Genomic DNA, 144,179 nt, shown 5'->3' on the forward strand with positions numbered 1-144,179 from the left:
ACACGTTTACTAACCGTTTACATTTTTGCAGACTACATTAGTCCTGCACAGCTGGCTGCCAGCTTCTTGGATCACAAATTCACCTCATTTGCATGGTTTTCACCTGCAAATGGGGTAATTTTCATACAGGAGCTGTGTCCGTGCAGGAATAGTACAGGAGCGCTCGTGCACGTCCCGGGAGCTTGTTCCTGGATCTCTCAGCGACCATATTGCCTCAGGCAGCTCCTGGACTATTCCTGCATGCTGTGCAGAGCTTACTGAATCCTGGGGCTTGTCTTTACTAAGCTTCTATGCATATGTTTACAGTTAGTAAATTAATGTTACTAGATAAAGAGAGCATTTGTGGTTAACTCCATAAGTTATAATATAATTTTAGTTGGGAGGTATAAGAGGAGACAATGAAAAGAGTACATTATGTGGAAACAAGTCAGTATAACACAATATTTTAGAAAGGAAGATAAAAGAAATTAGAATGGTGAGATATATGAAGGAATAGCATAACAAATAATGGATGCTTGATATGGAATATATCCTTGGTATGATGGAAGGAGTAAAATTAAGTAGAGTATACAGAGAAGAAGAGAATGGTTTACGTGTTCATATGTAAATAAAGATTTCTTTTGTGGAGACCGTCAAGAAAGAAATGGGCGGTGACATGTCTAATGAAATATAAAACTTATGAAGTAAGATAGTCACATGCATTTAATATGGAACAAAGCATGTATCACTTTTTGTTTGTAAAAGGATAAAGAAGTTTTGAGAGAAAAGTAAAGATGTATGCTACAAGAGTGAGAAAAAGACAGGAATATGATTATAAACCATCATTATGAAGGTGTTAGCAAGGAAGATCTGAGGATTTTGAATATGAGTATCTTTGCATGTATTTTGCATTTTTGAAAGACTAGGTTCTGCAGAGTAGCTGTACAACAAAAAGGGGTATTGAGAAATATAAAATATATGTGATTCTGGTTGTTGATTAAGGGACTGAGAGGGTGAGAGACAAATGTTTGTGTTGTCTTCATAAAAGATGTGCTTTATTTGGACAAGGGTGTAAATATGTACAAACGTAAATATGAACATTTTGTAAATATATGTGCATGTTGTATGTATTGAGTTGATACGTGCAATGGAGTCTTTTACATCAACCTGTACTATCGCAAACCTGGGTAGGTAGGTCCTCAGTTTAACATCTCATCTAACGGATGACACACTCAGGAGTGGAGCACCCCCCCAGAAGATGACTGTACTGCCTATTGAGCCACTAGCAATGGCCACTTCCACGTCTCTATGCTTGGGAGTGTCAGTGTCTTTAAAGTCAGCTGCTGTCCCAGGCTGTTGTACCTCTTAAGGCATATGCCCATGTCACTGCAGGAGGTTAGAAGTTCTGCAACATGGTTGGTAATGCCAGAGCTTTACACTAACAACTTTTTTCAATAGTCCTGATAGAAGTAGTTTTTGGAGCAGGTTGGAGGTGCATACTCGAAAGAATGCATCACACCTCAGCCTCCACAAGTTGCTCTGAGAATATATATTATAGTTTACATGAATAAGGCTTCCCGATTAAAGGGACAGAAACCCCCCTCCAGCTGGGCAGAGAAAAAGAAAATCCTCTTTAGTAGACATTACTCAGTTATTTAATGGCAGGAATATTCTTAGGAAGATGTCAATACTGAGGTTATGCAGGGCATGCAACATGCCTTATGCAATATGCTAATAGCAATAGGTCCTGCAGCATGCTGATCTGGTGGATAAGCATGGTGAGAGCTTGCTGAAGATACCTATATTATGTCAGGTGGATTGTTATGCTATGGAATGTTATACAACTTTTATATCTAGAAGATTTTAAAAGTTTTTGTAGTATTTGTATTATGTGTTAGAACACATTTATTGTTATTAAGAAGATGGAAGAGTATGACTTTATTTGAGGAATTAATTTTAGGTACTGTTTAAGTCAAAAGTCCGGAAATTGACATGTGACTAATTTTTAGTTTAAATACTATGATGTTATGTGTTTTATTTATTCTGAAGAAGTGAGGTGATGTTGCTGACGAATGTGCTCAATAAACGGTTTGGATTTTAGTTTGGCGTGGACTGTTTGTCTACTGGTCCTACTATTATTTCCATGGATTGTATCCAATTATGTGATACTGGAACTGATTTATTCAGTCTGATTCTGTATGAGCTGCTATAGTTGGTAATAGCTCGAAAACATGACAGCTAACTAAAGGCATAGAACTGTGAATTAACATACTGATTCTGCAAGAATAGTCAAGTTAGTGACAGGAGAGAGGCCTGGAACAAAGCATGGGATAGGATTAGATGACAGTTGAGGAAGGGCAGTTCAAGGCCTTTGAGGACTATTTCTTAGGCAGCTACTCAATAGCTATGACTTCAATGGGCAAGTAAGTAGGTGGAAAGCCAAGAAATGTATCAGCTCTTAATGACTAGCAAGGGTTTAGCTCAGGTGTTATTAAGGCCATGTCTGAAGAAGATAAGTGAACAGTTAGAAGCAAAACATTAACAGAATGAAAGGAAACAACTTGTTCTTTGCAGTCAGATAATAACGAAGTACAAAAGGAAAAGTACAGTTTTGTACCTACCATAAATGTAGATGTCCGATAGACATGCAACTGCAGTCATAACATATGGGTTGTCCTGCATCAGGCAGCCCTCGGTCGGCCGGATTCCAAAGTCTGGGTCCCAGAGCGGCTGGAGTACATAAGCATCAGCCGACGCCATTTTCTTCAGTGTTTCTTGCCCCAGATGCCAGGTGCCCTCCATGGAAGGCTGTAATCAAATTTGGAAGACAAAAACAGGATTCCAGACAAATAAATGAGCAATAAAACAAATACACCATAACAGATATCCCCAGCTAAGAGAAACAGGGATAGGAGTGGACCCTAGGCATAGAGGGGTATGGAGGGAGGGAAAATCCGACTGCAGTTGCATGTCTATCGGGCATCTACATTTATGGTAGGTACAAAACTGTACTATGTCCTTCAAGAATGCAACTGCAGTCATAACATATGGGTAGAATACCATAGCTTAGCTGGGGAGGAGGAATGCTCTAGGAAAAGATGGTGTGGCAATCAAACCCTGCAGGACTGTCGAAGCAAAGCCTGCTCTGGATCTGGAGTATAGGGGGAGATTGTAGTGTTTGGAGAATGTATGCACGGAGCTCCATGTAGCAGCTTCTAGAATGTCCTTAGTAGGCACCCCTCTTAAGAATGCTGTAGAGGTGGCTGTAGCTCTGGTGGAATGTGGTCTGACATTGGCTGGAACAGTCTTTCCATGAAAGGAATAACAGAATCTGATGCAATGTCCAATCCATTTTGAAATAGTCTGTTTTGAAATTGCTTTTCCTTGGACTGCAGGGGCGTAAGCTACAAAAGTTGTTCAGACTTCCTACTGGCCTTGGTTCTGTCCAGCTAGTATCGAAGTTAACTATGAATGTCCAAGGTATGTAACAGTCTTTCCTTATTCTCAGGATTGGGGAAGAAAGCAGGCAGATGAATAGCTTGATTTAAAGAAACCCTAGATACCACCTTTGGCATAAAAGTAGGGTTGGTCCTTAATGAAACCCTGTCTCTGTGAAAAATTATGAACGGTGGTATTGCCATTAGGGCCTGTAGTTCCGAAACCCTTCTTGCTGAGGTAATTGCCAACAGGAAAGCTGTCTTCCATGAGAGAAATTGCAAGTCAACTGAAGCTGATGGCTCAAATGGAGGTAGAGTCAGTTTTTCTAGGACAAAATTGAGGTCCCAGGCTGGCACTGGGGCCTTTCTTGGTGGCTTAATGTTCTTGATTCCCCTGAGGAATTGCCTTAGCAAAGGGTGTGAAAAGACAGGAGGATCAGTGTTATATCTAGCTGAAATAGCTGATGCATGTATCTTTATGGAAGAATATGAGAGGCCGTTCTTTAGCATATCTGCCAAATATTCCAAGATGAGTGGGATGTTCAACAATGATACATCATGACCCTTGCTGGTATTCCAATTGCTGAATCTCTTCCATTTTGCTAAGTAAACCTTTCTGGTGGAAGGTCTTCGAGCCTCAGTTAGTATCCGCTGAACTTCCTTGGAGAGAGATAGGCTGAGGTTATTTATGGGATCTCCAAGGCTGTTAGCTGCAGTGTCTGAAGGTTTGGATGCACTGTTTTGAAATTGTGTTGAGTCAAAAGTAGAGGCCATTGGGGAAGGGCCCACCTCCTGGTGTGACATATGCTCCGTAGTAGTGGGTAACAGTGTTATCTTGGCCAGTCTGGAGCTGTTATGATTCCCTTGGGTCTCTCTGCTTTGATCTTTAGTAATACTGAGGTCATCAGTGGCAGAGGTGGGAATGCATAGATTGTTAGGAAGTTCCAGTTGAATGAGAGAGCATCTATCTTCCAAGCTTTTGGATGGTATGTCCTTGTGCAGACTTTTTGTAGATGATGGATGAGGTGAGAGGCAAATAGGTCTACTTCTGGCATGCCCCATGTTGAAGTGAGTTGTGTGAAGATCTTCGGATGTAACCTCCACTCATGTGGATCTGTGAAATTCCTGCTTAGGCTGTCCGCCAAGACATTGTCTTTGCCTGGAACAAACTGGGATTGTAACTGGATGTTTAGGCTCAGTGATTTTTCCCAAAGATGCATTGTCAGTCTGCAAAGGGGGTAAGAGTGGGTGCCCCCTTGCTTGTTTATATACCACATCACAGTGGTGTTGTCTGTCCGTATCAGTAAATGGCCTTGCTGAAGTTGGTGTTGAAAGGCCTCGATGGCATGCATTACTGCCAGCATTTCCTTTTGGTTTATATGCAGATGTTTTCCTTTGGAGACCATTGTCCTTGTATACACCTGCCTTCCATGTGTGCCCCCCATCCAAGGTCTGAGGCGTCTGTGGTCATGGTCTGTGTTATCTGTGGTTTTTTGAATGACATACCTGTGTTTGCCTGGCTCACCGAGGCCCACCATAGGAATTCCTTTTGTAGGCATGGAATGAGCATTATGGTTGTCTCCAAGTTGTTGCTGTGCTGAGACCAAATGCTTTTTAGGTACCATTGAAGCTTTCTCATGTGTAGTCTTGCTAATGGAACCAGGAGAATGCAGGATGCCATGTAACCCAGGGCCTGTAGGAATCTCCTTGCAGTCATCTGGGTGAGTTTTGCTAAACCTTTGAAGTAATGAGTTAACTTCTCTTGCTTGTCTTCTGTCAGGTAAGCCATTTGAGAGGCTGTGTCTAATTTGGCTCCTAAGAAGATTTTTTGCTGGGATGGCTGCAGTCTTGACTTTTGGAAGTTGACTGTGTATCCCAGAACTTGAAGTAATCGTATGACATAGTTCAAGTTTTTTGTCAACATCAATTTGTCGTCCGCTTGTATGAGGCAGTCGTCCAGGTATGGGTAAATTTGTATCCCCTGGAGCCTGCAGTGAGCAATTACTGAAGCCAGGCATTTTGTGAATACTCTGGGCGCAGTAGATAAGCCAAATGGCAATGCTGAGAATTGATAATGCTCTGGCCCTGCAGGAAATCTGAGGTATCTTCTGCAGCTGTGTCTGATAGGGACATGCAGGTATGCCTCCTTGAGGTCCAGAGTAATCAGCCAAGACCCCTTGCCCAGCATGGGAAGGAGTTGCTGTAGAGTCAGCATTTTGAACTTTGGTACTATGAGAAAGGTGTTTAATGCGGACAAATCCAGTATTGGTCTCCATTGAGATTCTTTTCTTGGAACAAGGAACAGTCTTGAGTAGAACCCCTGGCCTTGTTCTTGTTGTGGAACTCTTTCTATTGCTTTCATCCGAGTCAGCAGAGAGATTTGCTTGATAGCCTCTGCCCTCTGGTTTTGTGGTAGGTTTGGCATGCCTTGTTTTCTTGGCAAGGTATGAAAATGGAACCTGTAGCCTCGGTCTATAATGTCCAAACTCCATTTGTCCTTTGTCAGTCTGTGCCAATTTTCTGCAAACAGAGATAATTTCCCACCCAAGGGAGCTTCTATTTGTTCCCTGGTAGGTGGTAGTAGAGGAAAGTCATTGAGATTGTGGCTGTGGGGCAGGTGAAACCCGCTTCTTTGGTTTCCTGGCTGCCATTGTCGTCCCCTGTAAGGACCTCTGTATTGGCCTCTACCTCGGCCACGTCTGTTTTTACCCCTTTGAAACTTTTCTGGATTAGGAAAGGACCAGTTTTTTGAAGGCCAATTCCTACTGAATCTGGGGGGTTGAACCTGGAGGAAATCTTTCACCGTCTGAACTGATTTTGCTTTTTCCTCGATGGTATTTAACACATCCTTAGCATTAGCACCAAAAAGCTTGTTCTTTTCCAAAGGTGCATCCAGAAGTTTTGCCTTTACATGATCTGGTAGAGGTTGATCTTTTAACCATGCATGTCTACGAATGACTGCCCCTGTCATAGCTGCCCTACATGAAGCTTCCAGTGCATCATATCCACACTGTAGGAAGTGGTTGCTTACTTGCTGAGTATTATGTACAGCTTCTTGCAAAGCCTTCCTGTCTAAAGGATCAGGAGTGGCCAATGTTTTTTGTAAATCTTCTAACAGGAAATCCTGATATTGTAACATATGAAAAAGGCAATTCAAAGCTCTCATAGATAAGGTAGTGGATGTGTAAACCTTTTTGCCCCATCTCTCTAATGACCTAGCTTCCCTGTTGGAGGGCAATAGATTTTTAGAGGTGGAAGCTGAAACTCCTTTAGGCCCCTGTGAAATAGTTTCCAAATCAGCAGTATGGGCCCTGAATAAATGGGAATGTGTTTCTGGAACCCTGTAATACCTGTCTGGCTTGGCTGGAGCAGGAGGAAGAGAGTCAGGGGTAACACTAGAGTCAGAATATAAATCATCCAAACCATCAAGTACAGGAGGAATAGCTAAGGGCCTGTGCTGGGGCTTCTTAAAGAAAGTCCAAAGGCGTTTTCTGGAATCAGAATATTCCTGGCCTTGCCACTTGAAATGTTCCCTCATGGTATGCAGAACTTCCCCAAAAGAAATATCCTCAGAAGGGGAGGCCGAGGGGATGGAATCCTCTGCATCCGAGTCCTCATAGGTCTGGAAGAGCTCTTCCTGGCTATCAGAGTGGACAGAGCCCTCAGAATCTTCATCTGATGGGATAGGGTCAGAGGGTTCAACCCGGGGCCTTTTATCAGAAGGAGGCTGGGATCCTCTCAGGATGGGCCTGTGAACCTCTAATCATAGAAATTAAATCAGCAGCCATAGACATAATTTGTGTCTCTGGAGTAGGCTGAGGTAAGGTTTTAGTAGTAAGATGTTTTGTTTTGCTGGCTGCCTTAGCCCTAGTGTAGGCCTTAATAGACATGGCCATAGGAGGCCTGGCAGCTCCACGTGCAGGAGTGACCTTGTCTACAGCAATGGTCTTGGGCATTTCCTCGGTTTCGGTATCCGGAGGAAAATCAATAACTGGCGTCGGAGTGATATCCAGAATCGGAGTCGTCGGTAAAGCGGTGTCTTTGGTTTGGAGCAGTGGAGAGACCGTCTCAGAGGGAACCGGAGCACTTGCGCTAGGTTTTGGCATGGAGTCGGTGGTAGACACGGGCCAAGGATGTCGGTCCCGGTCTTTTCGTTTCTTGGGAGTTTGCGATGTCGGAAGATCCGACGGCATTATGTAAGCAAATATTTTGCCGAAAAAATCTTCAGCGAACTCCGCCCGGTGCCTGAGAGTGCGCTTGTTGAAGCGAGCATAGGCTACACAGGCCGAGACGTCGTGGTCTGGGCCAAGGCAAGGAAGACAGTAAGAGTGGAAATCCTTATGAGGTATTTGTTTACCACAAGAAAGACAATTGTTAACTTTTTCAGTAATTTCTGACATCGGCTGAGGCAAGAAAAGGTCCCCAATGGGGTACTTAGCTTTTTTGATGACTTCGGAATCGAAGAATACAGGAGCTGACCGACCGACACTTGCGAACTGCTTCTGCGGCACCGCGGCAAAAAAGACTGAAGAAAATGGCGTCGGCTGATGCTTATGTACTCCAGCCGCTCTGATGTCGGAGAGAAATGCAACATCAGCCGACGTCGGACCCAGACTTTGGAATCCGGCTGACAGAGGGCTGCCTGAGGCAGGACAACCCATATGTTATGACTGCAGTTGCATTCTTGAAGGACATCGGTAAGTGAGGTGAGATACTGCAGAGACCCTGGTTGAGGTGAAGTAAGGAATTCTGTTTATCTTTAAAATGTATGAGCTCAGTAGCAAAATTATCTGTGGTTGATGTATTTTAATTTTTTTGTTGAAACTATAAAATGGGCAATGTTCTTAGATCAGACTATCCAGTAATTATTGATCAATGCGTTTACAAGCCTAGGTTTTAGTGTAGGTTATGTTGTGTAAGTATTGCTATGATGCTAGGCCCATAGTAGTATATCATAGGAATGTCATGACCAGGACAGGAAGCAAGGTAGAACATGAAGTTGTAGAAGGTCCCTTAGGTTATGCTGGTACAAAGCAAAATCACATTTGTCAATGTGTGAGTTTCTCAGAGGACCAGATTCTAAAATACCTATTCTTAGTGAAGGTGAGATACTTTTGTGTAATGATATTTAGTAAATAAGTATTATACCAGAATAACTCACACAGAAGACAAGTCTTTTAGAATTACAGGGAAGAAGGAAAAGGTATTCTCTTCTCTAACCCATCTTGGTACTTTTATTAAGTTAGTTACCTGGGCAGGTCTGGCATGAAATCTTGGAAAAGGCACACAGTAACATGACTTGCTGTTTTCACTTCTGCAGGCAAGCATTATAGACTAAAAATGTGTAGGAAGGCTGCATTTTCTTTAGCATGGCAAGATGATCTGAAAAGGTAAGGTTATGCTAGGACAATCTGGGGAGCAGGGAGACTGAGAAGACAGCTATTTTGAAAAAAAAAATGAAGGGAAAGTAGATCAGAGCAGAATCAGGAAATGTAGTAGAGTGTTAGCTGCACAAACACCTTGTGAGTTTTTAGGATTTCCACGGATAAGTAGGGTGGCTTTGATCTGTGCACCATTTCCACTGTATATTACTTAACACATGCAGTGTTGGTCATGAGACAACAACTAGTGAGCGGTGAATACTCTCCAAGCTTTGCAACAAATTGTGTTGCTTCATTAACAGCAGGCTATATCAGCACAATTAGTAACAGCACTGCGCAGTCAAGGACAGACATGATGTATTTTGAGACTGCTAGCAGGTAAGTCACAGATGGTGAATACCCTGCAGCTGGGAAGTAATGAAGAACAGTACTGATGGGTTCTGTGAGTGTTCTGCTTATTATTGGGACTGATATGCTAAAAAACAAATTGATTTTGTGACAGTGTACTTTGAAATGCCTACCATAGAAATAAGTACATAGATAACAACACAAAATAATGTGTTTAATGGAAATGAATAACTAGCAATTCTTGAAGAAAGGGTTTTAAATGTTGCTAGCTATATTTTTATTTTGGGTAAACCTTTTTTTCATCAGATAGATAACAAACATGCAGTTCACTTGACCCTGCATATTATATGTGTACTGCCAAAAAAAAAACAACTTTGAAAATCTTAATGTTGATCTCTAAAAATGGTTGTTTGAATATTTTGAGCCATAACATACATGTATATTGATTCCTAGCTATATGAAATTTATGATATAGTTCCACTGTGTACAGTAGAGGATGTTTGCATTTGTCTCTGGTAAGCGTCTTCACATGGAAATTATATGTGTGTGTACACGTGTCTGTATATATGTGTGTGAATGTGCATAATTAAAGTAGTAGGTCAATGGAAATGAAGATAGCTTTAACTTAATGCTGCTTTTCTCTGTGGCTTGGAAATAAAAGATTCTAAAAATGAAAAGACTAAATGCTTTATAACCAAATTCCGTTTATAAAAAATACTTAGTTTAAAAGTCTAACTGCTTCTAAACTGAATCTTTTTCCTGTTCTTATACACTATGGCTGTATCTGTAGTTTATAATCCATTTAGTTTTGATTAGTTCTCCTTGAATGCCCGATGTTGTCATCATTGATTTGCAAGAGAGTATTTCAGAAACAAAACTAATGGTCTGTCTTCACTTAAGCTGGTACAAAATCTAATGTAATGTGGCATTATTCATAAAAGCTTTTTCTTTTCTAAAGTAAATTATTATTTTACATTAAAAATATATTTTATCTTCATATATATTTTTACAACAGTTCCAGATATGTTTAAAATCATCATAGTGAATAATTTCTGAGCCAAACAGATTTATATTATTCTGTCTGAAGTATTAATCTCATCTGCTGCAGATAAAATGAGGACATGCTTGAATATTTCACTTGCTCGGAAGACAGACAGCAAAATATAACCACGTAATTAAAATTAAACACTTTGTTTGAAAACCATATTCAATAGATTTATCAGATGAATTAATGAAAGTTCCCCAAAAAAATGTCATCACACTATATATAGGTTTTTTTAACAGTTTAGATTGAATCATCTTTCCCTTTCGAAAGGTGTGAGTGTTCACCAAAACTCTAATGTTTCAGTTTTCTTAAAGTAATAAGTGCAATTTCTTTCTACAAACATTGCATTTGTGTTGTAAACAATTGCCCATAGGCTGTAAAGTTTTCTAAAGGATATAAAGATGATGGTAAAATTTCCCATGTGAGTATCTAGAATAAAGAATTTTGTTGAACAGCATGAACATATTTTTTCTAACATACTGCTGCCATGTCTATTGTATTTTAAAATTTTTCACTTTCTTAATATTTCCTTCAGTTTTACATATGAAAGATGTCAATTTTTAACTGACCCCCCCAGTGGGTTTACATCAGCATTGTTTTATACTTCTTTTATACCTCCACATTCTAATATTCTAGTACTAGAATTTATGAATAAAAAATAAATGCAATGCAAGAAAATCAACACCTATCAGGATTTTGACTAAACAGTGAAAGACAGATGAGTACCATTGCTTTGAGGTATACTTGCTGACACACCCAAATAGTGTTTCCTTTCTAATCAGACTGAATGTGCATATTTAGTGTATTTACCACTATGAACTAGATCTTAGTTTTCTTAATTTACATTCATGCACAAAAATGCTCAAACCCAATCCAATCAAGAGATTCCAGTACTTGTCCAGTGTCCCCACTCTGGTTCTTATTTCTTCTGTACCTCACTGCCACCAGCTACATAATTTCAGCACTTCATGTTTCACATATTGGCCATTCTTGAAATATGCTAATATTGAGTTAGACTGTGATACTTCTAGAAATGCCATCTTCACAGATTGTTGCCAGTAGTTTCATTACATCAGATTTTGTTTTATACTCTTAAACAATTCAGTAATGAGCAAACCATACCTGTTATACTAAAACAGCACAGTATTTTACATAAGACTGAGCAAAAGGTATGGGTTAACAAATACACTGAAAATAAACACTCTTGTACAGGAAATTTTCAAATAAAACTTTGTTAAAAACAGATAATCAACTTCAGAAAAGTCTGTTAGTGATGTAGACCTACAGCTGTCACTTGTTATGTTAGAACTGATGTTGTCTAAGCTCTAACAAGCACTGTTATACAAAAATAGCTCTTTGTGACCTTGGGAACAGGATCCTGTTCTATGAATATAGAGGATGCAAATAATGTTCCATCCAGATTTTTCATCAGGTTTATAAACTGCTTCTGCTTCCATCCTGTCCAGTACAAATTCCACTAGAAATAAATAAAAAAGAAACTAAACCATGCCAGCTGGCTTTTGTTAAGATTTGACAATATGACTTTCAACCAATCTGCAGGGTGTCCTAGAACAGATTAGAATTAGTGCTACTCAGACAGACCCCTATGTCCAGGCTTTGTCTAACATTTGGTTTAGCTATATGGTACTCCCCTCCCTTACTTCTTGTCAGCATTTTATTCTTAATGTACAGTGATAAACCTTACGTCTCCAGTGTGTGTGTGTGTGTGTGTGTGTGTGTGTGTGTGTGTGTGTGTGTGTGTGTGTGTGTGTGTGTGTGTGCGCACATGCCTTTATTCATGTATGGCAATATTAAAATTATCTTTACACATGCCTTCACTGTGAAGCAGTTGCCCTTAACTTGTTTCTTGCACATACCTTCAAACCTCCTAACCTTGATGAATAGTAATATTCAGAGACAGCTGTGAGTATTTATTTATTGACATTTGTTAACCGGGTTAGTCCAACTGGGATTTTGTCCCATTTTCAGTGGAGACCCAAGGAGAAAAGCTCCAGATAGTACAATAAATCATTACAGTAGTAAACAAGCACAACACACAATAGAAATAAAACTAGCATTACAGTAGTAAACAATAGAAAACAAACACTAACAACAGTTAAATGACAGCATGTTCAGGAAAATACTATGTAACTGTACTAGTGAGGCAGAGTGCAGGGTGTGAGTAGGATCAACTGAGAGTGATTCCAATGTGGGGGAGTTGAGAACTATGTAGAGTCATAGCAGGGGCAGATTCTGGAATTGAGTAAATATGTCTTAAGTTTCTTTTTAAATAGTGGGGTGTGAGAGATTGAACGTATGTCAAGGGGAAGTTTGTTCCAGGTTTGGGCCACAGAGTGTTTGTAGAATAGCTTACCTACTGACTTATTTGGGTGGTAAATATCAAGCAATTGTTGATTAGAGGTGCGGAGGGGTCGAGATGGGGTGTAGACAGAAACAAGGAGAGCTATAGATGGACAGTAGGAGGGTTTAAAGAGCATAGAGTGCAGCATGTGAAATTGGTAGAGATGTAGTAGTTGTGGGAGTTCTAGCCATTGTAGAGACTTTAAAGCAATACAGTGGTGTGTGTTGTTTGGGGAGTTAGTGATGAATCTGGCTATTTTGTGGTAGGATTGTTGGAGCTTGTTCAGGGTAGTTTTCTGGATATTTGTGAGAACTGGAGTGGCATAGAGGAGAGAGGGGAGGAAAAGTGCTTGTCCTAGGGTGAGTCTAGCCTCAGAACTGAGATATTGTTTGTTCTAGTATAAGAGACCTAGTTTCTGATGTGTTTTCTATATGCATTGCTGTATGTGTTGATTGAATTTTAGTTCATCGTAGATGATGACCCCTGGGAGTTTGGTATAGGTGTCAGGTTGGATAGCTGTGTTATTACAAGACCTAATGACAAAGGAGGATTTATGATGAGTAAGAGAATGGGGCAGAAAGAGAAAGAGTTTGTTTTTGTGGGATTGAGGATCAGTAAGTTTTTTGAAAGCCATTGTTCAGTGGGAAGTAAAGCTTTTTGGGTTAGGGAGTGTAGGTCAGAGATGTTGTCAGCCGCAGAAATAATTGTGGAGTCGTCTACATATTTTATGAGAGAAGATTGATAGCACGAGGTGAAAAGATCATTGGTGAAGATGTTGAATAAGAGGGGACCCAAGATTGAACCTTGTGGAATACCAGTAGAGATAGGCAAGAAAGGAGAAGGGGAAGAGAGCCATTTGACTGATTGTTCACGTCCAGACAGATAGCTAGTGAACCAGTTTAGGGTGGAGGTGGATAGATGAAAGTTAGCAAGTTTAGATAGAAGTAATGGGTGAGACGCTGTATCAAAAGCTTTGGAGAAGTCAAGAAAGAGACAGGAAGTAAGTTTATTGTTGTCCAAAGATTCTGCAATGGTGTGAGTGAAGGAGAGTAGAGCAGTAGTTGTGCTGTGACAGGGGCGAAAGCCATGTTGGATATGGGTGAGTAAGTTGTGATTGAGAAGGTGATGGAGAAGTTGAGTGTGGATACATTTCTCTAGTATCTTAGATAGTGGGGACAGAATGGCAATAGGTCGATAGTTGGAAGGGTCAGTGGAGTTGCCTCCTTTATGGAGAGGGATAGTGTAGAAAGATTTCCAAAGGGTAGGAACAGTAGATTCTTGCATTGATCTATTTATTAATATTGTCACTGGGTAGGCAATAGAGTCAGCTGCGAGTCTGAGGAAGGTAGGAGGTAATTTGTCAGTAGAGGGAGAGCAGGGTTTGAGTTTGAGCAGTAGAGATTTAATGTAGAAAATGGGAACAGGCTTAAAGGAAAAAGAAGTAGTGTTGGGGGTGGGTATGGGGTCAGGTAAAGAGGAAGAGGTAGGTTGAGAGGGTAGGAGATTTTGGAGGGAGGAGATAAAATGGGAATTAAGTAGGGTAGCTGTTTCCTCAGGAGTTGTGTTTGGGTATGGTAGGGGTTAGAGGGACTAACTAGGTAAAGGATGCTGTTAAGTGTTGTCCAAAATTTCCAAGGATTTGAATTATATTTGTTCTGGCCTGAGCTATAGAATGACTTCTTGTGTATTATTGCCTGTTTTTTAGCAATATTGCATAGTTGTTTGTATTTGAGAAAAAGAGGTGTTTGTTTAGATTTGATCCAGGCTTTCCAGACACTGTCTCTTTGTTTCGTGATGGACTTAGTTTCCTTTGAAAGCCAGGGAGCATGATTGGATTTCACTCTAATCTTCCCGGAGGGAGCTAGGGAGGCCAGAGTATTCAGGAAAATGATGTTAAAAGTGTTAACAGAATCATTTAGAGGGAGTTGTCTAAGGATGGACCAGTCCATGTTTTGGAGAATAGAGTTAAATCGTGAAGAATTAAATGTAGATAGTTTTCTACAGTCTTTGAAAAGGTCGGGTTTAAGAGTATGGGAGTTGTATCTTAGGATGGAGGTAGGGAGATGGTCACTAAGGGAGTCTGATAAGGTTGTGGGCTGGTGGTAGTGATGGGGGGTGTTGGTAAGAATCCCGTCTATTATGGAGCTGGAGGTTGAGGTTTTGTGGAAGCGAGTGGGGGTAGAAATGAGTTGGTGGAAACCATGAAGTTGAATACTATGTAAGGGAGAGTTAGTAGAGAGTTTTGACCAGTCTATATTGACATTGCCAAGGATGAGTGTTTCATAAGGTATGTTGAGAGTGAACCAGGATAAGATGTTTTCCAGAATGGGTATATTGTTGCCAGGTGGAAGATAGATGGAAGATATAGCCAGTTTTTTGTGGGGATTCAGATGAATGTTTAGAATGAGAAGTTCAGCAGGGTGGAAGCTGGGAATAGGTGTGGGGTAAGGTGAAAGGTTAAGGCTGTTAGAGTAGAGGATGGCTACACCACCACCTTTCTTTGAAGGTCTGTCACAGTGGTACATGTTGTGGCCAGGAGGGAGTATTTCACTATTAGCGATATGTAGCTTGAGCCATGTTTCAGATAGGGATAGGATGTTAGGGGTTTTGTAAGCAATCCAAGAGTGTAGCTCAGTAGTTTTATTAGCTAGGCTTTGAATATTCAGTGAATAAAAGGTTAGGTGTTTACATGGAGGTGAGTTATGTTACAGAGGTTGTATGTTTGGTAAGTTATTGGAAGTGAATTGTGAGGAGGAGGTAGATAAGGTAGATGGGGAGATGGGGAGAGGTGAGGTGTAGTGGGGCCTGGATTGGGGTGGATGTCCCCGGAGGAGAGTAAGTCTTTAGTGAGAAGAGCAATTGATGTGAAAGGTTGATAGTATTTGGATAGTTTAGATTTAGTCTTATTAGATGGTTTGAGAACTTGTAATATGTGTCTTTTATATAGAGTTGAGGTAGAAGTGTTAAATAGGTTTGGAGAGATGGTAAAGGAAGAAGAAGTAGGAAAGCTGTAGAATGAGTGAGAAGTTGGAGAACAGATGAATGGATATGTGAGATGATAGTGATAGGAGGTAGAGCTAGAGAGTAGAGTGAGTAGTGTTGCAGATAATAGTAGATGCAGCATAATGAGTAGTTTGGATTGGGTGTGGAGAGAGGAAGTTAGGAAAGGATGTATAGTAGGGGAATATGCTATGCTTGATTGGAAGTTAAAGTGTGGGAGTGGTGATAAGCAGGAAGTGGATTTGTAGTGGATGGCTTGGCAGGGAGGGGAGGGATGGTTACGTATAAAGGAAACTGTACTGGGGTGGGTGGAAATGGGTGTAGGGTAAAGGAGCAAAATGAGCCCAAGCGTAGCGAGGGCAAACGGAGCGGGGCTGCACCGACAAGGAAGAACCCAGTGAAAACACAATCAGTGAAAGAGGAGAAAGGGAGAGAAAAGTGAGTGCAGGGTTCTATCTATAAGCAGAGTTAGTGGGCCTGAGATTAGGGTAGCAGGGGGTTAGAAGCAAAGCACAAGTATAGAAACTTAAGGAAGAGCAAGGTAGGGCAAGGAATAAGGAAGAGCTTAGGATCTCTTGCTGTGGTAGAGAGGAAACAATCAGATAAAAGGAAGAATGGGTATATGGAAAGAGTAGTTTGGATTGTGGGGTATGCTTAACAGTGGAAAGGAGTAGGGCTGAGTGGGGGGTAGGAAGACTGAGGGATAAGCAGGTTAGAGTAGGAGCATGGGGTAGTGGAGTGGGGGCGGTCAGCAGGTGAGCTACAGCCAACACAGGGGTAGCCCTGAGATTACAGGCAGCATATATATGGTTCCAGGTGAGCAGTACATACTTTGTTAAGTCCACTAAGAGAGGATGCAGTCCACAGATGTTTGGCAGGAGGTGGTATTCCAGAAAGTTGAGGCAGGAGTAGATTCAGGGAAGCACAGGTAGCATTAAATAACCTGAAAAACAAAATAAAAATACATAAGACAAGTGAGTTGCAAGGGGCTAAGGGAATAGAAGCTAGGAGAGTGGCTAAGTAACTAACTAATATGGGGGGACTACTGAAGTGAGTGTAAGGTAGGATAGGGTGAGATATGAGAGGGGGTGGGGAGCAGTGGTGTGGGATTAGTGTGGTGGGGGCACTGAGGACACAAAAGCAGTGGGACACTATTACAGTTACAGAACTTGTTTACACATTGCATGAGATGGCCCAAGTCAAATAAATCAGAATTCAATCACTTAAACAGCAGATATTGTGCCAATCTGTAACAGTTATACACTTAGGGTAACAGGTAATCAATCACTTAAACAGCAGATATTAAGCCTAGTAATGCACTAGAGATAGTCACTCACTTAAACAACACTTATAAAAAACAATTAAGGTAGCATACTTATATATTAAATATATGAGTGAGCATTTAGTTCAGTATGGGCAGGTAATGCATCAAACGTAGTATATATCTATGTTCAAGTTAAAGAAATGGTGGTTGCTAGACAATGGAAGGGAAGGACAAAGTCAGGGAAGCACCAGGAGAAAGAGACAGAGGTAGGCAGCCAGCGCGTGGAGAACAGATGAATGGATATGTGAGATGATAGTGATAGGAGGTACACAGGGAGTCCAATAACTCCTAAAAGAAAGCACACAAAAAGGGCTGATATAAAACAAATTAAAGGCCAAGTGACAAAACCTGACCCGAGATTCTAAATTCTACTTAAATTACCAATGGCGACATTGATTTAACTTTTAATGCAAGACAAATACCTGGAATTTAGCCAGCAGAGGATGTTAGTTTTATTTTACCCACAGATCTTACTGACTAAATTAATTAGCGACAATGGCCAACATTAGAAGCAGGGTAGTTACATGAAGTAGATGAGAATGGGCCTGCTAGTATATTCTAGTATACAAAAGAATAGAAATTCTACAAGGGTCAGTGAAGTGCAGGCAGCAGTTTTAACAGTCCCTGGGTTAGCGTATGTGTTGCATAGTTTGTAGTAGTTTAAATAGTTCATGATTGCCGTTCATGTTTCACAATTAAAAGTAGCAGTGTGAACACGCACAAAGGCTGACCAGTGGGAGCGGTAAAGAAAGTATAGGGAAAGTAGAGAGAAACAAGAAATAGGAGTCACTAGTCTATAGACTGAAGGATCAGTGTGGGAGAAGCATTAGTGGAAAGGGCAGGGAATAGCAGACCAGTGCGTGGTGAAAGACGTGCCAAAAGGCCCGTTATAAATCCCAAGTTGCGTCAATGATTTACTTGCATAACATTAGCAACTGCGATTTAGCATTTAATATAAGGCAGGCACAATAAGTTACAGCTAAAAAGACATTACAACATTGGATAGCACATTCAACTGACCGAATGCATTAGCAACAGCAGCCAATGCTCAGATACAGGGCAAGCACAGATGTAACACCCAATACAAGGCAGACACAACAAGATACAGCTTAAAAGGACATCATGTTATCCAACCAACTAACCGAAATCACATTTGCAACAGAGCCTAACGCCTAGATACTGGGCAGTCACGTATAATCATCTGGGAGAAAAGCCTGCTCAGTACATGCATGGAGTATGGATGCATTAGTCGGTGGAGGATAAGAAGATAGCACTTTTTTACAAATGCAAACATTAAATCAAATTTATAAACAACGCTATTTGCTAAATGGTTGAGCACACTAGATACAAGTATCCCTTTTTAGAGGCAGCCTCAGAGCAGAGTCAGGCTAACTGCCTCTCACACATGAGTAATATTGTTTGAGTGCTTTCCTCAGTCACATAGAAGGTAAATAGAAGCTGAAGGAATCTGTTTCTGAATTACACAAAGATTCTTATTAATAGTACATAGCCATAATCCTGCTCCAACTCCTGTATTTAATCCTTTCCACAAACTACCAGACAATTTATATACTTTATTCAGTTGTAGTAATATAAATAAATGGAACATGTAAAACAAATAAGCTCAATAAAGTCAAAATTCTATAAATTGCAAAACAGCAAGTTAAAAAGATAAAATTATAGGGCCCTTTTTAAGCATTAGAGGATGAGGACAGCTGCTGAGGACATAGATCCCCCCAAATGGTAATATCTTAATGGAAATGATGCTCCTCTTGATCTCTCACTGCCCCAGACTAGACCACAAACAAATCTAACATTTCCTGAATACAAATCTAACATTTCCTGAAGATAGGGAGACCCATGTTATAAGCCAACACTACACCACCAACTGAATGGGTGGGGTGGGAACTACAGCATCAGTCAATGAATATACCAGAAATCCAGTGTAATATTATGGACATAAGAATATGTTACTAGCCTGGCTGCAGAGTTAAGTGCCAGATGAATTTAAATAAGTTAACTTTTGTGTTTTACTTTAAACATTTCAGTCTTCAGCTTTGTACTGCAGGCTACCATTTACATATTCTGTCAGCCAAAAACATTCCATTTGTCTAGTGTTAGTACTTACTTTACCCAGGTCAGGGTTATGGGCAACCAAAGTCTAACTGGAGTCAGGCAACAAGCCATCCTAGGGGATACCAATACATCACATCACACACACACAACACAACACACTGCAAACTAAACACTACATAATACACAATGAACACAATTAATGGAAGTTAAGCAACATCAGTGTGCCTATCTCATGTCCTTCAGATGCGTATAGAAACTGCAGCACCTGGCAAAAAAATTATTCAGGTGTTGAAAGGACATACAAACTCTGTAAAAAAAAAAAAAAAAAAAAAGTTCCGTACAGGATTTCATCCACTAAAAAACAAATATTGGGAGACACCAGTGCTGGCTACTGCACTACTGCTCAAGCTTCCATTATCATCAATTATTGCTTGTTATCATAACTGTAGCACAGTTAAGTACGCTGCAATATTAAATATCATTAGCTTTAATTTCATTAAGTATTGTTCCTTTAACATCCAAAAAAACAAATGGCAGCTGACAGAAACGTCACAGCTCTCTTCACATTTCCTGTAAGTTCTCAGGGTGATATAGGTTACTTAGCCATTTGTTAGGAAGTTTTATGAGGTGATCCTTGCAGGCACTTTCTGTATATGAACTGAGCATAGACCCAAGTAGAACACAAATATTATGCAAGGTCTATTTAAACGCAGAGTAGCTATCAAGACACAGATGCACATGGATATAAGCCCTAGTAATAAAGAGTACAATGTGCAAATGTGCAAATGTGTAAATGCATCTTGTGCACTGCATTCAGCATGCCACTGGGGATGACCTTGATTCATATTTACTCAGTTGCATACACTTCTATTTCTATTTGTATGAGTAGCACAGAGGAACATCTATCATATCAATGTGTGCCTGGTACTCCTTTGCTTAGCATGGAATGAAGCGTAGTTTAGCCTGGCATCTCTACACAATGCAAAAGGAAGAAAGTTATGGTGAGCTCCACATAGGTACTTGGTAAGGCAGACTGCATCTTATCTAGCCACCTTACACTGCTGTATTGTGGTCTGCCATCAATGCATGGCTGTGAGTCATAAAGAAATCACAGTCATTAGGCATGACAATGACCAGTGGTCATTATTCTATTGTGGTAATGAGAGGATCTAATGCTATATGATCACCTATTGGCAGAAGATCACCAGCATCACTCCACTGGGTGGGACAGTGTTGTTTGAGGTAGCAGAATTCACTGCACTGTAGAAGTTTCACTTGTGGCTACAAATTTTCCTAACATGCAACAAAGACATTCTTTACATACATGCTCATAGGTACTTACTATGGAACTTCTTATATTTTGCATAAAAATATCCCAGAGATAGGTCAAGCAAGGATATTTTGGGACATTTACATGTTGCCTGTATCCATGAAGGACAAGAATGATAGACTGGGAGTGGATTTGTGGTTACCCATCCATTCTTCCAAGTTACATCTGAATCGAGTAAAACAGATATGTTGCTTTATGTGGCAATGAAGATGGTTCTATAGAAGTAGAACTCACTGTGATACATATTTGTCCCTTCAACATGTTCTATTTATGTTTTTATGTTGCAGAAAATAGTGAGATCCCTTGAGTGGGTAGTGCCACCAATAAGCTTGTGAACGTGTAGGAGCTCATTCAGTACAGGGTCTCTTGAAGGTCTACATGTGAGACAGAGGTCACTTCTCAGGAGTCTGTATGATAGCAAGAAATGGGTTAAAGCTTTGAAATGGTTTGAATATATTTTTTTAGGCTCTTGATTTTCTTATTGAGGAAGAATTGAGGTTGTTTCAGTTGCAAGTGTTTGGACAAATACCTACAGAAAGAGTCATACTACTCAGTGATCAGACTAATAAGTGCAGAGTACAGTGGAATGATTACTTCCCTGGACCCTCATACCACTTCTTTTGATATAGGCTGTTTGCTGAAAAAGAACTTACTGACAACTGTGGATACATCATGATCAAAGGACAGTTCATTGTGAACATACGTTTACAAATCTATGAAAAGGGGTAATTTTTCAGGGGCATGTTGTCAATCTGATAATTTTAAAGAGATTCATATTTTATGAAAAATACAATTCCACTTGGCATTTAGTTTGGATTTTGACACCAGCTTTTGTTTGGGCCAGGCTTTCTTGCAGAATCATGGGGTCTTCTGGGGAGTTTATGATGGCATCAAACTTGCAGTTATCCATGAACTTGGTCAACAACAAACTCTTAACATTAGCTCCGACCTCTGAGAAGGAAATGTTAAAGAGGACTAACCCAAGGACTAACCATGGGCTACTCAATGAGTGACAGATATTTTGGTAGAGGTTGAGCCACCCAACTTTATTTTCTGGGTTTCATTTTGAAGCCAGTTTGCTATTCAGTGAGTTACAAAGGGATTTACATTTAGCTTGGAGAGTTTAATTATTACAGCTGAGTGCAGGATGGTGTTAACACCTTTGCAAGTATTAGATATGCAGTGTGTACTAATTAGACCTCATCCATTACTACAGTAACTTTTTCAAAGAACCACAAAAGCCACAGTCAAGATGGAATACTGAAACCAATAACAAAATGTACTGACCACTCTCTCCACAGAAAATATCCTTATTTTTGAGTGCTTTCATTTGTAAGGTTGCAAGACTTCATCAGAATAAAAAACTTTACTGAAACCAGAGAAAATATCTTTAGTTTTGACTGCTATTTGTAAGGTTGCAATACTTCATCAGAATAAAAAACTTTACTGAAACCAGTTACTTAGTACTAATGGGGAACATGATGTCATAATCACATGATTAACAACAAATCCCACACTTTTAGAAGTGCAACAATGTGTGTAAACTGTTAAATGCAAAACATTCATAAGTACAAATGTTAAACACATATAGTAAAATATCATACTATAAACTTGTATAAAAATGCATATATATATAAAACTCTACCAAACCTATTACACATTGTTCCTACATGTCTTTAACACACTGATTATCAAACTAATTCATTAAGACCTGGAAGGCATAATCATTATGTATTAGTTTCTCTCAAAGTTCTTTGTTCAAAAGCAATTTCACTCCTAGGTCCTGGTACAACTTACTCTAAAATTGCAAATCTAGAATTTGAAGAATGCTTGCTGCTAGAAATATACATATACAAGGCATTGTCTACTTCACTTCTCCTAATATCTTGAAGATGTTCATAAATCCATTTATTGATGAGACATTCCATTTTACCATGAAGAAAAATGAGCTTTAATTAGAGAAGGTAATGTATATTACCCTGTTTGGGTCACAACTAAAGTGATCCCTAGCAAAAAGGATATATCTAAATGTGGGAAATGGACTACTGATCTACCATCAATGAAACTACAAAAATTACATCTCTCATATAAAAGTGTTTCTTTGAGATGATTAGATATCATAATAGCCTTGGATTCAAATATACCTTTCAAATTCCTAGTCCTTTTATAAGAAAATAATGGACATGTTTCTACCTTATCATCGATACCCTCTGTTACTTGAAACACCTTCCAATTTTTCTTAATCATTTTTTAATAGCTGCATCATCATGGCAAAGTCTTAACACCATTTTTTTTCCACTATACCTATGTGTGGATATGTTACCCTGAGTGCTCAAAGGGGGGTAATTAATCCCTCTCTTACTGGTGACTTCATCAATAATCTCATCCAACATCTTGTTTGGATAGCCCGTGTTGACAAACATATTGTGCTGTAAGCCAAACTCATTGGCAAAATAATTATCTTCTGTTATAACACAAAACTGGTCCTGAAAGATAATGGGGGAAATTCAATAAAGCCTATGCATTTTTTTCATGTAGGCATCATGTGATGATGCTTACATGGATGCAAACATATTAAGATTCAGTAAACACTGCTGAGCAGCATGCATGCATATGCAAACATGGAAAATTCCATGGCATGCAAATCGCCTCATAAGCAGGTGAACCTCATGCAAATGAGGCAGGTAGAGCAAACCAACAAACAGAAAGTCATCTCTTCAGACCCTATGTCAGTGTCCGACAGAAGTTTAGACAGACAAAAGGGGTGTAAAACTGCAGAAATGTGGACATCTCCTGAAAATGTAATACCACATACACATATGAGCAAAAATATTATTCTGTATGTCAGAATGATGAAGGGAGTAAGTTAAATTAATATTTTTTAATACTTTTGCCTTCTTTGTACAAACATGCTTAACAGAAAAATAAATAGGAAAGAAAAGAATTTTATACTATGTGAAAAAAATGTATTATAGAACCTTGTGTGGGGTCCCTACAATGGTGTATTGCTACTATTGCTAAGATCATAAGGCTATGAAGCGTGTAGTTTCCAGGCTGTCAGCACAAATATATATACAAATGAGGTGGAGTTACTGAATAGCAGAAAGGACTAATTGTGTCCGCATATCCCCTTCATGTAGGCTCTTAGACCATGTTGATGTTTACACAGGATGTAGCTGACATCAGTGGGGCTGTTCACTCACTTCTAGGCTCTTTTAAGCTTATGTGCACGTGTTTGCACAGTGTGCCGCCTGGCTGATCATGTTCTTAAAACTGGATGTATTCAGTTATTGATTCTGACCTTTGTATAAGCTATGCTGGGCAGCACAGGCTGTGCATGGTGTCACTCACTGAAATAGGGCCATTACATTATGTTAACTATAATGTAGGCAGGTGGAATGCTACATAGTTTGCCAATCACACATTCTGAACTTACAGCAGAGCTGTATAAAGTATGCATGCACCCTACATTCTGATTTTACCCCAATACTCTGGACCATTGGAGTACAGAATTGGGAATTTTAACTGAGATAATGCTAGGGGCTACTGCAGGTCTGCTATATATGTATGTGCTAAATGCTAAAGTCAATGTTACTGGTGCTGACAATAGGCCTTGTCAGAAAAGAAGAGTTTTCAGGCCTAGAGTAACCTTCCAGGAGCTACATAAGATGGAGATTGTAAAGTGCTACAGGGTGGACAGGGGCATACTACAAGAACTCACTGCAACCCTCAACTCAGAGCAAGAGCCAACAGAGAGGAACCCATCCCAGTGGAAACAAAGGTATGTGTAGCCCTTAGGATACTAACTACAGGTACTTTTCAAAGACCAAGTGGGGACATGATGGGGTCTCACAAGCATCTGCATCCGGAATACTCCATCAGTTCCTGGATGTCATGCTACCACATGCCAGTGAGCATATATCTTTCCTCCTCACCACTGAGGTGAAAGCCAGCAATATGCAACACGTCTACTGTGTATCACACTACCCTGAAGTACTGGGTGCCATAGATTGCACTCATGTACACATCAAGGCACCATCCTGTGAGGAGGGTAGAATCTATGTCAACTGCAAGGGGTACCACTTCATCAACTTCCAGGTCATATGCAATGCCCAGGGGATTATCCTGAAATCACAGTTCCAATGCCTAGATATATCTGGTGGATCCCTGATGTACTTTCCAGCCACATGTGCACATATGTTCACAGTATTTGCTATGCTACACAATCTGATCCTGTGGAAACAGCTGGAGCAGGAGTAGAAAAGGGATGGGATACACAGCACCCCACCAGTGCCTAGGTCACCACAGCCACAGGAGGACTCAGAGGAGGAACTCCCTGCTGATGTCCCTATAGGCAGATGTAGGCATGCTTAGCATGCCCTGGCTTTGCTAAGAGACAATGCATAGCACTTTCACTGACAACCTGGGGACCTAGAGACTGATACTTTACTCCTACTCACATGCATAGATTAAACATCATGCCAGGCAACCCACACAACCTCTACATATCCATGTATTGGCTGTGTACTGCTTGCATCAGACAGAGTCAGCCTTGAACTACAGTTCTGTCAACTGCTACATTCACAGGGTAAATCTCTAACTTACATAGTATTTTTAAGGATTATTATGATATGGTATTGTATATATGGATCTGCTACATTTATGTAGGTAAATATACTAGGTTATTTGGACAGGAGTAACATCCACATGAGACTACAGATACCCAGTCCACTATCATGTGTCCTTTAATATTTATTAGGTCTCATGCATGGAATATTCACTACATCAGTCAAGGGAGAGATGTTACCCTGTGAGGTTACAGGATATTTGGACTACTGTGTATCCCAGCAGAACATGCGGTGTTGTTCCCCAACCTCCGATACAGCAGTGTTACCATATAACTGCTATTACAATAACTCATCAGTCGTATATCAGCAGTCCAGGCAATCTCATACCAGTAACATAGAAATGGATAATACATTGTATGTTTCACTTAATGCAGGAATAACAACATACATACATATTTATGCTGCTGATTGTGTGATGAATGACTCCTCATTGTTTGGCAGGTTGTGTGGCTCAGTGGGCTAGAGAGGTTAGCAAGGGGGATAGTGTTAATGGTACTAATATGGAAGTATCCACATTCTTTGGATGTGAGGCATTATTATGCTATTTGTATTTATTTATTTTTTACAGAATGTCAGTCTGTGTGTGCTGTAACATTATTAACCTTTATCACATATTAATTACCTCAGACAGCTGAAGAATGCCGTGGACAATTTGAGTGGAGTGTAATACTGCAGAAACAGGGACTGATGTCATTGTTGTAACACACAACATTCTGGACTGGAGTAGAGGTAGCTGTGGACTGGAATCATTTTAGAAGTACTGACAATTGCACTGGGCACACTCATACACTTAGTTAAACAGAGCGCAATCCTGTTGCTCCTTGCTCAAATGACCGGTTATGTATAGATATGTCTATACATACATACATACATACATATATGTATACATATCTGTCACTATCTCTCTCTCCCATACGTAGTATATGTATCCCTGTGTAAATACAACTAGATATATATATATATATATATATATATATATATATATATATATATATATAAAACATACATCTCAGTCTCTCCCCATATACAGTATCTACATTATATATATATATATATATATATATATATATATATATATATATATATATATATATATATACACACATACGGCTAAATTTATATATACATCCCTGTTATATACATAAATGTGTTTGAATGTCTATATTGTCCTACATACCCTGATAATGATGAGTAAAGCTGTACTATGACACATCTATAACATTTCTCAAATGATCCAAAATAAGGGCTCAACAGTACATAATTCACTTACTTACAGACCCCTGTGCCTACTGGATGTCACCACACATACAGCAAAAGGTAAACAGGTGGTGTAATGTATAACAGTGTCTATGCACATATGGACAGGGCACATTGTTCTTGCCTACAAGCTTGCCCATCCAAATGCAAACATCTGCATATGGCCAAACTGGTAACTGTAGCCACATACCTAGAATAAATAATTATCTGACTGCTAGGCTACTGGATGCAGATAACAGTGCAAAGAAATATCACACTGTAGGCCACAGATGCTGTTCAACACAAGCCTAGTTTGTGTAATCTGCAAGTAGTTTGCCTGCAGTCATGTATAAAATAGACATCAGCTGTGGTGTGTGTGATAAGTACTGTGATGTATAATGTGTAAGACCTAGATAGGTAGGGGTTCTAATCTCACACCGGGCCACTTGGTGTGGGTGTGTCTATGTGTATCCCCCTGCAAAACAACTAGGAATTCTTCATTGGCTCAAACTGCAATGGTTCTGCAAATTTTTGGCTCTGTAAGCTGCTGCCGGCTTCCAAACTGCTCTCTTCTAAAAGGCCTACTGATGTCATCTACCTTAAGACTACCAACTGCCATTGTAAGATCAGATTTAAGCCATGGAAAGTGCGATAAGTACTGTGATCTATAGTGTGTAAGACTAGATTAGTAGGGGTTCTAATCTCACTCCAGGCCACTCTGTGTGTGTGTGTGTGTGTGTGTGTGTGTGTGTGTGTGTGTGTGTGTGTGTGTGTGTGTGTGTGTGTGTCTGTATAACATAAATATGATCACCTCAGTAACTTAGAAAGAGGGAGGGTTTTCCAGTATTCTGGTTGTAGCAGGTGATATGGGCCTCCAAATGCCTGACGACAACTAGGCCTGCTGATGTCATCAAGCATAAAATGTCATAAAGAGATAGTAATAGTAGATTTGAGGTGTAGCGTGTGTGTCATGTACTGTGATCTGTAGTGCGTACCATTAGAGAGGTAAAGGTTCTAATCTACATGCAGCCAAGAGATAGAGTGTGTGTGTGTGTGTGTGTGTGTGTGTGTGTGTGTGTGTGTGTGTGTGTGTGTGTGTGTGTGTGCTATACCATGTCCTGTAAACAGTAACTGGAAGGGGTTCTATCCTCAATGTAGCCAGGTTTGTGTGTGTGTGGCTGTTAGAGCATTTTACACCAGATTATGGAATCATAGGATCTTTGAACTTTAGTAGCACAATGACCCTACAGCCCTCACAATCCTAGCCAAGTTTATACCCTTATTTACATGATTAGCACATGTTGCCACTGTCCTTGAGGGACACAGGCGTAAGCCATGCAGTGAAATGACAGTCACCCATCTCATCATACAGATGACATCTGATGATATCCACTGAGGTCCTCTGTTTGCCTTTATGCAGGATTCTGTTTCAAAGGTGTGTTAAAGTATGGTAAGCAGATCCCTCCCACCAGCATGTATTACTAAAGTCACATACCAGGTTAATTTCATTAGAGTGAGTAATCCATGTACCATACCACCTACAGATATGCAGCATTTCCAATCAAGCAGGATCACATACTGCTCAATATGCCAGGCAGAGATCATCTCTGAGTAGTCTATATGACAGGCTACAATGACACTGATTTCAGACAAGATGCTGAAGACATGACATTCCCACATGAAGGACCATTATGTTGTGTGCAATTGCCAGTAGTGCTTGGAAATGTACATTACCAAATGGCCGTTTCACTCACATATTGGCATGCTGAGGGAAGAGTATATGGAGGTTATAAGTATGTCAATTTCGGGTGACTGTGCCCTCAGTTATGACATATGATTCCTGTCTTACCACTGGTGAGACATGGTGATCTCAGGTACATTAGGTGTAAACCTGTGTGGCCAGGCCTGTGTGCCCAGGTCTGTCACCCCTGAGTATGTACATCATATGTCGCTACTGATGTGCTACTTACCAGGAACATAGGTGTTACTGATGGAAATGACACTACATATATATTTTCATGGAGTTTATGGCCATTTGTATGTCAATAGTCATTTGTTCACCAATACCCTTTTGTAGGATATTGACATGACTCACAGAGTCTATGACCACTGACAATTTGCAAGCATCACCCAACGTTGTCAGCCACACACATTCAGTACTCACCTATTTCACAGTTAAATGGATTCCAAGCAGTAGTGAACCCAGGACTGAGCCGTGTTGAACACTGTTGTTTACACAGCAGCTCTTGGAAGCGGATTTCCCTATTTTGAGTATGTGTGCCATCACTGAGCCACTTAGTGACCCCTATAATGATATTACCATGGATTCCTAAGTGGGTTCTTTTGTCAATGATGCCTGAGTTGGGATACAGTCACACAGCTTGGCTAATTCCAGGGGTTGTATGCCCTGATGTTCCCTCACCCAGGACCTTGGTAACTGCCTCGGACATGTCCACCAAGTTTAACAGACATGATCTCCATGTCAGACATCCAAACTGTGTTCAGTCAACTGTTTGTAGATCACATATACTGTATGTTTGCTGATTAGCTCCATGATGATTTTCCCCACTGGCCTACAGATATGGCTACTCAGCCAAATAGGTCTATTGTTCTGCTGGTCAGTGGATGCACCACCTCTGTGCAAAGGCATAACAGTTGTCATTGTCCAGTCTGCTGGGATGCAGCCAGTGGTTACAGTATGATTGCAAGGAGTTCCCAATGGTATTAGTAATCCTTGATGGATCCCATGTAGGACACAGCCTGGGATGCTAGCATGTCCAATGGATACTGCGTATCCCTCAAAGAGAGGCCTGTTATGACATGCTCTGTAGATATGGAAGGTATGGTACAGGTTGTAGGAATGTCATGTGGCACATGTCATGGGGACAGGAGAGTGAAGTTGATACAGAACCTGTGGGGCAACAGGTTAGCTATGAATACAGACCCATTATATGTGGTATCATTAAGTATGAGTTCTTCAACAAATGGGCCTGTCTTCTGAGGTTACACATGTAACTACACTGTGCATTGTGGTTCTACTTTGTTTGGGAGGCTAATTTTGTCACATACTGTTTCTACATGACATCACAGCAACAATATGTGATATGACACAGCAGTTTTCCACCAGGCAGGTTTGCTGTGCCATCAGGCGCTCATGTTCCTCCTGTCAGGTACAGCCGAGTCTATGCAGTTATACTCCTGCTTACATAACGCATGAGTGTAGAGCTCTGCATACTTGCCTGTCTCATCTGAAGGGGGAGGTGCAGTTAGGCTATGTAAACCATCCTATATGAGGTAATAAACTGCTTTGCTGAAGTAAATTTCTCTTTTTTTCTGCAAGGGGGAGTTAGATCTGACAGCTTTAATAAGACTGATCTGTTGTCAGATCTTACCAGGGAGAACCTCACAGTGGGGGGCTGCAGTATTCACCCATATTGGTAAACACATGATGCACTACATTAGTTTCCCTTGAGGGGATGTCAACCCACTGGTCCAGAGCATTGTAGTTAAGGAGATGGACTAACCTTTGGGCAAGTGAGCTTCAGCATGACTAGGCAACACAGTTGGTGGTTACTTAATGTCACCCAAAACCTTGGTGTACTGATATATCTTGAAAGACACAAGTACATTCAAATAAACACAACAACTGTTTGGGTTCATGCAGCTGCTCCTATAGCTGGCAATGGCTTGATTAGGTGCTCTTCCAGCAGTGAATAATACCTGCAGTATCTCTGGGAAAATCACAGTGTTTCACAAAATCTGGATGTGTATCTATCCTTAATGAATATGTATGCACCACCTGCATTACCTTGCACACTGTCAGTTTAAGTTCTGAACATGTGGAAGGTCATGTAGTCTGGTATAACTATGGTGCTGTCCACAGTCTTGAACCAGGTGTCTTTGCACAAATGTCTGCATATTCCAAGGTGGGGACAGCTTCCACAGAGTGGGGTTTATTGTTGCCATTCCCGGTGTGTAGCAACATAACAGTAATGTTGTATGAAGATGGCATTTTCATTGCAAGGTTTCCCTCCAAGATGCACTATGGGGGATTCAGCATCCTTGGGCAGTACTCAACATCCCAGGGGTGAGAAATGAAGACCATCTCTGACAAAGCTTTTATGTCTGTTGAGCAAATAGCCCCAGGCAGACATGTAGTGGATCCCTTTACAATGAGCCATGCACTAAGGCAATTATTGACAGCCATTATTTTCTGTGTGTATTGAGCCATCATCCTAGGTGAGGGTCAAATGCAGCTGAAAGCTATGGGCATACCCACGGGAGTCACAGAATGCTAAGCTCAGTCATTTGTCTGCATAAAGTCCAGTGACATATGTCCCTAGTCATACAAACCTGCAGGAACTATGATGTCATCATTATGTTACCCGATATTCTTTGAGTTGCGGCAATGTGTGGTATGGTGTATCGTGTCAACCTACACACAGCTAACTGTGACCTTTCCCATATGTAGCCTGGTGACATGGACATCAATGTGCTCATGATGTAATCACCTGTGAATAATAGGTTTGATTTTGTGTTTTGCCTCAGGTGTTTGACTAGTGAGACAGTGATGCATTAAGTATTATGTGTACTGGGCTTTCCAGAGGTAGGATTTTCTGAGGTGTCTGTTGTTTGGGAATGTGCCTGGTAAGGAGCTGCATACATGTAGGTGTATGTGATGTGGATGTGGGTGGTGCAGGAGGTGAGCTCTTTATGTTGGCAAAATGCTCATTGCCATATGTACTGACTGCTGTTTGAGACACCATGGAATCAAGGTTTGAAATTTAGTCACATCTGTCAGACTTTGTGTTTGTGTGGCATGGGAGTAGAGGGGTGGGACACTTTCCACATGACATCAGCAGTCAGTGAAAGTGCTATTAGCAATGCAGTCATGCTTGTGTGTACGTCACAGCATGTCACCTTTATGTAATTCCTCTAAGGTAACATAGCACCTCACAATGTGCCATACAATGCTTTGCCATCCATGTGGACCTTGGAATGACCATAATCCTGTTATTAGGCTTGGTTCCAATACCATACCTACAAATGTGACACTGTGCAAGTCCTGCAAAGTTAGGGTCATGCTGCCACACCATTGAGGTTGACAGCCTGAAACACAGTATTTGTAGGCACTCCATCCAGTGAATGTGTAGATGCCTGTGCATGCAGAGAGGACTTGTTCAACTTTGCTGATATTATGTTGGCCCTGAAAGAATTCAGTGCCTGTCAAGCAACCAGACAGCAAACTGACTGTTGTGTGACATGATTTGGGAACACAGATCTGTGTCCCAGGTACAAAAGTACAGTATGACATACCTAGGACATGTGGCAGGTGGACATACTTTGGCCAAAGTTTCCACTGCAGTAAGCCTCACAACCATATCATGCAGATATCCACCATTAATCTGTTGAAGGGCAGGATGTATGAATTGCTGTGAAATTGTCACCTAAGATAGATCACTGCTGCTGTGCTGCTTGCTTCAGCAAGCTTGGACATCTATGTCTCTGGACATTGTACATTATATTGTGATACTTCAGTTGTGCTCCTAATTAGCATTTCATCAGATCCCTAGTGACATACCACCATCCCTGATACAGAAGGCATAGTGCATGCAAAAGCCAACTGGCTGCTCAGGTTGCTAATCAAGGCATCTACCTGGAGAAGGGTATGTGAAGTCTACAGAGCCTTTCATGATGAGAGAAAACTATGTGGATGAACAAACAGGCTATGTCCTGATTCTTATCATGAACTTTATAGTAAAGTTTTGTGTGTGATGACAGAAAAAGTATTGGAGCACTGTATCCCACAATAGAGTGGTTGTAGTGAGACCAGCATTAGTAGTAGCAATTCAGGGGCCTCTCCTGCTTTCTGCAGTCTTCACAAGGTAATTGTGTCCTTTTAGGACACATCACTTGAGTAGTGTCCAACTGCAGAAAACCTGTGTAAAACCTCCTGCCTTACCTTCACAGGGTATACATATTATGCTTCCCTCCATTGTTTGCCTGTGCTCTGTATAAACACCTTGGATGACTCTTTTCTTGGAATATGATGGAAGCAAATGAAATACTTAGCTGGACAGAGGACAACTAACATGCACTGCCAAGCAGTGTCCCCAGATCTCTCAGTCATCTGATATGTAAAGCCATGAAAGGAGTTAGCATGGATAGGATCAGTAACGGTGTCATACACCTACTGACACTGGGCCAAACACAGTTTGTTTTGCTCAAGGGCAGATCATGCCTAGCTACCTTAAATGATGGACCTTACTGAGAAGGAAACTATGCAGTAGATGAGGGATATATTACTCGATCCACATACCATGGCCTGACAAGGTGTTTGACAATATTAAGCCAGCAGGCCTTGCTGAAAACTGTGTAGGTTATTTAAGGAGTGTATGTTAGCTGGTGGATAGCCAAGTGTCCGATAGTCATAATCTTGGAAGACAGCATTGGGTAGACCTATGATACAAAGACACCAGTCATCAGTGGACTTCCTTCAGGCATAATTAATGGAGTACCCCTTTAGCCATTCCCTTCTGTGCAGTCAAGGCCACTGTCAGTGATCTCTGACTGATTGCATTAGCAGATGACTGCATATTAGGAGCTGTCACTGAATCCCATACAGAGCTAACAGTTATCCAGAATGGCCTGAGGCACTCAGTCAGTTGTTGTCAGAGCCACTGACAAATAGTAAATGCCAATAACTATACAATACCATCCTTTTGGAAGTCATCCACCCCTGGAAAATATAGTAGTAACTCCACACCACATATAGTTGAGCCATTACTCATGAACCTATGGACACAGAGAGTAATGTAGCCTTTCACTTTCACTGATCAGTAAGATGTGGGGATCCATTCAATTTTGTACAACCTATACAGAAAGGTATGGCATGTAAATCCCAGACTGTCATTGTCATACTGTATTTGGCAATCATCACACCTATCATTGAGTGCAATGGTACCTTTGCTGTGTCACTGCACACGCATATCTTACAATTGTAGCACCCACACAATTTCCATGGTAAACCAATACATATTGTAGATAACATGTCCTATGTAGTCCTTGTCAAGACTGTACACATATAGTCTGTCCCCTACATGCTTTGGAGGGGATGTGTATGGTTGCCATACAGGGAGGTGTCATATCCAACTGTGTACCTCCCTCTTATCCAAGACAGGATTGAGACATGTATCACCTGTTCTACACATCTACACCATCACTGTGGTATAAATAGTACATGCTGGAGAGACAGGTATGTAACACAGACACTGCACCCTATATTTAACAGGCTCCCCATACATGTGTAACACACACCTACTGCAACACACATCATGTGCAAGTTACACAATGGATGCAGAACAAGACAACCATAACTGATGTAGGACAAATGTCTGTAATGGACACAGGGAATTTGTAGATGGGTCATCTCCATCAACACAGCTTGTAGATGTGTTAGCTCCCAGAAACCTGGTGACAATTATCAAGGGTGAAATAACATTTCATATATTAGGGATGTATGAGTAGGCTGAATGATGCCATTGTCCTTGTTAGCCTGTTATACACATATAAACCTATAAAGCCATGCACCTATTGTGCTGTACCTTGCTGAAGACATATTTCTTCTGTGCTGACATTCCATCTTGTGCTGTGATGTCTATGGGTTTATTGTCTCTGTGCATCCATAGGTGTCCCCTATAGACTCCTAAAACTGAACCATAAACAGGTATGTCACACACCTTTCATTGTGTAAGTATACAGCTATTACAACGTCATACAACAATAGGTACACAAAATAATGTGGCTTACGCATAACAATTGTCAGCATACAGTATCTGTCAGTGACCAGTTCAAGTGGAATGGCAAAGCAACACTGGATTATACAATTTTATATTAATTTATATGGTCATTGTGTGCAACAGACACATAACATCATTCCCCTGCATCAATGACGATGATGACAGGGATGTGGCATAGGTAGCATCACTTGCACAGGATGTTATGTGGTGGGTGCAGGAGGCCTAGATTGACCCAGTAGATTGAATGCATGTGTGTGAGTCAGGAAAGGAAGCAGGCAAGATGGGTCATGGAAATGTGCCATGTGTGGAGGTGACCTAATTTTTACAGTGGTGTGTGAGTGTGTGTGTGAACACAGTCAAGATCAGTGCTAGCCCTATTTGTGTGCATGTTGGACAGCTTTTAACCATGCATGGTAGAGCTGACAGTTCACCTTCTCTGCCTCCAAACACGGGAACTGACTCTGCCAGGAGTTGCACTGGCACCTCCATGCTCAAGGTCAGAAGCAGTGCTAGTACATGACAGGGACTGCTGTCTGCTGAGACCATGTCCTCCACAGGAACACTCAGGACCATGAACCCATGGCCTGCCATGTCTTGGTGTGGACAGCACACTCTCCTCTGCAGTGCTGAATGTACTGCCACTACAGGAGCGTGATTGTGCATGGCCACATGGACTCTCAGCAGATGAAGTTACTGACCTATGTCCATGACTCCAATGCTCAACTCCAACCAGATGTTCCATCACAGACAATGTGTGTAGCAAGACAGATATTCTGAGATCTGTCTCAGACAACTATCTTTCCACTGCATCACTGAACCAATCCAAGGTATCAACAATGCAGTGGAGGCAGTCATGGATGTCAAACTATGCTGCATCCATAACCCTGAGCATGTGTCTGGAGTTCCTTTTGGGATGTGCCTGTGCCTCCATGATGGCCCAAAACATACGCCAAGTGACCCATGATGAGACACCTGCAACAGGTGGTGGATGGACCAGGCCTCCTATGAGCACTCCTATCAATCTGCCTGTCTGGAACCTCACCAACTCTCTGGCTATTGCCAGTGTCTACACTCACTGGAGCCATAGTTGCCACACTTTCCTGTTCAATGTCCCCACCTTCTGACTGTCCAATATCTGTGGCCTCTGGGGATTCAGTATGTGTAGGGATACTGACTGTCTGTGGTGATAATGAGGGCAGAAGACGGATGTAAACATCTCCAAAAGATTCATCCCCTGAAACCCCCACTTGTGCCTCACTTTGGCCACCATCATCATCAGAGTCTGAAGAGACATTGACATCAGGTTGTGTCGGGGACAGAGACCAACTCTCCCCCTGGTCACCTGCGATAAGAAAGGGAAAAGCAGTACATTAATACCTGCACTGTTATGCTCTGCACTACTATGTTGTAATATGTTTAAAGCTGTATACACTGCCACAAACAGCTGTAGTTACTTGTAAATAAAAGCTCTTTACACAGCAATCTCATTAGCAACAATGAGGTACACTGTTGAAATTTGTGGAGACTGCACAGTTGACACATATGGCAATCTGTAATGTCCTGACAATGCTGTCACATCTATCAGTGTGGTCACACCTACAAGGCATAGGTATGACTCTAAAGTTTGTACAGTCAGAAAATATCGGTGCAGTTGGCAACCATGCCAACAATACAGTAATCCAGCCAGCAGGCCTGGAATGATACTTTAGGGAATACATTGCAGTAAATCTACATCTGTAGCAAAACAGTGTTGTGCTTACAAGGAGCAGGACCACAGCCTTGTCCAGTTCCTGAGGGACCTGTGAAAAGTTGAGGGTGAGGTAATGTAAACACCACTGCATGTTGCACTATAACAGGTTAATACATCCATATATCTCACATTTACAGTAGCTACATTGTTAGTTGTTATGTTAGTCAAAATCTGAGCATCAGATATAAAATGCATTTAACCCACAAGCCAAAAAACAAACACCTGACACCCATGTAAAAGTATGTACACCCTGACACACTGAATGCTACAGTATTCCAATGATGATCAAACTAAGCCTACCTGGACATTCCTCTGGAGTGGAAACTGTGGTACCCAAATCCATGATATACAGTATGATGGATGTCCGGAAGCTGTCTTGTGTTTCTAGGTTGATCAGGAATTCCTCAGTGGCTGAAGGTGGTTGTTCTACTGCAGGGCCTCCACCGGTGACACCTTGATCCCTGGCCACATCTGTTTCACTTCTGTGTGCAGCATTTATCATATCTGTTGCATCGTGTCTAACCTGCTTATATGTCCTGCTCTGGAGACCTATGGCATTAACATCATGGACAAGGTCAGCCCACGGTGCTGCCCTCTGTTCTCTGCTTTGCCTCCCCCTGGACAGTAGGAGTTCATGGTGTTGATGGAGGCCTTCCAGAATTATATCATTCTCAGCATCTGTAAAAGGGGCATGGCATCTGGCATACATGTTCCCTGAAAGACAACAAAATAGGAACACATGTCAGGATCACATACATGGATGTACACTATGTTGAGATAAAGCAAGAACAGAATGACTGGCAATATCCACTGCTTGATCACAGATGTCATATTCCACAGTGTGCAAACATACTAAGCATGTGGCTATAACTAAGATACTAGCAATTGTCAGCTAGTCCTGTTTGTGCAATGACAGGTACTACTGTATGATCACACACAGGAGTCCATTGTACTGTGTCCCCTAGAGGCAACCCCCTGATAATATGTAAAAACAACAGTGCCAAAGAAATAGCAGTGTGCTATTACAACCAATATAAAGGGACATTCCCACTGGACCAGTGTAACACATTGACAAAAAACATTCCAACTTTGATGTATTTTACATCCTCTGTAAGTGTAACAAATATGGAAATCAATGACATGTTTATAGGTTCATAGGTGTTTAGTAGGCTAATGACCACAAGGGTCTTTTTAAGTCTGGCCATGCACCCCAAATATTTGACAAGTTCTGATAACCTTGATAACCGTAAGCATGGGCCAGGAAAATTAACCATTTACAGGTTACCTGTGTCCATTAGAGACATAGGTGCCAAACCAGGGATGAATTTCTGATTTCCCATCCAAGTGTCCAAGTTGCAGCTGAATTGGGTTAGGGAGGAACTCTGCTTCACATGAATGGGGAGCCTGTTACATAGACGGAGAAGTCACGGAGATACATACCTATCTCACCAGCAGGTCCTATTTATATCAGAGACAAGGTTTAAGTCTTTAGAACAGGTAATTCTGGTGCTGTTTGTTTTGTGGATATGCAGTCAGTTCATCAGAATGGGGTCTGACAATGCCTTGTATGCCAGGCATAGATCTCCCCTCAAAAGCCTGTAGAAGACAGACTACAGGGATAAGGCCTTGAGGTGGCCTGTATAGGACATTTTACATATGTCCTGTATTCTTTTAGTGAGGAACCTCTGTAGGCATCCCAATTGTTAGATATGCCTGGTTAAGTACATACCAAAGGCAGCATTGTCTGATGAATGCCAAATACAGTGAAACAATGAGTTGCTTGGACTTAGATGCTATACCTTTGTTTATAAGTTGAGCAACATAGAATGATTTCCTCACCACTGTCAACACATGATGGTCAAAGGCTAGATAGCTATCTATGTGTGCCCCAAAGTCCCTGACTACCGGGTCGCCTGTAAGGGGTTTACTGTTAATATGATAGTTGCCAGGGATGGATGGCTTCCCAAAGGATACTATAATGCATTTCTTAGCATTTTATTTTAGTCCATGGTTCTGACACCAATTATTTGTCTGTGTCAGCCCCTCCTGGGAGAACATTTGTGTCAGTGTGAGATTCAATTATAGCTCCTAATTTGCAATCATATGCAAATTTAGCCAGCCAAAGACCGCTGACATTGGCCTTGACTTCTGAAGTAAATGCCAAAAAGGAGTGGTCCAACGCCTGATCCCTGAGGGACTCCACTTGTGACTGGCCTCTTTGTAGAGGTGGACTCCGCAATACTAACTTCCTGGGTCCTATCTGTGAGCCACTTGGCTATCCACAGGGTGACATACAGGTTTGTCCATAACCTCCTGACTTTGTCAACAATGCCTGAGTGGGGTATTGTATCAAATACCTTTGCCAGGTCAAGGTAGACAGTGTGAATTATTTTGCCCTCATCCATTGCTTTGGCGACCTTCTCAAAAAAGTCCATCAAGTTGAGTAAGCATGATCTGCCCTTGATGAAACCAAACTGGGTTGGATCCATTGTCTGGAGGTTTACTATATCTCTGTTGATCATCTCCAACTTTGTGCAGAAGGATGACTGTTACTTTCTCCATTCATTAGGCATGAAGCCTGTTTGGAGGCTACAGTTAAACAATAATTCCAGAGGCCCTGATAGATCAAGTTTCATGCTATTTAGAAGGCATCTTAGGGTATTGTCTTGGCCCATTGATGCAGTGTTATTGGTCTTATAGAGAGCATTAAGGACCTGTTCCCTAGTGATAGTAAGGGGAGTTATATTTGATGATATTTCCTGAGGGAACATTGAGGGGGAAAGAGGGGGAAAGTTGGAGCTGAATTTATCAACCTGGAGGTTTACTATATCTTGTGTCTCAGTATGTCATCATTACAGTTCTGTAAAAGGCTTAATGCTGTAATCCCTTTTCCCCCTAACTATATTCACACATATGCATCATGTTGTAAATAAAAAAGGTCACATACCTGATGGAGTACAATACTCCACTGTTGATATGTGCAGATATATAAAGTTTTTGGCAATGCATTTACTGTGTGAAGACATTTTCATACAGACAGTTTCCCCTAGCCAGCTGTTTGCCTTTTTAACATGGTTCTCATTACCAGGTGATTGGCACTTAACCAATCTGTGGTTCTTTAATACTAATTTCAGCCAACACAGCTGATTTGAGTATAATCAGCCAATGACATGTAACCACTGAACAAGATATAAGACCTTCATGTAGAATAGAAGCTCTTTCTTATATGTTGTGCTGGACATTACTGGGATCAAGATACAATATCATTGCGAATCTGTAGCATCTACTTTTACATACAGATGTGAGGCTGCAGCTGATGCTGCAGGCAATAGGACAATAGGCTGTAAGAGTAACTGTGGGAGCTGGGGCAACCTTGTTGTAGAGGCAGAGCCAGAGTGAGGGTACCCATTCCACTGCAAATTATGGCATGTGTTTAAGGTAAGTATGTTAGGCAACAGTATCACTAACAGAGTACTAGGCAACATGTTTGTTGTGTCCTTGAGCAACATAGGGGGAATATACCATTATGTCAACCATTTGGGCCACTGCCAGGCCATGTAGTCATTTGGAACATGTGTACTGGCACCACTTGTTTCTAGCAGGACCTCCATATGTGTATGCTAGTTGTGCACATGTGTTAATCTGTAATATCATTATGAAATGATTGTGTACTGCACTCTGATATTAGTGGGCCTCATTTGCATTACCTAAGCTAAAATCCTATATGAATGCATATTCATGGATGTCCTGACACTTTATTCACTTATAGTGTTGCTATACGGATACATCAAGTGTTTTCCTATCTGCAGGCCTGTGACTTCCATCATTGAAAAGCAGACATTGCATTTGAAATGCATTATGTTGATAGAGTGCATGACTCAATTATTCATTGATGGCGTCACAAGAATGTACTTTAAATGCTACACACCAGTGGATTTGAACCCAGGACTTTGTGTGGCAAAACTTACTGTTTGGAAAGTATTTCGCAGACTGAGCTACTCAGTCACTATTAAACCATGTGTATTTCTAAAGGTAGAAGTACACACATACAGACTGAGCCATACCTCCATTACAGCCACTATTATGTTCCTGGCTTTATAGGGATGTATTTCTCCACCAGAGTCCCAGCTGAACATGTATTTTGCCATTAATGTTTTAGCAGGTGTACTTGTACATGTTGCTGATAAAAGTGACCATTTACCTGCTATTAGAGACCTCAGTTACATCCATCAGTCTGTTTCTGGCTTTCTAGTGGTGCAGTCCTATACTAGACTTCAAGTTATACTCCCAGTTTTTCCATTACTCTTGCAGAAAGTTTGCATGATGAGGCGTGATGCACAGCGCTGATTGCATATGCTTAATAACTGTAACTTGCAATTATTATGTTTTGTTTAAACCACCAATTTTAATTAACAGGTATGTGGAATGACACATTAATGCAGTAGTGTATAGGTGCAATGGTCATGGGTTCAAAATAGGGGAGTGATGTGTTTATTATTTAAAATGCGCATATCCATATAGCTCCATTTAGCGGAGCTTAGCGATGCTGCATGACACAGGGAGTCACGCAGTGCCACATAAGAAATATTTAAAGAAAAGAAGAATGTGGAGGTAGGACAGTGGTGAAATAGGGTGCAAGCATGGGGGAAAACATAGTGAAAGGCAGCTAGGTATGTGTAGGAAGGGTGTAGGAAAGAACCATAGCTATCTATTTCTTGCACAGCAACAACTGTACACTTTGACAGATTTTGTAGATGAAATTGTACTGTCTCCCCAGTGAGAGGGGTGAGGACAACATAACTGCATTGTCAAGCCAATTGGACCAAATTATGTGTGTCCAGTGGACATGTGTGTGAAATGGAGAGCTATGTATGGGATGATATTTTTTTTTTTGGACAGGTGCCCATTTTTTTAAGGTAAGACTGGAATGTTATGGAAGGGGCACAGGTACATATCAGGGAGGTAAGTTAGGAAGGTGAGGTAGCTTTTGCAGACAAACAAGACAGACAAGACAGCAGACAGGGCTGGTGTGTGACACAAGAGGGGGATGAACACCTTGGATAGGGAGGGTGTGTGGAATCCCAGTCTCAGGTGCCTCCACAAGGTAGTAGTATAACTCAAGTCCACAACCATGGGACTGTTGGCACTGCTCCTTCACTGCCCCTGGGGTGGCAGTGGTGGAGGCTGGGCTGCAGGGTGAGGCTGCCCCACCAGGGTGGTTAGCATGCCCTCCATCCAGTGCAGATAGCATCCAAAACTAAGTAACACTATCCTGTGCACCAATCTTGGCAGTTCATCACTGGTAACAACACCCCCTCTACCACTGCTCCCAGAGGGGGGGGCCCATCCACTACCCGACACCACAGGTAATGCAGCGGCAGGAGCGGGAGCACTACCAGGCTGCAATCCAGATGTGCTGGGTCCCAGTGCCACAGCTGGATGAGCCAAGGTAGGTGGATAACCTGGAACTGGTCTACCTTGTCAAGCAGCAGTAAATTAGTTATAACAACAAGTTAAGGTTAGTAATAACCAAACCAATGTTAGTATTAACATAATAGAAGATAATACTGATTAATCCAAATACATATTTATTTTATTGTATTTGTTTACCGGGAAAGTCCACTGGGCCTAAAAGAGCCCATTTTTGTGGAGGCCTGGGGAGAAAAGCTCCGCAAGAACATAGATGCAGAAAAAAAATTAAAAGTAGAAACAGTGTTACACATAGTGGTTACAGCAATATATACAGACTATATACATAAGTCAGGAATTTAGTTGGTTTGATTACAGTAACATATACAGAATATATACACAAAAGCAAAAATTTAGTTGGTTGCCAGATGAATTCAGAGTGGCAAAAATGGAGATAAATTAATCAGCATTATTGTGCCATTATCAACAAGTGATGAAAGAAAAAAAAATAAATATGGAGAAAGTATCATAAGTTACTAGAATTAAAAGCAAAGGAATTTATCTATAATATAAGGTAAAGAAAGAGGTTAGGTTATAGAGCAGATACATAGCCAGGAATAGTTGAGATGATTTTTCAGTGTTTGTTTGAAGGTGGTAGTGCTGCCCGTGTTTCTTATAGGAGGAAGCGAGTTCCATAGTTTGGTGACGGTGAAGGAGTAGAGCAGTTGACCAGCCAGTAAGGTGGGCTTTTCTACTTTTAGAAGTAGATCTTTTTCAGATCTTAGTTGTCTGCTGGGTTGGTATTTGGCAAGTAGAGTTGAGTGAACAGGACAGTCTGTGGGTCTGTAGATTATTTTGTGTGCTGTAGTTAGCTGGGTGAATGAGAGATGGTGGGAGAGTTCCAACCAGCCTAATTGTTTCAATGAGTTACAGTGGTGGGATGAGAATTTGGCCTTGGTGGCAAATTTGCCTACTCTGTTGTAACACATATCAAGTTTGGATTTTGTAGAATTTTGGATATTAGTGAGGAGAGGGGCACCATAAAGGAGAGAGGGTAATAACAATGTAGTTGCAAGGGTTTGTCTAGTAGAGAGGCTAAGAAAATGTTGGTGCCTGTAGAGCATATTGAGCTTTTGGTGTGTTTTTTTGATGTCACTGTTTATATGTAGGTCAAAGTTTAGGTTTTCATCTATAATAATGCCTAGTAATTTAGTGTGCAGGACAACATCTATAGTGGTATTGTCTTTGGGTTATATACTGAAGAATTTTTTTATCTAGGGGAGTGGTTTTCTTAGGGGTAAAACTTACTAGTTTAGTTTTTTGGGGGGATTTAGGGCAAGATGATTGTTAAGCATCCAAGATTTAGTAGAGGTGAGGGCATTCTCGGTGATCTGCTGGAGTTCAGAACTGGAATTTGCAGTGCATATTATTGTAGAGTCATTAGCATATTGGATTACTGAGCATTGTGGGAGAGTGGTGTGAAAGTTGTTAATAAAGATGCTAAATAAGACAGGACCAAGTATGGAGCCTTGGGGTACCCCTGTGGAAGTATTGAGGAAGGGAGAGTAAGACTGTTGCCATTTGGTGGATTGCTGCCTATTGGAGAGATAGCTATTGAACCATTGTAGGGTAAGTGGGGAAATGTGGAGGGTAGATAGTTTAGAGAGGAGGACAGAGTGGGAAATGGTAACCAAAGCTTTGGAGAGGTTGAGGAAAAGAGAAGCGATTATTTTACCAGAATCTCGTGTCCGGTCAACTGTTACAAGGAAGGAGAGGAGGGCTGTAGTGGTGCTGTGCCCTGGTCTGAAACCATGCTGAGTAGGTGGCAGAATTTGTTTTTTAAGTAGGTGGTTGAGGAGTTGGGCATGGATGCATTTTTCCAGTATTTGAGAGAAGGGTGAGAGAATAGCTATGGGAGGAAAGTTTGTGGTGTCTGTGTTGGTGTCGCCTTTGGGTAAGGGGAGAATTAATGCTTTTTTCCAGATGTCTGGGACAAGGGACTCTTTAATTGATCTGTTAATGAGTATGCTGATGGGATAAGCTATAGAGTTTGCAGCTAGCTGCAGGAAGTGTGTGGGTAGATTGTCAGGGGCTAGAGTACAGGGTTTAAGCTTAAGTAAAAGTTTTTTTATTGTGGTAATGGGTATGGGTGAGAATTTTAGGTTAGAGTTGTGTGTAGTTTTATTTTCTGGGATGGTTTGGTCATTAGCTGTCTTGGTGGTGGTGGTGTTAACCATAGGAAAGGTGGTGGTTAGGTTAGCTATGGTGTCAATTAAACAGGAACTGAAGAGGGTGGCAAGTTCAGTAGAGGTTTTGTGTGCGTCAGGGGATGGGTTGCTTTGAGAGCCTGGATGTAATAGATGGTTGATGGAGGACCAGAATTTTTTGGGATTATTCTTATGCTGGCTTTGTACGTGGAGGCAGTGGGCTTTTTTATCATTGGTTATTAGATGTTTTGCCTGGTTACAGAGTTGTTTGTATTGTATTAGAGTTGTAGAGTCTTTGTTTTTCTGCCATGATTTGCAGATTTTATTCCTTGTGGACATGGCTTCTTTGGTGGATTTTGAGTGCCAGCTTGAATGGTTATGTTTTATTTGTTTTTGGTGGGTTGGTGCTTACCTATTTAGGATGTCTAGGAATGTTGAGTTAAAGAAGTCAACAGCCTCGTTAAGTGGCAGAGATTTGACAGGTTCCCAATTTACTTTAGCTAAGGTTTGGAACTTAGTCAAATTTCTGGTTGATTTGTATTGGTGTTGCCCTGGGGTTGGGGTGGTTTTGCGTAGGATATATGCTAGGTGGTGGTCATTAATGGTCTTAGGTAGTATGCCTGCAGTGATGATATTGTTAGGGTGGGACACTAATATCCAGTCTAAGGCAGAGCCCCAAATATTATTTTTGTGCAGTCTGGTGATGTCTTCAATTAGTTGGCAGAAGTTGTAAAGGTTTATGTTTTTTGAAGGATTGTTGTGGGCAATGCCTAGCCAATCAATGTTTATATCACCTAAGATGATGGTCTCATCATCTATGTTTTGTGAAGTTCAGGCAAGTATGTTTTCTAATATTGGTATGCTGTTACCTGGAGGAATATACAGAACAATTATGCAAATGTTTTTATGGTTGTTAAGTTTTAATATAGAGATTAGTAGTCCTGCTGGGGAGAAGTTGGGTGTTGGTTTTGAGTAGGGAATTAATGTATATTTGCTAGGGAAGAGTATTGCTACTCCTCCTCCTCCTCTCTTGTTCAGATGATCGGCTCTCAAGCATGAGTAGCCTGGGGAAAGAAACTCAGCGTCTTTTACATATGATTTCAACCAGGTTTTGGTAGCTGCTGTAATATCAGGGTTGTTTTGTGAAACCCATGCCTGGAGTTCAGGTATCTTGTTTCTAAGGCTTTGGAGATTTATGGTTGACAGCACGAGATATTTGCTAAGTTTGCTAGGGCTGGGGAGGGTTGGACCTGAGTTGGGATTTACATCACCAGACTGGGATATAATGCTTTGCCAAATTATGAGAGCTATACTTAGTTTTTTTTCTTGAAAATGGTATAGTTGCTGCTGGTGGTGTGATAATGGGGGTGTCTGAGGAGAGGTAGAATTTTTACTTTGGATAATACAGAGGTATAAAACTGTGAATAAGCTTGGGTGGATGTTTGAGTAACTTGGTAAATGTGGGTTATGTGTGGTGGTTGTACAGGTGGATGTAGGAAGTATGTTGGGTACCTGGAAGGTTGTGATTATTATTAGGACAGAGAGTGTAAGTGAGAGAAGTGAGAGGATAGAAAAAGTAGCGAGAGACATAATGGTGGCTGCATGTAGCGTGATAATACTATATGGCCCTAATTAGAATGGGTGAGGAGGCAGATTAGTTAAGAGGTAAGGTATGTCTGTAGGAAATAATGTAAGAGGTTATATGATAGGTGGAAGAGAGGTGTGGGGGGTAAGATTAGGTATAAGGATGATGTGGGGGATGGGGCAGGGAGGGGAGTTGAGTGAGCTTAGCGAATAGAGTGGATCAGCCCCCATAGGGAGAAGGGAGGGGAGTGGAGTGAGTGCAGTGAATGGAGCAGATCAGCCCCCACAGGAAGAAGGGCTGAAAAACTATCATTGTAAGGTGAGGAATAAGCTTAAAAATATCAGTATCTTACAAAAGACTAATTTAAGTAGCTGTGGAATACTTTAAATAATTATCACTGCAAGCACATAAAAAGGGTTGTTTGGCAGTTATGGAGAGAGTTGTGATTAGTATAGAAACTATAATGAAAGTAAAAGCAAAACTTTACCAAATTAAACAGTAAATGCTTGGGACTGGAACACTGTGTGAGTGTAAGGCTGATTCAAGGTATTATGGCCCAGTCTAGTGGCAATTGGCTGGATCCCTTCACTGTTGTTGTGTATACACTTTTAAGCATCAACACTTTACAAAAACTAAGTTGTAATTCACCTATTATAATAGAAAAGCTGGAGGGGAGTCAGATCCTTGCTTCCCAGAGGTTTTACTTAGTTAAGATAGCCAGCTTCACTGGAGAAGGTAGATATTGCTTTATGCAGTTAATCCCAGGTGTGGTGTGATGTGGTGTGGGGTGTGGTGTGGTGTGGGGGTGGTGTGGTGGGGTGGGGTCACACAGGAAAGAAAGCCATGTAAACTGAAAAAAAAGGTAAATAAAGCAGAATGAGTGCAAAGGTTACAGGAATGTGAAGTGGCGAGCATGCAAGGAATAGAGATAGACAGTAAAATTAATTATATTGCATGCATTATAATTAAAATTGATTATATTGCATGCAGTATCAGCTCTGTAAAACCACATACTAACAGCAGTAACATGCAGCCTCTAAGTCAAGTGATAACAGCTGTATAATTCAGTAGTGAATACACACAGGATATAATGCACAAAGCAAAGTATGGCTGATCTAGGAAAATAATTCTACAGTTATGTTATTCAATATGAACTAACAGTAACATGAATTGCATTTAAAATCCAGCCTGTAAGTCTTCTGAGTACAGTAGCACGCCATATGAATGCTTACAAATGTAATCAGAACATGAATAATCTCTGCAAAACAGTTAACAGGATGCCTGGCAGATATTCAGCAGTTAAAGCTCTCCCTTCATAAAACAAGATAAAAATAACAAGCAGTTTGTAAGTTAGAACATTAGCTAGCTCTCAAAACATATATGAGTTCTGAACAGCAGTTACAGCTTAGCACCATCAAATAACTCAGTAGTTAACAGTAATAACCAAATAAATCAGCAGCTAACAGTAATAAGAGGACAGTAATGCAAATTAGCTGTAGTATACATGTGATACTGCTCAACTTACTTGCTGTGCAGGCACAATGAACAGGAGGGTAGGGAAGGTACAACAGTCACAGGATGAAATGAATGTGAGTTAGGTAGTAGAGAGCAGCATTAAAGATGGCACCCTAGGAGGGGGCTGACTAATGAAGATAATGAGGGGGTGGGGGTGGGAGTAGCAGATAGGGAGAATGGAGTAGAAAGCAGCCAGAACAGGATTAGGCAGGAACGTATGGATCCCTCCCCCAGAGGGAAAAGGGCTGAAAAACTATCAATGTAAGGTGAAGAATAAGCTTAAAAATATCAGTATCTAACAAAAGACTGATCCGAGTAGCTGTGGAATACTTTAAATAATTATCACTGCAAGCACACAAACAAGGTTGTTTGGCAGTTATGGAGAGAGTTGTGATGAGTATAAAAACTATAATGAAAGTAAAAGCAAAACTTTACCAAATTAAACAGTAAATGCTTGGGACTGGAACACTGTGTGAGTGTAAGGCTGATTCAAGGTATTATGGCCCAATCTAGTGGCAGTTGCCTGGATCCCTTCACTGTTGTTGTGCATACACCTTTATGCCTCAACACTTTACAAAAACTAATATTAAGGTATATTATGTGGAACACAACATTATATAACATAACAGTAAGTATATTAACAGCAAATCAGTGTGAAATAACCCATAAGGCCAACAAAACAGTTTAACAGTATATATTAATATTAAATCATAATAATAAATAGCATTAACAAATTAAAGAAGCTAAGGGTGGAGAGAGAGAAAAGTCATAGCATTAGTGAAGTTGCAGATGATATTAATACATATACTGATAATACATACTTCTACAAGTGTGCAATGTCAGTTGTAAGTACCATGACTCAAATTCTTCTATAGATGATATAGCATGCACATACCTCTCAAGCTATTAGCATGGGACAGTATGGGCCAAGCACTAACAAATGTAGGTTCACAGCTACATGGAACTGTTTCACATAATGTGCACATACATAACTACCAAGGTGTTCTGTAAATGGATTTGCAAATACATTGCATTCCAGGTAATCATTTATCTGCTAATCATGTACCAGACAGATCGGGCAGTTGTTATTAGATTACAAAAATTGTGATAGTTGAGAGGTATGTTTCTTTACATTAAGTAGCCTAGACAACTGTCATGTCTTAATTGGGAGGCATGGGAGTAGAATCCAAAAGTTGTGACTGCAGGGGGCATGTGCACATAATGTAACAACTGTCTGCAATGACATTAGAGCAGATATGCAATGAATACAGACCTGCTTCAGTTATAGGTTCATAGGTTCATAGGTTCATACTAGGCTATCTGCCCTGGGGCAATTATAAGCCTAGCCCGATTCTGTATGGCTTACGCCACCCCTTGATTTGAGTATACTGTGCCCTTTTTTAAGGTTTAGTTTACTGTGCCTCTGTCTAATAGTGACACGGGAGTAATCCCTGGGACAAACCTACGATCCCCCATCCACTTATCGAGATTCTTCTTGAAGAGATTCAGTGAGGTGCTCTGCCTCACATGAACTGGAATTCTATTCCAGAGCGAAGGGAGCCTCTGGGTTATGAACCTGTCCCTCCAGCAAGTTCTATTTATTTCTGTGCTGAGGTTCAAGTCCCTCGGCGTGTGGCTCTAAGGGATTTAGATTTACTGAGGTGGAGCATGTCCATTAATTCTGGATTTGACATAGCTTTGTATGTCAGGCATAGATCGCCTCGAAGTAGGCGGTATGCAACTGAGTAGAGCTGGAGTTTTTTTAACCGAGCAGTATATGGCATCTGTTTGAGACCCTTGATCCTCTTGGTGAGATACTTTTGGGGTCTTTCTAATTGCTGCAGGTGTCGGGTAAGGTACATCCCAAAAGGGGCATTGTATTCTATGATGGGCCTGATGAAGGATGAATAAAGGGGCATGATTACCTCTCTTGATCTAGATGTGAAACCCTTCGTGATGAGGTGGGCTATGTAGAAAGTCTTTCTAACCACTTTGGCAATGTGGTTTTCAAAGGAGAGATTGCTATCAACTTGGGTCCCCAGGTCCCTAATAACTTTCTCTGTACTTAATGGGTTTCCGCCTATGTGGTAATTTGTGGGCACATTGTTTTTGCCAAAGGGTATGACTATACATTTTTTGGCATTTAAATTAAACCATGGTGCTGGCACCAGTTATCTGTCTCTGTGAGACCTTTTTGAAGGATGTTTGTGTCAGCTGGAGAGTTGATTATGGCCCAGTTTGCAGTTGTCTGCGAACTTGGTGAGCCATAGTCCTCCCACATTGCCTGTACCTCGGAAAAGTATATACTGAACAAGAGTGGTCCCAGGACAGAACCCTGTGGGATGCCACTTGTGACCGGTTTCGAGTCTGACATGGCTCCAGCAACTCTCACTCTGTGGGTTCTGTCTTTGAGCCAGTTTGCGACCCATCTTGTGACATAGGGGTTTATATTTAAGCTGGATAGCTTATCTATGATGCCCGAGTGGAGTATTGTGTCAAATGCCTTTGCAAGGTCCAGATAGGCTGTGTGGACTACCTTCCCTTCATCTATGGCTTTGGTGACTGTTTCAAAGAAGTCAACCAGGTTCAAAAGGCAGGATCTGCCCTTGACAAAGCCAAACTGGGTAGGATCTAGTGTCTGTAGGTCCCCAATGTCTTTGTTTATGAGCTCCATGATGATCCTCTCCATAGCCTTGCAGACTAAGCTAGTCAGGCTTATGGGGCGATAGTTTCCAGGGTCCATAGATGCTCCACTTTGTGGAGTGGGACCACTGTTGCTGTACGCCATTCTGTGGGCACATATCCTGTAGTGAGGCTGAGATTGTATAGCTGTTTTATTTGAGGGATTAGTTCCTCTTGTAGTTCATGTAGGGCCAACCTGGGATGCCATCTCCTCCCATGGGAGCAGTGTTTTTGGCTTTGGAGAGGGCAGCCTTCACCTGAGCATCTGTGATGTTTGGGAGGCAGCCCTCTGCCGGGATAGATATTTGCTCTTTTGGGGGAGAGGGGGAGGAGAAGTTTGCACTGAACCTGTCTGCCAGGATATTGGCGATGTCTGTGGGTTCAGTGTATTTTTGTCGTTTAGAATCAACTCAGAACAAGTCTGGGAGTTGCATCCCAGGTTTCTAACATAACTGAAAAAAGCCTTATGATTGTCTTTGGTGTCCTGTGCAATTTTTCTCTCGAAGCTGGCCTTGGAGGATTTTATGAGGGATCGTAATTTTTTGCTAGTACTGATCAGAGATGCCTTCCCTATTAGGGATTTTGCTCTATCATGTAGTAGCTTCCTCCTTCTTTGTACAGTTTATTTATGGCAGGGGTCCACCAGACTGGGCGCCTGCCTTTGGATGATTGGGTCTTGGTTTTGTTTGGGATAGCATGATCCATGCATTCCTGGAGATGTCCGTAGAATGCATTTATATAGGATTCTGCAGTTTGGGCTGTAGTTTCCACTGGCCCTGGGGCCTTGAAGGATTCCACTTCGGTTTTGAGAAGTGAGAAGTTCGCTTTTGAGAAGTTTTTCACTGTGGTTTTCTGGGCTGGGGGTGGGGTCGGGATGTGGACATCCAGTGAAATTAATTTATGGTCTGATCTTACCAATGAGGGATATACTTCTGGTGTGGAGCATAGAGTCCCCATGTTGGTAATGATCAGGTCTAGTATGTTGTCCCCTCTTGTGGGAGTGGTGACTAGTTGTTCCATAGCATTTGAGTTTGTAATTTCCAGGAATCTTTGGGCTAAGGTGCTGGGGCTTGAGTAGTGCTTCCAGTCAATGTTTGGGTAGTTGAAGTCACCCAATATAATGGTGTTCGGAGAGATATTCATGTTCTCCAATGTTTTCAGGAAAGCCGAATGGGATTCCTGACTTTGAGAGGGTGGTCTGTAGGATGCTATAAAATGAAAAGCAGTCTTGCCCACTGTTAGTTGCACATGGATGGTCTCCGATACCGTGCAATGCCACTAACCTGGAGGTGTGGATATCCTTGATAAATATGGAAACTCCCCCTCCTTTTGTGGTTCTGTCCGGGTTTTGGGGCTGAAAAGCATGATATGAGGTATAGCCTGGTAGTGCTGGGGTGCTCTCTGGAGCCTTGAACCAGGTTTCTGTCACTGCACAGATATCGATGTTCTCCATACTGAGGAGAGCTTCGAGTGCGTGCATCTTGAGGTTAAGACTTCTGGCGTTTAGCAGCATTACCCTTAGTTTCTTGTTCCTTGTGTTGTCTATGGGGGTGGGTTTGACTTTTGAGCCTTGCCTAAAAAAGGCACTATGGGGGTGGCAAGAGCCTTTGCCAATATCTGAAAGCCCAGTGGTGACAGGTGCAAGCCATCCCTAGCGAAGCAACGTGGCTTGTCGAGCATGTCATCCCAGGCTGACAGACACTGGATCCCCTTTGAATGACACCAAAATTTTGGCCAATTGTTAAAATCGATCATTTTTGTCTTTGTACTGTGGCATCATTCTAGGTGAGGGTAAGATGCTGCTCAAGGTCAGGGTCATACCAGCCTGGGCTACATGATCAGAGAGCTCCTCTATGTCTCTTTTCATGTAGTCTAGGGAGGTATCTCAGGTCATTCACACCAGCATGTACAATGACTGAGTCATATTTGTATTTGCTTTGGAGTGACCTGAGTGCTTGCGTTATGTGGCGGATCCTAGCGCCCGACAGGCAGCTCACTGTGACCTTCTCTTTATTCAGCCTGGTGAGCGGGGCATCAGTGTGTCTGACAATAGAGTCACCTATAACAAGAGTATCAGATGTGTTATTCAGCCTTAAGGGCTGTGGCTGCTTGGCACACTGACTTTGTGGGTTATGTGTTGTGTGTGTTTTGTTTTGAGGTAGTGTTTGCTTGGCTGTCTGCTTTGGAGGTCTCTGTTGCTTAGGTAGATTTTTATTTAGAGCCTCCGAGTATGTTTTTGTGTATTTATGTGTTTGGTTCGCTGATGTGGTGGGACTATGTGATACTGGAATTGTGTTGTGTGAGGTTACCTTCTCCTCCTGACTGGTTACACCAGTTTTGAGATGAGAGAGATCAGCCTCCAGTTTGGCTAAATAGTTGCATCTCTCACATATATTTGAACCTGTTTGGAGGAGGAGAGGGTTGTCCGTGTACATGAGACAGTTGTAACATTGCCTCAAAATTCCCAGATTCACCAGCTGGACTGGAGAGGAAACCATTGACTGACCTTTGGACATGCTAGAGTAATAGGAAACTGAATTTAAGATGGACCAATAGAGGACAGGGTAATCGTAGATAGTATAAGAGTAAGTAGTGCTTATGGTTTAATAGTGCTAACTTGTAGGATTACTTAATTGGACCAGTGAAGGGCCTTAGAATGAGAATATGGTGTTTAAATTGAGAGATAGAGCAGTTCTAAGGGAAAAAGTGAAGAGCAGACTTTGTGGAGCCAGGAATAGTTTAAACCCAATTAGTAGCTGCCCGTTGTGCGCTATGCTCAAAAGCGCAAAACGTGCAAAGAGGGTTTTAAGAGAGGAAGATGAAGGAGTTTTGGAATTGACCCAAAATGGCCAATAAAACTACAGTTTCAAGTCAGTAACCACTCCCACAGGGGCAGGCGGGCTGCTCAATGTTTTTCACTGCCACTGATCAACAGAGAGACTTTCCTTTAGCTCAAGCAAAAAATGGCCTCACAGAAACTTACAAACAGTTCAAGAACAGCAAGCCTGTAACTGAACTTTTTTAAATCTCAGAAAAGTGGGAAAAAGCAAGATTTTTTTGTTTTTGTTTTTCAGAGATAGCAGAGGTTAACAAGTATCAGCAAGTTATAACAGTGCAGTAAATGACCCCACACAAGAGTGCTAGGCCAAAGACAGATAAAATGCAAGTTTTGAGAAAAAAAACGATTTTAAAAATAAGTGCAAACAGGAAATTCAGTAAACAGCTCTAGCTTGTGCTCTAAATACAGTTACTAATGCATATTACTTATGGAACCTCAATCCTGCTCTACACTTTATTGTTATTGCTCCTTAGAATCTGTGAAGTACCCATGTGATATCTGCCCAGAATTTGGGTTACCTTACCCATACACTTTGTTCCTGGAGTGGGAGGAATACAGAGTATTATTTGAGTGAAAGTGGCCTTAAGACAGACCTGAACCATACTGTGGGTTGTACAATACATTTATCAGGCAATTACTTTTGCATTTTTTATTTATTTCACTTTTACAGGTGACTGCAGTGACATTAGAACACACATGAAATGTTTACAGCTTTACTGCACATATTTGAACACATTACTTATCAACCACAATCCTGCTTTGCACCTAATTGTTATTGGTCCTTAGAATCTGTGAAGTATACTCATGATATCTGCCCAGAACATGGCCTACCTTACCCATATATTTTGTTGGTGGAGTGGAAGGAATAGAGAGTATTATGTGACTGAAAGTGGCCCGAAGACAGCCTTGAATTGTACTTAGGTTGTGAAACACATTTATCAGGCCAATTACTTTCGCATTCTTTATTTATTTCAGTTTTACAGTTGACTGCAGTGACATTAGAACACACATGCGATGAATACCACCCTACTGCAGTTATTTGAACACACTACTTTTAAAACCACAATCCTGCTTTACACTTTATTGTTATTGCTCCTTAGAATCTGTGACATATCTGGCCAGAACATGGACTACCTTAACCATATACTCTGTTCCTGGAGTGGGAGAAATACAGAGCGTTATTTGACTAAAAGTGGCTTGAAGACAGTCCTGAACCATAGTGTGGGTTGTGCAATACATTTATCAAGCAATCACTTTTGCATTCTTTATTTATTTCAGATTTACAGTGACATTAGAACACATATGCAGTGAATACAACCTTACTGAGTTATCAAACAACAATCATGCTTTACACCTTATTGCTTATTGTTATTGGTATTGTTTATGTTTATTGCACTACAGTAAAAAGACACTATCTGTACTTACCACACTCATGACACTTCCTGGCCAGATGCCCAATGTAAAACTGGACTCTGCAAACCCATTCAGCTGCAGTTGTTGGAAGAGAAGCACACCATTATGGATATCAGTTTTGCATGGATTCTGTTTGTATTTTAGTAAAGTAGTAGCAGACATACTTACATGTCAGTGGGGCATGCCCAGTCCTAGCCTCTTGGACCCAGGTGTCCAAGGTTCCCCTCTTCCTTCATTTTAGGTCACCATAGTGGTGATGACACTGCTCACCAGTGCTGGGATATGAGTAGCACTGCTAAGATCCATGGCCAACCAATCCCAGGCTTCAGCTTTACATTCTGAGCCCTGGTAATCACCCTACAATAGTCAGAGCTTCTAGTTCCAGACCAGGAGTCAAACAAACATCCTGGATTCCTGCACACCCCACCTATGAGCCCCAAAGTGCAATCTCTCACCAACACCACCAGGCATATTGACAGGTTAATAAGACTCCAATGAATGCTCCAGAATCCCCACCTATTGGGCTTAGCATAGACTGTTTTCCCACCCTTACATGTCATACTGTAACATTCAAAAAAATGACACGTTGCTTAACATTGCTCAAACCCGCTTAGCGAAGCTGAACATCATGCAAACTCGTGCAATCATGTTTTAGTGAAGCTTAGCAATGCGCTAACAGGAGTGGACATTGACCGTGTTTAAGCAGTGTTTAGCATGGCACAGCTTTTCCAAATGTAATAATTTTGTTTTTAAATTTAAACCACCCTTTAGGTCACCTCACACATTTCCACAGCACTAAATGTAAAAAAGTATGTGCGCTGGGGACTTGAACCCAGGACCTACCGCAGTTTACGTTATGACTCTTCCTAATTAGCTACTTGAATAGTGAAAACAACAGTATACCTTCACATATACTATCAAGCTACCTGCTAGCGTTGCTAAGCATGGCTGCACGCAGGACAAACAGACATTCAAAAAGAAAAACACAAAAAAAAAATAAAAAACATAGACAACTATAACTAATTAATTACATCTAGTTTCTATATTTAGATGTCTGGCAAGTGTGACATGTGCATGTGTAAGAGCTACTCAGCACTGCTGCACTCCATACTGCTCTAGTAAACAGACATAAAAAAAAATAATAAAAGTAAAAAAAAAAACTATTACAAGCCACACATTTTTTTACACTAGCAAGGTACATTACAGGGACTCTTGTCCTGTGCATAACATCTGTCCAGGTATTCCCTGCACAATCCATGACTATGGGACAGCCTCTACACTAATGCCTACATATATTCAATATCTTTGTTACTATGATCTCCCTCGGCAGCGTGCCATTATTAATATGCATGGTGCGCTGCCGAGGTGGAACCATTGCCATGTATATGGGTACATTCCGCTTAGGCTCTACACAGAAACTATGCAGATTTTATTGAATCTTGAGGATTCTCTTCATAAATCTTAGGTGACAATTATTATAGTGCAAATTGGTCTTCAAGAAAGTGTCCTTCTTATGGGTATAGGATAAATAGCATCCCATATCTGTGTTTTTCTAATTATGAATATCTAATAAATTAACAGATTCATCCTGAATACTAGTAAAGCTAACAAAAGATGTATGGGTTTCAATGTATTTTATGAATGAGCATCCCATGAAGCTTGCTTATAATATTCATCCTGAAAGTATAAAAAAATTGGTGTTCAACACAACATTCATCAAATCATGAATCATGTCTAACTCATCAACTAAAATGATGTCAGATTCTGGGAGGTAATCCCTAAATAATTCCATACCTGCGTCTTGTGGAATGCAAGTGATTAAGTCTCTAATGCCAGTCGTAATTAACAAGTGGTCATTATGCAATCCAACTTTTTTATTTGTTGTAAAAAGTGCCATGAATTCTTTAAAATATTTGAATGTTCAGTAACTAAAATTGTCAACAAAAATTTGAAGTGGTCCCATAATCAAGCCTGCAGCATAAATAATAGGTCTGAGTAGGTGGTTTGAGTCCCTTGAAATGCTAAATATCATATAGATGATGGAACTTACAAACCTATAAATATTTAAACAAATATTGAGAAACAATATTCTCCAATCTTGATTTATCTGTATGCAACCTTATATTTTTATAGTCATAAGAACTTAATTCCTACATTCAATACTATGATTAGTGACATCTAGAAGTAACTCAGTGAACATTATAACCAGTCCACCCCCTTTGTCAGTTTCATAATTCTAATCTTTTTGTTGTTACTTCAACAACAATGCTCTTTCATAAGCAGTTAGGTTCTAAAATTTGTTGCTGGTATATAAATGTTTTCTAATATCAAATTAACATTTTTTTCAAATAATAACACAGCAGGTATCATGCGGAATTGAAACATACTTTTCCTTTTAAAACACCCTTCGGGCAATAAAGTTTATACCAGGTCTGTTTACAGGTACGAAATTTAAATAAACTAAAATGATCAGTGCTTAAAACTATGCCTGAGTAATTAAAAGACTGATAAAGTCATAAGTAGAATCATTATTCTGTCATATGTATTCAGTAGCCACATAAATAATATTTTTCAGATGCACTGATTCACCAGTAATTTCTGTAGTCTGTAACTCACTTTCTGATTCGTGAAATGGGTACAAAATGTCATGGCAATATGCGTGGAATTATCCACAATAAGTAAATCCATGTGAAAATCACAGGGAAGTGAAGCAGCATGTTCAAAACCTTATGAAGTGTTTCCTGGGGGTGTATTTATCAGTACCTGTGTGGGTTCCACTTGGTCACTTGTTTAGGAGATAGGATAATGCTTATTTTCTCAAATCTGATTGGTTAACTGCTCCAGTCATCTCAAAGGTGGTTAATTGGGTCATTTGTGTTGTTAAGTGTAATTTGGTGGCTCGAGCTCTGAGTATCAGGTTGTGTTTAACATCTGTAGTTGTGCATGTTTTGCATTTATTAACAGTTTACACACATTGTTGGGCTTCAAAGAGTCTGAGATTTGCTAGTAATCATGTAACTATGACATCATGTATCCTATTACTACACAAGTAAGTGGTTTCAAAAGTATTTATTCTGAAGTCTTGCAACATTAAAGACCTTTTCAAAGAAGTCAGTTAGGGTCAGTAGGCAGGATCTGCCCTTACCTAAAAATGGCTTGTATTGAAAGCCTCTAAGTTACATAATTTCTAAAAATCATTTCCAAAGCTTTACAGAAGAGACTCCTAAGGCTTAAAGGTCTAAAATTACCTGGATCTTTTTTTAAGTTCCACCTTTGTCCAAGTGAATGATAGTTTCTGTTCTCCATTCATCCAGTGAGAAGCCTGTTTTGAGGCTGATATTGAACAGCCTCTGTAGGAGGTCTGATAAATCATGTTTTGTGATAAGATGTGGGCAACCTATTATGTTGTTGGACCCCACAAAAATAGTGTTCTTGGCCATTGTGGTCTTGTTCTTGGGGGATTTGGAAGGTATAGATGGGTGTATGTGATTTGAAAATATTAAAAGGGGACAGTGGGGTGAAGTTTGAGCTAAATTTGTCTTCTGGAAGATTGCCAAAGTCTTTTTGGTCCAAGTATGTGATATCATTTACTAACAGGTCTGCACCATGATGGGCAATTTTTCTAATACAGTTAAAGAACACTCTGTGGTTATCCTTTACCTGGGTGGCTATTTTTACCTTACACATGACTTTATTTGATTTGATCAAGGTCTAGAGTTCCTTCTTTTTTTTTCCAAGAGTGTTTTTGTCATCTTCAGAGTTAAATTTATTTTTGCATGCAATGAATTTTTTTTTAAATTTTATTATAGAGCCTGTTTATAATAGGGTAGCTCCATAGGGTTTATTTTTGAATTTGGCGTTGTAGTTATTTCTAAAGGCACAGAAACATCAATGCAGTTTTTCATATGTGCATGAATTTGGCACTAAATGATTTTGCATAAGCGGTAGATTCATCAAGATGGAAGGGGCTTTTGAATTCAGCTAGTTCATCATTCAGGTTTAATATATTAGCCTTTGTATACTCTCTGAATACCAAGTTATTTGAATTTGTTTCAGTTTTCAGTCTTATGGTGGACTGGTTGATGTAACTGATGTGTGGTTTGATTTGTCCACAAAGGAAGTTAATATATATATATATATATATATATATATATATATATATATATATATGTGTGTGTGTGTTCATAGGTTCATAGGTGCGTACTAGGATAATGGCCCTGGAGCCTTTACAAGCCTAACCCATAGGATTACCTTGGCATTGTGCCACCCAACCTTAGTTCCCAGTGCCTCTGTTGTGTAGTGTCACTGGAGTGATACCTGGGGTGAATTTTCTATTTGGCCATCCACTCATCAAGATTTCTCTTGAAGAAGGCCAGTGAGTTGCTCTGTTTGACATATATGGGAAGTCTATTCCATAGCATGGGCAGTCTCTGGGTTATGAACCTGTCCCTCCAGCATGTTCTGTTGATTGTGGTAATGAGGTTGAAGTCTCTGGAGCCCGTGGTGCGGAGGGATTGGGATTTCCTTAGATGTAGCATTTCTAACAGAGCTGGATCAGACATGGGTTTGTAAGTCAAGCAGAGATTGCCACTAAGTAGGCGATAATGAGACAGAATAGCTGGAGTTTTTTTAAGTCTGTCTATGTAGGACAAGTGTTTAAGACCTAGGATCCTCTTAGTGAGGTACTTTTGCAGCCTCTCTAGTTGTTGCAGGTGTCTAGTGAGGTACATGCCAAATGGGGCATTGTACTGAATGATTGGCCTAATGAGGGAAGAGTAGAAGTAGACAAAGACCTCTTTCTTCCTGCATGCAAAACCCTTAGTAATGAGATGTGCTACATAGAAGGACTTTCTGACCACAGTGTCAATGTGGTGGTCACAAAAGAGGTTGCTGTCAACCTGTGTTCCCAGATCTCTTATAGCTCCTTCTGTGTTCAGTGGACTACCATCTATGTGATAATTCATGGGAACTGGCTTTTTCTCAAAGGGGGTGACACATTTTTTGGCATTGAGCTTAAGGCCATGGTTCTGACACCAGTCGTTTGTCTCAGTGAGGCCTTTCTGTAGGATGTCATCATCACTTGGGGAGTTAATAATGGCTCCCAACTTGCAATCATCTGTGAACTTTGTCAGCCAGAGTCCTTTCATGTTGGCCTAGACTTCTGAAAAGTAGATACCAAACCTGAGAGGACCCAGGACCAATCCCTGTGGGACTCCACTCATGACTGGTCGGCAGTCTGACATAGAGTCAGCTACTTTCACACTGTGGGTTCTATCTGTGAGCCAGTTTGCAACCCATCTAGTGATATAGGGGTTGATGCCTAGCTTAGTGTGTGTTTTATAATTCCTGAATGGTGAATGATATCAGAGTCCTTGGCCAGATCAAGGTAGGCTGTATGAACCACCTTGCCTTCATCCACAGCTTGATGACTGTCTCAAAGAAGTCAACAAAGTTGAGCAGGCATGATCTACCCTTCACAAAATCAAACTGTGTGGGATCCAGTGTTTGGAGATTCCCCATATCCTTGTTTATTAGGTCCATGATGATGCATGCCATAGCTTGGCATGTCATATTTGTCAGGCTAATGGGTCGATAGTTCCCAGGGTCTGTAGTCGCGCCTTCTTTGTGGAGAGGGATAACTGTAGCAGTGCACCATTCAGTAGGGAAAAAGCCTGAGGTGATACTGTGATTGAACTGGGCATGCAGGTGAGGTGCCAGTTCACTCTGTAGTTCATGTAGAACACAGGCAGGGATAATGTCAGGTCCCATAGAAGCTGTATTCTTGGCCTTGGACAGTGCTGTTTTATCCTGTGCAGCAGTAATACTGGGTGACTGGTAATCTACTGGCATTATGATTGGTCCTTTTGGGACGGAGGAGTAAAGCTGGCACCGAATCTGTCTGCCAGTATCTTGGCAATATCTGTTGGCTCGGTATAGGAGGTACCATTGTGTAGTAGCTCATAATAAATATGGGTATTGCTGTGGAGATTCATTACATAACTAGAGAAGACCTTGTGGTTGTCTTTACTATCTGCTGCAATTCTGTTTTCATAGCTAGCTTTAGAGGATTTGATGAGGGATCTCAACTTTTTGTTGAGGCTGATAAGGGAGTTTTTGCAGTCTTGGGACTTCAACTTATTCTGCATCAGTTTCCTCCTTCTGTTGTAGAGTATGTTTATGGCAGGGGAGCATCAGATTGGCTTCCTTTTTTTGAAGGAGAGCATCTTGGTTCTATTGGGTATGGTGAGATCCATGCATTTGTGTACATGTCCATAGAGTGCTTTGCTGTATAATTCTGCAGCCATGCAACTATTATCCATTTGCATGGGTGCTGTGAAGTTAGTCACCTCTGTTTTTAGGAGCCCAAAGTTAGCTTTGAAAAAGTTTTTCTTGGGGGTTACCTTTGTAGGGGGTGGGGGTGGGAGGGATGAGGATTTCCAAGATGATTAGTTTGTGGTCGTATCTGACAAGGGAGGAGTTGACTATTGGTGTAGAGCATTGGCTGCCCATGTTAGTAATGACCAGGTCGAGGGTGTTTCTACCTCTGTTGGGGGTAAGAACAAGCTGGTCCAGGTCATTGGAGTTAATGAATTCCGATAAACATTGAGCAAGCATATTGATACATGAGTAGTTTTCCCAGTTAATGGAGTGGTAGTTGAAGTCACCCAGTATGAGAGTGTTAGATTGGACCCTAATATTCTCCAAAGTGCTTTGGAATGTGGAGTGTGAGTCTTGGGACATGGATCGGGACCTATAACAGGCTAAAACCTGAATTGCTGTCTTACCCATTGTTACCTGCACCTGAAGTATCTCTGATGAGTTATTTTGGGCTACTAGTCTGTAGGTGTGTGCATCCTTTATGAATATGGAAACATGACCATCTTTACAGCTTCGGTCCAAGTTCCGGGGCTGAAAGGAGTGGAATGAGTTATAGCCTGGTAGTGCAGGGGTGCTTTCTGCTGCCTTGAACCAGGTCTCTGTTGCAGCATAAATGTCGATGTTCTCCATTTTAAGGAGTTCTTCGGGCAAGTGCATTTTGAGATTTAGACTTCCAGCATTGAGCAGCATGACTCTCAGATTGCATTTGTTTGTAGCTGTTATGGTGGTAATTTGGTGTTTGGAACACCGCCTAAAAAAGGGGTGGCAAGAGCCAAGGCCAGTATCCAGAAGCCCAGGGGTGACAGATGCAGGCCATCTCTGGCAAAGCCTCAAGGTCTGTCAATCATGTCATCCCAGGCAGACAGATACTGGCTCCCCTTAGAATGACAACAGAAACTTAGCCAATTGTTGAAATCAATCATTTTCTGCTTGTACTGTGGTATCATTCTGGGTGATGGTAGGATGCTGCTCAGTGCTAGGGTCATACCTGCCTGGGCTACATAATCCAAGAGCTCCTCCATGTCTCTTTTCATGTAGTCCAGGGAGGTATGTCCCAGGTCATTCACACCCGCATGTACAATGACAGAGTCATATTTGTACCTGTTGCTAAGGGACCTGAGTGCATGCATTATGTGGCGGATCCTGGCACCTGACAGGGAGGTGACTGTTACTTTCTCCTTATTCAGCCTAGTGAGTGGGACATCAGTATACCTCACTATTGAGTCACGTATGGCTAGTGTGCTGAGCATGCTGTTTTTTCTTAGGGGATTTGGTTGAGTGGCACACTTTTAGGAGAGTTATGTGTCTTTGTGTGTGTGTGTGTGTGTGTGTGTGTGTGTGTGTGTGTGTGTGTATGCATGTGTGCACATGTACGTGCACGTGTGTGTGTGTTTGTATCATGTTCAAGTGATTTGCAATCAAACAATTAGTAGACAAGCATGTTTGATTGAATATATTGTAATGGATATGCTCCAGTTATGGACCTACGTTAACTCATTCTTTCCAATGGAGCTCAGGAAGTTTGCACTGCAAATTCCAATCGGCAGAGCCTATGCTTTTTAACAGAATCAAATTATGTTCTCACATTTCAAACAAATTTTCATATCTCTGGAACCATAGGGTTATTAAAGAAGTGTAAATTGCAAACTCTTCAGCACAAACTGTCTTTACAGTGCTAGTATTCATTAGGTTCTTGGTCTTAACCTGAATTTTAGAAGTCATAGTAAACAGAGTAACTATTGCATTTGTAATATTTTATAAACAACTTACAATATCTCTGCAACCACTCCAGCTACACACATAATGTTAGTAACATTTCATTCATCTAGCTGAGAGTTTCATATGAGGCTAAAAAGTTCTGTCTGTTTTACTTAGTTGTTGAAATATTTAGAAAAAAATGTGAAAATTATATCTATATAAATTAATATCATAAAAAAACAATAGTTAATATCTATTTAGCTGCACTAGACAGAGGTCAAATATTAACACAGATGAGTTTGCCACTGAGTAAGCTTTATGACGAAATCATTTAAAAACGTGTACATAGCCTGGTTTTAGAATTATTGATGCAAATATGAACAAGCAATATTTGATGCCTAGGGGTGTCAGTAGGAGTTAACTGCAGATGCACCTGGAGGCATCTCTTGGATGTAATGAGTTAAAGCCAATGATGCAGAGTTGCAGGGGAAATTTGAAAATGTGAACTTTCTTGCATGTTGCACCCATGTTAAAGCTTGTCCAAGAGTTGTAGCCACTTGTATTTTAATATTTTGTTTCCAGTCATTAGCTGTTTGATTTTTTTTTTCAATTAATTGACACATACCCATAACTTTATCGATATCTATAACTATATCACGTCCCTCTGTATATGTATGTATGTATATATATATATATATATATATATATATATATATATATATACACATATATAGATAGATACACACACACACACACACACACACACACACACACACACACACACACACACACACACACACACACACACACACACACACACACACACACACACACACACACACACACACACACACACACACACACACACACACACACACACACCATTTTGATTTTGCTGCATCTTTCTACTGTTTACCCTAAAATATCTGTTCCAGTTTCTCTTTCCCTTGTCTTTTCTTCCAAATATCATTCCAAACACCTGACATTGTTCTCTCTCTCCTCTAATGCCATCTACTGTTCTTTAATGACCTATCCTCTACTTTGTTCCATACTTATAATTAACCTTATTTCTTTCAACTGCTGTTTTACATTTTCTGCTGTAACTACCTTTTTTCGTTATCCTTTATCATTAACACAATAGAATCTTTTATCTACATTATAGGGTATTCCATCCTTTTCTTTATGCTTAAACTGCCCCATCTGCATTCTTTCACCACTAACTACTTTATCCATGCATAATGCAAAAATGTGCAAAGAGGACATTCTTCTTCTTTTATCCCTTTCTTTCATTATATTTATTTTCCTTATGCTTCTATTCAGTATAGATTTTTACAGCACAATCATTCTTACATCCATATATTTCATATACCTTTATCATAGCCTATAACTTTCCACTACCATCCATAACATTTACTTCCTCAGTGAATGAAATACTTGCGTTACATCCTTTCCTGTGAATACATTTTCAACACTGCATTTATGGTTCCTACTCTTTCTTTAATATTAGATTTCTCTTGTATCTTGTTTTTTGTCCACTGTTTTTTTAGCTGCTAAACATTATCTTGGCCATAATTTTGTAATCACAGTTGAGGCACATTATCACTCTACATGTCTGCATAAAACTTTTAACCTTATTTTTCTTTCATAAAATGAGGAAACATTTTCCCATCCCCTTTCTCTGCCATTTTAAGAGTATTTCCAAATATATCTTGCAGTTGCCAATGCAATTTTTTGAATCATACTTTTATTGGGTACATCTGAACATGTATGATTTTGCATTTATCTATTGAATAAGTGATTTTAAAATAGTGCCTCTCTCTGATGATGTATGGTTTTGTTCCAGATTACAATTTTTATTGTGGCATAGTATAATAAAGTACCTCCATGATTTGCTTTGTTGCTAGTGTATGTGTGCATACATGTGTGTGTCTGTGTTTGTGTGAATGTATATGTATGTGTGTGCATGCTTATGTGCATGTGTGTGTATATGTGTTCATGTGTGCATGTTTGTGTGTTTCTGTTTGTATCAACAAAATAAAACAAAGTTAAGCTTAAAATGTTTTGTCATTCACATATACCTGGAGCAGGAACACATACCTCTAACTATTTATATCAGCACAATATAGTAAAACCAAAGGAAACACTAACTGTGGGATTCAATAAAGCAATTGTACCATGTCAGAATGGTGTAGCAGATACTGCATGGAATATGGCTGCCGAACAATTCAGTAAACAAGGCTGGGGGCGTGTACGAGCCTGCCAGCACTATTCTGGCAGAGACACTACTGAATAATGCTAATTACCTCATTTGCTGGTGAAAACCATGCAAATGAGGTGAATTAGCGATTGAGTAAGCTGGCAGTCATCTGTGTTAGAGCAGTGCCCATTGCAGAAATGTATTCGGTTACTAACCATGTGCATTTCTGCAAAATTAAAACGGGGCATGACAGCTCAAAGTAAAGCATGTATTATGACTATTAGGCATGCCAATGGCCAGAAATATGGCCAATGGCATGGAAAACAGTTGCAAAATTATAAAAATAAAAGTTTTCTTTTGGCCAATTTCAGCCGTTTAAGAACTGCGTAGCAGCAACAGACCACACATTGCCAGGGCTGTTCCGATCAACATGATAACTTGTTGCATGTCTACAATATGCAGGGGTCAATGAATTATATATATATATATATATATATATATATATATATATATATATATATATATATGTGGTTAATACTGTCAGGATGTGGCCAGCACTTAGTCCTGGCTGTTGAGTCGTAGTGGCCTTGGTACAGTACTGTGGTTGACAGGGCTATGTTCCAAGAACTGCAGTACCAACTATTCTGCATATCAGCTACACCTATGGTAGGAGTTTTACACACTGTCCAGATATCAATATCTGTTATTGCAGGAAATCTGGACAGGTCATGGACAGGGGGCCACACATATGGACAGTACATCACTTGGAGTAACCTACACAGTGCCTACCATACCTCTCAACTCTACAGACATATTGCACAATGTCCATTGGTTTGCATCATATCTGTCATCTGTATATTCTGAAATAATGGTTGTCTGGCAATTCATTGGCAAATCATGTAAGACTAAGGTCAGAAAATAATGACAGATTGTAGTGTCAGACTTCATACCCTATAGAAAAAAGCATGTTAATGCAAAACCTATTATCGAATCACCTTACTAGCTTGTAAGGCCAATATTTAAAAATGGTCCCTATATTTAGGCCTCTGCCCCCCAGTTACTTATGGCTTTGTCCAGATGTCTTGCTCTCAGAAGTTGAGAAGTATGACCTGAAGGTCAGTGTACTGCCAGTTTATAAAAGGCTTCCACCTTTCTGAGTCAGCACTGATAATTTGTCACTGGTCAACAGCCATACCCCTGGAATGACACAGGTTGCCTCAGAGGAGCACAAGTATGCCTTGTATATCTATTCTTGTCCTAACATTGCATTTGCCTTTCAGCTATTTGCCAAACGAGAAAGGGTCATGTCAAAACAGCAATGGCAGACAGTGTGGAAGCAGATGTCATACCCATTACAGCAAACAAGCAATTACCAAACCCGTCTCCCAACTGTCGATGTTTGACAGAACATTATTAACACCCTGTCCCCATATGTGGGCCTTTGTCTGACTGTCATATTTGGGCCTGTCCAGATGTCAGTCTGTGATGGTGTGACACTAGGCCCACATGTAGCCTCATAATAACATATAGCAACACAAACCATCTAAGGACCACAAGAAATGGAGTGGTGCAATGATGGAAAACCTGCTAAATAGGTACACTCAGAGGTGTGAAGTCCACAACCTTATGTGTGATGTAACAGCATTTACCCAGCTCACATCAGAATTACAAATACATAACAGCAACCACTGTGGCCAAAGCCTGTGACTAGACTACAGAAGGACAAAAAGACACACATAAGGGAAGGGGAACCACTGGCCAGACAAATGGGGAATGTACACACCAGAACAAATTGTGCAGTAACATAGGTGCCATGCAGTGTATGGAGTCAGTAAACATCACCTGCAAATACAAAACATATACCCATGTAAGTGGAGATCTGCAACAAAACAAAAACCCAAACAATGGGCACCTCAGAGGCAAAATCACATGAAAACTCCACAAACCTACACACCACAGACCATGTAGACTCCACACACCAGGGTCTTGCAAACACTAAGGCCTTACCCCAAACACTTACCCTACACAGATAGGCTAACAGCACTGTCCCTTTACCCCATTCAATACAGACTCTGCTGAGGTGACCCCTGTCTGGCATACAAAGCAATCCAGACCCTGCCTTAATGGGACTGTTGCACATCTGGAACTCAAGGCACACTCCATCAACCTGTAGGTGCAGCATGAACCATGGCTGTGATATCAGTATGGCTTGTTGCTGTGAGAGATACATGTACCACACACTCCCCCATCTGTGGAATACACTCCATGTCAACAGCAAGGCAAGTGCCTCAATACCGCTAGTGATGTGCTCCCTGTATAAGTGCCCAGGAAATACAAAATACAGTCCTGTGATTCCACCTGTGTCCCTGCTGGACAGGGGGTCTGTGTGCTGACATGTCGTAACATAGGCTACACTCTCATCTGCACGAGTTATAAGGGCTTCAGGGCCAATACCCTACTAATGTCATAGCAACCTGTCAACCTATACACAACTGTCTGTCAGTGGTTCACCACATTACTCTGTACTACTCTACCACTGACATACCTGGAAGTCACAGTACTATGTGGAATATAATGGACATTTGTGCACAGTAGAATGCACTGTGTAACTACACCCATACTTCTCAACCTCTGACTGCAAGACATCTGGACAAGGTCATAAATAAAAGTGGGACAGAGGGCCAATGATAGGCACATGTTGTAAAGATTTCCCTTACATACTGAACAAGTTGGTAGAATAACAGGTTTTGCAGTAGCAGGAATTCTCTGAAAGTTATGAAGTCTGAAACCCTAACGTCTGTCAATATTTTGTAACATCAGTTTTCAATTATATGCAACTAACTTGCCATAAAAATACAAGTTTATGTAGACTGGACAAAACTTCTAAACAAACACCTGGACAATCTGCCAACAAATGTACAGTTGAGAGGTATGGCCACACCAGGATATGACTTTTCAGATAAGAAGAATACCACACAAGCAGGAGATCCCAAGCCAGTATATCACCAAGTTGCTGGACTGTTTACACAGCATCAGTCAACCGGCTATAGCCACACCTCTCAACTGGCTGTTTTGAGCAAGAATGTATATAGCTTGGCTCATAATATTGGTCTGTACATTATACATCTTGTATTCCTCTGGTAAAGCGCTGTGATGATCTGAGGATATCTGTCACTAGGTGATGACACATTATATTCCAGTGTCAGACTTCAGATATGTCAGAAAATGTCTGCTAAAACAAATCCAGTTCCTCTAAGAAATACCTGTTTACTTTTAAGAGGTATGGCTGTAGCACACAAAACCCTGGATCGGAGTACAACTATCTCTGGAATGGAGTCCCACTCTCACTATAGAAGGTCATGCTGAGCATGATCCTGCACTTAGAGAATCACAGGCCATGTCGGAGCCCACATTGGACTATATAACTGTATTGTGCATATATGTATTTGCATAGAGACAGCTATGTACACCTTAACTGTCCCTGGACACACCCATCAGACAAGATTACCCTCAGCTAGCTGTAGGTGGTCCATATGTGATATATCTGCATCTGTTGTGTGTGATACACAGACATTGATATATATATACATATATATGTGTATATATATATATATATATATATATATATATATATATATATATATATATATATATATATATATATATATATATATATATATGGTTCTACCTGACATAATCGAAACCACACAACACCGACAACCACATCACCGACACCACATATTCGACAGTCCATAAACACGAAACCACACATAACCGACAACTAAATAACCGACGGTACACAAACACGAAACCCCATACAAAACAAAACACATCCCCATTCCACAAACCACACACACAACACAAGCACACCAAAATCCTTACAAGCCCACACTAAACCTTACCCTAACCCTAAGGTCCGTCACTATCGCACACTTACCTACCCGCCTCCCTAACCCTAACTCACTTAACCCGCCCCTATCGCCCCTAACCCTAACTCACTTAACCCGCCCTATCGCCTCCCTAACCCTAACTCACTTAACCCGCCCTATCGCCCCTAACCCTAACTCACTTAACCCACCCCTATCGCCTCCCTAACCCTAACTCACTTAACCCACCCCTATCGCCCCCTAACCCTAACTCACTTAACCCACCCCTATCCCCACAGACCGTCAATCTCCACACTTACCTGCCTCAGACCCTAACGTCCGGCCACTACCGTGATACTCACACAGCCTTTCCCCATGTCGGCATCCTCGGCGTTGGTGTTGTCATCCGTCGTGTCGGTCTTCTGCATTGTCGATGTTCTGCAACCCGCGATTCGCCAAGGTCTTCTTAAGCTTCGATCTTCTGGAGCTCCGGTTCCGATGTCGGTCTTCTCAGCTGTCGACGAAGTCAGGTAGAACCATATATATATATATATATATATATATAGATATGTATATATATATATATATATATATATATATATATATATATATATATTATATATATATATATATATATATATATATATATATATATAACATATAACTAGAGAGACATGGGGTGGGACACATAATGTGAGCTCCATTGTGTAATAGTACTGAGGTGGAGTTTATAATATCACATCACCTGTGTTGTGTGTGTGTGTGTGTGTGTGTGTGTGTGTGTGTGTGTGTGTGTGTGTGTGTGTGTGTGTGTGTGTGTCTGTAGGTTTAAGTACTAGGAGGCTGTTCCCATTCAGTATGCATCCCATTGCCCTCCTTCACAAGATCTGCTGCTGTCATTCACATTAGAAGTCCAGTCCAAAATGGATTTTTGCAAGTAAGGCATCTGCAAGGTCTCAAAATACCAACATGAACCAAAAAACAACCAGCAGATAGTGGAAGCCATAAAACTGTATATTATTTCACTTTAGTCAAGACATCAATATACAAAAGTTACAAACTGGTTTCGGCTTATAATTAACTAAGCCTTCATCAGTGTAAAGACACAATAAAACTCACACATGTATATACTATGTCACTAGCCCATAAACCAATTAGAGGTGTTCATTTAGTCCTGGGGCAAAAAGCCCTCCCAGTTTAATGATCTATTGTCTCTCTTTGGCATTAAGTAACTCATGCCATCCAGATTTGTTATATTTCATACCCAAGATTCTATCAATAATCATGAAATGAAAAGATGCTGTATGGTGAACTTCAGTATGTTTATATAAAGCATTTGTATGTTTTTTATTTTTAATTTCGCTAAGGTGTTCTGAAATTCTGTGTTTAAATGCTCTAGATGTTTGGCCTACATAAAAAGCTGAGCCCTGGCAAGTGGCCAGATAAATAACCCAATCTGAGCTGCAGTTCGCAAAGAAGGAAATATCATATACTATGCTGGTATTTTTACAAGTGAAACTACTTATTTGTAGTACTCTGCTATAATGTGTACAGTGACCACATGAATAATGTCCTTTGACAACTTGCCCCTCAATGGTACTCTGCAACCTTTCCTTAGGTTTATATACTCCTTGTTTGTAATGGTTAAAGAAGGATGCCAAATTCCTCCCATTCCTAAATTAAAAAAGGCAATCTGCTCCCAGTAGTTTGGAGAGCTTGTTGTCCACCTTAAGGAAGTTCCAGTTAGATTGGACACTATCAATAAGTGCCCCAACATTTCTACCATAAGTAGTCACTAGTCTAGGATGGCCTATAGTTGTACCCTGCTTGTCAGACAATACTCTGATAATGGAAGCTTATCGTATGTTCCCCACTTATAATGCCCTTCTCCGTGCCTCCAGCTTTCATCCCCCCCATATATGTAGAAATATTCCTAAATTGCCATATATGAGGGTGAAATGCATCTGTTCAGAGGATGACACCTATTTGCATTACAGGGATGACCTAACCAAGAGATTCAAAGAGAGGTGTTACATACCAGGACATATTATGCAGGCTAGGAATACTGTCAATGGTATGGATAGGGAAGCACTCTTACAATATCATGACAAGCAGGGTAGAACTATAGGCCATCCTAGACTAGTGACTACTTATGGTAGAAATGTTGGGGCACTTATTGATAGTGTACAATCTAACTGGAACATCCTTAAGGGACAACAAGCTGTCTGAACTACTGGGAGCAGATTGCCTTTTTTCCTTTTGGAATGAGAGGAATTTGGAATTCTTCTTTAACCATTACAAACAAGGAGTATATAAACCTAAGGAAAGGTTGCAGAGTACCATTGAGGGGCAAGTTGTTAAAGGATGTTATTCATGTGGTCACTGCACACATTGCAGCAGAGTATTACAAATGAGTAGTTTCACTAGTAAAAATACCAGCATAGTATATGATATTTCCTTATTTGCAAACTGCAGCTCAGATTGGGTTATTTATCTGGCCACTTGCCAGTGCTCATCTTTTTATGTAGGCCAAACGTCTAGAGTATTTAAACACAGAATTTCAGAACACCTTAGTGAAATTAAAAATTAAAAACATACAAATGCTTTATATAAATATACTGAAGTTCACCATACAGCATCTTTTCATTTCATGATTATTGATAGAATCTTTGGTATGAAATATAATAAATCTGGATGGCATGAGTTACTTAATGCCAAAGAAAGAAAATCGATCATTAAACTGGGAAGGCTTTTTGCCCCAAGACTAAATTAACACCTCTAATTGATTTATGGGCTAGTGACATAGTATATAAATGTGTGAGTTTTATTGTGTTTTTACACTGATGAAGGCTTAGTTAATTATAAGCCAAAATCGGTTTGTAACTTTTGTATATTGATGACTTGACTAAAGTGATATACATGTTTGTGGCTTACACTATCTGCTGGTTGTTTTTTGGTTCACGTTCACATTAGAAGTACATTTGGACATGTGTCAGCCATATAAGCTCTGTAGCATATGTAATAACTGCATAACAATATAGTACAAATAACTAGATAGTTAGGGGTTCTAATCTCATTCCTGGCAAATGTAAGTGTGTGTGTGTTTCTTTGTAGGTGAAACAGTTTTAAACCATTCCCAACCAGTACTCTTCCCAGTGCCCTACTTTAGCAGTCCTGCTGATGTCATTACCCTCAGAAGTATCTATGCACAACCCCAGCCCTATAAGCTCCATGACACTTGCAATAACTATGGAACAGTATAGTGCAAATAACTGGATAGACAAGGATTCTATTCCCATTTCTGGCAAATGTGTGTGTAAGTGTGTATGTTTTTTGATGAAGCATTTTGAGGACTTTCCCACCCAGTACACATCCCACTACCCTAGTTTAGCAGTCCTGTTGATGTCATTCACCTTAAAAGTACCATTGGGCACTTTTCAGCCCTATAAGCTGTGTAGCACATGCAATAACTGTGTAAAACTATAGTACAAATGACAAAATAGGTAGGGATTCTATTCTCAGGTCTGGCAAATGTGTGTTTCTAAGTGTATGTGCAAAATTTTGTAAGTGTGTATGTTTGTAGGATTAAGTATTTTGAGGGCTTTCCCACCCACAATGCTTCCCAGTGCCCTACTTTAGCAGTCCTGCTGATGTCATTGCCCTTAGAAGTACCTTTGGATAGCCCTCAGCCCTATAAGTTCTGTGGTGCATGTAATAACTAAATAACAACATAGTACAAATAACTAGATAGGCAAGGGTTCTACACTCTGTTGTGGCAAATGTATGTGTGTGTGAAGGTGTTTGTAAGTGCGTATGTTTGTAGGGCAATGTATTTTGATGCCCTTCCCACCCAGTACATTTTCCATTGCCATACTTTACAAGGGCTCTTGATGTAATTCACCTTAGACATACCTTGCAACACTGTTAAAGTCTATAAGCTCCGCGGTGTATGTGATAACTGCATAACACTATAGTACACATAACTAAATAGGTAGTGTTTCTAAACTCAATACTGGCAATTGTGATTCTGCGTGTGTGTGTGTGAGTATGAAATCCTCTGGTGGTGTGGATTGTACCATTTTGAGGTGTGTACCACCCAGTGCATGTCCTATTGCCCTACTTTACAAGGCCTGGTGATGTCATTCACTTTAGATATACCTGTATACAATTGTCAGCCCTGTAAGCTCTGTGGTGTGTGCAATAACTGTGTAATACAATAGTTGAAATAATTAGAAAATGTAGGGGTTCTAATCTCAATACTGACAACTGGAGTAGTGTGTATGAAGCATGTCCCATGTAGTTGTTGTGTGTGTAAGTTATACCATTTTAAGGCCTGTTGACCCCCTACCCATGACATAATTTAAAGATCCTGTTAATGGCATCTGACTCACATTCACCATGTAACACTATACAGCCCATACCAGTCATCTGTATAGATGTGCATGGAATATCCACATGTTTGCAACCTATATGTGGTCTGTGTCCCCTAACAATGAGCATTCCTGTGATATCATTGCCAAATGTGTCACAGTTACTATAGTGACACACATGCCAGCATCAGACATCGTACCTGACTGACGCATCATGCTGATACAAAGTCTGTCACTCTATCACATGTGCAGGTTTGTAGGAGCAGTAAACAAGACCAATATTTATGTCTGATGGGTTATCCCACCATCCATGAGGGCATTCACAAGATTACCTGTTGTAAGAGGTTGTGTGTTATGTCCTAGGCATGCAGTCTATGTGGAGCATGTCATGTGTACACACCACTATAGTACATACAAGTGGATACGTAGGGTTACTAATATGTCTATTTGCAACTGTGTATGTGTTTCTTTATGCACAGCCCCTGTGGCTGCCTTTAGTGTGTGCATGTGATGGCTATACTATCCTCTGTGCATCTTCCACTCTGTGAGCTCCCCCATTGCCAACCTAGTGTCAACCCATAACAGATGTCATCCACTGTGCAAGCACAATAACACAGTTTCTAACACCAAGGCACTGTGGTGCATGCAATGGTCATATCACTGTGTATTGTACATTAATAGATATATTAACTCTGAGAAGTGTCACCTCCATGTGCATGTGTGTTTCAATGCATGCCCCACATCCAACTGTGTCTGTGTGTGTGAGTGAGACCTTATTTGCTTGTTCAGACCAAGGTGACATTGCTTCCAATTAGGCACCTGCTCCATCTTGGCCCTGTCCAACTATTATTTCCACCTATTATGGTATGTGTGTATTGCTGCTGTCCACCACAGACATTTACCCTACCTTCGTGGAGATGATGTTGTCCTGTCAGGTATTGCTGAGTCCATACAACTATGTAGATGATCACATAGTATTGTGGTGTGGGCCTGGACACTACTGCAAGTTTCATATGATGGGACAATGGCTGTAAAGCTACCTCTACCTGTTCTGAGGAGATATATAGTCATTTTTGTAAAGTTTATTTTGTTTGACCCTGACAAAGGGGGTGGCAGGGGAGATTGTGATTTGTGCAGTGATGGCTATGTGGTCAGATCTTACCAAGGAGGATGACACCTTAAGGAGTGCTACAGTGGCTACTCATGTTGGTTAGGATGAGGTACAGGCTATTTCCATGTGTTGTATGAGGGTTGACCAGCTGATCCACTGCATTGCCATTAACAAAGCTGAGGCATCTCTGCGCATTCATGTTCAGGTAGTATAGGTCATGCATACTATGGTTGGTTAGTTAAAGTCACCAAGGAGCAGGGTAGATGGTTGAATCTTCACAAATTCCAGCAAGTCCAGATAGGTGTGGTGGATGTCCAGAGTCATGGTTGGATGTCTGTAGCTAGCTATGATTTCACTAGGTGTTTTGTCAACAGTTAACTGCACTCAGTATGTCTCCCATGTGTCATACTGTTTGGCTAGCCTGGAGGTATGTTTGTGTATGATAATGTTTAAAACTCCACCTCCTGTGGCTTTGCAGCCTTCCATTTTGGGTCTAAACCTATGATGGGATGAGGAACCTGGCAAGGTTAGTATGGTCTCCACAGCTGCAAAGCAGGTGTCAGTGACTGCACAAATGTCAGCATCCTACAGGACAATGTATGCTTGCATTGACATGGGTTTCAGGCTAAGACACCTAGCTCTTTTTAGAGCAAGACATCTGCACAGGCACACATCACTGGTGGGCAAATGCTGGAAAATAGTGACACTTTATACATCTAGCTGTAACACACTTAGTTGCTAGCAAAGACAGTTTGACATTCACAGGACTACTCCACAGGATATGACAGTTAACATTATGTTATGACATCAGTATTTAATGAGTTGCCAGTGATTTGCCAGACAATGCACAACTGTATGAGGCATTGACTACAAATATGAGGCAAACATGTGGTCAGTTTGCAAAATTCTGGACAGTTGACAGATATGGGCTCGGTATATAACTTATAGTTTGACACACACTTCTGCGCCTGTTGTTTACTATCCACATACCCTATATAAGTCTCTTACATTTGTAAGACAAGCATATGTATCATAGTAGCATTCACAGGTGACATATGAATATTTACAGCATCCCAGCTAGTTGGCCTAGCAGAGTCACAGTCAGTATTGGACAACAGACATTCCAGTAGTAGTCATACATGAGCTGACCTTTGCCGGGGTGACTCAGGGGCCAAAGCTGTAATCTATGTCACTGCAGACAGTGCCAGCAGGAATAGCTATATGTGTGGGACAGCAGCATATGAGTCCAGCAGGTTTTGTTGTGACCAAGTTTTTAACTTCCTGTTTCACATTATTGCATCCCCTTCTGCATTCCATTATAAGCTTACGTGATTGACATACCTGTTATAATGCTGAAGAGTTTCCTCAGAATAAAGCAATGTTTAGGTTTGTGTAGTCACAGTTTGTCTTTGTGTAGATGTAGATGGGTTCAGACCTGTGCTGCATAGGCAGCAACTTGGCTTTTGTAGGTAATGCTTATGAGCAGGTGATAGCCTGTACATCAATTGGTGTCGAACACTTGCTACTTGCATCCAGAACAGCTGTGCGGTCTTTCCATTAGCCAATATCATATCAACACAGTGCTATAATTAAGTCTCATATGTGTGCCTTGCCTCTTTTTCTTGCCTGTGAGGAGGACATTATGGAGGTGTGGGGGTACAGCTTCACAGACGGTAGGTGGAAATACCTCTAAGAACAGGAAATGTGGAAACAGCCCAATAACAGGGGGACAAAGTTTCAGAATTGGGTACAGATTTTAAGTAAGTATTACTGCTATACACATAGAAGATTGCTAGATTAACAGGGTTTGTCTGCACATGCATTTTCTGCGTAACTTGACACCTGACAGTGAGATGTCTCTGACATACCTCTCAACTGTCCAGATGTCCACAGACTGTCCAGAGGTTTGCCTGTTATGTTTGGTCTGTTCTTCAGCTAATTTCTTTTTTTTGAGAAATCAGTAGGATAATGTGAGGATTGTAGTCAGTAAATGTTGACATCCATTTGTGTTTCAGATACCATATCCTTAAGGGATGCTATGTTACAACACACCCTGTAACACCAGCAACTGTTTCAGTTTGTAACACCATAATGTGAGATATGTCCCTCTTTTCAGCCCCCTGTCCCCCAGGTATGTCAGGCTTTGTCCAGATGTCTTGCAGTAGGAGGTTCAAAGGTATGGTATATCATTATTTAGTGACTTCACTCCTGATATCATCCCAGTGAATTAGCAGACTCCCGTATGTGTTATGCAGCAGTGGCCATAAATATGGTCCCACTTCCTAGACATTCTGTGGAAATCTGTACAGTTGAGATTTATGTATGTTTGCCCATTGTTACCAGACTGTCCAGATTGTGTAGCAGTGTTTTGTGCAAATGTTTGTTGGGCTGAGTAGGGACAGTAGCAGATGTGGGTGTCATAGATCCTTTTCTGTCTGACTGTGCATGCTGCTATGGTTGCTGGTTGTTTATCAAGTGGATATGTTTGTAGGGGCAGACTGAGAAATGTGCTGTAACACCTCCGAATTCCCAGTAGACTGTGAGTTGGGGCAGTATATGTTGGTGTAGTATGTGAGTGCCAATCAGGATATGTTTGTTCAGTCATTATACTCTAGAGTTCATTTGGAGTACTGGTATGTTGCTGTGACTGTGGTACATATGGGTGTGGGTGGACAATTTCTCACTGATGTCTGCTTTTCCCTACAGTTACATCTCTATAGTGCATTATATATTTGCAAATACATGGGTAATTCCCAAGAGCTGATTTGGGGTAGTGTTGTGTTGGTCTTACTGTGGTTCAGAAGGTGCTGGATGAAATGGTTGGCAGCTCTCAGTGTTTTTTCTCCTCTGTTACATGACTGCAGTCATACCTTTTCACTGTCCAGATGTCTAGACACTGTCCAGATATGTGGTTCATATGTTTGGTCTTTTCCCTATAACAGTTGTGGGTTTCTGACAAATCACTAGGATGATGTGAGTATTGACATCAGTAAATAATGACAATAATTTGTGTTTCATACCTGGAATCAATCAGAAAATATATGTTAAATCAAACCATGCTACTCTAGCAGACTGCTACGCGTATAACAGATATTATATATGTCACTATTGTTTGCCCTTTATCCCCGCACTTTGTTAAGCTTTTTGCTGATGTCTTGCAGTAAGACGTTATGTATTTTTCCCTTATGTTAAATGACTGTACTGCATGGCATGTTTGTAAAAACATTGCAAAATCTTGCAGTTCAGATGGTGTAGTGGTATGTTGCTGTGATTGTAGTGCACAGAGTCCTAGGTTCAAGACTTGATAGTGATGCCTTTTTTCATTCATGTTAAATGACCATAATGCATGATATGTTTGTAAAGACATTGCAACTTTCCACACCTCAGATGGTGTAGTGGTCTGTTATTGTGATTGTACTGTGCATGGTACTGGGCTTGAGACTTGGCAGTGGCTGATTATTTTGTTGCTGGGCAGAAAAAGGGCTGATGGAGACAGAGTGATTCAAGCACTTTTAAGCAGTTGTAACCGGGTTTGCATGGGTTTGTATGAAGCTAAGCAATGCTAACAGACAGTTAAGTCCTCTTAGCTTCAGTTAGCAGCACTTACTCGCTTACAACCATGCTAATTTTAATTAAAGAAAAGAAAAAGGTTGATAGGAAAGTGGTGAAATGGGGGCAAGCAGGGGGTAAAAATATTAGGAAGAGCAGCTAGGGATGTGCATGATGGGAGTAGGAAAGGACCATAGCTCTACATTTCTTCTGCATCAACAGCTATGAATAATGTGCAGAATTTGGAATTTACAGCCTTACACTCCACAGGGAGTGGTGTTGGCAACATACATTCATAGAATAATTTGTGGATAGATTTATTAATTTCACTGTACATGGGGGTGAAATGTAGAGCTCTGTATGGGGCAATGATTTTTTTGAGGGGCAAATGCCCTTTTGTTGACGGTGAGAGTGGGATGTTGGGGAAGGGCTGTAGATATGTTTGGGGAGGTATGTTGGATAGGATAGGTTGCATTCACAGACAGACAAGACAGACTAGACAGCAGACCAGGGTGGTATATGACACATGAGGAGGGTAAACACCTTTGATGGGGAGGGTGGTTGGGAACCCGAAGCCCATGAGCCCCCAAATGGATACAGTAGGACTGATATCCCCACCCATGGGCAGTCACCACTACACCCTCATAGCCACCAAGATGGCTGTGCTGGGGCCTGGACAGGAGGGGCAGCCTGCCCCTTGAGGTGGGCATGGTGGCCCTCCATCTGGCATAGCTGTCCAACCAACTCCATGCAAATGACACTGGGCACCATACCCTAGAACTGGGTCTCCTCTCTGCATCTGTGCACTGGTGGGGGAGAGGCCCCACCCCCTGAGGTGGTTCCACCCGAAAGTGGTGCAGGACCAGAGGAGGATGCAGTTCCCGGTTGGGTCCCAGACATACTGGGACCCGGTTCCACAGCCAGATGAGGCAGGACAGTCGGATCCACTGGGATCTGTCTTCCCAAATGTGCTATGATGTTGAGGTTTTACAATATATTGTTTAGTCATGAAGAAAACATTTCAAAGTTAACTTTAACAGCATGTGTGTGTTTTCCAATTAACCCCATATAACATATTTGAAACAGTTGTATAGCAAACAGAACACATGGATAAATGGAAAAACAGTATGCATTGTAACAGCATGCCAGTAACACTGACGGCAGCAGGCCACCATCAATGGTATTAGAACAGGGTATGTTAACCTGCAACCAATCAAATATATGAACAATAATAGAACACAAGTCCCAACATTGGGTTTTGAGAACAGCATGCCCATAGTATATGAATGATAATTATCATTGCAGATAATGGGTGGGGGGGAGAGGGACAAAAAGTCCATTAACAACTGTTTCAGGCTTCTATTTTTCACAACAGTACTGCTCAATATTCTACAGGTGTGCCCTCACTTTACATCTACCTATGGCCCGTAGCTTTTGCAGTACAAACATACCTGTTAAACTGTCAACCTGGAATAGTATCGGGCAAACTGTGACAACTCTGGGTACATTACTAGAGGGGACTCATACATGTCAGGGTTACATATCTGGCACAGAATGAGTACCCTACACTGTTGTTATGTGAGTGTGCTACTGGCATACTTTACCTGGTTTCCTATCTGCATCCAGGGTTATTGGCAGCAGTGACTACTAGCTGTGAAAGTGTGACACTTGGGAGACACGTATCGGGGAAGAGTGCATGTTGTATGTACCTATCCTGTTGTCATTTGCAGGCACGGAGTTGGACAGTGGAACAGCTGTACATGGTGTATTAGCATACCCTTCATACAGCTACTACCAACATTTCTTTAACTGTAATACCTGTGGAGAAAATATCTGTTAACATTACCTGACTGTTCCTACATTTATTCCTGATTCCTTGTATATACATATGCACACATCTTACCACTCTCTGGATTTGAACCATGTCTGGGTGTGCAAAATTAACAACTAAGCTATTTCTCATTATACTGAGCTACTGGGGAACTGCTGTTTTTTGTTTGACTGGTTTCTTCCTAATAGACTCTTGGTTAGACAGTCTCATATTGTAATCCTGAGATGCTTGCATGACAGATAGTTAGTGTACTGTGCACTAATCCTTTGAAGTAATGAATTCTGGACAGCAAAGGTTAACACACAGCAATGCTGCATGGGACACACTGTGATACATTACACATTACTATTCAGGGTTCAGAGCTTAGTGCAGCATTTATTTCATTTTTTCATTTATATCTTGTTTCACAGCTCCACCATCTACAGTTTTTTTACCAGATGGTTTTCAAAACAACCTTAGTTAATGCATGTTGTCTAACCCATATTTGATGTGCAGAACATGTATACATTCTATTTCTGCAACAACATACCAGAATAAACACAACAGTTTTTGGTATTGATCTTTATTACAGTGACATGACACAGTGTTTTAGTACTACAAATCCTGTAGATCAATATTAGTCAGACAAACTTTATTTATTAACATAGTAACAGCATATCTACTGGCAGCAATCAATGTACTTCTTCTTAGTTATTTGCACTATATACTGCAAGAAAAATTTGTACTCACCAGCTTGTCAGTGCAGCCTTAACAGTCTGTTGACATGGGCTTCAATGTTGCTATCCCTCTCTGCTGCAGTTGTAGGGGAGAAAAACAAATCCTCAGTGCTTAACCCTCTTCAAGAGAAACCATGACGAATGGATGGGAAACAGAAAGTTTACCTCAGGGAGCACTTCAATGGCTCTGTTGGACAGAGGCACAGGGAACTAATCTAAGGGGGAGGAAAAAGCCAACGCATTTTGGCTAGGCTTATAAATGCCTTCAGGCAGATAGCCTAGTACCTACCTATAAACCTATGAACCTAAACATTATGCATACCTGTCTATCACATACTCAGGTTAGACTTTGGTACAAACTACTTGATACTGATACTTACACACTACTGGAGCATTCTGTGCCCATGCATCTTGGATCCACTGGGCCAAGAGCACCCCCTTCCTCCACTTTAGGTTGGCATAATGGTGCTGTACCTGCTCACCAATTCAGGGGGATGGAAGTAGCACTGGTGAGATCACATGAGAGATGGTCCTAGGCTTCTGCTTTGTAATATGAGCTCTGGTACTGGCCCTGCAGCAGCCTCTTGTCATGATTTTCTACAAGGAGTCCAGCCATGACCCTGGACTTCTGAATGCCCCAGCACTGTGTCCAAAAGTGGGCTCCTTCATCAACGCCTGACATAGTACCTGTACAGATCAACTACAACAATTTCTGGCTGTTTTCCCACCTGTGCAGTTTAAATAAGGCCATATTCCCACCCTTTGCTGTCATTAGAACATTTTGAAAATCCTAAGCTCAGCTAAATGGTGTGCAAATCTACTAAGCTGAGTTGAACAGTGCTTAAAGGGGTAAATGCTAAGCACTGCTTAACAGTGTGCAGATCCGCTTAGCTGAGTTAAATGCTGCTTAGCATTCACATTTAATCAATGCTTAAACTGGCTAAGCATAGCTGAGCACTACATAGCATTGCTCAGCTTTCATTTTAAAAGAATATCTAGATTGTAGATTAATTCATCATTACTGACATATTATTAAGTGTATATGATTTACTTTACATTATGTCCCCCTATGTGCTTTCATTAGATTACCTTGGGGTGTGACTATATTGTATGCGACACTTGTGTATACATGGGTGATTTCACATGTTATATGCACTCACACTTCCATTTTAGACCTGCTACACTACCCTGGGTAGCAAATATCAATTACTACATAATTTAACATAAAAAAATCATTTTAGCAATGCGTTTCAATGTAAAAATAAAGTGCCTGTCTTGATACTCAAACCATGAATGACTGCATGGAAAGTTGGGACTCTAACTACTACTCTATCTCATCATTAAAATTATTGCTATATATTTTTATTTAGCTGCTATGAGATGTTCAAGCAATGCTGAGCAGAGGGTCCTAATGTGCAGACCCACTCAGGTATGCTTAAACATACCTTAGGATGGAAAAAAGGGAAATTAATAATCCCACTTTATTTACATGTATCAATACTCCTTGTCAGTCACAGGGAAATTGTAAGGGGACATATAGGGACAGATTTTAAATATTGCTCTTACAAACTTAGAAAGTTGTTAGAATAATAGGTTTTGCATTAGTATGACGTTTCAGACAGATGTGGGATCTTAAACTCAAATGCTTGTCATTATTTAATGACTCACATCCTCTGCTATTTGCCAGGTAGGGACAGATATTTGGGGGAACACACTAAATATATGATGCAGCATACCTCTCAACTATAAATATTTTTGCAGAATGTCCAGATTTTTGCCTTATATTCAAGGTTCATTTCTCATATGACTGTGGTTTCCTAGCAAATCACTGGCAGATCAATCAGGGTTTAAGTCAGAGGATAATGACAGACATTTGAGCTTCAGACTTCATACTCTTTAGAGAAACCGTGTTAATGCACACTGTGTTATTCTATCAACTGTCCAAGTTTGTAAGGGCAATATTTAAAAAGTGACTCTATTTTTTGGCCTTTTCCACCCCATTATTTATGGCTTTGTCCAGATTTCTTGCTCTAAGAGCTTGAGGGTATGTAAGGCAGACATGTGGACATTCTACGAAAACCTGTACAGTGCAGGAGTATGGCCGTAACAGCACTTTCACAATGCAGGGTGTATGTGACAGTACCTATCACACACTTCCTGCATTGCCTCCTATCTTCATAGCTGCTTTCAGTGTCCAGGGGCATTGAAAGCACTTGGAAAGTGCCGTATGGCACTTTGACAATTCAGGGGGTGTGTGACAGAACCTGTACAGCACTTTTTAAATACTTATCTATTATAGTGTCTGCAGACACTGAAAGCAAATAAAATAGTAAAACAGCATCCACGGACACTGAAATAGATAGGGGTCAAGGAATAAATGCAGGGGGTGTGTGACAGTACCTGTCATACACCCCTGCATTGTTTCCTATCTCTGCTTTCTGCTTTCAGTCTCCACGGATACTGAAATCACTTGGAAAATACCATACAGCACTCTGACAATGCAGGGGGTGTGTTACAGTTGCTGTCACACACCTCCAGCATTTATTTCTTGATCTCCTGTCTATTTCAGTGTCCACAGACACTGTTTTCCTCTTTTATTTGCTTTCAGTGTCCACAGACACTGAAAAGCATTTAAGAAGTGCCATACGGCACTTTGAGAGTGCAGGGCATGTGTTAGATGTACACTACTTAAACTCGCCCCCTGCACTCATTAGTGTTTGTGTCCACTTAGCCTTAGCAGTAATGTGCTTTCATGAATATGCAAGGTGCGCTGCTGTTAGAAATGGACACGGGTCACTCCATGCAGGAATAGCACTATTCCTGCACTGAATTTATTGAATCCTGGGGTGCGTCTTGTGCTCAGCATGACATTGCTGTTTTAAGTTCATATAGGGAGATTCATACCTAGTGCCACTTTTGCCAATTAACCCTGGCAAATATGTCATGTGAACCTAGTGTGTACAAATGTGAATTTCCTGAGTTTTTATACATTTTTAGTGATCATTTCAGTTACCGGGAACTGCAATGATACAGCATGATCACACATGTCAAGATATGAGAGTGGTACAAAATGTACAATGCCAGAATGTGTTCTCTGTTCTGGGAAGAGACTGACTATACCGCACTTTGTTATACTTTGCACCAATGTAAAAATACTAGCAGAATCTACATTTTCAGATAAAAACATGGATATTAGGAAGGAAGAAACAGGAGGATGAGTGAGTGGCAAAGATGTTATACATCTTTGTCAAAGATATTAGAAAAAATGAACTGGGCAAAAATATGAATAGGATAACAATATGAATGCATCTGAATATATGCCATTAAGATACAGCAAAGGAGAAATTCCTGAAAAGGACTAGAAAAAGAAAAAGTAACAGCAAAGTGAAACAACACCACAAAACTCGAACAAAAATTTGGTATAAAACTGTAGCCATGTTTGAAACTATTCAGTGAAAATATAATTTCTGATATGAATGTATTCACACTGTACATAGTAAATGACACCACAATAGCCTTCCTTGGTGCTTCTATTCCAGGTGTGTTTCAAATGTCCTGCTTGTCATCATTATTCACTGCTGCCTCATAACAGACATACTTTGCACCCCATCCATGTTTGGAGTTATATGTGTCTATGCTTTTTCACTGCTCATCTTTTTAGGTACACATATGTTGTATTGAATCACTTACTGCCATATGTGTGATGTTTCTGTTTCCTTGTGTGCTCTGCTGTAAGGGTAAGTGTCTTGTGCTGTATGTGAGTTTGTTCAAGTCTAACAGTACCTTGACTGCTATTACTAATATAGTGTATATACTGCCATATGCCATTTGTGAGCTCCTTATGTGCTAATCATATTTCTTTTTTATTCAATATATCCTGAAATTGGTAGATATGGATGACACACACACACACACACACACACACACACACACACACACACACACACACACACACACACACACACACACACACACACACACACACTTTTGTAGTGGTAATATCTAGGAGAGTTATAAAGATTATGGTAGCATGGTATATGTCATTGTGCAACAGGTCTTTCTGCTTCACTACACTCCTGCTGTGTGAAGTTATGCAGGTTGTGTTGTTAATGTGCTCTCTTTCAAATGCAGAAACATAAATATTACTAATTGTGTCATCATGTTGCCTTTTAACTGTGAGTAGTCAACTGTGATACCAGTGTATTGTCCTTTGACACTGGGGAGTGTGCTGTGTGACACTGGTATGTATTGTTCTGTCACACTGGTGTTTGTGCTCTGTGACACTGATGACTGTGCTCTGTAACATTAGTGTGCTACACTCTGCAACAGTGGTGCCCTATGACTATTTTGCGATGTGCTCTGTTACACTGGTGTGCCTTGCTCTGAAATAATAGTAAGTGTGATATGAGACACAGGTGTACTGTACATACCTCTCACTGTACTGATTTTCAAAAAATGTCCAGACTTTTGCCTCATATTTATTGGTCCATTTTTCATAAAATTGTTGTTTTCTGGTAAATTTGTATTAAATCATTGAAGATTGAAGTTACAAAATAATGACAGACCGTTGACTTACAGGCTACATACCTTTCAGAAAGTACATGCTAATACAAAACCTTTTATTCTATCAACTTTCTATATTTGTAGGAGCAGTATTTGAAAATTATCTCTATTTTTGTGCCTTTGTCCCACTTTTATGTATGGCTTTGTCCATATTTCTTCTTCTAAGTGGCTGTGTTTCATGACACTGGTATGCTGCACTCTGCAACAGTGGCGTTATGTTGAATGATACAGCTGTATTGAAATCTGTGACATTGGTGTGCTGTTGTCTGTGAAACTGGCATGCATGCTTTGTGATGGTGGTATGCAGTACTATGTGACACATAGACATTATCTTCTGTGATACTGGTTTGCTCCATTCTGTGACACTGTTGAATATGCTCTGTGATAGTGATGTACTCTTCTCTGGGACACTGACAGGCTGTGTACTGTGATACAGCTATGTTGTGCTCTGTGATATTGCCTTTCTGTGCTTTATGACAGTTTTGTGGTTTGTTCTGTAATACTGGTCTGAACTACGGTGTGATGCTGGTGACTTTGCTCTGTGATATTGGTGTGATGTACTCTGTAACACTGTAGACTTTGCTCTGTGATACTGATGCCTTTTGGTCTGTTACACTGGTGTTTTGTACACTATAACACTGGTGTGATGCTTCCGGTACTACTTGTATTGCTGTGCTATATGATGGTTAGTGTACTCTGTTACACAGGTATGATGTGCTCTATGACACCAGTGTGCTGTGCTTGGTTATACAAGTATGGCATGCTCTGTGACATTGGTGTGCTGTGATCTGTGATTCTGATACACTGTGTTACGTAATGTTGGTGTGCTGTACTCTGCTATAAGATCCTGGTGAGTGAGCTTTGAGACATCGGTGTATTGTACTCTGTGACACTGATGGGGTGCACTGTTTGACACTGGTGTGCCGCACTTTGCAACAGAGGTGTGCGGTGCTCAGTGACACTGCTATGAAAATTCTATGACATTGTTGTGCTGTGACCTGTGAAACTGGTATGCCATGATTTGATGCCAGTCTGCTGTACTCTGTGATACTGGTGAATGTCTTCTGTGAGACTGGGATGCCCTGGTGTGAGACACTGGTGTGCTGTGCTTTTTGATACTGGTAAGCTCTATTCTATGACATTGGAGCCTGTGCTCTGACAGTGATGGACTGTGCTCTAGGATACTGACAGGCTCTGTACTGTAGCAAAGATATGCTGTGCCAGTGGTGTGTTTTGTTCTGTAATACCAGTAAGCTCTAATGTGTATTACTGGTAACTGTGCTTTACGATACCTGTGTGCTGTGTTCCATGACATTGTAGACTCTGCTCTGTGACACTAATGTGGTGAGCTCTGTCACACTGTTGTGCTGTTCACTGTAACACTGGTGTGCTGCCCTTTGAGATAGTTGTGTTCTGTTCTCTGTGACACTGGTATTTTGTTCATGGTTTTACAAGTATGGTGTATTCTGTTACATCAGTGTGGTGTGCTGTGCTCTGTGATATTAGTATGCTGTTTTATGTAACACTGGTGTGTTGGGCTCTGTGATACTGGTGTGCTATGCAATGGGATAGTGATGACAGGCTTGTGTTACACTCATGTACTGTGCTTGTTTATATAAGTATGGTGACACTGGTGTGCTATGTTCTGTGGCACTAGTGTGCTGCATTCTGTGCTGTGATATATCAGTGTTTGTGCTCTGTGACAGTGGTGCACTGTGCTTGGTGGTACTGGCATGCTCTGCTTTGTGACATCAGTGTGCTATAATCTGTGATATTAGTATGCTGTACTTGTTGACATTAGTGGGATGACCTTTGTGATATTGTTATGCTGTGCACTGCAAAAGTGGTGTACTATGGTCAGACGCTTGTGCCCTGTTCATTTTAATATTGATGGGCTATATTTTGGAGCACTCAGTTTAATTTCTCCAAGTCTTTTGGGTTTCTAATACCATGATGGGAATATGACTAAATTTCATGAAATTAGTATTGTTTCAATCTTTGGTGTTAGCCAAAAGTACTCTTCCCAGCACCTAAAATGTGTCCAGAACTGACTGCTACATGGACCAGTAGCATATCTAAATATGACTGTAAATTATTTTTTATGTGACCCATTGCTCCTACTACTATCAGAACTATCTGGGTATCCGTATTCAACATTGCCCTCATTTCTGCCTGCAAATCCTGTACTTTATCATTTTGTTTCTCTATGTACATGACACTGTTGTGACATGACTGCTCTCTGATACTTGTGTGCTGTTTTCTGTGATACTGATGATGGTGCTCTGTGACACTACTATGATCTGTGACACTGGTGTGGTTTCTTCTGTGATACTGATCCACTTTCCTCTGTGATATTGGTGAACTCTACATTTTTACAGTGATGTGTTGTGCTCTGTGATATTGGTGGATGTGATCTTTGACAGTAGTGTGATGTGCTGGAAAATACTGCTGCATATGAAGCTCTTGAACTGTATTATTATACTTTACAAGCACATCTGTAAAAGGTACATATGTCCACTATATAGTGACTCAGAGAACCATTATCTTTGAAATTCCTTCACTTAACACTGCCATTTGAAAACTATTTGCCTGAAAATCTCAAAATAAAGGGCACACCTATTTGTAGAGTTCATTCCTTACACACATTAGAAAAAAAAAATAACCTCTATGGGTGTCCATGGTCATACATTAATAAAAACTAGTTTTTCAAACTCTAACACACACACACACACACACACACACACACACACACACACACACACACACACACACACACACACACACGCGCACACATGCACACACACACACACACACACACACACACACACACACACACACACACACACACACACACACACACACATACATATACCACTTTAGAAACCCGGTTTTCCCTATGTTACTACCCATCTATTTACATTACACAATACCAACATGTAATTTCAACCCTCTACTGCAAAGAAGCAGGAGAAATGTCTATGCATTAAAATCTCATTTTGTTGTGTGACAAAGGGGGACACTGCCAGCAAAGCTATCTGGAATTTTGTAAATAATGATATGTTATTTGTGAATATCATCATGATTTATATGAGATGATTATGTTACAAATGTATTAGGAATGGTGAGGATGCAGAGAGTAGAGTTGGCGAAGGTGGATGAGTTTAAATACTTGGTATCAACAGTTCAGAGTTATGGTGAGTGTGGAAGAGAAGTGAAGAAGAGAGTACACGTAGGGTGGAATGGGTGGAGAAGAGTGTCAGGAGTGATTTGTGACAGACTGGTACCAGTAAGAATGAGAGGGAAGGTCTATAAGAGGGTAGTGAGACCAGCTATGTTATATGGGTTGGAGACGGTGGCATTGACAAAAAGGCAGGAGTCAGAGCTGGATGTGGCAGAGTTAAATATGTTAAGTTAAAGTTAAGTTAAAGAGTTAAAGATGTTAAGATTTGCACTGGATAGGATGAGAATGGACAGGATTAGGAATCAGTATATTAGAGGGTCAACTCAGGTTGGACAGTTTGGAGACAAAGCCAGAGAGGTGAGATTGCATTGGTTTGGACATGTGCTGAAGAAAGATGCTGGGTATATTGGGAAAATATGCTAAAGATGGACCTGCCAGGTAAGAGGAAAAGAGGAAGGTGTATGATAAGGTTTATGGATGTGGTGAGAGAGTACATGCAGGGGGCTGGTGTGACAGACCAAGATGCAGAGGACAGGAGGAAATGGAAACAGATGATCACCTGTGGCGAACCCTAATGGGAACAGCTGAAAGAGAAGAGGAAGATGTCATGTGTATATCAAACTGCTGGTACAGAAGTATATGTTGAAAAGGGATTTATAAAGTGCTTTTGCTTAAAATGTGACCATAGTGTGCCCTACTGGAATAGAACAGAAATGTACATGCACTGGTGTAACTGTTTAAATTTATATATTTTAACAGTGGAAACTGGAATACAGGAGGTTAACTTCAGAAAAATAGCTGAAATTAAATTACTTTATAGGCCAGGCTGGAGACATGATGTCTGTGCTGAGAAGCTTTCTGTATTTCCTTCAGAATGGACTAACCTCTGAAAGTATGAAGGAATGCATTTTTTATGACTTCCAGCATCTGGCAAAGATCTGAGGTGTATGTATTTTCACAGGTCATTATGTAAGCTATCCCAGCAGTAAAATTTGAGATATTAATTTGAGAACTCTCTGACAGAGACACTGCATTCTATATTTTGTCTTTGGACCTGAAAAGAATTATTCATCACGTCTGCCTTCCTCTAATGAAGTAAGTTTCTAGGGAACAGTATAACTCTCTTAGATATAGTCAGGAATATAGCAATGCTTAGTTAAGATATTTTTCTTTATTTATTTGAGACTGTCCTGCAATGTTATTTTAAATATTTCCAGTGATTTTGACCTCTAATGTCACTGTGATTATATAATGAGTATTTTCTTGTTCTTTTCCTATTTATTATTAAATATATTCTAACCTTTCATTGTGACTGATCTGTCTAGAGATATTTAAGTTTTGAGAGTACCTGCATACTTATTTGGTGACACTGTGTGGGCCACTCCTAATAGCCTTGCTCTTGCTCAAACTACCATTTGTATTAATATTAGTATTATATAGTAAAGATTGAACACCCTTTGTTGGGTGGCAGCGGTGGTGCAGCAGTTAGTTTTGCCACCTTACAGCAAGAAGTTCTCTGGTTCAATCCTTGGCTGGGGTGCCTTCTGTGTGGAGTCTGCATGTCCTCCCTGTGGTCATGTGGATTTCCTCTGGGTGCTCCAGTTTCCTCGCACATCCCAAAGACATGCTATAGGTGGAATGGACACTCTAAATTAGTCCTAGGCATGAGTGCATGCATGTGTGTGTGTGTGCCTTCTGTGGAAGGTTGGGCACTAGGCTGGCAACTCAACACTGTAAAAACTCCACTGCCAATCATGAGCGGACAGGTGATCTGCTGTGGTGACCCATGACCGGGAAAAGCTGAAAGAAAAAAGGAGAATTGGACACCCTTTTTTAAGGGCCTTAAAGCAGCTGATAAGGAGATGGCTGGTGGCAGTGATAACTACCTTATAGTCTGGTCAAAAGGGGGCATAGCTAATAAACCTGTGCCAGCCTTTCCCAGATGTGTGTGTGTGTGTGTGTGTGTGTGTGTGTGTGTGTGTGTGTGTGTGTGTGTGTGTGTGTGTGTGTGTGTAAATCAAAGAGTGTGTGTCAGCTACATTCACAGGGACACGAAGCACTGGTTGGACAGAGAGGGTGCTGGAGGTCTTGGCTTGGCTACTCAGCTAAGATCTCAACTCTATAGCTCTGCAAGTGGGGAGTCTTACTGGGGATCTGGATAAAGATGGAAAGACCAGTCCCGGACTGACTGTGGTCTCTGTCTGCTCTTAAGTGAAACTGTACTTGATGCAGACAGCTGCATTTGGAAATACTGCATGTGTACTTATTCTCTCAATGTACATCACCCCACTGATGCTAGTGGTGAGGATTGAGGGTACTTGATTACTGGTCCAGTTTTGGGTCATCACATGTGGTTTCTGTATATTCTCAGTCACAACCATGATTCTTACACACATATTGTAGCATTCCTTTGTAGGGTGACTAGTATTTTACAGGAAGCATGGTTGCAGGCAAACCACAGGAAAGAGATGACACATGCACCTCCCTGTAGCATTACATGGTTAATAGTGGGTAGGTAATCCACACTGCTATTTATTCGGTCACTGGAGTATTTGAAAACATTTTCCATTAGACATACAATCATACACAAAGACATCTTCAGAACAGCATACCAGAGGAAAGAGAGAGGGTAACTTAGCTGCAGTACTGGGAAAATACAGATCATAAACAGAATGCTGTGATCTGCACATGTGTACTAAGCATGAGCTCATTGATACTGAATGTGATGCATCTTATCAGGATATGCTCAGTGCACATCACATTAAAATCAATTTCTTCATTCAGCAACTGCAGCATAGTACCATTAATTTCAGGGGAGCAGTCAGTGAAGAGGAGTCACCTGGGGGATGGGATATTGCTACAAGATGTAATGTTCAGTATAGATGTCTAACCATGCAACAGTATATCTGACACAAGAAGGAAAGAATTAGTGTATGGGTCACAGATTAGCAGACTGTAAACCTTGAAGTGTAGTTAAATTTGCAGGGTTTAAGGGAAATCAAAGTACATTCACAGGGGCACACAGCTCAGAATGTTGTGTAACTTATGAGTTAACAGTAAACTTGATCCTATTAAAAGCATGTACGTATGTCTAACAGTGGAGGACTCTACAGAGATAGAATTGTACACAATGAGAACCATAACATATACTTGTATACCAGACTGGGTACCAGTACTCAGGAAGTTTCTGATCTGTGTCTGCTTTACACGACATTCGTATGAACAGAGCAACAGCTACATCCAGACGGGCCTTCTGCTCAGTGACTGGAGTTAGCATTTTGGCACATTATAGATCATTAGTGAAGAGTATTGCAGGATATGCAGCTTATTCTTCCTTGTCAGTGCATATTTGTAATTATGTCCCAAGCTGTAAGAAAACTGCCACCTACAAAATTTCCACAGCTTTTGCAATTTTTTTTTAATTCCTAATTCTTAAACAATTAATGGCATTAACTTTTTAGTCTACAACTGCTGAAACTATTTACATATGCAAAGAAAGGTAAAGAAGCATGGGAAATATCTACTAAAATATTGCTGCAATGGTAAGGCATGCCATAGTAAGTCACATTTCAAGCTGTTTACTCTGTTTGTTTGCATCGTTAACTATGTGTAGGGGTTCTTAATTACATTATCCATGAGTTATAACTGATAACTTTTCAGTTACATAAAGAATTAGTTAGTTATCCATTACTGACTGGATTAGACCCAGTAACCTAGTGGACTCTTTTCTACTACTAAGGGAAATTTGAACCAGGCACTGGAGAACTTCCCATATAACTGGTTATGATCAGTACTCATGGAAGAGCTAACTGTGAGTCCATGTGCATATATTTCTAGCACAGCGGTGGCTGGCAAGATGGTGTATGAGACAAAGAATTTAGCAAAGGGACCAATGGCAACTCATACAAAAACATCATAGATGGTATTGAAGATTCAGAAATGCTTTTTCAGCAGCAGCATTTTGGTCAAACAGAGGAACTGAGCAATAAGGAGTGTATAGGTACAACCCTCTAGTTGAGAGGGTTGCAGAATGATTTATTGTAAGAATTAATCAATCAAGGTGTGCCAGAGAATGGACTGTCATGGGGGGATATTATGGACAAAATACAAGAGGAGGATACAGAAGGAATGTTAGAAGGAGCCAGTGTACATATGAAGAAAACATATGCGGAAACAGTGGTGACTACACAAAGTGGGCAGAAAGAAAAGATAAAAGAGGGTTAAAAAGAAAGTTCTTAGTAAGACTACAAAATAAAAAAGCCAGAAACTGAACATATATGAGGTTTGGGACAATCTAATTTACCGTTGGGAGTGAAAATACAAAATGTGAGATCTTTCATTTTGATTAATTCAGAGACATTCTGTGATTTTTTTTTTAAACTGTACAAGGTATGGAACAGTTTTTATGTGAGTATGAAAAAATACAGAATAATAATCCATGGAATTAATATGTAATTAAAGCATTGTTTCAAGAGTCTAAAAAGAAAATATGTGCAATTTCTAACAGAGAGAGAGAGACCCTGGCCCCTGCCTCAGTACAAACCACTCCATCCTTTCACCTCCTTCCTCCACAAACACAAATAACACTTTCCCCCATTCCCCTTCTCCACCCACGTCCTCCTTTAGCACTCTTAAAATCTTCACTATCAATGCCCAGAGCCTTAGCAACAAAATTCACCATGTAGAAGCCTGGATTAATCACAACCAACCTGACAACTTAGCCATCTCTGAAACCTGGCTAAAACCCCATATTACTGACTCTGAAATCTTACCTCCAGGTTACCACATCATCAGAAGTGATGTTTTAAATAAAAAAGGTGGATGCTCTGCTCTAATCTACTCCAACCTTCCCTCCCTAATCCCACTTCAAATCCATACCCCTCAATTCAACAATTCTGAAATCACAGCAAGCCTTCTCCATTTGAATAAACATAAGAATATCTGCATTATTTCCTTATATATCTCCCCTGGCAATAATATCACTACCCTTGAAAATATCCTTCACTGGGCCTCAACTAAAATAAAATATGAAACCTATATTCTTGGTGATGTCAATATTGACTGGAATAAAATGAACACACCATCCCCCTCCCTAACCATTAACCTTTACAACTTCTCCCAAGTAATCCATTCAACAACTTGTCCTAACAAAAACCACCCCCCAGGGACCATTATAGATTGGATTCTAGTCTCCCATCCAAACAAAATCATTCTCTCTGGCACTATCCCTGACACCTTCAGTGACAATCTCCCTGCCTTCATTCATCAATCAACTAGCTCCATCCAACACCAACACCATTACATCCAAACTCGTAACCTTAGCAACTTCAACCCCTCAACTTTTTCCAACATTTTTAAACAAATTAACTGGCAAATCCTAAACACTCTTCCACTTGACAACGCTGTAGAGCATTTCAACTCTATCTTCCTAAATACTCTTAACTCCTTAGCCCCTCTATGAAACAAACGAACCAAAGCCAACTCTGCTCCTTGGCTGACTAAAGAAACTAAACAAATTATGTGCCACAGAGACAAAGCTTAGAAGCTTTATCAGAAAAACAAACTGTCTTCTACCTTGCTCCAATACACCCAACTCCACAATCAAGTAAAAAAACGTATCACTATGAACAAAAAAACTACTATAATAAACTTCAGTCCAACAACAATAAGAATCCAAAACAATTCTGGAAATCAGTCAACTCTCTTCTCCATCCTGGATGAAGGAATAATCCCTGCCCTGACCCTAGTCTAACTGATAGTGAGTTGAGCTCCCACTTCAACACCTTCTTTACTGAATCCATAGCTAAACTAACCAAAACATTCCCAAATAATAACCCACCCAACCCTCTGTCCTCAGCACCCAACAACCCTAATAACTGTCCCCTTAATTTCCAGCTCAAACCTATTTCCATAACCTTTATAAAAAAACTTTTATCCAAACTCAAGCCTTGCTCTAATGCCCCTGACAACATACCCTCCTCCTTCCTCAAATGCACTACCGAAGGTATTGCTCTCCCAATTAGTATCCTGATCAACAGATCCATCATTGAGTCATACGTACCCAGACTCTGGCGTTCAGCCTACATTCTACCTCTTCACAAAGGAGGTAAAAACATCACTATTTCTAACTTCCGCCCCATTGCCCTACTCTCTCCAATATCTAAAATACTTGAAAAATGTGTCCACCTCAAACTCTTGCCCTACCTAACTCAGAATCACCTTCTAACACCCACCCAGCACGGCTGTTGTCCTGGCCACAGCACCATAACAGCCTTACTATCCTTCCTAGAAACTGTCAATCAAGCCCGAGATTCTGGACTTATTGTATCCACAATACTGCTATATCTATCTAAAGCCTTCGACACCATCTCCCATGCACACCTTCTCTCTTATCTCGCCAATCTTAATCTCTCCCCTAATACTCTTTCCTGGTTCTCCAGTTACCTATCCGACAGATCTCAAGCTGTCAGAGGGAAGAACTGCAACTATTACTTTCTGCCTACACCTACTGGCGTTCCTCAGGGGTCCATCCTCGGACCCATACTTTTCAACATCTTTATAAATAACCTTCACACTGTCATCGCTGACACTACAATCATCCAATACGGTGATGAATCTACCTTAGTCTGTGCTGCCCACAACATTCATGAACTACTAACTAAGACTCAAACAGCTTTCTCCGCTACAGAGAACTGGATGCACCAAAACCACCTCTCCCTCAACTCCAATAAATCTAAAATACTAATTTTCCTGCCCACCAGGGTTTCCTCCTTTGACAAAAACTTCTTCAATGTCTTAAGGCAAACTAACACTGCTATCGAAGTGGTCCCCTCTGCAAAACTCCTTGGCATCACCATAGACAAACACCTTAAATTCAACCTCCACATACAACAAAACATAAAGAAAACCCACCAAAAGCTAGGAATGCTATATAGGAATAACCAATTTCTCTCCAACTCCTCTAGGCATTCTCTAGCAATTACTTACCTCTTCCTTCTCTTCTATATGGAGCCCCCCTTCTAACCGATCTGTCTGCTTCCAATGTCTCTAAACTTGAAGCTTGCTACAATAAGATCTCCAAATTTGCCACTACATCCAAAATCTCAACTCGCCACTTCCTTAGCCAAAAATCTCTGAACTGGTTAGAACTCCATAACCACCTAGACTATCTCCAACTAACCACTGCTCACAAATTAATATTCTTCCCAGATAAATGCCCAGCCTTAATGAACATCCTTCCCCTATACATCCCAAACAGATCCCTGAGATCTGAACACCAAAACCTAATTTCCATCCACAAACCCAAATGTCCCACTGGCCAGCTCCTACTCTCCTTCTCTCTAGGTAAAAAATGGAATTCTCTTCCTTCTTCTCTTAGGACTATATATAACACTGAATCCTTCAAAACCCAACGTTTCCTACACCTATCTTCCACATGGAAATGCTCCTGCTTTCACCCTACATAAACACTAACAAGTTTCCCCACTAGCTCTACACAATCCTCTTCCACTTTACTCTCGTTTTTTTTTTTTTCTATTTCTCCAAAAGCAGAACTAGCAGACTTTAATTAACTCCAAGTTTGTAAATATGTAAATATTGGAAACATCTGAAGAGCCTCAAAAATGCCTGTTTTATACTGTCCTATGATGTATTTTGCATTTTCCTGAATGTATGAATCTCACTCTTGTATTTTACCTCTACATTATGTAACATTTATTGTATTTTGTAAACTTCATAGTATTGTATTGTTATTGGAGCTTTTGTCCCCGGGCCTCCACTGAAAATGGGCACTTCTCGGCCCAGTGGACTTCCCCGGTAATCAAACAGAAAATAAATAAATAAATTTAAAAAGACATTTAAAAATGTTTGTAAAGGAGTAGTAGACCTTTCAAAAGTTTATGACAATATGGGTTTAAGGACTGGGGATGGGATTATAATGGCATCTTATAAATGGAAACAAAAAATTACACATTCTACGTATTTTAAATGTTGAAGACAACAAAAGCTTTATAAAATATAGGGGGCAATCAAAACATTTTTTGTGGGAATGAAGGACATTTGACTAGTACCTTTGACAAAAAGAAATGTTATATATGTGGTAAATCAGGATATGAAGCAAAGAAATGTGAATTTGAATGCTATAAATGTAAAAATGTACATTTTGGATGGATTGTAAAGAAGAAGAGAATGAACAAAGTATTTCAAATCAGAGTAATGATAAGGAACAAATTGAAATGAGGAAGAGATAGAAATAGATGAAATTTTAGGAGGACAAATGGAGACAGTAAAAATGATGGAGAGGAATTAGAAATAGAATCCAAAGCCAGTGACAAGGAAGATGTAAGTTGGAAAGTGGTAAGAGGAAAAAACTGGCAAAAGAGTAAAAGACTTTAAAGGCATTAATTTAAAAGAAATGGAGAAAGGAAATTGGTAACATATAAATTTAAAGAAATCAGTACTGGAGGAAGATGATATAATTTAAATTAAGGAACAGACAAAATGAATAATATTAGGATTATTTCAAGTAATGTTTATAATATGAAGAACACAACAAGAAGGATAGGGATTTTAGAATGGTGTCATAAATGTGATGCTGATATTATATTTTAGAAGATATAAGATATATGACATATGAAGAAAGACTGCAAATACAAAAAACATATGGGATGGGAAAATAATATGAAACATGGGGAAGGAAAAGTGTTCAGGAATAGTAATATCATGGGGTCTATATTACTAAATCAAAATCACAAATAACCGCACACCAAAACAGTGGCACATAAAAATTGAACTGCCAGAACTACGAATGGCCACTTCAGTGAATTTTTTCCCCAGGGAAAAAATCACTTGGCTGACCAAAATCCAAACAAACTGCCAAACTCTATGCCCTCTAACTAAATATACCAACTTTGAGTTCATTTTACAGTGGAGAAAAGGGCAGACTCCCGACGATGGCCAACTGATTTTTCCCCTAGGAAAAAAATTTGCTGAAGTGGCCATTCGTAGTTTTGGCAGTTTGATCTTTCTGTGTTGCTGTTTTGGTGTTCGGTTATTTGCAGTTTTGATTTGGAAATATACACCCATATCATGCAGAAGACTGGTAAAGATTATGTTATGATATTATAAATGGGATATTAATAATTGTTGATTTTTGATGGCCATAAAAATGTATAGAATCATAGTTATTAATGCTTATGTCATGTGTAAAGAAATGGAGAATTTATTTCAGAAGATGGACTACATAGTTGTAAACATGCATATTTTATTACAGGAAATTTCAATTATGATTTAAGGGTGAATAAAAAGAAGAGAGGAAAAGGCATAAAACATAAAGAATATTAAAGTAATGAAATGTGGAAAACTGGTTATATGGATTAGAAAATCATGCCCCGGATTCATTAAACTCTGTGCAGGAATAGTGCTATTCTTGCACAGAGTGGATCGTGCCCATGTAGAACAGCAGCGCACCTTGCATATTAATGAAGGCATGCTGCTGTATACTTTACATGGGCATGATCCATGTATGAGCACAGGGGGTATGTCTGAGCACTGCTTGCACAGTACACATGACCCCTGCACTCTAGAATTGCTGTACGGCAATCCCAAAGCAAGTAACAGTGTCCACAGACACTGTTTTCATGACATAACAGTGTCTACAGACAAAACACACAAAAGCACAGCCCCCCACAATGGTCCAGCACACATAATGTCCAGAATGGTGTGCCAGTGTACATGCTGGCATACCAAATAAGTAAGCATGTTCCTGAGAGGAATATTTAAACCAATTTCCCCATGTATCATTTAGTCATACAGATGTCCTGCACTAGCATGCAGAAAGCAATGTGCATACCCCTACAGTAAATAAAATTTTTAAAAATTATTTTATTTTTTTCCACCCTCAATAAAGTTTAAACATAGCTGACTGGGTGTGCGCGTCGTGCAGCTGTGTATAGCATAGTTGAAACATCCGAAGGAACTAAATAGAAACATACAGCCAAAACAGTCAAAGTGGAAAAGTGTACTGGTTAGAGCATTTGCCTAGCATGCTGTCATTCACAGTTCAAGCTCTAATTCAGTCCATACATTTTTATATGTGAAAACAGCAGAAAAAGTATCTGTTTTATAAATAGGTAGTGAATTATATATATTTGTTAACCAGGGTAGTGTAACAGGTCCAAATGTGAGGTGTCAGTGTAGTACAGATGTGAACCCCCATCTAAACACAAGTGTTCCATACATTATAGCCACAAAAGAATATAATGTAATGAAAGCATATAGGGGGATGTTATGGAAGGGAAACATACATATCATAAGATGTCATTAAGAAGGAATCAACACCACAATCCTGATAGTCCATAAAATGAAAGCTGAACAATGCTAAATTGTGCTCAGCGATGCTTAGCCTGAGTAAGCATTGCTTAAATTTGTGTGCTTAGCAATAATTAGCATAGCTAAGTGGATTTGCACACTGGTAAGCAGTGCTTAGCATGTACCCCTTTAAGCAATGCCTATCTGTGCTAAGCGGGTTTGCTCATTGCTTAGCTTAGCTCCCATTATTCAAAACCATCCAATCAAGGCAAAGTGTTGGAAATCAGCCCTATTAAAACCTTGGAGGTGGGAATACAGCCCATAACCAGTTGTAGCTCATCACTGCAGGCACTATGGCTGGTTTTGTTGAAGGTGTGTGCTTTTGGATGCAGTGCTGGGGCATTCAGGAGTCCAGGGTCAAGGTTGGACTCCTAGTACAAAACCATGAAGGGAGACTGCTGCAGGACAAGTACCAGAGCTCCCAATACAAAGCAGAGGCCTGCGACCATCTTGCATGTTACCTCACCAGTGCCCTGGCATCCCTCTGACTGGTGAGCAGGTCTGGCACCACTTTGCTCAGTTGAAGTGTAGAAAGAGGGAGCTATTGGACAGGTGGGTCCAAGATGCATGGGCAAAGAATGTCCCAGCTGTGTGTAAGTATCAGTATCAATAAGTGTTGTCCAAAGTCCAGCCTGTGTATGTGATGGATAAGTATGCATAAATGTTTCTCTATCTCCTGTACAGCTGCAGATGAGAGGGCCGTGAACATGGATGCCCATGCCAACAGGTTGCTAAGGCTGCATTGTGAGGCTGGCGAGTATAAATCTAGTTTGTAGTATTCATGACAAATAAATAGAAAGGAGTAGATTGTCACCTGTCAGTATTTAAAAATGGGTATGGTTTGTAATGAATAAATGAGACATTAGCAGAGTAATACTGATGTACAGGGTATATATCAATAAAAGTGTCAGCAGTACCTTTCAATAAAAGTCAAAACCCTGGACTGGTCAAGTTTACTTTGGTATGTGGCAGTATGATTCAAAATGTGTACAGTTTCTGCACAGCAACTAAATCTCTGAAAGCATTAAATAATCAAGGCTTATCTGACAAATATTGTAGAGTTGTAAAACAGGAGAGTAACTATATGAAATGTTCCATGCACCAAGATCTGATACCTGAATAGTAATGTTGTGTTAAACAGTGTTTTCCAGACTGTGCTATCTCAATGTATGAATACACAGCATAAGAACTATATGCCATGCATGGATGTCAGAAGGTCAGATTATATAACCAAGAGAGTATTAGGCAGGAAAACAGTAAAATGAGAGACACCAGTTTGTCAATAGCTCATTCTGATGAAACACAAACTTTGTTCTGTTTTATGCACAAACAGGCACTGTTTGAATCCTGGGAGTGGTAGTAAGCTGTATGCATATTTTCACCCAGGGATATGTGAATATGTGTAGAAACAGTCAGGTAGTGTTAACAGAAATTTCCTCCACAGATCTGCCAGGTAAGAAAAGGTATAAATTAACTGTAAGAAGGCTGTACTTATACACTCTGTACAACACCCACTGTCTAATCCCAAGGCTGCAAATGACAGCAAGATAAGTATATACGTCAAGTGAATATGGGTAGAAACAGCCAGGTAGTGTTAACAGAAATTTCCTCAACAAGTCCACCAGGTAAGAAAAGGGATGAGAACCCTTTTATGATGAGGTGTGCCACGTAGAAGGACTTCTTGACTACTGTGGTGATGTGACTATCAAAAGAGAGACTACTGTCCACCTGGGTCCCAAGGTCTCTTATCACACATTCAGTGTTAAGTAGATTGCTGCCTATGTGGTAGTTCATGGGTACAGAGTTTTTACCAAAGGGGATGACACTGCAGTTTTTGGCACTGAGCTTGAGGCCATGGCTCTGACACTAGGCATCTGTCTCAGCAAGGCCCTTCTTTAGGATGTCCACATCATTTGAGGACTTGACTATGGCTCCTAGTTTGCAGTCATCTGTGAAATTCATTAGCCAGAGGCCTTCTGTGTTAACCTGCACTTCAGAGAAGTAGATACCAAACAGGAGAGGTCCCAGGATGGAACCCTGTGGTACTCCACTTGTCACTGCTTTGAGGTCAGATTTGATGTCTGCAACTTTTACATTGTGGGTTCTGTCAGTGAGCCAGTTGGCAACCCATCTTGTGACATAGGGATTTATAACTAGTTTAGTGAGTTTAGCTATAATTCCAGAATGGGGGATGATGTCGAAAGCCTTGGCGAGGTCAAGATAGGTTGTGTGAACCACCTTACCTTCATCTACGGCTTTGGTGACTGCCTCAAAGAAGTAAATCAGGTTCAGGAGGCATGATCTGCCTTTCACAAACCCGGACTGGGTGGGATCCAGAGTTTGGAGTTTATCAATGTCTTTGTTTATGAGTTCCATGATGATACGTTCCATGGCCTTGCAGACCAGGCTAATAGGTTGATAGTTCCCGGGATCAGTGGTGGCTCCCCCTTTGTGGAGTGGGATAACTGTTGCTGTGCACCATTCAGTGGGCAGAAAGCCTGATGTGCATCTTTGATTGAATACGGTGCTTAAGTGGGGAGCCAGTTCGTTCTGACGTTCGTGTAAAATGCAGCCTGGGATGTGTTCCGGTCCCATGGATGCTGTGTTTTTGGCTTTAGAGACTGCAGCTTTTACCTGCATAGTTGTGATTACAGGGACTCTGAATTATTACTGTATAGATATGGGCCCTTTAGAGGGGTGGGCGGGTAAAGTTAGCACTGAACCTATCTGCCAGGATGTTGGCCATATCAGTTGGTTCTGTAATATTTGTGCCATTGTGCTGTAACTCAGGGCAGATCTGGGTGTTGCCATCGAGATTCTTGACATAACTATAGAATGCTTTGTGGTTGTCCTTAGAATTGGTGCCATTTTTGTTTTCATAGCTAGCTTTGGAGGATCTTATAAGGGATCTCACCTTCTTACTGAGGCTGTCCAGGGAGCTCCTCCACTCATGGGATTTTACTCTCTTTTGCAACAGTTTCTTCCTTCTGTTGTACAGTTTGTTTATGGCAGGGGACCACCAGATTGGCTGTCTTTCTTTGGAGGATAGCGTCTTGGTTCTGTTTGGGATAGCACGATCCATGCACTCATGTAAGTGCTTATAGAGTGCATTTGTGTAGGACTCAGCAGTTGTAACTGTATTGTCCATCTGCATCAATGTCATGAAGTTCACCACTTCTGTCTTAAGAAGCATGAAGTTGGCTTTGGAGAAATTTTTTACCGTGGTTTCCTTAATGTGGGGTGGTGGCGGGATGTGGATATCAAGGGTGATTAGCATATGGTCAGATCGGACCAACGAGGAGTTGACTTCAGGTGTGGAACACCGGTCACTCATGTTAGTAATGACTAGGTCTAGGATATTGTTGCCCCTGGTGGGGGTGTGGATAAGTTAATCTAGGGCATTGGAGTTTATGAATTCGAGAAAGCGTTGAGCTAAGGAGTTGGTACATGAGTAGTTTTCCCAGTTAATGGTGGGGTAGTTGAAGTCGCTCATTATTAGGGTGTTTGGTTGAACCCTAATATTTTCCAGTGCATCAAGAAAAGAGGAATGGGAATCCTGCGGCATGGTGGGGGATATCTAGCAAGCTACAGTCTGGATTGCAGTTTTGCCCAGAGTTAGTTGCACTTTGATAACCTTGGATGCATTATGCTGAGCAACTAGCCCGGAGGTGTGGATATCCTTAATGAATATGGACACACCTCCGCCTTTGGTGTTTTGGTCCAGGTTACATTGCTGAAAAGTATGGTATGAGTTATAGCCTGGTAGTGCATGGGGTGCTCTCTGGAGCCTTGAACCAGGTCTCAGTCACTGCACAGATATCGATGTTCTCCATTTTAAGGAGTGCCTCGAGTGAGTGCATTTTGAGATTTAGACTTCTAGCATTGAGTAGCATTACACTCAGTTTTTGCTTGCCTGTTCCTGTTACGGTGGTGAATTTGTCATTTGAACCTTGCCTAAAAAGGCACTATAGGGGCAACAAGAGCCTTAGCCAGTATCTGGAATCCCAGGGTCGACAGGTGCAAGCCATCTGTGGCAAAGCATCGTGGTCTGTCGACCATGTCATCCCAAGCAGACAGATACTGGATCCTCTTAGAATGACACCAGAAGCTTAGCCAATTGTTGAAGTCAATCATTTTGTCCCTGTACTGCGGTATCATTCTGGGTGATGGCAGAATGCTACTCAGGGCTAGGGTCATACCTGCCTGGGCTACAAGATCAGAGAGCTCTTCCATGTCTCTTTTCATGTAGTCCAGGGAGGTACGTCTCAGGTCAATCACACCAACATGGACAATTACAGAATCATATTTGTACTTGTTGTGGAGTGACCTGAGTGCGTGGGTTATGTGGCGGATCTTGGCATCCGACAGGCAGCTGACAGTAACCTTTGCCTTGTTTAGCTTGGTGAGTGGGACATCAGTGTGTCTGACTATAGTCACCTATGACTAGTGTGCCGGGTACGTTGTTTTGCCTTATTGGCTGTGGTTGAGTGGCACACTGAGTCTGTGGGGTATGTGTCATTTGGGTTGTGTTGGGGGATGGAGGTTGCTTGCGTTTCTGCTTTGGATGTCTCTGTTGCTTAGACAGATTATTATTGAGAGCCTCTGCGAATATTTTTGGGTTACTATGTGTGGATTTTAGTGGTGTAGATTTAGTGAGACTATGTGATGAGTGTGGTGTGGTGCAAATGTTTACCTTCTCATTACTGTCAAGTTCAGTCTTGGTTTGAGAGAGCTTTACCTCCAGTTTGGCTAGATAAGTGCATATCTCACAGGTTGTAATGCTGAGTGGTAGGAGGAGAGGGTTGTCTGTGTACATGAGACAATTTATACATTACCTCAAGATGCTCAGATTCATCAGATAGACAGGAGAGAACACTGGGAGCTGACCCTTGGACATGCCTGAATAAAAAACTATTTTCCTATTGATAAGTGAGGAAAGTGAGTACAAGAGCTGTTTTTCTCTAAGAAAGTGAGAAAAGTAAGTACAAAAACTGTTTTCCTCTAGGTAATGAGGAAGGCTGAGTGCTATAGTAATTAGTCACTTATTTAGTGCTTACAAGTTCTGAACAAGTGCTGAGCACGAATAAGCAAATTTAAGTGCTAAAACTAAGAATATGTATCTGCACTAGATGAGTTACAGGACAGAAACAAGTGCAAATGCAGGCTTTCAAATCAGAAAGTTGTGAGAGATGGAAGACATTGCCCAAACGGCCAATAACTACAATTTCTGGGCCAGAGCCATTCCTTATATGGTAGACAGGTTACCTAGGTTTTTACCAGTCCCACTGATAAGCTAGAAGGCTTCCCTCTAACACAGAAAGGCTTGGGGAGGGCTCAGAAGCTTACAAAGCGTCCTGGATACAGCAAATCTGTATCTGGAACACTAGTTACAGGAAAGGTAGGAAACAGGCTTGCAGTTTTTTTTTTTTTTTTACCAAGAGAGTATTAGGCAGGAAAACAGTCAAATGAGAGACAACAGTTTGGGAATAGCTCATTCTGATGAAACACAAACTTTGTTCTATTTTATGCACAAATAGGCACTGTTTGAATCCTGAGAGTGGTAGTAAGCTGTATGCATATTTTCACCCAGGAATATGTGAATGTGTGTAGAAACAGTCAGGTAGTGTTAACAGAAATTTCCTCCACAGATCTGCCAGGTAAGAAAAGGTATAAATTAGCTGTAAGAAGGCTGTACGTGTACACTCTGTACAACACCCACTGCCAACCCCAAGACTGAAAATGACAGCAGGATAAGTGCATACACCAAGTGAATGTGGATAGAAACAGCCAGGTAGTGTTAACAGAAATTTCCTCCACAGGTCTGCCAGGTAAGAAAAGGTATAAATTAGCTGTAAGAAGGCTGTAATTATACACTGTGTACAAACATTACACTGCCCAACCCAAGGCCATAGGTTGATATAAAAAGTGAGGTAATACCTACAGAGTAATGATCAGAGCAATGATCATTAAAGTTATGAGCAATTGAAGCCTATGCAGTTGATAATTGACATCTCTCGTACTCTCCCACCCTATCTGCACTAATAATCTAAACACATAAATCAATGGGTATGTTCTTCACCAAACCTAATGTTGGGACATGTGTCCTATTGTTCTACAAATATTTAATTGTTTGATTATTAATGTTCCCTGTTCAAATACTATCATTGGTGGCCTGTTGCTATTAATGTAACCTGCATGCCATTATAATGCCCATTGTGGTTCCATATATGCATGTGTTCTGTTTGCTATGCAACTGTTCCAAATCTGTTATTTTGGGTTAATGGGAATACTTATGCATGCTGTTATAACTAATCCTGGAATGTGTTTTTCATGACTAACCAACATATCTTATAAAACTGCAACACCATAGCACATCTGGAAAGGCCGATCCCAGTGGATCCACCTGTCCCACCTCAATTGGCCATGGTACTGAGCCCCAGCACAACTGGGACCCAGCCCGGGACCTCCTCCTACACTGGTACTGCACCACCTTCGGGTAGAACCATCTCAGGGGATTGGACCCATTCCCCCCCAGGGAGCGCACATGGACAGGACAATGTCACCCATCATCAGGTCTGGGGATTGGTGTGTAGCTACCTTTGAAAGGAGTTCAGAGAACTGCTACACTAGCTTGAGGGCCATGTGGTGCATCTTGAGGGTCAGCCTGCCCCTCCTGCTCAGCCTGCAGCACGGACATCTTTGGGGCGATGAAGGTGCAGTGGTGACTGCCCCTGGGTGGGGGCCTCAGTCCCACTTCATCCATTTGGGGGCTCATGGGTGTCTGATTCCCAACCACCCTCCCCGTCCAAGGTGTCTACCCCCACATGTCATATACCACCCTTGTCTGCTGTCTTGTCTGTCTTCCTACCTAACCTATCTAACCAAATATACCTACTATCCTTCCCCAACATCCCACTCTCACCTTATTAAAAAAAAAAAAAAAAAGGGCAATCTGTTCCCACAAAAAATGTCGTCCCATAAATAGCTGCCCATTTCTCATACATGTCCACTGGGCACATGTAATCTGGTCTACTTGGCTTAACAACACATTACTGTTGTCCTCATCCATCTCTCAGGGGATGGAGTGTCCAAATTCAACTCCACATTCTGTACAAATGCACGGTTGTTGCTGTATCAGAAATGGACAGCTATGGACCTTCCCTACACCCATCCTGCACATCCCTAGCTATCTTTCATATTGTTTTTCCCTCTGCATACCCCCTTTTTCACCACTTTCCTATCACTCCATTTTTCTTTTCTTTTAAAGAAATTAGTATGGTGGTAAGTGGAAGTAAGTGGCAGTAAGCAGCAGTATACGGCAGTAAGTGAGTTTGCACAATGCTAAGTGATGTCTACATAGATTAAACAGTTTCCCATTTAACCGTGTGTTGTCATCACTTACCATCATGCAGACACATGCAAACCCACTTACAACTGCTTAAAGGTGACTTAATCACTCTGTATCCATAAGCCACTGTTCTGCCTAGCAACAAAATAATCAGCTCTTGCAAGTCTTGAACATTACCCCTAAGCTATCCTAGCTACAAAAATGACTGATGCTTTTTCAAGCATATCTTTCAGTAGAGTCATTCAACAGTATATACATGAATCAGTCAGATTTTGTATATATATATATATATATATATATATATATATATATATATATATATATATAAAAATGTAAATATGTATGGAGCTGCATATATATGGAAATAAATACATAATATATGTAGACATACATATAAAATATATACATATACATACATATAGATATATATAGAAAAGTAAATAAATACATACACACACACACACACACACACACACACACACACACACACACACACACACACACACACATATATATATACACACACACACACACACACACACACACACACACACATATATATACACACACATATATATATATATATATATGTACACACACACACACACACACACACACACACACATATATATATATATATATATATACATACACACACACACACACACATATATATATATATATATATATATATATATATATATATATATATATATATATGCATATATATATATATATATATATATATATATATATATATATATATATATATATACTCATAACATGTAGTGGAGCCATATCTCAGAACTATACCCCCAACCTCTTACTGCAACAAATCTGTCCAAAGGTTGTCAAAATGGGGGGTTGATGGGCAGATCCGTTTTAAATTTTGCCCTTATCCCACTCTCTCCAGCAGCCACTGTCCTGCTTTGCAAAGAAATAGTCAGTCCTGCCAAGTCTTGAACCTAGGGTGCTGTACACCACAGTCAGAGTAGCATACCATTACACCATGTGAGCTGTAGCAAACAATCATACTTTGTCAAACATATAACTCAATAGAATTAGTCAACGGTAGGGAAATATTCTGTAGAATCAGTCAGGTTTTCTATATATACATGTATACATCTATGGAGATGCATATGTGTGGAAAAATCTATACAACAAATATAGAGAGAGATATACATCTAAAATATATACATATATACTTATATATATATATATATATATATATATATATATATATATATATATATATAAAAGTAAATATATATATATATATATATATATATATATATATATATATATATATATATATATATATATATATATATATATATATATATATATATATGTGTGTGTGTGTGTGTGTGTGTGTGTGTGTGTGTGTAGACATAAATATAAATAAATATATAACAGCTACAAAGAAATGCATTTTGGGGGTCATGCTGCTCAGTGCTATAAGTCTAAATCTCAAAATGCACTCACTTGAAGCACTCCTTAAAATGGAGAACATTGACATTTGTGCTGTAACAGAGACCTGGTTCAAGGAAACAGAAAGCACCCCTGCACTACCAGGCTACAACTCATTCCACAACTTCTGGCCCCCATAACTTGTACTGAAGCTCCAAAGGTGGTGGTGTTTCCATATTAATAAAGTATGCACACATTTCCAGACTGGTAGGCCAACATAACGCTTCACAGATACTGCAGGTGCAGCTAACATTGGGAAAGACAGCAATTCAGGTTGTAGCTTGCTATAGATCCCCCACCATGTCCCAAGACTCACACTCCACATTCCTAATCACCCTGGATAATATTAGGGTACAAACTAACACTGTCATACTGGTTGACTGCAACTACCCCTCCATTAACTGGGAAAGCTATTCATGTACCAATGCACTTGCCCAGCGTTTCCTAGAATTCAGTAATTCCAATGGGTTGCAACAGCGTATTCTGACCGCCACTATAGGTTGCAACATCCCCGACCTGGTCATTACTAACATGGGCAACTGTTGCTGTACAGCAATAATCAACTCCTCCCTGGTTAGATCTGACCACAAACTTATCACCCTGGAAAACCACATCCACCCCCCCTGCCCCCCTGCAAAGGTAATAACCATGAAAAACCTTTCTAAAGGTAACTTGGTGCTTCTACAAACAGAGCTGGCTAACTTCACGGCACCCATGCAAATAGAGAATATTTGCATGACTACTGAATCATACACCATTACAATGTATGAACACGTACACAAATGCATGGATTCCGCCATACCCAATAGAACCAAGATGCTACCCTCCAAAAAAGGAAGCCAATCTGGTGGTCCCCTGCCATAAATAAAACTCTACAACAGAAGGAAGAAAGTGGTGTGGAATAAGGTGAAGTCCCAGGAATTGAAAAACTCCCTTACCAGTCTCAACAAAAATTGAGATCCCTCATCAAGTCCTCCAAAGCTAACTATGAAAACAGAATTGCAGCCGATAGTAAAGACAACCACAAGGCCTTCTATAGTTATATAAAGAATCTCCCCGGCAATACCCAGATTTGCTCTGAGCTACTGCACAATTGTACCTCCTATACTGAGCCAACAAATATTGCTATGGGACCTAAAAATATCCCTGGCTATGTTCGACATGAACTACAGATTAAACTGGCACCTCAGCTGTGTGCCTTGTTCAATCACAGCCTCATGTCCCTACTGAATGACACACTGCTACAGTCATCCCTTCCCACCAAGAAGGAGTCACTACAGACTCTGGGAACTATCTCCCCATTAGCCTGATGAGTATGTCATGCAAAGCTATGGAATGCTTCATCATGGACCTAATAAACAGGGATATAGGAAATCCCCAGACTATGGATCCCACACAGTTTGGTTTTCTGAAGTTTAGGTCAGGCCTGCTCAACCTGGTTGACTTCTTTGAGTTAGTCACCAGAGCTGTGGATGAAGGCAAGATGTTTCATACAGCCTACCTGGATGTGGCCAAGGCCGTTGATAGCATTCCCCACTCAGGAATCATGGAAAAACTCACTAAGCTAGGCATCAGCCCCTATATCACTAGGTGGGTTGCAAACCGGCTCACAGATAGAACCCACAACGTGAAAGTAGCTGACTCCAAGTCAGACTGCTGAGCAGTCATGGGTGGAGTCCCACATGGTTCGGTCCTGGGTCCTATCCTATTTGGTATCTACATCTCTGAAGTCCAGGGCAACATGAAGGGACTCTGGCTGGCAAAGTTTGCAGATGAATGCAAGTTTGGAGCAATTATTAACTCCACAACTGATGTTGACAGAAAGACCTCACTAAGTCCAACGACTGGAGTCAGAACCATGACCTTAAGCTCACTGACAAAAATGTGTCATCATCCCCTTTGGGAGAAGCACGGTTCCCATGACTCACCACATCAATGGTAGTCCCCTGAACAAAGAAGGTGTTATAAGAGATCTGGGAACACAGGTTGACAGCAACCTCTCCCTTGACCGTCACATTGCCACTGTGGTCAGAAAGTCCTTCTATGTGGCACATCTCATTACTAAGGCTTTTGCATCCAGGAAGAAAGAGGTCATTGTCTCCCTCTACTCTTCCCTCATTAGGCCAATTGTCAAGTACAATGCCCCATTTGACATGTACCTCACTAGATACCTGCAACAACTGGAGAGGCTGCAAAAGTACCCCACAAACAGGATCCTAGGCCTTAAACACTTATCCTATATGGACAGACTCCAAAAATTCCAACTATTCTCTGTTTCATATTGCCTACTTAGAGATGATCGCTGCTTGACTTACAAAGCCATGTCTAACCCAGCTCTGTTAGAAATGCTTCAGCTAGAGAAATCCCAATCTCTCCACACCAGACACGCCACAGTTCTCAACCTTATTACCACAATCAACACAACATGCTGGAGGGACAGGTTCATAACCCAGAGAGTGCCCATGCTATGCAATACACTTGACATACATGTCAAGCAGAGCACCTCACTGTCTGTCTTCAAGAGAAATCTTGATGAGTGGATGGGCAATAGAAAATCCACTGCGTGGATCACTCCAGTCACTCTACTGGACAGAAGCACTGTGAGCTAAGGGCAGGTGACACAATGCCAGGGTAATCCTATGGGCTAGGCTTCTAAAGGCTCCAGGCCCATTAGCCTAGTACAGACCTATGAACCCATATATATGTATACACATACACACACACACACACATATATCTATATACATATATATATATATATATATATATATATATATATATATATATATATATATATATATATATATATATATATATATATATACAAATATATATATATATATATATATATATATATAGAGAGAGAGAGAGAGATTGAGAGAGCTACAAATATATACATACATATGCTCAGAACATGTAGTGGAGTTGTATCTCAAAGTCATACCTCTCAACCTCTTAATGCAACAAATCTGTCCAAAGGCTGTCAGAATGGGAGGACAATGGGTCCACACTAGGGACCTATTTTAAATATTGCCCTTATAAATATAGAAAGTTGCCAGAGTAACACAGTTTGTTTCAGCATACATATTCTGATGGCTGTGAGGTCTGAAAATGAATTTTATGTCAACATTTACTGACAAAACTCCCCATATCATCACAGTGATTTACCAGAGAAATGAGACTAATCTGTAAAACAGACCAGAAATATGAGCAATAAACCTGGACATCTTGAAACAATCCAGCCAGTTGAGAGGTATGCTCAAAACCCCTTATTGCAATGAATCTGGACCAAGGCTGACAAAGTGGTGGGTGGAAGCCATGAAAATGGGGACATATCTGAAATAGTGGTGTAGATAAGCTGACACAGTTGCTGCGGCAACACTCTCCTGTCTGCTGTAACATATAGCCACTGAAATAGCACAAGTAATTGAAATAGCAAATCCTCTAATGGGGAATAACACATGTATTTGCAAATATATCAGGCACTACAGGGATGTAACAGTACTGAAAAATAGACACCAGTTTGAAAATGCATACCTACAACCAATTTCACCACAGTCACAGTCACATACCGGTGAGTCAAGTGAACAGTAGAGTATACGGACTGTGTGAACAAATACATCATTGTTTGCCACACACACACACTACTCCTACATATACTGGCCCAATTCACAGTGTATTCTGAATCCTGATCATGGTACAGGACATGTCTCAGTCGGCCCCTACAAACATATATAGCCAATAGACCAGCAAAAACTGGAGCAGCATGCAAAGTCAGATAAAAAGGGAGCCATAACATTTACATCTACCCCCCTCCATACACAGTCCAAATAACATGTACACATGACATGTCTACATAATACTGACAGTCTGTCAGCAATGGCCAGACATACACAGACCTCTGAAATGTACAGTTCAGCTCAGAATGTACAGGCTCAGGACTCATATTTATGGCCTCTTCCCCATAACATTTCTGTGGGTCTATAACATCACGGGTATGGTAGCAGGAAAGAAGGCAAGAAATAATGATACTAAGAAGGCAAGAAATAATGATACTAAATACTTCTGAGTCTCATAGTGCATGACATCTGGACAAAGCCTGACATCATTTGGGGATAGAGGTATAAACACAGGTATAGATTTGACATATTATTTTCATAAATTGCGACAGTTGCTGATGTAACAAGGTTTGTTGTAACTTATCCTTTATGAGGAATATGAAGTCAGTAATACCAATGGGTGTTAATATTTACTAACTGCATTCCCCAGAGTCCTCAACTGATTTTCCAAGGACAACAACTGTCTGAGGAACAGACAAAACATAACAGGCAAACACGTGGCCAGTCTGTGGACAGCATGTCAGTGGAGAGGTATGTCAGAGACATATCACTGTCAGACGTGAAGTCACTCAGTAAATGCATGTCCACACAAACCCTGTCACTCTATCAACCTACCATGTGTATCAAAGCACTGATGACATAGAATCTGTTAACAGTTCTGAAGATATGCCCCCCATGTTGTTGGGCTGTCTCCAAATGTTCTGTCCTGTGAAGTATTCCCACCTATTGTCTGTGAATATGTAGCCCACCACCTCTGTAATGTCCTTCACACAAGCAAAGAAAAGGGACAAGGTCCACATGAAGGACATCCCACATGTTGAAACTAGCAGCAATGTACAGGCCCACAGCTTAATATTATGTGGGCACCTACATAGTTGTATGGCCTTAGCAATACCTGACAGGACAACATCAACCCCTCAAGGTAGTGTAGAAGCCTGTGGTGGACAGAAGACATACACAACTACCATCATAGGTTGAATTAATTTATGGATGGGCCGTGAAGGAACAGGTGCTACACTGGAAGCCATCTCACCTTGGTCTGCACAAGCAAATAAGGTCACTGGTGATGTACCCTACAGCTGTATTTGACTGCAAACTGGAGACATCCATCAAGGTCAATCAATAGGCTTTCTAGAAAAGTGTGCAATTCCATAGGCAACAAACATATCTGCTCTGTAGTGATGGTCAATAACACCACATAGACATATGGCATAGATATAGACAACTGGCTGGAGACTGGTGACATGCAGACATCACTCCCCTGTAGGCACACATGTGCATGTAAGACACCTGCCTCCCTCCACTCATGATCACATATCAGGTTTGTAATGCCCTCTCAAAGGTAACACGTGGAGGTCTCCATAGGCCTGATACCCTTTCTGACTGCATCCTACATGAATACAGGCATGGCTTTTCAGACCCATTCTGCAGTATAGTCTACCACAGCCTGAGCACTGGTGTCATGCCATCTGCATAAAGGACACAGAAAGTAGATAGCAAACAGGTTATGCATTAGGATGAATGTTCTGAAAGATAGAAGTCTGAAACTGAAATGTATGTCATTACTACATGACAGCAGTCCTCAATGACATAGCCAAAAAACATAGTACTCTGCAGTAAATATAATAATATCATATTAATATCCAATAGGAGATACATAAAAACATACAGCTCAAACTCCAAGAACAAGATAGTGTAGTACTCAGAGTCCCAGCTTTGCACGCAGGGGTGCATGGTTCGAGTACAATAGGCAATCTACTTTTACATGGAAAAGCAGTGTTACAAGTACTAATTTAATAATACAATATGTGTTAAATTATTCTTGTCAAGCAGTGTACTGTAGCTGGTGTAACATGCAAGTGTGAGTGCATATAAAATGTGATGCTACCCATGTATAAAAAAAAAAAAACACGTGATACTACCCATGTATACCCAAGTGTCCCATACAGTACATTCACACACCTTGCTACTGTAATAACAGCACATAGAAACATGTTTTGTACAGGAAATTAAAGACATGTATTAAATTATGTCATTATTCTGCTATTTAATAAGACTGGAATGTGAGCAATGGTTACCAGTGCTTAGTAGGTTTAAGCATTGCTTAAATGTGAATGATAAAAAGCAGTAAGCTCAGCTAAGCAGATTTGCACACTGGTAAGCATCACTAAGCGAAGCCTACATGGTGTAAATGCATATTCATTTAACCATGTATTAGCATCGCTTACTGTCTAGCAAACCTGCACAAACTCACTTAAAACCACTCAAAACTGCCTTAATCACTCGATATCCAGCAGCCCTTGTTCTGTCAAGCAACAAAACAAACAGCCCTTGCAGGTCTTGACCCCAGGACCCTCTACACTATAGCAACAGCAACTTGCCACTAAGCCATCTAAGCTGTAGGCGTTCTTGATATTTTTTCAAACATACCATGCATTACAGCCAGTTTACAATAGGGAAGAAACACTGTGCAATTAGGAATGATTTATATCTACAAATATATGCATGAAAAGAAACATATACATAGAGAGAGATAGATATGTATGGAGATACATATATATGTATAGGTTCATAGATTCATAGGTAGGTACTAGGCTATTGGCCCAAGGGCCTACAAAGCCTAGCCAACAAGGTTTCCTGGCTTACGCCACCCAAGAAAGTTATTTTCCTGTGCCACTGTTGAGCAGAGACACAGAAGTGATCCCTGGGGTGCATTTCCTATTTCCCATCCACTCATCAAGATTTTTCTTGAAGAGCGCTAATGAAGAACTTTGCTTGACATAGATGGGTAGCCTGTTCCAGAGTATGGGAAGTCTCAGGGACAGGAATCTATCCCTCCAGCATGTCCTGTTTATTGTGGTGACAACGTTTAGGTCCCTAGAGTGTGTAGCTTGGAGGGATTGGGATTTCTTTAGGTGTAGCATGTCCAACAGCTCTGGGTTTGACATAGCTTTATATGTTAGGCAGAGATCACCTCGGAGTAGGTGATATGCTACGGAGTAAAGCTGGAGTTTTTTGAGACAGTCATTGTGAGGCATTTGTTTGAGGCCAGTAATCCTCTTTGTGAGGTATATCTGTGGCCTTTCCAGCTGCTGCAGATGTCTTGTGAGGTACATTCCAAAAGGGGTGTTGTACTCTATAATGGGTCTAATGAATGTCGAGTAGAGGGAAACAATTACCTTTTTTTCCTGGATGAGAACCCTTTTATAATGAGGTGTGCCATGTAGAAGGACTTCTGACTACTATGGGGATGTGACTATCAAAGGAGAGACTACTGTCCACCTGTGTCCCAAGGTCTCATATCACACATTCGGTGTTAAGTAGATTGTTGCCTATGGGTACAGAGTTTTTATCAAAGGGGTATAACAATATATAGATATATTACCAATAAATACTGAAGTGTGTATGTATATATGCATACATGTCTCAAAATACCCATACAAATTTATGCTGCTGATAGACCACCCATAACTGGGGCAGCATGCACAGTTGGATACAAAAGGAACCATGACACTCACCCCCCCCCACAGTCCAAATAATAAGTAAACAGTACACTGCTACAAAATCATGATAGGCCATACACAATGGCCAGACATACAATGACTTCTTAGCAAAACAACTAAAATGACTGAAGATACTAAAGAGAAATACAACCAGCCAGTAATTCACACAAGTTTTATTATACTCAGAAGTCTTGCCCAAAGCCTTCAAGAAGTAAAACATTACAATAAATACTTGCCTTAAATACAAGAAGCAATTAACACTTAATTACATTTAAATACATAGCCTCCAATGACACTCCTCATGTAACCCCTAGGGGATAAAGTATCACATTTAAAAATATAAATTGATTATCTACATAATTATTTTTTATGATTGTTTGATCAAACTGAGAAACAGACTTTTTCCAAAACAGTACCTTGTAACCCACTACTGTCCCCATGCTGAGATTTATTAAAATGTACAGCTATAGAACTGTCTTCTGTCTTATCAGTAATATGTCTCACCTGTTCTAACAGCCTAGTTTTAAAATATGTGTTACTCTCCCCCTCATAAAATATCTTACAAGGCCATCTAAGAGCATTCTCTATACACCAACCTCTTGACTGTACAGAGTTCCACATGTTTTCCAGCCTTTCCCCTCAGCAGGAATGACAGCACTAAATAATAATAGACCATACCTATCAACCAGCTACTGTATGCCATCTAGACAAAGCCTGACATAATTGGGGGACAGAGGCCCAAAAACATGGCCACATTTTAAATATTGCTGTTATATACTGAGAAAGTTGCTGGTGTTACAGGATGTGTTGTAACATATCTTTCCTGATGGATATAAAGTCAGAAACACACATGGATATTAGCATTTACTGATTGCAATCGCCAAAGTTTGCTACTGATTTGCCAAGGACAACACCTGTCTGGGGAACAGACCAAACATAACAGGCAAAACTCATGCCATTATGTGGATAGCCCTACAGTTGAGAGCTATGCAGACAGAACTTTGTCAGACTGAAGCTCATGCAGATGTAGCATGTTCAGACAAACCCTGTTAAACTAGCAGTATTCAAAACATATAACAGCAATACTCACATTCTGCCCCTAAGACTTGAACCTTCTCCACCATTTAGTTGGCTTGTTTACACAAGTCTTGTAAGAGGTATTAGCTTACACACCTCCAGGATGTCTCCCTCACAGGCAAGGGGAAATGGCCAATGCCCACATGGAGTACTCAATTATAGGAGTGTGTTGCCATGACATTGGCTATTGGAATAACTACACAGTTGCTCTGCACACAATTAGCAGCTGGGGAACACACCATGACATTGGCTATTGGAATAACTACACAGCTGCTCTGCAAGCAATTAGCAGCTGGGGAACACCAATTAGTGCACAGGCCATCTCATGGTCATTAGCACTACCTACAAACATCAAGCTGTCATCTATTCAAACCACCTCTGTCATGGACAGTGATACAATTGAAAATCCTTTGACTGAATACAGAAGGTATATTTGACCAAATCTACTTAAAAAAGGTATGTGAAACAAGTAAGCATGTAATTGAATGTAGTAGGTGGTCTGTAATAATGGAAAATAGGAGCTTGAAAGAATATGTCTCAACAAGACTTGCTGTACTGATGTACTGCTGAACAGCACTGATGGCCACAGAATGTGGCTCTGTCTGCAGTGACATTGATCACAGCTCAGGCCCCTAACTCTCCCCAGGAAAGGACAGCTGACAATTACCAAGTACTGGAGTGTCTGTCAAATACCACTGAGTGTGCCACTGCTAGGCCAGCTACTGGGATGTTGTACATATCCATATGTTACCTGTGAATATAACTATGATACACTTTTTGTCTTGTAAATATGAGAGACCTATACAGAGCATGTACATAGTAAAGTACTGTTGCAGAAGTGTGTGTTGAAATGCATGTGATATAGTGAGTTCATACCATTCAACTGTACAGTGTTATAAGCACATGTGTGCCTGATATCTGTAGTCACTTACACATACAGTTGTGTTATGTTACACAAACCATTGTCAAGTCTGTTAACAATGATACCATAATGTAATAGCCTAGATATGAGTGTGGTACACCCTCCAGGTTAGCAGGGTCTATATTAGAACACTGAAAATTCAAAATGTCAAGTGTTCTAATATCGAATCCTATCAAATGAAAATTAAAAACATCGAACATTCAGAACAGCAAATTTTTTCCTAGGGAAAAAAATTGCTGTTACAAAACACATACACACAACACAAGCACACCAAACAAACAGCAATCCACACACATACACCTAAACTCTTACACCTAACCCTACATTAAACTATACATACACCATAACTGTCCACTTACCTTAACCCAAACCCTAACCCTAAGGTCCATCACTATCGCACAGTCGCCTCACTCGCATCCTAACCCTAACTCACCTAACCCGCCCTAACCCTCACATCCACACAATCACACACTTACCTGGTCTGTGCCCTAACCCTAACTCACCTAACCTGCCCTAACCCTCAAGTCCACACAATCTCACACTTACCTGAACCCGACCCGTAACTTTCCACCAGAGTGCTGAAAATACCGAAGCAACAGAAATGGACAACCAAATTTTTTCCCTAGGAAAAAATTTGGTTTTCTGTTTCTTTGATATTTTCAGAGTTCACTGAAAACAGGTCAATATTAGAACAGTCAACATTTTGAATGTTCGTGTTCTAATATAGTTACCCAGTTAGCACTGTGCAAAGCCTACTGTGCAATCAACTTACTTATCTATGTATGTAAATAAGTTGTGCATGTTCTACTTGTGTGTAATATAATTTTAAGTGCATACAACAGACATAAATGTTTACAGCGGCTGGTTGTTTCATTGCCATGACAATGATATGGGTAGTAGAATAGGCATGATTATCAGGTTGTAATCAGAGAAGTGTGCAACTGTGTTATGACCCTCTGTCCATGCCTACCACAAACAGCTATCTGAACACCTACATTCAGTGGATGTCAAGAGTGTACACACCCCTGTTAAAATGCCAGGTTTGTATACTGTACAAAAATGAGACCACAGAAAATCTTCTCAAAACATTTCCCAACTTGAATGTGACCCATAACCTGTACAATTCTATTGACAAACTAACAAATCTGTTATGGTCACATAATAAATGTATTATAAACTGGTTGCATACATGTGCACACACATAAACCACTACTTGGTTGATGCACCTCTTGCAATAATCACAGCTTTCTCTTTTTGTTACACACATGCCATCAATTAACAAGACTCTGACTAACCCCAAATAAAGTTAAACTGTCCTGTTGAATTTATTTAACATTTACCCAGTTGCCTGCTACAGCAAAATACATGTTTTGCATCAAAGGGATCTCATTGTGGAAAGGTATCAGTCAGGAGAAGAGTAGAAAAAGTGTCCACAACATTGGATATACCATGGAATACAGTGCAAACAGTGGACAGACAGTGGAGAAGATATGGGACAACAGACACTGCAAACACCTGGACGCCCATCCAAAATGGATGACATGACAAGATGACAACAGGCCATGGAGGCTGCCAGGGGACCTACAGCAACACTGAATGAGCTGCAGGAATGCCTGCCAAGTACTGAGTGTGTACCATATGTGACAACAATCTTCTGTATTCCCCATATGTCTGCCCTATGGGGCAGTGTTGCTAGATGGAAGCCTTTTCTTACACAGAAAAATGTCCCGGGCTGGACAAACATTGTCAAACAGTACATGAAGTCTCCAAAAAGCATGTTGGACAATGTGTCATGGTCTGATGACACCAAGGTTAAACCTTTGGCCCACAACTCCAAGAAGTATGTTTGGCCCAAAACAACACTTTGCATAAACAAAAAACATCCCCCTATCCCCCTGGTGAAGCATGGTGGTGGCAGTATCATGCTGTGGGGTTGCTTTTCATAAGCTGGAACTGGGCCTCTAGTCAAGGTGGAGGGAAGTATGAACAGTTCCAAATACCAAGCATTTTTGTCTCCAAACCTTCAGTCATTTGCTAGAAAGCTGAAGATGAAGAGGGATTTTATCTCTCAACATGACAATGACCCCAAGCATACATCCAAACTGACAAAAGAATGGGTTCATCAGATGAAAATTACAGTTTGGGAATGTGCTAGCCAGTGGCCAGACCTACATCCAATAGAAAAATCTGTGGGTTTCCCTGAATAGGGCTGTGCACAAGAGATGCCCTCACAACCTGGCATATTTGTAGCACTCTTTGCAAGGAAGACTGGGCAACTATTACCAAGTAAAATGTGCCATGATGATAGACTCCGACCTAAGATGATTGAATGCTGTCATTATCTCAACAGGTCCTTCCACAAAGTAGCTGTTTAAGGGTGTGCACACTCATGCAACCAGCTTATTGTACTGATTTCAATTTGCATATGTTTTTCCATAACAGATTGTTATAATTTCAATAGAACTGTACAGGCTATAAGTCACATTAAAGGTGGGAATTGTCTTGAAATGAGTTATTGTGGTGTCAAGTTAGAATATCACAAAGAACAGGCATTGTAACAGGGGTGTGTACACTTATATATCCACTGTAACTGTATGGACTCAGCAATACCTGACCTGTAAAACCCGCCTCCACCAAGGTAGAGTAATCACCTTTGGTGGACAGCAGGAATACACAAACCACATAATAGTTTGCTATATTGCTGTACAGGGTGACATAGGTGCAGACAACAACTTGGAATTATGTCCACCTCTCTCTGAACAAGCATGTAAGGTCACAGGTGACTCCCTGTAAGGCTAACTATGAGTACAAATCAGACATATCCACACTGCCAAGGCCAGTCACAAGGGTGTCTCCACATATGTTTTCAGGCCCAGAGGCAACAACACAATTCAGCCTATACTGGTGTTAAATCACACCGCATACACACATGTCATGGCTATGGGCAACCTGCATCAGAGAGGTTAGGTGTGAACATCACCCCCTGTCCCCCCATGCATATAGTGAGATATGCACATCAACCGCACCCCACCCCTCATCAGTGGTGAGCAGGTTTATATTGCCTACTGAAAGGCAACAACAGCAAATCTCTATGGGGCCTGATAACATCCCTGTCTGCATCCTACATGAACTTGGGCATGTGCTCACAGTTCCATCACATACTGTAGTCAAACACAGCCTTCACAACATTCACACCCCATCCACATGGAAGATGGCCACTGTCATCCCTCTACACAGAATTGAATGGGGGATAGAGGTTTATGCCAATAACTGTCCATCATTGGGGGAATATGACACATCAGGGCCAGGAGTGCAATGCAAGCTAATATTGTGCTGATAGATTACAGGGGTATGGTGTAGCTGTGAGTGCTGGCAAAAAATATCCACTCTTGATGTGCAATTTCTGTCCATACTGTTGATAACTGTATGAGGTGCTATGATGTGTTTTACTGTTTGTCTTCCAGGCAGGATGCAGCACCCCTGAAATCCACCCTACAGCACAGCAGAAACAAATGAAATAATTGACACTGTTGTCAACAATTATGCTGTCATGTTTGGACGTACCCAGGAACATCTGTGGGAGTGGACCGCCCTGTGGAATGACCTAGTCCACAGGGTAAATTATGTCGGCCTGCACACAAGAACCTATGAGCAGGTCTGGCATTGTGCTACTGACCTCATACATAACACCTGGTGAAGGGCCACTGCCATAGCCAGAGAACTGATAGCCACAGGTGGGGGCCCAGTCAGGCAGGCCCCATTGACACCCACCGAACAGCTCCTCACTAACCTTGGGGCACCCACCGCAAGCACACAACATCATGCTGAATCCAGCATTATGGATGTGGCTGCCCCCCACACAATGGACGAGGATCGTGCAGGTAAGACCATAGTGCACATGTCTAGAGTACTGTAGCATACATAGTTGTATCTGTAGAGTATCTATATGCATATGTCAGATAAGATAGTAGTTGTGGAAGGGGTTTGGCAAAGCACATAAGTGCACATCTATGGTGATGGGCAGCATATTTCATAGTATCGGGGTTATGCTGTTAATGTGTAGAAATGCTGCTTCCCCCCTGTATCAAGGCCACATGTTGACAGTACCTCTCTTCCACACCTATTTAGCTCCCTCTGGTCTACAAGATGGACAGCAGCTTGTAGCTGGTGAGTATGGAATTGTTTTGTTGTGCTTTGCCAATACACACCTAGCCATATTGCTTGATGTCCATGTTCACCTGTGGTGGTATTAACTGCAGTGCATCACAGTGGTCACCACAGAGGCCTATCTGAAAGGTAATGTAACATTCCTGCAGCATACCTCACAACCTGTCAGTGCAAGTCATCTGGACGGAGACCAACAAACTGGGGGGGACAAATGGGCTATGGTATGGACATGTATGAAACATTAATCCTATGCAGTGGATACCACAGTGTACACACCCATCAAGATGCCAGTTGTGTCTGATATATACAATGAGAGACCGCAATATTACATTCCACACCTTTTCCAACCTGTAATGTGACCATAACATGAACAATTAACTTGTAAAACCAAACAATATGTTAGGCCACTAAATCTGGGGTATCCAAACTTTACAATACGCTGGACGCATATGTGTGTGCACACCTTCCAAATAACATATTGTGGGAGCAGCTTGTGATGTACTGAAAACAGTCTCTCTGCTTGGGTACACACCTGCCATCAAGTACAGGAACTCGATGTAACAATGAATAACGGTCCACTGTGAAGCGGTGCATTCATGACATTTGCTCAGTTGTCTGTATGAGAAGCAGCCATGGCTTGCACACATCTTACAAAGCATCATATGGATCTCATATTTGAAAGGTATCAGTCAGGAGTAGGGTACAACAAAATTACCACAGCGTTGCATATACCATGGAACACAGTGGAGACAGTCATCAAAAGGTGGATTAAATATGGGACAACAGTGCTGTTGAAAAGAACCAGATGTCTTTCTAAAAAAGATGACAAGACATGTTGAGAACTGGTCAGGGAGGCTGCCAGGAGACATGCAGCAACACTGAGGGACTTGCAGGACTCTTTGGCAAGTACTGTTTGTGCAGTACATGTGGCAATAATCTCCTGGATTCTCATAAGTCTGGCCTATAGGGGTGGGTTAGTAGATAGAAGCATTTACCCACATCAAACACCATGCAGAGCTGTGTACAGGTAGCAAAACATAACATCAAGTTGCCTAACAACATGTGTTGAAATGTGTAATGGTGTAATGAGACCAAGGTTCAAACATACAGCCACTATCTTTACAGCTATGTGTGTTGCACAAGCAACACCTCACATCATCTGAAGAGCACCATCCACATGTTGAAGCTCACTGGTGGAAGTTCCCTGCTTTAGGGTTGCTGTTCATTAGCTGGAACTAGGCCTGTAGGCATGGTGGAGGGAAATATGAACAATTCAAATAACATTGATGTATGGGCCAAAGCTGTCAAGTGTCTGCAAGATGGCTGAGGATGGAGAGGGGTTTCAGCTTCCAAGATGACAATGTCCTGAAGCATACATGCAAAGCTACCTAAGAATGGCTCCACCTGAATACAATCAAGGGTATGCATTGGGCCAGACAAAGACCAGACTGAACACCAATAGTAAACCCCCAGTGTGACCTCCAATGTCTGTGCACATCAGCACCCCTTGCCAGCTGACAGAGTTGGGGGACCATTGCCAAATAATGCCAAAACAAGATGTGCTATGCTGATATTCCCCTTCCCAGGAAGAGTGACTGCTGTAGTTCACTTAACAGGTGTTTCAAAAAAGCATTGATTTAAGGGTGTCCACACCTGTGCAACCACTGTATTGAACACATCTCACTCAGTATATTTCACAACTAACACAATTGTTTGTTTCTCAATTGGATTGCACAGGTCATATGTCACATTTAAGGTGGGTAGTGTTTTTGAATGCAGTAGTGTGGCCTCATTTTATATGATACAACACCTGCCATGCTAACAGGGTTGTGCACACTTATCATATCCACATTAAGCTTAGAAGGTTGTTGGTGTAACAGGATTTGTTTGGATATATATTCACTGCTGGTGATGAGGTCTGCAAATCAAATGTATGTCATTAATTAGTGACATCAATCCTTTTATGATCCCAGTTATGTGTCAGACAAACACATAGGGGTTGTGAGGAACAGAGCAAAAATATGTGCCAGATATCTACACATTCTTCAATGATTTGTACAGTTGTGAGGTATGGTCTACAATAGTTGCCACTGCGCTATACAGGTGAACAGCAATAATGTGTACATGTGTGCAGTGTGTGCTAGGGGAATGGACGTCACCTACTAACAGTACTCATGCATCTCAGAGATGTATATTGTTAGTAACAAGGATTGAGAATGGCTGCAATGCATGATGATGAGGGCTGTATGTCATGCATGTCACCTTTTGGGTAATGTGAGGTCTGTGTAATAGCTTTTTGCCACCTCACCTGTAAGTGTCTATGTGCATATCTGTGTGCGGGGCATCCAACCATAATGTACAGGTATTACTTTACTTTTATTGTCTTCCCCTCACAGGTGGCAATAAGGTCGGGGTCCCTCCCACTTGGGTACTGATGTCATTGTCTCCGGAGACTCTGACAATGATGACAGCCATAGTGAGGCATGAGGGGGGGTTGTCTGGGGCTGAATATGTGCCATTGGTTGTTATCCCACTGTTATCTACCTCATCCAGACACACAGTCACAATGCCCGCACATACCTCATCACCAGTGGCCATAGATAATAGACAGTTGGCGGGTGGTGGCATGGTACAGGCAAGTGCGGTGACTATGGCAAGTGTGTCTGTAGACACCAGCCATAGCCAGATAACAGGTGAGGTCCAACACAGGCGGACGGGCAGGGGTACACGAAGGGGGACTGCTGCCCGTCATGCCCCTGTCTCAAGTTCCACAGCAAGTGTCACCAGACACATGTTTCAGACTGTCATGGAGGCACAGGCATATAGTGAATGTAACACAAGACAGCTTCTCAGGGTCGTGAATGCCAGTCTTCCTGCTATGTGTGACAACCTCCATGATAGTGCTGATGCTCACCATTATTATGCTGAGGTCAGGGTAGAGACTGTTCATAGGTTCATAGTTAGGTACTAGGCTATTGGCCCTAGGGCTTATATAAGCCTAGCCAAAAGGTACCCTGGCTTTCGCCACCCAAGAAAATTATTTTCCTGTGCCACTGTTGAGCAAAGCCAGAAGTGATCCCCGGGGTGAATTTCCTATCTCCCATCCAATCATCAAGATTTTTCTTGAAGAGTGCTAATGAAGAGCTTTGTTTGATATAGATAGGTAGTTTGTTCCAGAGTATGGGAAGTCTCTGGGACAGGAATCTATCCCTCCAGAATGTTCTGTTTATTGTGGTGACAAGGTTTAGGTCCCTAGAGCATGTAGCTCATAGGGATTGGGATTTCTTTACATGAAGCATGTCTAAAAGCTGTGGGTTTGACATAGCTTTGTGTGTTAGGCAGAGATCGCCTCTGAGTAGGCAATATGCAATGGAGTAAAGCTGCAGTTTGTTGAGATGGTCTGCGTAGGGCATCTGTTTGAGGTGAGTAATCCTCTTTGTGAGGTACTTCTGCGGCCTTTCCAGTTGTTGTAGATATATTGTGACGTACATACCAAAAGGGGCATTGTACTCTATAATGGGTCTAATGAGTGACGAATAGAGGGGAACAATGACCTCTTTTTTCCTGGATGAGAAACCTTTTGTGATGAGATGTGCCATGTAGAAGGATTTCCTGACTACTGTGGCGATGTGATTATCAAAGGAGAGACCACTGTCCACCTGTGTCCCAAGGTCTCTTATCACACTTTCCATGTTAAGTAGACTACCGCCTATGTGGTAGTTCAGGGGTACAGAGTTTTTACCAAAAGGGATGACAATGCACTTTTTGGCATTGAGCTTGAGGCCGTGGCTTTGACACCAGGCATCTGTCTCAGTGAGGCCCTTTTGTAGGATGTCCACATCTTTTGCAGTTTTGATTATGGCTCCTAGTTTGCAGTCAACTGCGAACTTGATTAGCCAAAGACCTTCTGTGTTAGCCTGAAGTAGATACCAAACAGGAGAGGACCCAGGACTGAACCCTGTGGTACTCCACGTGTCACTGGTCTAAAGTTGGATTTGGAGTCTGCTACTTTCACAATGTGGGTTCTGTCAGTAAGCCAGTTGGCAACCCATCTTGTGACATAGGGATTTATACCTAGTTTAGTGAGTTTATCTATAATTACAGAGTGGGGGATGGTGTTGAAAGCCTTGGTGAGATCTAGATAGGCTGTATGAACCACCTTACCCTCATCTATGGCTTTGTTGACTGCTTCAAAGAAATCTGTCAGGTATAGGAGACATGCTCTGTGTTTTACAAACCCGAACTGGGTGGGGTCCTGAGTTTGGAGATTACCAATGTCATTGTTTATAGGTTCCATGATGATATGTTCCATAGCTTTGCAGACCAGGCTCATTAGGCTAATGAGGCAGTAGTTTCCGGGGTCTGTGGTGGCTCTCCCTTTGTGGAGTGGGATAACCGTCGCTGTGCACCATTCAGTGGGCACATAGCCTGAAGTGAGGCTATGATTGAACATGGTACTTAGGTGGGGTGCCAGTTTGTTCTGTAGTTCATGTAGAACACAGCCTGGGATGTTATCAAGTCCCATGGATGCTGTGTTCTTGGCTTTGGATAGTGTGTTTTTTTACTTGTGCAGCCGTGATTACAGGAACTTTGAATTCTTCTGGTATAGAGATGGGCCCTTTAGGGGATGACAGGGGGGTGAAGTTAGCACTGAACCTATCTGCCAGGATGTTGGCAATATCAATTGGTTCTGTATATTTAGTGTCATTGCGCTGTAACTCAGAGCAGATCTGAGTGTTGCCATTGAGATTCTTGACATAGCTATAGAATGCTTTGTGGTTGTCTTTAGAGTCAGTGGTGATTTTGTTTTCATAACTAGCTTTGGAGGATTTTATGAGGAATCTCAGCTTCTTACTGAGGCTGACCAGGGAGTTTCTCCAATCATGGGATTTTACTCTTTTTAGCAACAGTGTCTTTCTTCTGTTGTAGAGTTTGTCTAAGGCAGGAGACCACCAGATTGGATTCCTTTTTTTGTAGGATAGCATCTTGGTTCTGTTAGGGATTGCATGATCCATGCACTCATGTAAGTGTTTATAAAGTGCATTTGTGTAGGATTCAGCAGTCATACCTCTATTGTCTGTCAGCATGGTTTTTGTGAAGTTTGCCACTTCTGTCTTAAGAAGCGTGAAGTTGGCTTTGGAGAAATGTTTTACTGTGGTTTCCCTAATGGGGGTTGGGGAGGAATGTGGATGTCTAGGGTGATTAGCTTGTGGTCGGATCTGACCAACGAGGAAATGACTTCTGTTGTGGAGCACTGGTTGCCCATGTTGGTAATAACCAGGTCTAGGATATTGCTGGTCCTAGTGGGGGTGTGGATATGTTGATCCAAAGCATTGGAATTTATGAATTCCAGAAAACGTTGAGCACAAGAGTTGGCACATGAGTAGTTTTACCAGTTAATGGTGGGGTAGTTGAAATTGCCCATTATTAGGGTGTTAGGTTGTACCCTAATATTTTCCATTGTATCAAGAAATGAGGAGTGGGAATCCTGGGGCATGGTGGGGATCTGTAGCAAGCTACAATATGAATTGTGGTCTTGCCCAGAGTTAGTTGCACTTGGATAATCTCAGATGCATTATGCTGAGCAACTAGACTGGAGGTGTGGATATCCTTAATGAATATGGACATGCCTCTGCCTTTAGTGTTTCGGTCCAAGTTAGGTGGCCGAAAGGTGTGGTATGAATTATAGCCTGGTAATGCAGGGGTACTCTCTGGAGCCTTGAACCAGGTCTCTGTCACTGCACAGATGTCGACGTTCTCCATTTTAAGGAGTGCCTCAAGTGAGTGCATTTTGAGGTTTAGACTTCTAGCATTGAGTAGCAAAACCCTCAGATTCTTCTTGCTTGTACCTGTTACGGTGGTGAATTTGTCATTTGAGCCTTGCCTAATAAAGGCACTATAGGGGTGGCTAGAGCCTTAGGCAGTATCCGGAATCCCAGGGGTGACAGGTGCAGGCCATCTCTGGCAAAGCATCATGGTTTGTCGATCATGCCATCCCAGGCAGACAGATACTGGATCTCCTTAGAATGACACCGGATGCTTAGCCAATTGTTGAAGTCAATCATTTTGTCCTTGTACTGTGGTATCATTCTGGGTGATGACAGGATGCTACTCAGGGCTAGGGTCATACCTGCCTGGGCTACAAGATCGGACAGCTCCTCCATGTCCCTTTTCATGTAGTCCAGGGAGGTAAGTCTCTGATCATTCACACCAACATGGACAATGACAGAGTCATATTTGTACTTGTTGTGGAGTGACCTGAGTGCATGCATTATGTGGCGGATCCTGGCTCCCGGCAGGCAGCCTACAGTAACTTTATCCTTGTTTAGCCTGGTGAGTGGAACATCAGTGTGCCTGGCTATAGAGTCACCTATGACTAGAGTGTTGGGTACATTGTTATGCCTTATGGTCTGTGGTTGAGTGGCACACTGAGTTTGTGTGCCATGTGTCATTTGGATTGTGTTGGGGGGTGGAGGTTGCTTGTGTTTCTGCTTTTGAGGTCCCTGTTGCTTGGGCAGGTTTTTACTGAGAGCCTCCGCGAATGTAGGTGTGTGTTTTGTGTTTCTATGTGTGTGTTGTGGTGGTGTAGGTTTTGAGGGACTATGTGTTGAGTGCGGTGTGGTGCAAGTGTTTACCTTCTCCTCTTGACTGCCCAGTCCAGTCTTACATGAAGAGAGCTTTGCTTCCAGTTTGGCTATATAAGTGCATCTCTCACAGGTTGCAGTATTGGGTGATAGGAGGAGAGGGTTGTCTGTGTACATGAGGTAATTGCTGCATTGCCACAAGATGCCCAGATTCATCAGGTAGACAGGAGAAAACACCAGGAGCTGACCCTTAGACATGACTGGATAGGTGCTTAGTTGTTAAGTACTAGAAACTGTTTTCCTCTAGACAGTGAGGAAAGTTGAGTGCTGTAGTAATTTGCAGCTTATTTAGTGCTTACAATAAGTTCTGAACAAATGCTGAGCTCAAAGAAACAGAAGTGACTGCTGAAACTAAGAAAGTGGCTAGTTCTAAGAAACAAAATTAAGCTAGAAGGCTTCCCTCCAACACAGAAAGGCTTGGGGGCTTAGAAGCCCACAATTAGTCCTGGACACAGCAAATCTGTATCCAGACTAGACTAACCACAGGAAAGGCAGGAAACAAGCTTAGAATTGTTTTTTTAAGTGGAAAGTGAGAAAGGAGGAGCAGAAACTAAGCTGATTGGCCTTGTCAAATGTTTTTCCTGTATTAGGTAGAATGAGGTAATGACACTAGACTGGGAGGATCCCAGATCAAATTTACAGTAGGGGCGGGCAACTGTAGGGGTTGTGTGAGATGTTGGGAATCCTTGACCATGGAATGTCAATCCTTGAGCGCAAAATGTCTGTGATAGAACATGTGGTGGGAGTTGTCCATAAGCCACGTGGACATAGGACAGCAGCACACACAGCTGAGGTTCCACATGGCCGTACAGCTTCTTGCTGTCATAGTGGCAGTACCAACAGCATGAATACAGGGGGGTCGCCGTCCATGCCACAATGCAGCAGGCCATGGGCGTGTGGTCCTGGCCAGTCCCAACAGGGATGCAGATCCAGCAGATAGCAGTCACAATTAGGGTGTAGTATTGCATCTGGTCTTGTGCCTGGTCATGCCAGCGGGTCCCCTGGCAGGCCCAGTTCCCATGTTTGTGGCCAGAGAGGAGGTATTGCACTCTGTCCATATAGCACAGTTGTTTGCAGGATAGGATCCTATTTGTGGGGTACACTTGCAGCCTTCACAGTTGTTGCAGGTGTCTAGTGGGCTACATGGCAAATGGGCTATTGTACCTGCTGGTTGGCCTAATGAGGAGAGAGTAGAGGGTGACATTGAGCTCTTCCTTACTAGATGACACACCCTTACTTATGAGATTTGCCACATATAAGTTATTTTTGTCCACAGTAGCAATGTGGTGGCCATAAGAGAAGTCAAGTAGCCTGTGTTACCAGGCCTCTTATAAGGACTTCTGTGTCCATTGGACTACCAGCATTGTGTTAATTTATGGTAACCACATTGATTCCGCATGGGATTGTGACACATTTCTTTCCATTCAGCCTAAGACCAGTGTTCTGACAACAGTCGGATGTCTCAGTGGGGCCTTTATGCAGGATGTCAACATGATATGGGGATGTACACATAGCACCCACCTGGCAATTGCCTGCGAACATTGTCAGACAGGGTCCCTTTGTGTTGTTCTGGATGTCAGAAGCATACATGACAAACATGAGGGGACCCATGACCAGACCCTGTGGTAATCCACTCATGACTGATCAGCAGTCTGACATGGAGGTTGATACCTTCACACTGTGGGCCCCATGCATGAGCCAGTTTGCAACCCACCAAGTGACATAGGGGTTGATGTCTAGAAGGCTGTGTTTGTCTATGATTCCTGAGTGGGGAATGTATCACAGGATTAGAAGACCCGCCTGTCTTGTTTTTGTGTGCATACAGTTACATATTTATTTCACATGATACACAGCTGATAGGGCTGCAGAGTGTCCACAGCTACCACTACAGTGGTTGACAACAGTGGGCCCTGGATGTGTACTGCGTGCAAAAATTTTGCAAAACACCCCCAAATGGATATGGTACACAACAAAACACAAACACCATGATTGATATTAGAACTCCTACCTATTTAGCCATGTCTACTATAGTGTTACTCAGTTATCAGATGTGCCACAGAGCTTATACAATTTCACCTCCTCCAAAGGTACTTCTAAGGTGAACAGGACTACTACATTAGGGTGAGGAGAGGTGTGAAGAGTTGTACAAAAGTCAAAATGGTATAACACACACAGTATATGATTCTCAGACAAACACTTGCCAGTACCGGGATTCGAACCCCTGCCTATTTAGTTAATTCTACTATAGTGTTACACAGTTATCAGATGCACCAAGGAGCTTATACAATTTCAGCTAATCCAAAGGTACTTCTAAGGTGAATTGACATCAGCAGGACTACTAAATTGAGGTGAGTGTAAATCTAAAGGGTGGTACACAACTCAAAATGGTATGACCCACACAATATATGATTCACACACACACACACACACACACACACACACACACACACACACACACACACACACACACACACTTGCCAGTATTAAGATTAGAACAACTGCCTATCTAGTTATTTGTACTATAGTGTTACACAGTTACCACATGTGCTACAGAGCTTACTGGTCTAACAACTGGACAAAGGTGCTGATAACTGCACAGCTGAGGTAAAGTATTACAGGTGGAAGAAAGTCTGCCTTCAGTTTTTCCCTTACATCTTGCTAGTTCTTTCAGTCTTGCACTTCAAATAGCATAATAGCTTTGCACTTCAACAAGTTATTGTATCAATAAGTGTAGCACACCTGGGAGCCAACAGCAGTACTCGGTCCTCATAGAATTAGCCCCAGTACTTAGTAGTTATGACACCCCTCCTCACATTGAAGTGCAGTTTTCTGTGCTTTCCCCCATTAACCTGGTGCACTTGTCCATTCTGAGGCACTGTTGCAACTGTCTCATTTACACAGACAACCCTCTCATCTAAACTCCTAATACTCAGACCTGTGAGAGTTTCCCCTATATCACCAATTGTGGAAATATGCACTCTCCAGTGAAGACTGCACTAGCTGGTCAAGAGAATAAGGTCAACACCTGCACCACATCATGCTCGATAGAACACACACTATGACAGCCCTGACATACACTGAAAAACCATATGACAGTAAGGCACTGCATGCAGCCTACCTTGATCTGGCCAAGGGTTTTGATACCATTCCTCAGTCAGGATTTATTGCTAAACCCACCAAACTAGGCATCAACCCCTATATTAGTGTGTGGGTTGCAAATTGGTTCACAGAACACACAGTGTGACAGTGGCAAAATTCAAGTCAGACTGGCAAGCAGTCACAAGTGGAGTCTCACAGGGATTAGTACTGGGTAGGGTCCTGTCCAGCATCTACTTCTAAGGAGTCCAACCCAACACAGAGGACTGCAAGGTGGGAGCTATCATTAATTCCACATGTGATGCAGACATCCTACAGAAAGGCCTCGCTGAGACCGATGCATTGTGTGGACACCATGGCCAGAAGTTTAACACCACAAAATACATCATCATCCCCTTTGGTAAAACACTCAGTTCCCAGTAAGTATCACATCAATGGGAACCCAATGAACACTGTAGGCATTATAAGAGATCTGGGGACACAGGTTGACAGCAACTTCTCCTACAACCACCACATTGCCACTGTGGTCAGGAAGTCCTTCTATGTGGCACATTGCATTACCAAGTGTTTTGCATCCAAGAAGACAGAGGTAATGATCTCAGTCTACTGTTCCCTCATTAGACCACTCATCAGTTATTCTGGCCCATTCGCCATGTACCTCAGTAGATACCTGCAACAGCTGTAGAGCCAACAGAAGCATCTCACAAAGATGTTCCTAGGCATTAAACACATGTCCTACACAGACTCAGAAGACTCCAGCTATTCTCTGTGTCATATCACCTAGTTAGAGGCTATCTGTGCTTGACTTACAAAGCCATGTCTGACCCTGCTGTTTTAGACATGCTACATATAAAGACATCCCAATCACTCCACACCACACTGCAGAGACTTCTACCTCATTACCACAACCATCACAACATGCTGGTGGGACAGGTCCCTCATCAAGAGACTGCACATGCCCTGGAATACAGTTCCCATACATGTCATGCAGAGCACCTAGTTGACCCTGTTTCAGAGAAATCTTGATGAGCGCATGGGTAATAGGCAGTTCACCCCCAGGATCACTGCAGTGGCTCTAATTGATACAGGCACTGGGAAGTAACATTGGGTGCTACATTGGCAGAGCCCTTCTATGGACTTGGCTTCTAAAGGCTCCTAGGCCATTAGCCTACTACACACTTATGAACCTATAAGTGGAATTACATCAGCAGGACTGATAAAGTAGGGTAGTGGGTGTTAAACTTATCAAATACTTTGTCCTACAAACAGACAGACACACACACACACACACACACACACACACACACACACACACACACACACACACACACACACACACACACACACACACACACACACACAAACTTGCCATATGTGAGAGTAGAACCCCTACCTGACTAGCTAGTTGTACCATAGTGTTACACAGTTATCATATGCACCACAGAGCTTATGGGGCTGACACTTGACAAAAGGGACTTCTAAGGTGAGTGATACTTGCAGGACTGCTAAAGTTTGAAATGGGAAGTGTACTGGGTTTGAATGGACCCAAAAGCTTTTACTTGTAATCACACACAGTTTGACATTTTCCAGAACTGAGATTAGAACTCCTACCTAAATCATTGTTTGTACTAGAGTGTTATGCAGTTATCGTATGCACCACAGAGCTTATAGGGCTGAAGTTTGATGAAAGGGACTTCTAAGGTGAGTGATATCTGTAGGACTGCTAAAGTCGGAAAAGGGAAGTGTATTGGGTTTGAATGGACCCAAAAGCTTTAACTTGTAAACAAATACACACACAGTTTGACATTTGCCTGGACTGAGATTAGTATTCCTACCCAACTAGTTATTTGTACTACAGTCTTACACAGTTATCACATGTGCCACAGAGATTATAGAGCTGAGACCTGATGAAAGGTACTTCTATGATGACACACATCTTCAGGACTGCTAATGTAGGTCAATGGGAAGTGCACTGGGTGGGGAAGGCCTGTTCTTTCCTAGATCCTACTGACATTTTTCTAAGTGTATGAGGATGCCCAGTGTGACCTTCTAAAGTACATGTGGGACTCCATTCCAGGAATTGTTGTACTCCAGTCCAGTTTGTTTTGTGCTACAACCATACCTCTCAACCTGTTGGTGGTGGATATCTGGTGATAGCCTATCAAAATGGGGGGACAGTGGGCCATACGGTGATTGTGACTATTTCTCTCAGTAATGTATGGGGTGCTAGGGTTACAGGGCTTGTTTTAGCAGACATTTGACATACATGCTGTTTGATGCTGTCATGTGTTGTTTCAGTACCTTGTGACATATCGCCTCAGATCATCACAGTGATTTACCAGAGGAATACAGGGTGGATGAAGCACACACCAAATTTATGGGCAAAATCATATGCATTCTTGCATAATACAGCCTGTTGAGAGGTGTTCCTACAAGTAATTGACTGCTGGAGCTGTGGAAACAGTCCAGCACCTTGGTGATATATTACAATGGTGGAATCTCTGTACATTTCTGTTCTGGCCTGGTCTAATTTCCAGTCCACAGTTGGGTAATATAAGTCAGAAAGGATCAGGGTGACAGGTAGACAGGCTCCAGATAGATTTGTAGGAGATTAGATTTGGAGGTGTGTGTCCTAGGTCAGATATGTTTGCCTATAGCTACCAGTGCTTTGCATAGGGGCCTGCTCAAAGGTTGACTGCACTTATAGGGTCTTGTGTGTGTCGGACTGTTTGACCAGTCTTGAGGTGTGTGTTTGTCTGACATATATGTATGGCTCACCTCATTTTTCTTGGTTGGCCACATTTTGGGGTCAGGTTGTTGCAAAGGATGAGTGATCAGGGAAGGGTGTGTTACTCCCCATGGCTGTGGGCCAGGGTTATGTGGGTGCAGACATGTCACCATCTTCTAGGGTTAGGACTGCCTGCAATGAGTGCATTTCCAGGTTTAGACTCCTAGACCTGCCTGTCGACTGTACAGAGTATCACAGAATGTCCACATTCATGACTCATATATCTTGTTGGTTACGCAACTAAGTGTGGTTTTCAATGAAAAGTGTTTTGAAAGTCACTCAGGGTTGAAGTAAGATATTACTGACTTTTGACATTGCAGTTTCTGACTTCGTATCCATCAGACATTCCATGCTACTACAATCATTCCTTCAACTTTATTACAATATTAGAGCAGTATTTCAAATATATTTGAACCTTTTCACCCCATTATTCATGGCTTTAGCCAGATTTCTGTCTCTCTGACACTGGCAGGTTTTCTCCTAGCAGTTAGTACATGGCCTTTCTTTGCCTTTTTTATGTTGGTGTTATGGACCCCATTACACTCCCTAAGAGGGCATTGTGGGTGAGGCATAAGCATTTGCCACAGGTCTGTAGGCCAGATGTGACAGATGCAGGCCATCTGTAATAAGGCAGTGCATTCTGATATGTTCCCAGGTTGCCAGCAGTGGGCAAACCCGGAATGGCACCAGTAAGTTGACTGTGGGTGTTACTGATAATTGCTTTCTGTTTGAGTTGAGCAATCACTCTAGTTGATGGCTGGATGGTGCTTAGAGCTAGGGACATTTTACTGCATTTCTATGGGACTATGGGGGGGGGTGACACATCTGTAGACAATACACATTTGAAGAGACTGTGCTGATATTTGCTTAACATTTTGGTCCCATTTAGCATAGTGGTGTGCCCTATCTTTCAGACTACAGGCATAACAGTATCAACCACAGGTCAGATTGTTCTGGCATGGACATCTGTAGTTTCAGACTTCTTACCTTTCAAAGCCATACTGCCACTGCCAGACCTGCTGTGACATCACTGTGTAAAAGTCTATGGGTGGGGATTTCATGGATGTCACCATGTGGGGGCCTTTGCCAGGCATTTATGTATGGTTTTCCACAGCTGATCTGCTGGTAGAGGCTTGGTTTGGGTATGGGACCCCCACTTTGACATCTATGCATGTGACCTATGACCCCCCCAGTTATTTGGCTCACCACATATACTGCAGTGGTATTTGTCAACTAGGGTGGTACTGCATGGTGTGGGTAGGCCAGTACTGGGAATACACTTCCTGCTGTCCCACAGAGCTGTCAGTTGTCTGCTGCTATCCCAGAAAGCCACCCCATTCCCTTGCATTTTTGAATCAATACCATAGATATGGTATCAGAACATTCCACTCCATTCATTAATTTTGTTAAAGAGACTGTGTTTGTGCCTGAGGCTGTTGTGAGGATGGTGCTTGAGGCTTGACTATGTCGGATGCACACAGTACACTGCCTATACATGGTAGGGTATAGGTGGTATGTTGTTTGGCATCCATTTTATTGTGTGTGCGAGTCAGAGAGAGAGATCAGTCCCTTGGGTCCTACAGTGTCAGTGCATGTGCTATGCATTGCCTCTTTGCCAAAGACAAGGAATACTGAGCATGTCTCCATCTGCTGACAGGAACAGGCTCAGGATGTTCCTCCTCCAAGTCCCTCTTTCCTTGTGGAGACCTTGGCAATGGTGAGGGGCTGTGTGGTCCTTCCCCATTTTGTTCCTGCTGCAGCTGTTTCCATTGGATCATATTGTGTAGCATGATACATACTATGAACATCCACAGCTCCAGTGCATAGCCAGCATCCCCCATCAGATGGCCATATGGGATGTCCCCACTGGCAAACACCCAGTACAGATGTGATGAATGCCAGATGTGGGAGTCTTGATAGGTTCCAGGACTGCCAGCACACACATTCATGATAATGCTTTGGGCATCACACATGACCTAGCAGTTGATGGAGTGGAACCCCTTGCAGTTGAGGTAGATCCTGGTCACTGGGTGGTACTTTGATGTGGATGTGCGTGCAGTCTATGGCACCCAGTATGCCCAGGTATTTTGCCACATGGTGGAAGAGACTCATATTACTGGTCCTCTCCTCATAAGTGCTGGGAAAGTAAATGTGCTCAGTAGCATGCAGTCACATGGCATCCATGAACTGGTGGGGTATCCTGGATGCAGATGCCTGTCAGATCCGCATGGTATCCCCAGTTTGTCTTTGGAAAGTACCTGTAGCTAGTATTTGTAAGGCTACACATACCTTGGTATCACTGGGATGGGTTTCCTTCTGTTGGATTTGGGTCTGAGGTGAGGCCGGCACAGCTCAACAAGTTACTGAAGTATGCCCCTGTCTACCCTGTAGCGCTCTACTCTCTCCAGATCATGTAGCCCCTGGTAGGTTACCCTGGGTCTGAACACTCTACTCCTCCTCTTTGGTCTGAGTTGGTTGTCAGCATTGTCCTCCTTACAACCCTCAGTCTCTAGCACATACTGATATATCAAAGCAACAACAGCACCTAACATGTTTTGTTAGCTTTGTCAGTTTAAAATTCCATCAAATGTGTACACCAGTGGTGTAGAGTTTGTGGGAAACACCAGACTGAAAGGTGTTTACATAGTTTATAGTAGTGTGCTGGGTTTCTGCCTGTGTAATTGGCTGATTCTGATACATTCCTCTTGCCAGCTATGGTAGTTCTCCTTGATTGCCTTCCTTCTGCAATTTCCCCTTCCCATTTCCTCCCTGTTTAATCCCTGATGTGCGCTGCACATTCCCGGTGCTCAAATGTAAACAGTTCTGCTATCCCCTGTGTGTGTGTTTTTTTAGGCTCGGTGCATCCTATGCACACCTGTTTAGCTAAAGTAAACACTTTTAAGCAGAACTAGTCTTCCCTGGATGTGAACACACTCTGCATTTCATTGAATAGGAAAATACAGACTCAGACACACCCCCTTTCTTAGCTGTGCTTAGCTAAGGGCAAACACAGGCCACTGAGCTCCAAAGTGCTTACAGCAAGCATGACACACCCCCTTTTCATGTTAGCTGCTCCTGCTGTCTACACTGTGGTGTTAGAGCATCTACATGGTTAGGTGTAGTCTGACACATAGAAGAAATTTGTGATTCAGTATAAATCCCCTCATTTGCATACACCACTGCCTTACTCCTGAGTTACTGCACTTACACTGAGCCTTTCCTCTTAGGAATCACTATTCCCTGGTATTGTTTTCATTCTGCATGCCATTGACTATAATGGGAAAATGCAGATTTCTTTCAAAATTGATTTTCCTGCCTTTTTTTTAATTTTCGGCATGATCCTGTTTGTGCGCCACTGTCCTATGCTTAAACGGCAGAGATCAGCCAAAAAAAAACCAAACTTTTATTTAAAAAATTTAAACTATTTTTCATGCCAATGGCCATATATTTGGCCATTGGCATGCCTAATAAATGGAAAACATGCTTTGTGGCTGTCATGCCTCCATTTTCTTATTTGCAGACATGTATTCATCTAGCAACTGAATACATTTCTGCAGGTTACACTATTCCTGCACGAACACGTGCTTGCTTGTTGAATTGCTAATTCACCTCATTTGCATGGCTTTCACCAGAAAATGAGGTAATTAGCATAAGGCAGTGGTGTTCTTGCAGGGATAGTGTAGGAGCACTCCTGCATGTCCCGGGAGCTCTATACTGAATCGCTCGGCAGACATATTGCGTGCAGTAGCTGCTGCACTATTCCTGCACGTCATGCAGGGCTTAATGAATCCCAGGGATAGGCATGTAGAAGGAGTGCTTTAAAATCTGAAATTGATTACTTTATAGCATCAGAAGATACATGTATAATGGAAGAAGAAAAAACTATTATAACCGTTTTTAAGACCATTTGTAAAAATATCATAATAATAATAAAAATAATGATAGGACAATGCATAAAAGGATAAATGAAAAGGAATGGGATTTAAAAAAAGAAAAGCAACTCAATTTCATTGCTATGAAAGCATTTCACAATAGTTGGTCTGAATGGTAGCTAACTTTTAAAGGAAAATATAAAGATAGTTATTTACATTGGCAAAAAGTAACTAAGAAAGAAGGGAAAAACAGAAGTATATTAAAATATATAGAGATGTGTTGGAGAATTTAAAGAATAATAGTAGAGAATATTATAGCAATAACCCATGACTGGGTGTGGGTAATGCTGGATTTACCCACGGTTGGTGTGGTTTGGTCACGAGGGTGAAGCCATAGTGGCCAAACAAAGCCAACCATGGGTAAATCCAGCATTACCCACAACAAGAAGTGGGTTATTGCTATTATACAATGACATTATTTAAAAAAAAAATAATTACTTTTCTTAAATAATGGCATTATATAATGCCTCCTTGCTGCCCTTCTGCAGCTGTCTGGTATTCTGCTGCAGTTCTGATGTACTGTACATGCGTATGCTTACACAGTACATCAGAGCTGTGGGCAAAAGCAACGGAGAAAGCAAGATCTCCATTGCTTTTTACAAACTGTCTTGCTATGTTAAAGGAGTTTAACATAGCGAGACAGCTTTAAAAAAAGCAACAGAGAATCTACGTTGCTTTTTTAAAGCTGTCTCGCTATGTTAAACCCATTTAACTTAGCAAGACAGTTTTGAAAAAAAGCAACAGAGAAAGCAAGATCTCCATTGCTTTTTACAAAGTGTCTCGCTGTGTTAAAGGAGTTTAACATTGCGAGACAGCTTTAAACAAAGCAACGGAGAAAGCAAGAAGAGATAGGAAGATTTCCGTTACTTTTTTTAAAGCTGTCTCACTATGTTAAACTCATTCAACATAGCGAGACAGTGTGTAAAAAGCAACGGGGATCTTGCTTTCTCTGTTGCTGTAAAAGACAGAGTTATACTAATGGAAAAAGTCCGGGCGACCGGACCTTTTTCCATTACTATAACTCTGATTTACAACGTGCACACTGACCAGTCAGCGTGCATGTTTTGGAATATTAATGGGGGGGGGTCGCTGTATAATACAAAATAAAGGATGATATTTATAAGAGAAATCAAGATAAAATCAAAGATAAAAATAAAGACCTATTATATAAATAAAGATATATTTTACAAAGTAAAAAGGAAACCACATGTGCACTTCCAGGTTATAACTCATTCCACACCTTTCAGCCCCAGAACATGGACTAAAGCTCTAAAGGCTGTGCTGTTTCCATACTCATAAAAGATAAAACAATGGATTAGCAGCGTACTATAAAACAAATAAAAAGAAAAAAATGCTACTCAAGAATCACGAACCAGAATTTATTACATCCAAAAACACATCAGTTTAAGCGCTTTTGTTCACCTTGGTAAGGAACGTCTTCAAAAACTAAGTAAAACCAAAAGGAAACAGTGCTTAAATACAACTATTTTAAAAAATGATGCCAAAACATGCCCCCTTTTTTCCTTAAAGTAAAATACACCATTGTTACATCCAAAAACACATCAGTTTAAGCGCTTTTATTCACTTTGGTAAGGAACTTCTTCAGAAACTAAGTAAAACCAAATGGAAACAGTGCTTAAATACAACTATTTTCAAAAATGGTGCCAAAACACGCCCCCCTTTTCCCTTAAAGTAAAATACACCATTGTTAAAACTACTACAATTAAAATCATAAAGCTGCCAGCATTCCAAGATATACATGTAAACACGACTTGTGGTAAAAGAAAAAAAACAAAAAACAATACAAAATATCAATGGGACAGTGCATAAGATTAAAAGACAAGATTAACTAATACATAAGGATTTGCCTTTTAAAATAGGTTTTAAAGAAATTACATCACTGATACCAGGTGGACAAGTGCAATTCAGTAAGACTTGCCAATGGAATTACCTTTTTTCAAGCAGGTTTTCTCAATCACCCCCACTGTTTTTTTGTTTTACCTGTTCAAGGATAGAAATATAACATTTTTTAAAATCCTTGCAAACTAAACAGTGCTTGAACAAAGCATTAGTGTGACTAGACTTATGAATAGCATATGTGTGTTTATATATTTGTTCCTTTAATGGCCCAACAGTCTTGCCAAAATAAAATGATGGGCAAGACACACATACAGCCACATACACCACACTCCTAGAGTTACAGGTTATATTGACCCTTCACAGGAATAATGTGTGAATAACCATGAATGTGTATACTGGAGCCTTGAAGAATGGAACTGCATTGTTTACAGGAACCTCACTTCTTCATACCCCACTGATTTATAAACTTCTCATTATAGGCCCCTTGCCATTCAAAGATATTTTTCATATTTCTGCTATTCTTGAATAGAAATGTGGGTAAAGTCTCCAATTTACCAGTAAGACTCACGGAGGAAAAGATGGTAGAACAATGTTGTACAATGTCTGCTTTCATGGTGTCAATACATTTATTATAAGGTAAAACCAAGGCTCTCAAAAGGTCATTAGATGAAATAGAGGGAGCTGGCATCACATCATCACCACTGGTAGTACCACTACAAGGGCATAAAGTAGGTCTATATCTAGTATGCCTGGAACTGATTACATATTGTGCCAATGTATCAAATAAATCCTCAGGGTAACCCCTTTTGAAGAATATATATTTCATCTTATTAACTTCATCAAAAAAATGAGCATCATTAGAAACCAAGTGGCTGAGTCAAATGAGTTTTCCTTTAACCAAGTTCTGTTTCTGCCATAATGGATGTTGACTGTCAAAGTGTAAAAAAGAATTAGAATAGGTGGGCTTCCTAAAAATACTGGACAAAAAGCAATTGTTAATGGAATCCTTGCCTAACAGAATATCAAGAAAACTGATCTCAGAAAAATGATGTTGGCAAATGAATTCAAAAAAATCCATAGTACCATGCAAGAATTGAATGAACATGTCCAATAATTCAACATCACCATGCCACAAAACAAAAATATCATCCAAATACCTCAAATACAATTTTAAATATACATTATAGGATGAGTTAGATACCTTGGCTGTTTCCCAAGACCACAACACCATGTTTGCAAAGATGGGGGCAGAAGCTGCACCCATGGCAACCCCCCTATGCTGTTTAAAGTATTCGCCATCATAGTAGACAAAGTTATTAGTAAGAACTAATTCCGTGCATTGCAATAACAGTAAAACATCATTATTAGGCAAATGGGTCCCTTTGTCCATAGCACAATGGAATAACTCCATACCCTCCCCATGAGGAATGATGGAGTATAAGTCTTTTATGTCAGTAGTAACCAAAATGACCCCATCATCATAGGGTACTGAACAAAGTACTTCCAAAAAATGCCAAGAATCCTTGAGAATGTAGGGTTTGTCCATAGAGAAGGATTTAAGTCTATAATCCACATAATTAGCCAAGGGCTCTGTCTTTGAACCTCCAGAGGCAACAATAGGTCTAAGTGGTGGGTTGTTCACAGGCTTATGCACCTTAGGGACACCAAAAATACCAGGAATTCTAAGTTTAGCAACATAAAGGTACTCCCTAAGGTGAGATGGAGTGTCAAATGTAATAAATGTATCTTCTACGGCCAAATCAATGGCATGGTAAGCAATATTTATCTCATTGAGAGAAACCTCAACCAAGAATATCCCATTGTATAGATAATCAAACATCTTGGAAGAATACAAGTTTTTGTCCATGACAATGACACCACCCCCTTTGTCAGGGTTCATAATACGGATGTTGTTGTTCTTAGCCAGGGAAAACAGTGCAGGTCTCTCTGCTTGGTCTAAGTTGTAAAATTTGGATTTACTATTGTTATTGCACCACTCCCTGATGCTATTTTCATACAAACATTCAAATACATTAATACTCAGTAAAAGTGGTGGATTGAAGACACTAGATCTTTTCAAAGTAGGGATATCGTCATTGCCTGGTCGTAAAATGCAGGACAAATTCAACTTCCTAGTAAATAGTTTCAGCTCCGTGACCAAGTCCACTACAGAGGGTGGCTTAGAAGACACAAACTTGAAACTATTTGTAAAATAGAGGCAACAGCCTCAGTAATAGAGCAGAGTAGTTAAAGATCTTAAAACCTTTATATACAAAAATATTCACAGTACCTGCATTTTTGAACACAGAAAGTTCATCCATGATTACATCCGATACGTCGAATGCGGATGCTGGTTCTGCCAAAAACCCCGCCTGGGGAAGTTGTGGTTGTTATTCTGGATGTTATTATGCTGATCATTACTACCACTGACTTTACCATCAGCACACCCCAACCTCTCTCTCCTCCAGGCTTTTGGATCTTCTAGGACTCATATTATCAGAAATGTCAGGGAGGCATTGGTCAGTGGGCTGATTGTCCAAAACCTCCTTCTGATCATTGCCACCAGGTGGGTTAGGGTACACTCTTTTATTGATGTAATCATTGTTGTCCCTCACAATCTTTTTTTGTTTTCTTTTGAAGGAGGCAGCCTCATAATCCTGAACCTTCCTCAAAATATCTCTATAGTTACCAGTGAGGGAATAATCAGTCACCCTTGATCTCCAGGTCCAAGTTACTCACGTCGTCCTCCAACATAGTGAGCCATCTCATGTTGTCTCGAACCATGATGTTCCCTGTATGGTCAAAAAAGTAAAATAATTCTATGTGCAAAACAGAGTCAAAAGTAACCCCATTGGGGTATTTGTAAATCCAGATGCCCTTAGGTACATGCTTATTTGATAAACAAAATCGCACAAAAGAGGTGTCCATCTGTAGTGATTTATATTTAAAAATTAAATTCTCAAACCGCTTAATTTTAGAACCAAGCCTAATGTCAAAATCCTTCACCCATGCAGGGCTACTGTACAAATTCACTGCAGCAGTATCACCAAATAAAAATTTGACCTCCAAACAAGACAGAATGTCATCCTGTGGGTCCAAAGCAGGAACAGAATTAATAGTCCCTTCGGCACCATTGTTAAAATCCAAATGATTTGCAGAGGCAATTGTTCACATTCATTACTGGAAGCAGTGCAATGACCTACAGTTGAGATATTGTTCATGTTGCTGGATTGCCCAGCCTGCCCAGTAACACGCTGGCTCAAAATACCTGTTAGGGTTTCCACTTGGACACAGTTGATTCATACAGTGCACAGCTAGTGTTAAATCCCCAGATGAGTTGGTGTTGGGAGCAAAATCAGTTATAGAAAGACCAAAAAGTAGATATAAGTTGGGTTGTCACATCCTGAAATGCCCAACAAAACCAAAATGTATAAACAAAACAATGGACTAGCAGTGTACTATAAAACAAATAAAAAGAAAATAACGCTACTCAGGAATCATGAACCAGAATTTATTACATCCAAAAACACATCAGTTTAAGTTCTTTCATTCACTTTGGTAAGGAACTTCTTCAGAAACTAAGTAAAACCAAAAGGAAACAGTGCTTAAATACAACTATTTAAAAAGAAATGGTGCCAAAAGTGCACCCCCTTTTTTCCTTAAAGTAAAATGCACCATTGTTAAAACTGCTACATTTAAAATCATAAAGCTGCCAACATTCCAAGATATACATGTAAACATGACTTGGTAAAAGAAAAAAAACAATACATGATAGCACTAGGAGAGTGCATAAGATTAAAAACAAGATCAACTAATACATAAGCATTTACCTTTTAAAACAGGTTTTAAAGAAATTACATCATTGATACCAGGTGGACAAGTGCAGTTCAGTAAGACTTGCCAATGGAATTCCCTTTTTTCAAGCAGGTTTTCCCAATTACCTCCCATCGGTTTTTGTTCTACCTATTCAAGGATAGAAAAATTAATTTTTTTAAAATCCTGCAGAGTGATAACCCAACATAACGCATCTGAGATACTTCAGGTGCAGCTAACATTGGGTAAGACAGCGATTCAGGTCATAGCCTGCTTTAGGTCCCTAATCATGTCCCAAGACTCACACTCCATGTTTCTAAGCACCCTGGAGAATATTAGGGTCCAGCCTAATACTCTCATACTGAGTGACTTCAACTACCCCTCCAGTAACTGGGAAAACTACTCATGTACCAATACACTTGCCCAATGTTTCTTGGAATTCATTAATTCCAATGCCCTGGACCAGCTCGTTCTTACCCCCACTAGAGGTAGCAACATCCTTGAACTGGTCATTACTAACATGAGCAACTGTTGTTCTACACCAATAGTCAACTCCTCCCTGGTTAGATCCAACCGCAAACTAATCACTTTAGAAATCCTTCCCCTACACAAAGGCAACCACCATGAAAAACTTCTCCAAAGCTAACTTTGGGCTCATAAAAGCAGAGGTGGCTAACTTCATGGCACCCATGCAAATGGAGAATAGTTGTATGACCACTGAATCATACACTAATGCACAGTATGAACACGTACACAAATACATGGGTCTCACCATACCCAATAGAACCAAGATGCTCTCTCCAAAAAAAAGAAGCCAATCTGGTGGCCCCCTGCCATAAACAAACTCTACAACAGAAGGAGGAAACTGATGCAGAATAAGGTGAAGTCCCAAGACTGGAAAGACACCCTTATCAACCTCAACAACAAGTTGAGATCCCTCATCAAATCCTCTAAAGCAAATTATAAAAACAGAATTGCAACAAATAATAAAGACAATCACAAGGCCTTCTATAATTATGTAAAGAATTTCCACTGCAATACCCAGATTTGCTCTGAGCTTACTGCACAATGGTACCACCTATACTGAGCCAACAGATATTGCCAATATACTGGCCAACAGATTCAGTGCCAACTTTATCCCTCCCCCTCCAAAAGACGAATCACAATAAAAGTAGATTACCAGGCACCTGGTATTACTGCAGCACAGGTTAAAACAGTGCTACCCAAGGCCAAGCTTATATGGGACCTGACAATATCCCTTGCTGTGCTTTACATTAACTACAGAGTGAGCTGGCACCTCACCTGTGTTCCCTGTTTAATCACAGCCTCACCTCAGGCTTTGTCCCTACCGAATGGTGCACTGCTACAGTCATCCCTCTCCACAAAGGAGGAGCGACTACAGACCCTGGGAACTATTGCCCCATTAGCCTAAGTCTGATATGCAAAGCTATGGAACACATCATCATGGACCTAATAAACAAAGATATAGGGAATCTCCAAACTCTGGATCCCATACAGTTTGGTTTTGTGAAGGGTAGATCATGCCTGCTGAACTTGGTCAACTTCTTTGAGTTAGTCACCAGAGCTGTGGATGAAGGCAAAGTGGTACATACAGCCTACCTTGATCTGGCCAAGGCCTTTGATACCATTCCCCACTCAGGAATCAAAGAAAAACTCACTAAGCTAGGTATCAACCCCTGTATCACCAGCGGTTTGCAAATTGGCTTACAGATAGAACCCACAGTGTGAAAGTAGCTGACTCAAAGTCAGACTGCTGACCAGTCATGAGTGGAGTCCCACAGGGTTTGGTCCTGGGTCCTGTCCTGTTTGATATCTACTTCTCTGAATTCCAGGCCAACATGAATGGACTCTGGCTGATAAAGTTTTCAGACGATTGCAAGTTGGGAGCTATTATTAACTCCCCAAGTGATGTTGACATTCTACAGAAAGGCCTCACTGAGACCAACGACTGGTATCAGAACCATGGCCTTAAGCTCAATGCCAAAAAAAGTATCATCATCCCCTTTGGAAAAACCCAGTTACCATGAATTACCACATCGACGGTAGTCCACTGAACACAGAAGGCATTATACGAGATCTGGGAACACAGGTTGACAGCAACGTCTCTTTTGACCACCACATTGCCACTGTGGTAAGAAAGTCCTTCTATGTGCCACATCTCATTACTAAATGTTTTGCATCTAGGAAGAAAGAGGTCACTGTCTCCCTCTACTCTTCCCTCATTAGGCCAATCTTGGAGTACAAAACCCATTTGGTATGTACCTCACTAGACACCTACTACCACTCGAGAGGCCACAAAAGTACCTCAGAATGAGGATCCTAGGCCTTAAACACTTGCCCTATATGGACAGACTCCAAAAACTCCAACTATTCTCTGTCTCATATAGCCTACTTAGAGACGATCTCTGCTTGACTTACAAAGCCATGTCTGACCCAGCTCTGTTAGAAATGCTACATCTAAAAAAATCCCAATCCCTCCGCACCACATGCTTCAGTGACCTCAACCTCATTATCCCAATCAAAAGAA

The sequence above is a fragment of the Protopterus annectens genome, chromosome 3.part0 (assembly GCF_019279795.1).
Source record: "Protopterus annectens isolate FY-2018-M chromosome 3.part0, PAN1.0, whole genome shotgun sequence".
Taxonomy (NCBI): Eukaryota; Metazoa; Chordata; order Ceratodontiformes; family Protopteridae; genus Protopterus; species Protopterus annectens.